Below are 144,179 nucleotides of genomic sequence, written 5' to 3'. Positions count from 1 at the left end.
TCATCTCAATAGAGCAAAGAGCAAAGAACGAGCGAGTCGCCGTTTGCAGCTCGATATAAAGAAAGATTATCCGAAGCCCCTAAGGAAGTTTGAAATTGCTTTTGTAGCGAAAAGGATTATATGTTAGTGCTACGCCGTAGCGGGTCTACGGCGTAGCGGGGCTACGCGCAGCGGGGGCCGGATTCGGGAGATTGTGACGAAGTTTTATATAAATATACGATAATGCCTTTTATTATTACGAAATATATTTCTTTTTCACTCCGAATAATTAGTTTTCGTTCCCACTTTTTGCTTCCTTTTTCTTTGTGAACAAAAGAAAAAGTATTTCTTTTTAATAACGAAAATTAAATGTTAGATACACATCTAAAAAGAGTAATTAAGATAAGTGTGTATGTGTAGTAGATACAATAAACTTTATAAGTAATAATTACAAAATATAAAAATGGGAAAACATAAACATTTATTTGGCACGTAGGTTCGGAACTGATAAAAGTTTCATTATCATCGACTTTCCGTCGGGTATTAAAATAATATTTTAATACTGATAGGAAAAGCAAATCCGAACGTAATACGCAATAATGCATATTAACTAGAGCAATATAAACAAACGTTCATTAGCAATTTAATACTTAATTTAGACAATCTGATATCGCAGCGCAGCCGGCGGTCGGGCGTCGGGATTAATCCGGTTGAATCCGGCGGAATCCGGCTGAAACCGGTTGAATCCGGTAAAATCCGGTCGGGGCCGGCGTGCAGCGAGCGATACGCCCCAAACCCAGCCGTGCGTTGTTAATCCCCGTTTTAAATTCTGATAAAGCCGCACCTGTATTAACAGCCTGCCTAATATTGGAATTATTTTAACTATCGGACTTCAATAAGGATATATTTTTGATGATTTTATTTAAAGTGTATTAAAAAAGTTGAGACTGAAAACTTTTATGTTAAGTAATAATATTATTGAAGGATTTTGTTTCTCCTCACCAAACAAACAGTCTTACTTAAATTTAACTATTTTACTTAATTTAAGTAAGACTGTATGTTTGGTTTATAATACTATCACTTAGAATCTATTTACTTATTTTCGATTTTCATAATATTCTTTATCAAATATAATATTTAAAGTAATTGTTTCTATATTTTGACTGATAATTTTCCGAAATATACTTCGATATGTTTACATGCAGAAAAAAGTTAACGGCAGTGCACATAAACAGAACTGAGAACATTAAAACGAATTATCTACCGGATTAAATTACTTTACATATCTCCTCCATTACCATTATGAATTTCAAATTCTGTTTAATCCCGCACATAACGAGATCGAAAATGAAACATAAATCGTCGAGACGGAGTTTGGGCGATTAGCTCCATTAACGGTCAGCCGGACCCAGCGTCCAATCGCACAACCCTTTACGTGTCAGCCGAAAACTCATGTATTAGCATAACACAGATACTCCCGGGACCGTCGGTATCAGGATTCATGGCCCACCCTCCCCTAACGGCCACAATACCATAGACTATAAATACACGCGGCTACATATGCCGAGCGTACACAGTATTGTTTATGCTGCATTAAATTGTTACAATGTCGGCTGGTTATTGCCGAAACCGTATTCGGATCGCGTATTGTTATGTAACTCGTAGGCGTGAATTGTTTCGCCGCCATTTTCTTGTTAGTACATGTACCGCGGATAACTCATGTACAACCTTTTTTACATTTGTTGATATTGCTTTTTCAGAAACTTCCTCAATTATACGCAATATCGATATATGGATTGGGACATTAAATATTTTCTATGATAAACTTTATTTTTTAATCTGGTAGATGACGTAGGTGTATTATAAGTATAAGATATTTTGATCTACTTTGAAACAATGATCAGTACAAGTAAATCTTACGAAGTACTAAATAAATCATATTCCAAGTATTCTTTTAGCCAAAACACCTGTAGACTTTGTAGAAATTAACATAATGTCGTCTAATTTAATAAACATAATTTATTCTCCATTTGTAATAATTTTTGTTACAAAATTTGTTTTGATTCACTTCATTAGAATTTCATGTAACACTAAAATTGTATAAATAGCTCTCATGACAAATGTTATAGCAAAATAAATATAATTACTGAGACTCACGTCATTGAAGGTAATTTTATATGAATTTTAGAAGCCATTAGAGGAACGTTCAATTAGGTTTATTGCGTTTTAACATGTGCGTGATGTAGAGCCACATTTCAAAATGATTTATATTCTTGTCAGAGTACATTCGATTCATTTTTTAATTACTTTATTAAAAGTAAAACCGTGACTGTTATAGATGTTGCTATTTTTATTGCTATAAACAGTATTTATTCTACAATCTACACTAATATAATACAAAAGGAATTGTTCGCATCGTGTAGCTTTCGAAAGAACTAGATATTTTGATGATATTGATGGTGAGCACAGTTATTATAAAATACATTGAATGGAAGACTACATAATAATATTATATACCTACTACTTTTTAACGCTTGGAAATAGCTCCTGTGATATTTCATATTTGTTGTTAATAATATTAAGTAATGGTAATTGAAACATTATCTATTTATTAGTCTTACTTTAACGGTCAGGTATTACTTTGATTACTGTCATAATAAAATAGGTCTACCAGAATCTGATGGTAAAAAGTGAGAAAATAAATTGACTCTAGCAATACCGGGGTAATTGGAAACATTTTGATCCTTTTTTTCCTTATGGCGGCTTATTATGTGTGTGAAACATGCAAATATAAAAATTTATCCAATGATCAAGGATATTTTTTGAAAATCTGCCAATAAAATTTGACATCAGATTCTGGTAGACCTATAGTTATTTTTTTAATGGTTATTACTTTGGTTATTGTCATAATAATATTAATTATATCATATTAAATACAAAATAAATTATTAAACGTAATAAATGACAACACTTGACATAATTTTCATCGATAAAGTCATGAAAACGCCGCATAAAGTTTGGAAACGCCTACTCGGCATAATTTTTGCCCGAACATCTAAGGAACATTTCTATGCATAATGCGAGATGGAATATGAAATTTATGGCGAGAAGTTTATGTGTAAGTCGTGTGAGAAATAAGGCCTTTCATAAACACTTCGCATCCTCATTTTGGGGATTTTGAATATCTTTTATGCGCATTATAAATTGTTTTACTTTGGGCATCTAAAAATTATAAAGATACATTTTTGGGATTCTGATTTTTACAATCTTAAATTTTTGATTTAACATGATGTGAAGACTTGTAATTTTGAAACCTATAAAATTTGTTTTTTTAGGTTAAACCTGTATAAAATTTATGTATTTCGAATCATAGGATATTAAATATTAAATTAAATCAAATTCAAACCCAAACAATATAATCTAGTCAGGTACCTATAACATTTTGATAATTTAATTAAATTTAAGGCTTGTAACGCCATCTATGACAAATTCTTGCCAATAGTTGTAAATAGAAGAGAAGGGTGCGTTTAGTATTCCGAATTATAATTGTTACCGGAACGTTCAAACAACAAATTAAATACCCATAAAAATATATTTTATATAATTAAAATGTCTATTACATTTGAAAAAAGTTAACGAGGCATCTAATAATTTTTTTTTTCAGGAAAGTCATGATGCCTATTTAAATTGAATTGTAAATCTATACTTATAATAAAATCGTAGAGGTGAAATTTTTGTACATTGAAAATAAACTTGAAAAAATGAGTCAGGGGCATGTTAGAAGAGTAGTAGAACACATTTTAACTGTTTTTGAAATTTTTGTTTCTCTGTCTGTTTCTCTGTTTGTACAGGCTAATCTCTGAATCCGCTTGACCGATTTCAATGAAATTTGGCATTATGATACCTTACATCCCTGGTCAACATCTTAGATACTTTTTTTAACCGACTTTCAAAAAAGGAGAAGTTAATGTTTACTTTGCTGTTTGTGGTCATTTTCAAAATTTTTTGTTGTATAGATTGCCCGAATTTGATACCATATTTGCAATAAAATCGGCCAAGTGCGAGTCGGACTCGCGCACAAAGGGTTCCGTACCGTTAAAGAGAAAAAATAGGCCAAAAGTTGTGTTTTTGTATGGGAGCCCCCCTTAAATTTTAATTATATTCTAATTTTATTATTCATTATTAAAGTACACATATAATTAAGGATTCTGTGAAAATTTCAACCGCCTGCCTGTTGTCATTATTGATATCGAGCAAAAAAGGCCAAAAAATCATGTTTGTTGTATGGGAGCCCCCCTTAAATATTGATTTTATTTTGTTTTCAGTGTTTGTTGTTATAGCGGCAACAGATATACACAATCTGTAAAAACGGTTCTTGAGATACATCCTGGAGACAGACACACGGACAGACAACGAAGTCTTAGTAATAGGGTCCCGTTTTTACCCTTTGGGTACGGAACCCTAAAATCGGTGACTTGATAAGTTATGGAACTGAAGAAACACCTCGAAATTTACAACGACAATTAAAGGAGATTCTTACAGTGGTGGGAATGTGTGGTGGCCCGTGGGACAACGCCCATAAAGAAATTACAGTGTGGGTAAGTAAGTAAACAACTTCAAGCGTTATTTTGTTCTGGTTTAATTGTAGATTATGAATCTGAGAATAAGAGGTAAAAGAGGGATAGGAGGTTAAAGAGGGATAGGGCCTACATTAAATCCCGTCTTCTGAAGTCTATCCTTTATCTCCGTCACATGTTCCTTTCCCCTGTCCTGTGGCCCCCATCCCCTGTCCACGCCAAGCGGTCTTCGAAGAAAGGATTTTTCAAAACGATTAGTACCGTATCTGAGGTTCAATTTTCTTGGGTCTTTGATGTAAATTAAAAATTTAGTGTGTAATATAGATCCAAAAAAAGTAGATGGGTGTTCAATTTTCTAAATCTCGATTTTAATAACATACATTCACGCGGACGAAGTTGCGGGCAACAGCTAGTTAGTAAGTATACCTTTTGAAGTCAACAATGTAAATCAAAACTACTAATTAAATAAGGTAATATGCTGAGCTGTACTATTCTCATAGTAACAATTAATACAAAAAGTAAGAAATAAGAATACATAGGTATAATTATCATACCGAAGCATGTTTGTTGACTCAGACTTTCAATAAAATATACCAATCTAATATCTTTACTAAATGTGTTCCCTGTGTCAATGATAATAAAGTAATAGATATTATGTCTATCGATATAGGAAGACCGTCTATAAGCGCTCGGCCGTGAAACGACGCGACGCTCCGTTACACGGCGATCTCGGTATGATGCACATTGGGATATTGCATTGTAAATATCTGCTGTACTATACATCTTCAGATGCGTTTATGGTAAGTATTTGTATTGTAAAAGTAACTATGACAATATTGTTGGGGCCTTAAGGTAAGCTGATGTATTAGGTTAGGCATGTTTAGGTTAGTTTTAAGAGCGAGCTACAATTGTAATGTTACAGGCCAGTTGCAATGTAAAGTTGATTAGGAATAAACGTATGTTCAACCAGTGTTTAAATGTCACTCCAACAATCACCCTTAAAATATCAAAATAACTGTATAAGTATGAACAATGTCAATTTGTTATGATTAGAAAAAAATATACTTATGCCTGATTTCTTAGAATTTTTGACAGTAGGTTATGTATTCGACTCTGTTGATTAGTTATTATTTTGGCTTGAGCCATACAAAAGAAATCGAGCAGTGGTGGTGTAATTCATGAATTTATGACGTCTACGAAGCATGATACAAGAACCATGTCTACAGCCATTCCCAGACAATTTTCAACCAAAAATAAAACAGTTAAACTGTTGATAAGCCATAATGTCCTTCGCACCGGAAGTTTTTTGTGCTAGACGCTGATATAGAACATTACAACTAATAAATAGCTCCTAAAACGACCCTGTTAATGGATTTATACGCCATTCCGGCCTGCGACAAAAACATAACACAGTTTAGTTCGTAATTTAATAGTTTTTTTTACATTCTAAACAAGCTTATTAAAAATTAACTACTAAAAATAATAATTAATAATTATGCTGATATTATTCCAATTAAATTAAATATCCAACGCAAAGAAGCAAACATTTTCTAGAATATAGATCTTTGGTTCTTTCTACGCATTTTCAACAATATTCATTGGTTGTATTCATCGGGATCAACAACGATCTCTCCCAAATAAAATTATTCACATTTTATGTATCGGATACTTGAAACTGTTATTGCTTCACCGGGGGCCACAGGGGAAATTCAACAATTATTTGCATAGAGCTGACCCTTCGTATTAACGCATGGGAACGGTCAGAAGTGAAATAAAATTAACCAATACATACATTGGTATATCTATTCAATAAATATCAATTTAGAAATGGCGATTTGTGGCAATGAGTGCACAATAGTCTCATATTATAGTATTGTCTAGCAAGTAAGTGTGGCTATTGTGCTGAAAATGATTTATTTACCCTTAATTATTTTAAATGTATCAGTGGTATTATGGCAATTTCAATGTGACTGCACTGCGACTAATTATAACTGAATATTTACAATTCCCCACTAGACATTGCTATCTTATTAGAATTGTATAGATTTTTTAATTGATTGTAGCATGAAAGGCCGGTGTCCGATACGAGCATTTCCAGTGTTTCATGTTATTAGTTATTTAAATTTGTTTCATTTCAGATCCCGTAAGGCAGCTATAATATGCATGTCACATGAATATTGTATGAGACATCAACGTTGATAGTTAGCCAAACCGCGTCTATTGAAAAATGTGCTGCTGGAACATCAAAATAGGTGAATTATTACAAGTTACTTTAGATAACCTTCTTTCAAAACCTTAGTGTCCTTATTTTAGTTCTGCTGAAGTTACGATGCGTCTAACTCTATACTGTAATAATAATAATATCTATGGACGCTTCACACCACGTCAGTCTGGCCCCGTGCTAAGTACCTGAAGGACTTGTGTTACGAGTACCAGACAACGGAAGTATATTTAATACTTTTAACTATACATAATATATTTAAGCTTTTTATTACTTATATCGTACCTACTTTATTATTCGTAGCATCGTACACATATTTAATAGACATCCATGACCCAGGAACTTTTGAAAACTTTTTGTTCTGTCGGCAGGATTCGAACCCGCGACTTGAGCTACCAACAGCCCACCAACTGAGCCACAGAGGTCGTCTGTGGCTCAGTTGGTCATACTTACTCCTACTAACTCTATAATAGTAACTAATAATATTATATTATTGTAGGGCCACACAGAGGGATACAGAGAAGTCTGTAAGCAGTAAAACTTCAGCACAGAGTAAATAAAACGCTGATGATGCTCAATGATTGATCATATAACATAAATATAAATAATTTTGTCCGACCGTCCGCGGGTCTGTGTAACTTCCGTTTTCCGCGGCATTGGGCACCGTTTGAGATATTTTACTGCAGTTCTAACGACTTGATGGCGATGCTGGGGGCCACTTATATATCTCTTTTATATCTCTCTCTTTTATCTTCTCTCTCCCCTTCCGAGTTTTTTTTTCAGTACAGATTATCCTCTCTAGAGATGCGTCCTTAAATTGTTTGTGGAAATTAAGTAAAGTGTAACAGCTTTTGTGCTGCGGTTCTTTTATTTTTAATTAAAAAGTTTTGTCGAGGTCCGGTAATAAAAATGTATAGGTTTATAAATTACATTATAAGACACTCTACACTTACTATAAAAGCTTACTAAATGACATAACAGTAGAAACGAAAAAATCCACACAAGAAAACCAAAATGATAGTAACTGAAAAAACAATAAATAATATTTTTGAGCTGGTATTGTAGTGGTAAAACGTACTTAATAATGCAATTCCTAGAGCAATAATCTCATGTTATTAAGCAATATTAATCTAATATTAACGATTTACGACAGAAACAAGAACATTTTACAAATTACGACGCCGAGTTTATTGGATTAATGCTGGGATATAAATTATAATTATATGAAACGCGAATATAATTACATATTTGTATATTGCGTTAGGCCCAGTATTAAAATTTTGTTCTAGAATTGAAATTGTCAACTTAATGTATTTTACTCACTCTTGACCTGAATTCACTTTGATGGGTGATAAGTGCAGGTGATTATTGCAAGTGATTAGTAATAATCAGGAAAATATAAGTGTGGACAGCGATTGATTAGTGCAAGTCCTTTTTCACTAATCACCTGCACTCGCACTAATCAAAATGAGTACATGCCCTTACTGTGATAGAAATAACAGTAGACTCATAAATAGCAATGAATAAAATGTTGAGAATTTGATAGGTTCTTAGAAATGTATAAATAACTTATTTCTAAACATGTTCAGTGGGAGAGCCCTGCTTCGGCATGAATGGGCCGGATCGACCGGAGAAATACCACGGGCTCACAGAAAACCGTCGTGAAACAGCACTTGCGCTGTGTTTCGCTGAGTGAGTGAGTTTACCGGAGGCCCAATCCCCTACCCTTTTCCCTTCCCTACCCTCTCCTAATCCTTCCCTACCCTCCCCTATTCCCTTCCCTACCCTCCACTATTACCCTATTCCCTCTTTAAAGGCCGGCAACGCACCTGCAGCTCTTCTGATGATGCGAGTGTGCATGGGCGACGGAAGTTGCTTTCCATCAGGTGACCCGTTTGCTTGTTTGCCCCCTTAAATATTGGGACTTCGCGGTTTGTTGGTAAGTAGTCTTAATCGTTACACACTTAAACAATATGATTTAACATCAATGTTGGAATAGCAACTTACTTTCCCTTCAGTATTGGCGTTTCCCCTATAATATAAGAGATACCTAATAAGATCACACAAAGATTAGAACAAGTATGATTACAATAATAAGATGCTACTAATAACTAGATACAAGTACTTGCGTACAGTACATATCTCCCCAGCTTCATTAAACATACTTATCACTGCTGCCATCTGTTGATTTAATATGAGATAATATCTTGTTATGTATGAAGAGTAGAATGTGACTAAAATAATCATGTAAAATGTTACTATCCCCAGTTCATAATAGTAAGAATATTTTGAATGTTATATTACATTGGTAGTCTTTGCAATACATTATTCTATCCCTTTGGTTTTCTGTGAAACCCAGTTTAATTATGTCAGTCTTAAAATTCTGAATCTATGTTTTTTTTTTTTATGTAATGACACAGAATACATAATAGATGATAATGTAGTTTATATAAATCGTTAATTATTAATTTCAACATACAAACCAAATATTATAAAATTAGTTTTATAAATAAAATAAAGTTATTATAATACTAAAGAAAACACATTTAAATATTGTAATGTAAATGTGTTTGATTTTATCTATTTCATAAACTTATATACTCGTAAATCAGTAGTTTTATCTAAATAGAAACAATAATTAACTTTGTGTTGGAAGGGTTTTTGATTTAAACATAAGTACTAAAGCGGTTAGATATTTCATATGATAGTAATAAAATAAGCTTATCAGTATCAACCACATGAAAGAACATTTTAAAGGTGTGTACTGTACTATTTTAAGTCGTAGGTTGCTAATTTGGAACTACTAGGCATTACATACCTAATACCTATTGTAGGTGTAAAATACTGCAATACCCAAACACAGATAGCCATTATTTAGTTAGCAATATTTAATATGCAAATAATAATTATTTTTTCGAAAAGATTAGAGCCAGTTATTTTAAAATAAGTATACGAAATTATTTATGTTGTATTTGATCGGGTATTTAACCCAATAGGAGGTGACATAACCAAAAAACCTTTCCTGTGCTAGGAAAACACTTTAAATATCGTAATTATGAGCAACGCGTGTCCTAAATATAAAATTTGTTGGTCCAGATCCTAGAGTCTAGAGTTTTATAAATGCGTAGATGTATCAGCTTTGCATTTTCATAACAAGTTTATTATTAAGTCTATTAAATAAATTGATGCAAATTTTATAAGAATGTCTCACAACAAATATGTATCTTAAACCATATTTCGCGGTATTATTCAAGGTTTTCTAAAACGTTGACTAAGTTCTTTATTGCTGATTAAAACATAATTCTTTCCCATCGCATTTAAAATAACTAAAGAAGCCGTCCCGTCCCTGCATAACTCCATACAAACAGACCTATAACTCAAATGTATATAGACCTGAGTTTTTTCTTTGTAACATCTTGATTAAGTGGGGACCACCTGCCGGAGTGCGCTTCTTTGAAACATTATAAATTAAAGTCGAAAAAAAATATTAATGGCCGATAAAGAATACCCCGAATCTCGAGTGCGAAGGGTCTTTGTTACAGAAAGAGTTGTGTAAAAGCCGCTTTATTTTTGACCGAGAATTATTGTCTAGATAAGATGTCTCCTATTTCAAAGATTACATGTTTGAATTTTTAAGTATAAGTTATTGCGTGTTTTATTCTGAACCTGTATTCAGTAACGTGTTTTTGAACTGTCGAGTTACAGTTGATTATTATATTTAATGTTTAGTCTATTTAATTTAATTCGCTAGAGTCTAGTCTAAAATAAGAATGCTATGTCCTTTATTTCAGTTTAGTAATTTACCTAGGAATTAGGATCGTTACATATCGATATAATATTTATCCAGTATTTATAATTATATTATCAAAAGTTGTAACCTAACTCAATGCTAAAGTTAGGGATGTAGTTATTTACTTTGCAGTTTACATATTCTAAAAGTTCTTGTCGAGTAGTTAGAGGACTATAATTATAATTATATCTATTATAAAGAACTTAGTTTCGATGCTTGAATTTAGGTAAATATGGCGTAGCGTCATTAAATTTAATTCGGTTTTACAAAAGGAAATTATATCTGATGCACAAAAAATTTGCGTTTACGCAACCTTTACCGCCATTGTGGTCGAATATGACTGCGAAATCCTTTGTGCTACACTGCAGGTAAAAAAAAGAACGCAAGGGTCGAATCCAAGATGGCCGCCGTACAAATCATCCGAGACATATATCAGCTTTATATCTAATCGCAAATTTATTGCACCGAGGCTCGCAGTAGTAAGTCGTAACAATACAAAGTATTATTACTATCATATTATAGCGAGGACTATAATGAAGCGGTTTCCACAGCGGTTGAACGCTGTAAATTGATTTTTATATTTTGTTTGACTTTAATGATTGACATGAGAGTGAAGGGAGTCGTTTATGGTCTGAGCGACACTTGAGGCCGTAAATTTATCTGTTGTGGGTTATTTGGGCAATTTTATGAGTCATTTGGTGGTAGTAAACGCTCTTGTAGCCGAGTAGTAGCCGGTTTATAGCAGTTATTAGGAGCTGTTAACGTAAACACAATTGATTTTCTTTATTGGTCGTTCAACGGATTTATCAATCTTATTGCTATTTTATGACCATTTACTGCATGGAATAAAAGTGATAAATATAGGTTTAGCTACTTGTAAAACTGACAATTTATAGCGGCATTTTCTTACAATTTTAAAAAGTAAAATACCCATAATGTCCAAATTTCCGTGCCGGTGAGTGTAGTAATAATGACGTCTTACAATAAATGAACAAAAAATATGTAAGTGTATTTTTTTTCACTAGATTATTCAAGGGGAACCTCATTATATTGTTAAATGAAACGAACAATATGTACCAAATATAAAGATTAGATTTATTAAAAATATTAAGTATAATGTTTACAAAACATAATAATTTATGTTTTAATATAATTTGGAATGCACTGACATTATATTCAGAATACTTACCTATAATATTTCAAAGTGCCCATGTAAGTAAGAATAAATGACGATTTTAATTATTTTAAATTATTTCATTTGTATGAAATTCTCGTTATTTTTTAGTATAATTATTTAGTTGAAAATAAAATAAGCCTACTATACATCATCTTAATTGATAGTCGTATTGAAATATTTATTGTATGTTTTTAACTATTTTATATATCCTAATATTCATTATGCATAATGAAATTATGATTAGAACACATAGTGTTGTGTAATAAATAAACGGAAATTACTCTGTTGAGGTATTTATTAAGAATATTAATACATAAGTACTTTATTTACGAGATATTTCAATAAGAATTATGTTAAAGTATTGCAGCTAGTTGTAACCTGTTTTAAATTGCCTTATAACAGGTAGAGCCTTACTAACTCTACTTGAACTAGGTGCTATAATAGTAAGTCGGTATAATATTTATTATGTGGTAGGTCTAACATTTTATTTATTTTAATTTAACATTTTTTTAGACGTGGGAGAGATATGCTTCGGCACGAATGGGCCGGCTCGATCGGGGAAATACCACGTTCTCACAGAAAACCGGCGTGAAACAGCGCTTGCGCTGTGTTTCGCCGAGTGAGTGAGTTTACCGGAGGCCCAATTCCCTACCCTATTCCCTTCTCTACCCTCCCTTATTCCCGTCCCTTCCCATCCCTACCCTCCCCTATTACCCTATTCCCTCTTAAAAGGCCGGCAACGCACCTGCAGCTCTTCTGATGCTGCGAGTGTCCATGGGCGACGGAGGTTGCATTCGTGACACGTTTGCTCGTTTGCCCCCTTATATAATAAAAAAATTATATGTTTTTATTGAAAGTGGTCATTTGGAAAGCATTTTACTTAGTGTAGTCTTGATTGTTATTATTATTTTATATTATAAGTATTAATATTATACTATAACATGGGTAATTGTACTTTTTTATTATTTATTAGAGACTGAGAGTAGTTTCTGTTATGAATTATAATAAAGTTTCACCAAAAAAGTTTTACTCTTATTAGATTCTTGTAAGCTTTTTATATCCTGAGGTTTATGTCTTTATTTACTTCTCCTAATAAAACTGCTGAATGAAAGGTATAAGGTTCAAGAAAAATAATGTCATGAAACCAAAATAAAAATTTAAAAACGTTTAAAAGCTAACTTAAAAAAACGTTGAGAAAAAAGTGGTTCCATGTCTTAACATTTTCCTCGAACCGTACTGATTCAAGAAATGTAAAGTCGTTGAAACAATTTCTTAAAACCTTTTAAACAACGTAATAAGTGACGGGTTTTCCGTAACTTTTCAGGCATGCGGAGTCCGCGAAGGCTTCGCGGGTACAACATCATTCACGCTCGGCGCCGCCCCCGGGCCGTCTCGCCCGCGATTGGCCGCGCGCCGCCCGCCCATACCACCTACAATTATATTTATAATGCACACGTTGAAATAATTTACATTTGAGCTGAATTTGCGACCAGGCGGGTAATTGAAAATTTGTTGTATTGACTCTCAACGACTATCGACGTTATTAATTTTCTCTACATTTTTATGCTTTCATTTACTTCGGTTTTTCTATTTTATTAATTAAAGCGTACGAGATAAGTAGTATCCAATTAAGATTGTTTATTTAAGACTTGTGATTTGTTTTTCATTTTGCAAAGAAAAACAACCTAAGATACAGATACTCATATGCAATTAATAGACGGTCGATCTTAAAAGTGACTGAAAATAAAAATAAAAGATTCGCCTTTAATAAAGATTATATTCTACATTAATTTTTTAAACCTTTATAAAATACCTGCCTAATTAATAGCCTAACCTAACCTTAATCCCTATTTTCATTTATAAAGCTATGTGAGAAACTATTAAATAAAATATTACATAAATAAGCTTGAAATCCAATCAAAATAATAGCAATAAGAAAATACTATGTATTCAATAAAAAGAATAGGAAATTAGAAATAAAAGATACAAAATAAAGTAAATGCATTGGTACCTACTTGAAATTTGAACTCCAAACTCTAATAGGAAAACAAGCAAATACAAAGTAAGTAGGTATTGTTACCAACGGAAAGTGGTTCAAACAATCAAGTTTGTGGTATAAGAGTCCCCTAAATATAATTTAAGTAATTTTATTTTTAGTATTTGTTGTGTTAGCGGCAACAATTTGTGGTTCTTGAGATACAGCCTGAAGACAGACAGACAGACGGACAGACAGACCGACAGACAGACGGAGAAACATCGAAGTCTTTGTAATAAGGTCCCGTTTTTACATTTAGAACCCGAAAAAAACATTAGAGTTTAGACGATTCTATTCAAGCCAAGCCAAATTAAAAATCACTTTGCCATATCGCTTTACAGAGATGACAATAGTTGCTACTAGCTGCTAGTATTAGTAATATATAATAATATACAGGTTGTGGCAAAACATAGAGATAACACTTTAGGGCGTTTAATATACAAAGTATATCTTATATTATTATATAGTTTGCTGTGAAAGTAGTAGCATTGCATGGGCAAATTTTTTTGTGATTTGCGTAGGCAAGCGCCCTATAGCGTCATAAAAAGTAGATGTCCTGCTCTGACAAAAAAATAAATGGTCACGTTACTCATACACCATAAAGTACTATACTCGTAAAGTACTATCACTCAATTTTGTTACACCTGTATGAAATATTTTTTTTTTATCATTTAATAAAGATAAAAATTTCCAAATACGGGCTTGTGAGGCAGACTGAAATAAAACATACATATCAAAAGCCAAAACATATTATGATTCTCACTCTTAATATAAGACAGTAAACACGAGTCATTGACCCAGACGTCTGCAGAACTGATAACATAGCATGTATATAATATAGATCTTTAATTGGCTCTTGTACATTTTAATTGGCAATAAATCTGCAACCGTCTTAATGGCTTACTCATGGAATGAAGATTTCTTTATACAAAGATAAAAGAAATATCTTTGTAGATAAAAATGCGGTTGAAATGTTAATGACCACTTGTCATTAATTATGTTCGATAACACTGAACTTTATGATGTTTTGATTTATTTATAATTAAAAAATAATGGCAATAAATAGCTTTACTTAGTTATGTGCAAAACTGTAAAGATATTCCAGTCTTGGACTGGTCTTAATGGTTAGCTGACTTGAATTCTATCTATAGTGTCTCTAGAAAAAGATTCAACGAAAAGCCTGTAATTTAAACGACGTTTTTCATAGGTACCCACTTGAAAGTGCAAAGAGTATAATATTATGCTTTTTAAGAACACAATAAAATAATCATTACTCTATTTACAGTCTTTCTAAACTCTTGACAGATTTTTAGATATTTAAACACTCTTGAAGAAAGGACGTACAACACCATAGACCATGTTGTCCATGTCTGTGCTTCAACACATACCTATAGCTTTATTCTAATAGGAAAATGAGAGAGAGACATATTATATTGCAAAAGGAAAAATCTGAATAAAAAGCAAATATACACATACATAAGCACTACTGCTTTTAGTGCCACAAAAGCAATTAATGCTTCAACTCTCAAGCGGCCACATCCGGCCGCGATAACAATAGACAAGCTATTCACTATTGTGTCTGGTTTTTCCACGATCGAAGGATTAAAATCACCAATTATTTGAAAGTAGAGAAAAGTTAAATAAGTATTTGATAAAATCAGAGGAATTCAAAGGAATACCAACCCTGTTGCAGAGGTAGCGGGTGAACAAGACTCGTATACTGTGATGTCGCGGGCTGATAAGAACGCGCTGGAGATATTATACGAAACAAACAGATAGAAAAAGATATTTCTGTATCCCTGACTTCCTAAACTCTAGAGAAATAGAAAAAGATATTTCTATATCTCTACGTTCCTAAACTCTAGCTAGAGAATCTAATCTTTCTAAAGAAATAGTCCTATCTTTTATCTTTAAACAAGCAATTCTTGTATATATATATAATTGGAATCTCGGAATCGGCTCCAACGATTTTCATGAAATTTAGTATATAGAGGGTTTCGGGGGCGATAAATCGATCTAGCTAGGAATCATTTTTAGAAAATGTCATTTTATTCGTGATTTGTCGAATACCGAGCGAAGCTCGGTCAACTAGCTAGTTATTAAATAAAAAGCGATGATAATGGTTTAACAAAACACCATAATTAAAGACAATATGGGTGGATGATGTGCACAATTACTAACAACTTGAAACTGTCGTTTTCTTAGAGGAGGCTTTTGGACAGGGAAAATAATTTGAAATAAAAAAAAAATCAATTCTATGTAAGTATAAGTAGCTAAATATATTAGCTAGATAATATTTTGTTAAAATTATAATGTTGACAATGTAATTTACAACATAATGGGCAATTGCTATTATGTTGTAAAAAATTAGTCACCCACTTTGGCCACTCATATCTTGAAATCTTAAATATTAAATAATGTAAATGTTAAAAATGGCGTATCGATCATCATATTGGGTAAGTATACCTAATATTATACTTTATATTATTGAAACAAAATTCAATAGGTTCTCCATTAAGTTTACTCCCTAAGGATACCTTTCCATACTAAATTCAATTGAATATTAATAATAGGTAGCTTGCAAAACAGGCTAAAGCAAGGATTCCAAAACTGGGTTTACAGAACAGAAACAAATGAAGTGAATTGCTACAGTAGATATTATGTTACTAGTTAGAACAGTTTAAAGCTTAATTACAATAATAATTGTATTGTTTTATGTAAAGAAAGTTTACCTTTAGTCTAGCCGACGCTTTTTAACATCTGAAACAAACAAAAAAGTTTTTGTTATAATAAATGTCGGAACTTTGTAAACAATACTTACTACCATAAAAATTATAACCCATTACCCTTATACAAATTCATAAAAATATTGTTTAGGACCCTAATACTGTTAGGTAAACGTACAAAATATTGAAAATTCTCAGTTTAAAATAGACACAGTGATCAGTAAGATGAATTTTTAAGGTAAAATATGAAAATTATAATATTATGGAAAATAGTGATTTATCTGGCAAAGTATATGAGTTTGTTGTTATTATTATGTGGAGTAAGAAAATGCGTGGTTTTCAAAGATGTACTAGTGATGAAAAAATGTGTACCAGGTATAAAAATGTGTACCTACATAGACTTAAGTGCCTGGAAATGAAGTGCAAGAAAAGTATAATAAAATTATTATTGCTTGGAAACCATGTCAAACTATACCTACTGTTCCTAGGAAACCTTGGTAAGTACAACACACTGAACATAGATACATGTCATAGTTAATAATTAATATCTTTTTCTTATAGCACATAATATTATAAGTAAGTACCTAATATAACTGCATATTGATCATTAATTGTAAGAGCAAATAGAATGGACTGTGAGTAAAAGTAACTACGTTAAAATAATAATAATAATATGTTACTATTTGGGAAATGTAGGCGCTTGAATACATATCCTGACTACCATAAATTATATTATTACCATATAACAGAAGTTATTATAAGAATAATTTTGAAGTGCAGTTAATAAGTCCTTAAAAGCATGTAAAATTAATAATACATAATATAATATTATGTCAAAGATGTTTGTATCAAAGCTTTGTTATAAAGAAATGTTGTGAGAAATAGTTATTTTTATTTTATAAGGTTGTCTGAAAAAAAACTGCACTTAGCAATAAGACCGCATAATATTTGCTCAGTTTCTTTGATTATAATTTATTAATTAGTAACTTTGAATTAGTTATAATATAGTATTTTTTATAATGTACATTGTACAACATGTTCCTGAGACAGTTTGTGAAGTACATTATTTATATAAGCCATCGCTTATTTTATTTGTGTTCAAGTGTTTAATTCTACTGTAACCTAAATTATTTATTAAATTTTTTACCAAAATTATTCTAATAAATATATCAGCACCATCTGTTGGCAAATACGAAAATTAAAATGAGTACTGCGTTGCATAATAAGTAGCTAGTGCAGTGCCATCTACAGACGACCGCGCAAATTAGTTAGTTGCATAGTTGACCACGCACGCACATGTGATTATAGTTATCGATTGCACCGATAGATGCTGCTTTTAAATACTTAGAGTGTTTCAGAAATTGCATAATTTTGGTTTAGTTTTGAAATGGTTTTCTTTGACTGATTTTTTTATTTAACATAATATTATCCAATTCTATTCGAAACGTAATTATCATCAATATTGTAAATTAAAGAAGAACCGGCTTTACTGAAATAAAATAATTGAAAGTGAACTGTGCAGGATTTTCATTTACTTATTGTGAAAAAATGTGATGGTGAATTGTTCCAAATCCCTTTACTAATAAAGTCTGTTGTTGTTTAATTTGCAAAAAGAAAATAATTTATATAATTTATTATTTATAATATATTATTATATTGAGCTTATCAACTTTAAATAAGCTGGCTATTTTTAAATAGGTTCTACAATATTAGTTAAATTACAATATGGTAGATAGTTTGATAACTTGGCTTACTTACCTACTTATTATACTTAATAAATTGCTATAATTACAATGCTTCTTGTCTTAATAACTGGTTAAAGCTCTTGTAACAAAAGGATTAAGTACCAAAGTAGTTTAGTTAGATTATAATTTGGTCTACAAAAAAATGTGGCGTAATCGTTCAAACGAAAAAAATTCAACACAGAAACCACCTTTAAGAACCTAAGATGAGTGAAGAACATCCCCATGCGGTAGGGTAAACCGCAATCAATAAAGAACAAGGGTCCAATGTTCTATGTTCTACGTTCAGAATTAAATTACGTCCGACAGGATTCTTACACCAACTACATAAGGGTTACATTATACAATCTGCGGAGTAAAATAATCTTGAACGATACGCAATAAAATCCTTTACGACGTGTTGAATTATCGTTTTCAGTCCGAGTGACCATAAATTTGTATATTTTTAAAGTCAAACAGTTCGGAGTTAGTAAAAATTTAACGAGGGCTCTATTAAACCGTTGAGTTTTACGGGTTTTACGGGTTTAGTTCCGGACTCCGGACTCGGGGCGAGAATGCGACTATTGATCGATGGATGGATGGACATCGCTCATCCTAAGGCTACGTTTCCACCGGAGTACAGCTAAGCTGCGTTGCGAGGAATGTGTTCATCAAGAACCAATAGAAACGCTTCATTTGCCTGACCGCGTTCAGTGCAATGATTCTCTTCTCGCAACGCAGCTTAGCTCATCTCCGGTGGATACGCAGTCTGGGTCTGATCACACCTACCGAGAAGAGTGGTGAGACAGTGCTCCCGGCACTCGGTATGTTCATCATGGGTGGGTTGCACCAACTCACTTTAACTATAACTGTAACTTTAATCATAACTTTAACTACAATGCAAAATGTCTAATCTTTAACCAACAATTCAATAATGGACGCCATATTTAACGATAACCTTGAGCTCGACAAGGCTTTGAATGAACGTGGCGAAAGAAGGAACTAACGCTGTCATCATACAAAAACGGCATTTTTGACAGTTCTCCTTTACCAGCAGCGCCCCCGCCCACGTTCATTTAAAGCCTTGTCGGACCAGCTGTCATCTGTCAAATTCTGTGGTCAAAGTTAAAGTTAAAGTTAGCCTTAACTATAACCATAACTTTGACCATAACTGTAACTATATACAATGTGTCCCGACACCGGTGTCCGATCCTTTAATGTCATGATCTATGGCATATTTTATCGACAAATTAGCTCTCAAATTTTTTCTCTCTCTCACGGTTGTAAAATGACAGCCAATTTAGTCTTTCACACTAATCTGACCAGTACTTCTCATGTAAATATCCTATGAAGATAAAAAAGGTCTCATTTGATAGCTAAATTTGTGGACTACGCTTACACAGGTAATATGTTATAAATTTCGTGGAATCAAACATAGAAAAACCAAAGTTTAAGAAAAAAAATTGTGCATTTTTTAATTAATGGCTTTTTGTGAAAAATGTAGCACATTAAACTGGTTGTTTTTTATTTAAAAAAAAATAGAAGATGTTTTCATCTTAAATAAATTCTTTACTTCAATGCCATAAGTCAGATAGTTTAGAAGTTATAACGATTTTCCTATGAAGTATAGGTCAGATAATAGTTGGAGATAACAAATATATATAGGAAAATCGTTATAACTTGTAAACTATCAGCTGACTATTGAAGTATAGTAAGTAGAGCATTGAAGTAAAGAATTTATTTAAGATGAAAACCTCCTCTTTTTTTTATATAAAAAAGAACCAGTTTAATGTGCTAGATTTTTCACAAAAAGCCATTAATTAAAAAATGCACAATTTTTTTTCTTAAACTTTGGTTTTTCTATGTTTGATTTCACGAAATTTATAACATATTGCCTGTGTAAGCGTAGTCCACAAGTTTAGCTATCAAATGAGACCTTTTTAGGGTTCCGTAGCCAAATGGCAAAAAACGGAACCCTTATAGATTCGTCATGTCTGTCTGTCTGTCCGTCCGTATGTCACAGCCACTTTCCTCCGAAACTATTAGAGTTATACTATTGAAAATTGGTAAGTAGATGTAGTCTGTAAGCGGCATTAAGATTTTAATACAAAAATGGAAAAATTATTAGAAATTTTAGGGGTCCCCATAGGTACAACTGAAACAAAAAAAAATTGTTTCATCTAAGCTATACGTGTGGGGTATCTATGGATAGGCCTGTAAAAATCATATTGAGGTTTCTCATATAATTTTTTTCTAACCTGAATATTTTGCGAGAGAGACTCTTCCAAAGTGGTAAAATGTGTGTCCCCCCTCTAACTTCTAAAGTAGGGGCATGATAAGTTTAAAAATAATATATGATGTACATTACTATAAAAACTACCCACGAAAATTGGTTTGAACGAGATCTAGCAAGTAGTTTTTTTTTATACGTCATAAATGGTAAACCTTAAATTAATTTTCATTAAATCAACTGAAATATAAAAATAAATCAAAAACCTTTTAATTTCATTTAAATAAACCTTATTCCTGTTGCGGAACCCTTCATGGGCGAGTCCAACTCGTACTTGGCCGCTTTTTTATCTTCATAGGATATTTACATGAGAAGTACTGGTCAGATTAGTGTGAACGCCCGAGAAAAACTAAAATGGCTGCCATTTTACAACCATGAGAGAGAAAAAAAATTTGAGAGCCAATTTGACGATAAAATATGCCATAGATCATGACATTAAAGGATCGGACACCGGTGTCGGGACACATTGTATAACCACGCCTCTGGTGCAAGTTGCAACCTACCCTATGGATGAGTTTGGCCGAGGGGACTGTCTCGCCATTCTACTCCGTAATATGTGTAATCACTAATCACTAATCAGGCCCTAAGCATTGATAGTACGTCCATTCAACCAAATGGCTTAAAAAACAATATTGACTACACAAGTAGGCATCTAGTCTAATAATTGTAAATTAAAATTTTAAACCAAATTAACGAACCCACATGTACACATACGGCAATTTCATTAAATATCAGTCCGGACGTTGATACAAACTATAATTTAATTTTATGAAGATGCTAAAGAAGGAGCTGAGCTTTTCGTTTAGGTAGGATATTAAGAACCTTCCTACGTCTCATAAAAAAATTCTAAACTAAAACTGCATGATCTTGTTGCTTGCTGACAGCCTGATACTTATTCAGTAATTAGGGCAATAAATCACCCGAAGAGGTAAAAGGGGGTCTAAAACGAGTTGATACCTGTTCCCGAACATAGTTTATGAACGCAATTGTAATGAAAATGTCAAGCCAGTTGTCTATCATACTTGTCACTTGTCATGTCTCCCTCACTTTTGTACACCATTCTGTGTTAAAGAATTAAACCTATATTTCTTCTATAATAGTGTTTAATTATATATTATACAAACTAGAAACAATACCATTATTACTAATCATTCAAAAGATGATGTGAAAATAAGATGATACTATCACTACAAAATACAGTTTTCCTTTCGTTAATATCCGGTCAGTCCTGAACTGAATTTCTGTATTTCCGGCGAATTCCTCCTCCCATAAACCGTAGGGCAATGACATGCGTTTATTGATCCTGGGTTTTAGGTGTTAATGTTTTGCTATTCCAATGTAATGACATAAATATGCATGCTTTTTGTTTTTGAAGGTTTAGGTTAGCCGTTGAAAAAAGCGTGGCTCTTGACTCGGAGGTCGTGGGTTCGGTTCCCGCGTTGGAAACATGTTATTTCCAAGTTTGGTTAGGACAATGCAGGCTGATCACCTGATTGTCTGATAAGTAAGATGATCCATGCGTCGGATGGGCATGTAAAAAGTCGGTCCTACGCCTGCTCTCTCGCCTATGCTCACTGGGCTATGAGAGTAAAGGAATAGAGAGTGGTCTTGTGTACACACTTGGGCGCTATAAAAATTACTCCTGCGTACCTCGCCTGGTTTCAATGAAACCGGCCACCGCCACCGTAACCGGTGTGGGGGTATTATTATTATTAGGCGTTAGTCAAGACTCAAGTGTCTTTAAGATTTGGTACTAATTGCTTTTGGGCTATATCATAGTTACATAATATAGACGGATTGCGTAGAAAGAACATAAAATGGTAGGATAACAAGGCAAAAATCTTGGCCAAATGAATGGCCCAACTTCAGGGTTCGCCGCGGCGCTTACATTTTTGGAGTTATGAAATTAATAGCGTAACTTTGTCAAGTTTAAAGTTTATTTTTGTCATAATACATCTTGAAATCTTTGAAGAATGTTTAGTAGGTAGGTATTTAACCTTTTATTTGTAGCTAAAGGCTAATGTAACAGTAACCTTCGAAATTAATTTTTGCTGCAAATAAAAGATTGACTGGAAACCTTCAATCACCTTAAATCACCTCAAGTACTTGGCGGTAATAAATAGACAAAGTCGAGTTATTCGTTCAATCTATCCCGGGCCGCAATATCGGTTTCTGAACGATTAACAGAGGGCGTGCTGGCCCTTCGCCTTTTATGGCATACTTTTACGACCGCATAAAACTTGCCGCGGCGATCATTTTTTGTGCTTCCTCCCGGCGCCGATAGATGGCGCTTACCAAACTAGAATCTGCCACCTAAATGTTAAAGTTTTATTGCATGTTTCGCTAATGTGGTGTGAAATTAATAGGCAATAATATGTTTATGGGCTCCTGCGACACTTTATAGGCTGTAAAGCTTCCAGGTGGAGGAGTCTATTTGTTTTCGACCGCATCCTCTGATGGCTTTTGTTCACGCAATCATTATCTTATTACAGTGTGAAGTGGCTGTCCAAACTTTTTTGGTAGTTGTTAACTTGTATTTTTATTGCTGGAACACGATAATTGTTTCCATGGGATTCGAGGAATTCGTCCCGTTACTACTTCATTTAGATATAAGTATTTATCTAAATATTATAATAATTATTATATCAGAGCTATCTTACGGTCTATAAAATGAAGAAATGGTTTGTGATAATATTCATTAGTATAAAGGAATAGAAAGCCTATAAGAGGAAATCTACTTCTTTTGGATAGCGAGTAGTAAATCTAAAACTAACCGCTAACCTAATCCTAACATTGAAATTTACTTTGCTCAGATTTCAAAGGAGAATGGCAACAAATCTGTGATCCATCTGTCCAGCACTATAGGAAACTATTAAATAGTACTTACCTGATTTTTTTTACAAATAAAGCAATGAAAGCTTGTGAGACCAACCTTATACCCTCACAAGCTGTAGCTTTCATTGCTTTAGACTCATTTTTTTTTCTTATCGGGAAATATTTTATGAATTGCCGACAGCCCGGGGGAATGGCGGAAATATTTTACGAATTGCCGACAGCCCGGGGGAATGGCCGCCGGGATATGCGGGACTCCCCAGGTGCTGCGGCAAGGAGAAGCAGCCGAGTTTACCCACTAAAACGTCCCTCCTTCCTCCGCTACGCTGCTGGGCCACCAGATCCGCCTACGAATGCGATATCTGCGGAAGCATTGCTTAAGACTCTAGAGCAGGGGTGGCCAATATCGATTGCGATCTATCGGTCGATCGCGACTGTTAGTCCGGTCGATCGTGGCCAGGCGAAAAATACAAATAATAATTAGACCAGACTACCAGATAAATAAGCTAAACTATGCTGTTTCATTTAAGATTTCGAGAAGTGTGAACTTGTTAGATCGCACAGGGTTTCGATAGTAAACAGTAGATCTTAGGTCTAATAAAGTTGGGGCCACCCCTGCTCTAAAGTCTAGGCTATGCTAGCCTACATGACTGATGTCTATGAAAGGATCTCTCTTAACACTAAACAGAGCCTGATAATGATGATCTCATCCGGCAGTAACATCGGCGCTTGTCACAATCTATGGTACTTTCGTATTTAATTATGTGTCCGGTCGTAAACCCCAACAATAAATACCTCTTTTCGAATGTTCTTTAATTAAACCTAGCTTTCATCAGCCTTAGGCCTTGGATTAATATTAATAAATAAAAAATACTTTATCATCCCTTTTACTTACATATTTCAAAAAATTCACTGAGATAGGTTTATAAAGGACTCTCCATGAAGACTTTCATAGCCATCTCTAGCTGACTGCGAAATACATATTATTATATTATGTAATTTGCATATTTTAGTATATAATATCTAATAATTAGAGGAACTGATGTATTTTATTATAATATGTCATTATCATTATCATCGCCTGTTTGTCACCTCTTTACACATAAGCTACTGAATAAATTATAATGAAAATTGAAGTCCCGAGGAAAAGCTTTCGCGATGTGCGCGAAACTTTTTATTAACCTGTCATAATCCAACTAAATAAATGCCCACCATATTAATTACCCTATCTGCCTATGAAGAATTTCTTGATAGGCACATAGAGATCGTAGGTTCACCATAATTATTCTATCTGCTATGAAGAATTCGTCGAGAGCAGATAGAGAACGTATGTACACTCTACCATAATTACTCTATCTGCCTATGAAGAATTTCTTGGTAGGCTGATAGAGAACGTAGGTCTACCATAATTACACTATCTGCCTATGAACAAATTCTTGATAGGAAGATAGAGAACGTATGTCCACCATAATTCCTCTATATGCTTGTGAAGAATTTCTTGACAGGTAGATAGAGAATGTAGGTCAATCAGAATTACTCTGTCTGCCTATGAAGAAATTATTTGTAGGAAGATAGAGAACTCAGGTGCACCATAAATACTCTATCTGCCCATGAACAATTTCTCTCATGGTTGTAACTGGTAACGTTAACATTACTTCTCAAACTTGGCACGTAACTGAGTTACTTGCGGTTGTAGAGACTGATAATGACAAAGGAGAGCGACTCGGGTATAATTTTGAATTAAGTTTCATTGTGTTTATATTACGCGGGCAGTAATTCTGCTTTTATAGGCTTTATCTCAATACCGAAGATTTTATAACCCGTCTAATGGTAAGTGCTAACTTTTCCTTTTGGAGATATTTCTTGGTATCTTATAAATTTTCACTCGATGTTAATGATCGTAAAAACTGGGTTACATTTTTGCACAACAAAGAACTTTTTCATGTTTTATACACTTTTTTGGTACTACACAATGAATAATCAGGAAAGTAGATTCATAATATGCAGATTCACATACGGACAAACGTTATTTAGTTGGGTTATGTCAAGTCAAAATCAGTCGTGAGTCGTGGGACTGAACTTGATATAGCCTGATTAAATTACGTAGGTGGCCTATGAATCCACCACTCTGATAGTACATGTTAATGTTCGGAATGATAATATACAAAGAGATAATTCCCTAAAATATGATTAATCGTTTTAGATACATATTTTTTGATATTGAGTGAAACATTAAAGGGGTGAAAAAATAACAAAATATCGTAAAAGATAGTTAAATAGTAATAAAATTAAGCGAACTTTTTCACCATGAAAGATAGTTGAAAACGTAGGTTGAATAATCGGCCAAGTGCGAGTCGGACTCGCGCACGAAGGGTTCCGTACCGGTATAGAGCGAAAGTAGACAAGAAAATTGTGTTTTTTGTATGAGAGCCCCCTTAAATATTTACTTTTATTTAATTTTATTATTAACCTTATATATATAGATTATTAAAGTAACAACAATATAATTAAGATTTTTGTGAGAATTTCAAGTGCCTAGCTGTTACCATTATTGATTACGAGCTAAAAAAATCACGTTTCTTGTATGGGAGCCCCCTAAATATTAACTTTAATTTATTTTAAGTATTTGTTGTTATAGCGGCAACAGATATACATAATCTGTGAACATTTCAGAAGTCTAGCTATAGCCGTTCTTGAGTTACAGCCTGGAGACAGACAGACAGACGGACAGACAACGAAGTTTTAGTAATAGGGTCCCGTTTTTTCCCCATTGGGTACGGAACCCTAAAAAGAGCGAAAATATAAACCGAAAAATCCCGTAATTCGATTAATTTATAAATCGACTTAATTTCAGACGAAGATACAAAGTTTAATTAATTTGTCGAGGCATCTCGGAGGGTAACTGTGAGATATGCGGTTGCCGGGACATACGCCGAACCCGCAACAACCCGGCAACCGTAAATTTAAGTAAGCGTAAGGCTATATTTTAAGCAGCTCACTGTCACAGTAATTTGTAACTTCGCCTGTCTAGACTGAAACTATTCTGATATTTCCCTCAATTACATTAACTCTTTCGTCTGTCCCTCTCGCACTTGTGGGAGTACGGTATGTGAGGGAGACGGAAGGTCAGCAGGGTGAGCCGCTGAAATCCCGTCGATTTTCCATGCGATTGAATAGAATATGTTACGGTGTGTTGACGTCACAAAGGGTATTCATTTCGGATACTGCCAATTTGTATTTTAAATTTTAATTTTAAATTTGAAAAGTTTACTATTTTTATGTGGATAAATTATGTAGAAGCTAAATTATTATTGAAATTCCAGCCAAACACCAAAAAATATTCTCGTAAAGGAAAACATAGAGAACGAGGTAGAGTAACGGTAAAAGGTTGAATACATATAGCACCAATGTAAGTCTAGCATCAGCCAGTAGGGTTTGTTTAGTTCTGGTCTTGGTCTGGGTCTAGCTAGTACCGTGCCAGATCCGAACCTAGTACTAGCTGGCACAATACCAGCTAGAACCAGTTTTATCCGAAAACAAAAGGCTAGAACTAGATTTAACCAAATTTAAATGCTAACACCTAATTCCAACCGGGAAAAACTAGACGCATTTCTAGTTTCAGCTCCTTAATTATAATATTAAGAATTAAGAATCAAGATTATTTATTCACAGATATGTAATAAAAAGGGTAACATGGTTATAACTTATAATAAGTTCATTCATTATATCTTACCATAACTGCAATGGTGTGTGAATATCATTACTGTATACAGAGTAAATTAAAATATCATGAAGTGCAACTAGAATTTCTATTAGGTATATTTAAACGTACCTACTACGTATCATCAGTACCTACCAGTAAATCTAGTATAAAATACATCCGTATATTCTATAAATAAACGCGGAATTAATATCATAATTCATACGGCGTACGGTTTTTCATAATCCCGTACATTCGCAATATCCGCCAGCTAATTTGTATTCAACCCCTCACCTATAGGGAAGTATCGCCATAGGCGTAATTTTTCCCAGCTTCCCTTAAAACCGTATACATTTTGCGAGTTTTTGTGTGTATTAATATCGCGATAATGCAAACTCTGGGTTATGCTTATGGCCTGGCGTATTACGGCCCGTTTCGCGGAATTCTGCAAGGTTTTTCTTTTCCGCTGCGTTATCAGTTTTATTATTGAAAAATGTTTATTACCTTTTATTCTACGAGGGGTGTTTGCTTAAATTAGGCTGCTTATCGCATATGCTTCATAGTCGAAACTAAGAGGTGGTTTAACCGCGTCACCGAAATCACTGCTAACATAATATTACTGTAACTTTAGCTGGGAAAAACTTTTAACGGTTAAACCGACTTCAAAAATACTTTTTTACTGTTGAATCAAAGCTGTATACATATTGGTTCCATAAAGGAGAATCGCATAAGGTACATGACGTATCAGGCTTTAAGTTGCAAATAATCTAGTAGAAGTAATCATTATCATCCTAAGCAATATTATTAATAAGCTAATTCAAACAAATTCAGCTCTGTATTGTTCTGTATAAAATTTTAGGACGTCCAATTTCGTTTGCGTTAATTAGGATCCAAAATGGCCGCTCACGTATAATCAAATTAAATAAGCGAACGCCTATAGTGGAGTAAGCAGTCCGAGGTGCTATTATTTTAATACCCTTATCAAAAAACAAGGCGTAACAAAATGGCTGCATTTTCATGAGTTTGCGCGGATCCAGCCTGAAAATTATAACAAAAGGCATCCACCGCTATCTTTGTAATTATTGTAAATCACCTTGCTATAGGCGAGATAAGGCTTTACATTTCATTTGCAAATGTCGTATAGGTGGCTCCAACGGGGCGACTTACTACCTTCCGTTTTCGTATAGAGAAATTTTCGATGAGCCCGAGTCAGATCGAAGTAAGTCACAAACTTTCAAATTTAAAATGCACTGTATGTTGAGTCTCCTAAGCTGGTTTTTTCTTTGATGGCATGTTGGATTTGAGTTTTTCGTTTGGAAGTAAACGCGTTCGATGAACGGACCCTCGTTTGTACAATCGCCGTGAAAATTTGTTATAAAATAAATAGCTCCTTTATGTAGTTTCGTAGCAAGCTTAAATTTAATATTCAATGCTATTACTTATTTATTAATATTATATTTTGAATATTTTGTATTTTGCTGAAGAACAATGGTGCTGTACCTACTTTCTAAAGTGATTAAATTTAAAGTTTAATCGAATTGGCTTAGATACTTGGTACCTACTTAATTGTATTTAAGATAGCTTAAAATAATAACCTATAATAGTACGCCGGTATCTCCATACTAGGAAAGCAATTTTAATACTAACTAGGTACTTGTACTATTATCTATTCTTTGACTAAGGTACTCCGTACTCTAAAGTGTAACATAAACAAATACTAATAATATTATAATAATATCGTAATGAACTATAATAATAAATTCTATTAAATAATTAACTATATTATTTTGTGTCAAGTTATTAATTAAAAATTTACGTCACTCTGTGATTTTCTCATACGATGAGTTAAAACAGACGGTAAACTCCCAATTTCTCATCTGAGTTATATTGAGAATTTGAAGAGTCCCCTAAATATAACCTAAATATAAGGAGAAGATGGAAATGACGATGGCTAATAGGCAGTAGAACGGCCACAGTTTAGCCTCTCGATTCATTATCATCTACGATATTGTTATGATTCTCTTTCGATTGTGGGACGATAAAGATAACGTCGCTATTCCGTTCAATTTATATAAAATTCTTTCGTCGGTCCGATATAAAAATATCTTAGGATTTTAGTGTTGAATTTTAGGTTTTGCCTTTTGGGTTTATTGGGTTATGTTATGTCATTTTCCAATTTAATTACATAGTTTAAAGTGGTCTTTATTCTTTTTCACAATAAAATTACCGAAGTTATTGTCAAAATTAATACACTATTCTATCCTCCAAAAAGAAAAAAATATGTTATATAGGGTACATATTAAAGGATTACGCACCAAATTATATTGGTAATTTAGAAGGTACCTGTACTACAATTCACACATTCGTACTTGTATTATAAAATGAAACGATCTTTAGTTGCTATGGGACGGGTACGTAACTACGTACAGTTCAACTACGTGCCGTTACCAATCCAAAGAATATAACGTTTATCTTCTCCCACCGTACTCTACGGAAAAACTCAACGTTATCCATTGCGGACTCGCGCTATACCACTTGAAACTTACTCCAACTGAACCCGCAATGATTAAAGTTCAGTTATATGTTGTCGGATGGTTTTTAGTGTGGTGTAATGGTAGTGGGTGGGTTTGTTCACCGACCTGGCTTCTATCTGCAAAATCAATGTGGCTATTAGTAAGTTTTCGCGCAGTCGCATAGCCCGGCTACCGGTTAGGGCTTCGGCCATTTCCTATGCAGATGTTCCTCCCGTTAAGATAACGTACAACCAATTATACCGTCGTTGATTTATTGTAATTGTTTTAGAAGGGATTCCCGTTGTTTGTATATTAGCTAATTTGTTTTTTGCGTCATGCTTGAATGAGAATGTAGATATCTTTGTATTGAATTCATACGTGGGAGAGCCATGCTTCGGCATGAATGGGCCGATACCCTATTCCCTTTTAAAAGGCCGGCAACGCACCTGCAGCCCTCCTGATGCTGCGAGTGTCCATGGGCGACGGCAGTTGCTTTCCATCAGGTGACCCGTTTGCTCGTTTGCCCTCTTATTTCATAAAAAAAATTAAGTTAAGTAGTCAACCAAGTTTTATTGATTACAGAACCCTATAACGGAACCCTAACGTACTGATTTTTTGTATATTGATAGACTAATAGTCATATAATTTAAGAGTAATATTATCCTACAAATAAAACAGTCCATATTTTAGGACCATCAATTCAAAGTATGAAATCCTTTCTATCTCTGTTAGCTACCACTTTCGAGATTTTTCGCAAATAAAAATGTTGTTCGTCTTATCAAAATGAAGCCACTCACAAAAAAATAGCTTGATAGTAATAAAAAAAATTTAAAGTTCAATTTTAGGGCTTCATTTCATCTATATCTACATCAAATATTTCTATCAATTCATCTGTAATATACTAATAACGATTCATTCATGCAACTGTATCTTAGTTGCCTTAGTACGAACTTAAATTAATTATCTACGCAGTAGTAAGTTGTTCATTTATAAAGCAGTTTATTCATTAATTATTTTAAATTCATTTATTCATATTTATACGTGGGAGAGCCATGCTTCGGCACGAATGGGCCGGCTCGACCGGATAAATACCACGTTCTCACAGAAAACCGGCGTGAAACAGCGCTTGCGCTGTGTTTCGCCGAGTGAGTAAGTTTACCGGAGGCCCAATCCCCTACCCTATTCCCTTTCCTACCCTCCCCTATTCCCTTCCCTTCCCTACCCTCCCCTATTACCCTATTCCCTCTTATAAGGCCGGCAACGCACATGCAGCTCTTCTGATGCTGCGAGTGTCCATGGGCGACGGAAGTTGCTTTCCATCAGGTGACCCGTTTGCTCGTTTGCCCCCTTATTTCATAAAAAAAAAGCAGTAAGTAATACAACATTACAAACGTATACAAGTATATTATGATCTCCTGAACTCCGCGCGGTCCAATCGATAAAGCTACAAGACCTTTGTATAGATAAGACAATACTTTCCCTATCCCTACCTGCACCTTTACGTAAGCGATCGCTAAATATTATATTATGTAGAGTCTTTCAGAGGCGTTCTCAGGTATTTTTGTCATTTTCTCTTTTGTATTGAAAATTCTCTGCTATTTGCAGTTGTCACAGAAAGTTCTGAGTTGTAAGAAAAAATTGCCGAATATATCCATACTAATATTATAAATGCGAAAGTGTGTCTGTCTGTCTGTCTGTTACCTCTTCACGCCCAAAATTGCTGAACCGATTTTTTTAAAATTTGGCATGGAGATACTTTGAGTCTCAGGAAAGGACATAGGATACTTTTTATCCCGGAAAAATGTACGGTTCCCGCGCGATAAACGAATTTTGGCGTCATCTAGTTTAAAATAAGTACAATAATCTTAAACTTTTATAAGAGAAGTAAATACCTATCATGTGACTATTTTAATGCTCTACAAAAACTTTTTGCAATCAATACAATTCATGTTTTTTTTATTCTTATAGACTAGAAACTAATATTTTTTCAATTAATTTGCTTAGAAATAGTATCCTTTTCTTACGCTGAGCATGTTTTAATTGTCTTCCGTCTAGTGTTTTGTTCATTACTTGCACACTTTGGAAAATTCTAGAAAAGATTCTCGTTTGAAAATTTCCCAACTGTGATGAGGCTGGTATCTTTTTATAATTTTTATTTTATTCTAGGTCTAGGCTTTTTGTCTACTGCACTACTGAAACCCTAAACAAAATGTTGTAGTGTTTAATGAGTATCTACTCGTAGTAATTATGATACGTATAATAACTAGGTAAGTAGTTTTAAATTATAAAGTTAAATAAAAAAGAAACAAAAATTTAATTTTGACCAAGAAAAACACCCCTCACGCCATATACGTTTCTATTTTCTCTTGTTAGAGTCAGTTCTTAAAATATTTTACTCAAAACCACCTATAACTTTTAACGTTTGGAAATTGCTAAAACTTTAATAGCAAGTAATCACAGCGTTGTTAAGGCGCTGTGGTTGTTGCAACTACGTAAAATGAGTTCTTTATATAATGTTTTTTGTAAAGAAATTGTCATTATTTAAGTATAAAAAAGTACCGTTTTAAATTGAGAAAATTTTCTGAACGCAAAGGTATATCAGTACACAATTTGAAAAATTCTGCTCGATAGAAAAAAATCTCAAAGATGACTGCTAAACGCTGTTTTTCATAATTAAATCATTTTATGGCTAAATTACACACTTTCTAGTAAAAACAAAAAATGTAGTACATTTATCGTAATCTAACCTAAACGATTTGATATATTTGATTTGTGTAATACTAAAAACAAAAGGTTTTTTCTCCTATTTCCTATTATCAAGGTACGCGGCGAGCGCGTAACCGCCACTGTACAAGGCGCGCTGATATGAATGTTATTTTAATGTCCTTTACGTCGATATTCGTACTGACAGACATCGACCTGCTTATTTTAGGGACTACTGGGCCTTAAGGTGGTTCTATTGTAGAGTCGTAAACTTCATAATACTCAAGTCTCAATGGATACTTTCATGTATGACCTTCCTTGGCGTACCTTAGAGGTAAGAGGCGCTTTTAGTATTTAAACTTGCGATATTTAAGCTGCACTTAAACGTTTATGCAATAAGTGTTTTGAAACCTATTTTTAAAGTGGAATGTTATATTGAACTAGTGTATACTTTATTACATCTACTTTTTATATAATATTCCAAACTTACAACATGAGTAATTATATAGCAAAATTTTTCGTGATTTGTATGGGCAAGCGTTTGAGCGTCATGAATTTTCCCATACAAAAGTTAAAAAAAAGTTGCTCTAGCTACAGCGCTGCTACTTTCACAGTGAAATCAATACTGGGGACACATACACAACCTGAAGTATTATCACTTAGTTTTGTTACATCCTGTAGTTACTTGATAAAAATGTCATCGCCAAGTTGTTAAGGCCATCCCCTGAGCAAACGACCTTGACCATACCACAGAATAGATAATAAGTAGTATAACAAGCAACCATACATTTGCCACGTTACCGAGATCGCGCCAAAATCTTATTTCTTAGTTCAAACTTGACCTAAAAAAATTCAAACGTCCAGCATGTAGTTAATGAAATTGTCGATCTATTGGCGTGTGTTTCAAATAACCGTAATTTGTAAATACTAGGGAGATACTGAATGTATGCTTGAATTTAAATAAATTGGTATTACTTTGGAAGCTGATATCATGAGTATAAAAAACAAAAACAGGAAATTAATAACTATGAAAGGAGCGTTCATATACTGCAGATTATTGCTGTATTTTTATTATAATTTTGTAGCTTTCCAATTATGAGTTAATAAGGCTCTAAAAACGGTAAATTACGACATCTCGGTAGGGGGAGCGTCTTAAGCAGCCGGTACTATTTTTTCCGAAAGCATCAGTTTTTTAATGTTAGCTAAATGCTTGGCATGATAATGCATAGAAATCATAAAATTAAAAGGATACCTCTTTTCGATCTCAAATTATATTTTTCAAAAGATTTGATGCCATTAACAATTGAACAAACAAAGCATCAAAATGGAAATGCAAACTCGCATTTCACCTTCCCCAGCCATGGATACGGATAATAATCAGTTCAAAACTTTGGACTGGAAACAATTCCGTCGATTGAATAGAAACAAACCGAAATAAAATAAAAGGAGTTTGTCGTACCCGGATAGCTTGACTGCGGATCGCCGTCGCCATACCCAATCTAGCTCTTAAGCCCAGCTCACATCGTGCTAGTATAAATACTAGACTAGTCTAAAAAGTCTAGCAGCTAGTTTACAGTCGTACATACATTTTGGAGCAAAGGCTTTCGCTACTGATTGCCGTACCACTATACCCGATCTAGCTCTTAAGCCCAGCTCACATCATTCTAGTAAAATACTAGACTAGTCTTAAAAGTCTAGCAGCTAGTTTACAATAGTATTTGGACCTAAAATTCCCGCTACTGAATGCCGCCACTATACCCGATCTAGCAGCTTAAGCTCAGCTCACATCATGCTAGTAAAAATTCTGGACAAGGTAGACTAAAAAGTGCGGCAGCTACATAGTTATACAGTATACACCTGTCACCTGTGCAGTGGTATTTTGGAGCTAAAATTCTCGCTCTTTGAATTTTGTCATTCCATCACTTTAACGCCTGCATAAATTTTGATTATCGGCCAGTGTAGCTCTAGCTATGCAAGACATGTATCTGCGACTATACCTACTAGATCTATTTGTTACTTGCCACTAGACTAAATTGCCTTGCCACTTGCCCTATGTGAACTAGGCATTATTAAGTTATGAAACAAAAGATAATAGGTACTTAAGGTAAAAAGGCACTAAATTTTTATGTTAATTACGTTATCCAATAAAAATGCTATAAAAGAATATCAGGCGTTGCTTAAAAATTAAAATATAACTAAATGGCATTAAATGCATTAAATTTACATAATATTAATGTAAGAATATGATTTTTTTTATTGTATGATAAATTACTTAAAATTTTATTGTTCTTAACAGCTTTTTATAATTTCTTAATTAGTAATTAGTATATAAGCATAATAATAATGATATTATACATTAGCCTTACAGTTTTAAGTTGCTCTAAAGCAATTCAGTGATTAGTTATATTTATTGCTTAATGCTGTATTAGTACATTCCGCACCTAGGGCAGGAAAATAAGAAATGTCTCAGATCACATGTAATGCGATCTGAGGCTTTCTCAGTGGCGGATTTACAAATTTGCCGCCTGTAGGGTATTCAATTTTTTGCCGCCCCTATAACTGACCTTTGAAATTCAATACGTTAGTTTAGTTCACAATCATATCCCACCAAAAACATTTTTTGAAAATTTTTGCTGAGACGACCACACAAGGTTTCACCTTGTGCGGTAGCTAAACGGCGAAGCCAATGTACCATCGAGGAATTTGATTCCTATGCAATTGACAGACCAACGTTATTTGGTCGAATACCTATGTCAATTCAATGTTAATTGTGATCTGTCAGCTGGGTTTGACGTAACGCAACCAAACTACTTAGGTCCCCGATTTGCATAGGAATCAACTTCTCTGATAGTACATATTTCCTGGTATGTAGAATTTGTTTAAGTTAGGGTCAGTAGAGTTAGGCCGTGTAGATTCAGAAGCTTGGCTCTACATGAAATCTCATATCTTTTTCTCAAGATAAACCTTATGTGGTCGTCTCGGTAATATTTTACAAGAAATGTTTGTGGGATGTGGTGGGTTTGTTTTTATTTCTGTAAGATAAAAAATGGAGCTAAATTTGCCGCCCCTCTAAATCTGCCGCCCTAGGCTCCAGCCTACTTAGCCTATTGGTAAATCCGCCACACTTTCTTATTTACTGCCCATGGTGCGTAATGCGTATACTATTTTTCTCATCGACGGAGGCGGAAAACGGCAACATCGGTAAGCGTAACGGGAAGAAAGTTGACGGTTTCCGCCCGGAGGTGAGAAAAATATATTTTGAACATCAATAAGGTACATTGCAGCAGTGCACTGTGCAAGATATGTAATTCTTTCCTCCTTTTATAATCCCTGAACTTTCACGAATATTTCAAAACTAAAATTGAGTCAAATCGGTTCAGCCGTTTTCTTTCCGTAATAAAATTGAATTCATTTTTTCATTATAAATGATCCTAATACTTACATAACATTAAACTTATCTGTATGCTCTATGGTGAAAATCTCCTTCGAATTCGTCTATAATTTCAAATGATATCCTTTTGTTTTATCCGAAAGTACACAGCTAGAATCGAGAACAGTCAGTGCAGGGATCAGAAAGCGTTAGACCGTAAAATTGGTCCGGAACTGTTGCAGCTTAATGGCGCACAGGGGAGGTTTCTCGCACTGTCTGCCTTGCTAATTGTTATGGATTCCGTGGGATGTCCTGAAAAGATCGATAAGTTCTAATATATCTTTGTGCATACAGCCCAGTCACAGAACCCGTGGAATTTAAAGGATATATTGAAGATAGGACAATCTTGTCATTACAATATCCTGGACGCTCCTATAGAAACGAAATAGCTAAGTATTCGTCCGCAAGTGTAAGAAACGAGTAGCAATAAGTCAATGGCCGACGTCAATCAAAAAGTACGTTTCAATATTCAGTAGCAACTATACGTTCTTTAAAAAGTTACTAGAGGAATGTTAGTAGCTTAGAATTTAGATCAATTATAGGTTTATCGGTATAGGTGCTAAAAGTTAAAACTATGTACCCTTTACTTAGCCGTAAGGGTTATAAATTGGCTTTAAAGCAACTCTTACTAGCAATGCTTAAAGGGAAAAAATACAGCCGTTTCATTGTTAGAAAAGAAACACGTTCGCCATAGTCCGTGAGCGATGAAATATTACGTTCAGCTTACATTGTTCATTTCATTGCACTTCACTATTTATGCTTCTGTGAAAATGCTAATTTTTATTGGAGATAAAAAATATTTTATGTACCCTAATAACTGAGATTTATTCCCTGCGTAGGTCACGAACGATGTCAGACTTTATTTATTGTTCTACTTGTTCTCTTTATTTTACGCTAAGTATAGTTCTTGAGTTTTTAACTGAATCTGATTTTATTGAACAGTGATAGATGGATAGAAAGGAGTAGAAAACGTTTTGAGCTTTTCTCATTATTCCTACTTTTATTGTAATACTAGATGATGCCTGCAACTGTATATTTTTCCGGGATAAAAAGTATCCAATGTCCTTTCTCGGGACTCAAAGTATCTCCATACCAAATTTCAGCAAAATCGGTTCAGCGGTTTGGGCGTGAAGAGGTAACAGACAGACAGACAGAGACACTTTCGCATTTATAATATAAGTATGGATAGTATGGATTAAGCGTGAATTAAACTTTATGTAGATGTATAGATACATAATTAAATTAAAATTGTTAAAAATTATTTGTTTTGTGAAGCAAACGTATATGTTTATTAATTATTGTTCTTGTGACCCTTTTAATCACTCTACGTAATTATTACTCTATGGTAATACTTAGAGTTCCTTAGCAGCGGACTAGCGGTACAATTAGAACTGTACCGCTATAGTCAAAACAAATAATAACTTTTAATACATCGTAGAGATGTATTAAAAGTTATTATTTGTTTTGGCTATAGAAGCCATCTTAAAGTTATTTTAAAGTGTCGTTATAATTTGTTGCGATAGCACCATGAGATATCAACCATCTTAAAGATAATGTCAAAGATAGGGGTACTCGAAAAAAATGTTAACAAAAACTATAAAGCAAAAAAGGCGAAAGGTCGGTACCAAAATCCCGGAAGGATCAAAATCGGCTGAACGACGAGTGGCATTTTCAATGTTCGGAGCTGAAAAAGGACGAGCGCTGGCACGGGATTCTGAGTTTAAAGTGAAACGATCCCACCTATTGTGAATTCCGTAGGTCGGGAATTTATTTGACAGCTCCGATGTCTGTAGAGAATGGAAAATGGCGGAATGGTAGAATACATTACATTATGGATATAACTCATGGTTTGTTTTTGGCGGGGATCCGACAAACGTTATTGGTATTTAGGGGCATTAAACTAATAGGGCGATGGGTTTTTTCGGCTCTTTTATAAAATATGGTCGTAGGATGAGCTGCCGACAGTGTGAACTTTAGTAACGGTCGGTATTATTGTTTTTAAATAGCATCTTGTAAGTGGTCACAAAAACGTGTACTTTGGGGAGCTCAAAATTATTGTGACTCAAAAATAATTTTGATTGTGTTTTTGATTTGTTGCCCTTTCGGACGGGAAAATAATGTGACATTAAATTTATGAATTGCAGACGTAGTTATTCGTGTGTTCATTGTTCAGTCAGGACTCTGGAAATAATTTATTTTGTAGCTACTAAAAGGCAAAAGTAATTGACAATTGTTGTATGTAACTATTTTTAAATGTTTATAGATTACAGTAACGAAAAGTATTAATCTTCAGTAAAAATCTGATAGGACGTTTATTAATTAGCTTTAAAATTAGTCCTTAAACTACGTGGTACGTAATTTTAAAATACGTGGCACCTTATCAAACGCATTTAAAGTAATTTTTAAACTGTAAGGTGACGCCGCGTTAAAGTAAAAAACCGTGTTGGATATGTTTTATATTGCTTGTTTAGAGTAGAAAAGCAGCAATGGAGCAGCAAAAAAGTTTTTGTCACGTAATTTAAAAACCATAAATACATTTCATATTATAGGCTATGGACAAATTAAAGTGTATGCTTGAACCAATTTATATTTAAATTTTGGAAGCTTAAATCACTCTCCTCAGTTGGCAAAATAGGAATCCCTTTTTTTACAGAGGTATTTTTGATTGATTATTCTGTGTTATAAAAGTTGACCAATCGTGTTATGCTATGGATAAATCAAAGACAAAGACATGATGAATACTGACAATGAACTTTAATTTCTTAGCTTTACTCATTGCTGAGAAAAATTGATATCGGTACAGCCAAATTATACAGAATTTGTAGGCCAGAATTTACGTTGTACTTTTTTAATTAAAGTAATTTAAACGTTCTTTAAAAACATTACCAATTAAGTTATTTTCTAGGAACCCAATAAAACATCCAAAAATTATCACCACCATTTCCACATGACGAAATTTTATGGCTACGTTGCATAAATAATTTATATTTTTAGTTATTTATTCTATTGCTTGTTTTTATGTTCATTTATGACGGTGATTTGTTTATTATTAATTTTTATAGCAATTTTATAATTCGTTAATGGCCATAAAACAGAGATTTAATTATGTCATCAGTCTTCTAAATCATAAAATTGTTTTTGTGTCATGCTTCCGTTACAAAAAATAAACAAGACATAATCAGGAAATCTTCCAATAACTTTGTTATGCAACTACGTATGTACAATAAAGTTTCGTGTCTTTAATAAATAATTAGGTAGTAGTTAATAGAACGAATTAAAATTTTACCGTAAATAATAATATTATATATAAAATATTTTCATGTATTTCTACCAAAATTCGAAGACTGTTGCTTATATATTATTATAATATGGGGTTATTAGTATAATATAAAGATAAATTGATTTCACATTTGGTTGTCAAATCCAAGTCAAGTCCTGTATCAGGACTCAGGATTTGACAAACAAAGTAAATCTATACATATCTATATAATATATCTTAGATATATGTATATTATTACGCGAGCGAAAAACTTTGGAACCCTTTTTACGAAAAATTCGGAAACGCTCCGGAAATGCTCCTAGCATGCACACAGTTGTAGTTTATATGGAAAAGGAGTGCATTGAGCTAATATTGTTTTAAAATTATGCTTTTATCATACATTATTTTAATAAATAAAACATTACACACACTACAACGCCCACACTATTATGTTTTGACTGACTAGCCTATACAGTTATACACCCGAATTATAATACTCCTTTGTTTATGGTTGAAGTCTGCTGTCAAATTAATAAACCCGGCCAAGTGCGTGCGGGCCATGCGCAATATATAGGGTTCCGTAGTACCGCTAGTTTTTGATATTTTTAATGGTTAAAGAATGTACATTTATAACGTTACGTTACGTTTAAAGGAATTTGAACGAAAAGAGTTCCCTTATACTTCTCCGAATACATTTTTTTTAGTTAATCGACTATTACTCAATTTTTCCTTTTAAATTCAGCATATTTCCTACTCTCGTGATTTTTTTCACAATTCCAGAAGCAACCGTTTAGCTGGTAGAAGGGGGAGACACTGGAGTCTAACGATTTTTTCCACTTTAAAACTTCATATTTCACAAATGAATCCCTAAGTCGGAAAATTATCTTTGAATACCTTAAGAGGAGTCCACACCGCCCTTTTTTCCATACAAACGTTGTCCCCTGTTTCCTCCCTGGATAGTGCTAGTAGAGTTATAATTTTTTTCCTGAATATCTACGACCACTAATACGATGTCTCTATGTTTTCTTTTTTTCATAATTTAATTATTAAATAAGATATGATCGTTCAAAAACCCAAAAAAATGGCCAGATTTTCCGCTGTGTTCAAACGTCCAGAAAACAGATTTGGCTAGATTATACAAAAAAAGCAAAACATAGGAACACAGCTCAAGCCTTTTTTTAATCTTTAATGAAAAAAGTACTTAAATCGGTTAAGTTTTGGAGAAGGAATCAGGGGACAACGAATCGTTGATTTTCTGGATTTTCTGCAGTTGTCTCTATCGCGTTCTGCGGTATAGGCTTGAGGTAAGGGAGACAGCTATAGATATTACACGTGCTTTTTTTTCATTTCTCTAGCCCCTGGTGTATCCTCTTAAGAGGATACACCAGGGGCTAGAACTACTTAAATCGGTTAAGTTTCTCCAAAACTTAACCGATTTAAGTAGTTTTTTCATGCTATGCAGCTGTGTTCCTATGTTTTGCTTTTTTTTGTATAATCTAGCCAAATCTGTTTTCTGGACGTTTGAACACAGCGGAAAATCTGGCCATTTTTTTGGGTTTTTGAACGTTCATATCTTATTTAATAATTAAATTATGAAAAAAAAGAAAACATAGGGACATTGTATTAGTGGCCGTAGATATTCAGGAAAAAAATTATAACTCTACTAGCATTATCCAGGGAGGAAACAGGGGACAACGTTTGTATGGAAAAAAGGGCGGTGTGGACTCCTCTTAATATTTTTAATAACCTATCCAACAACACCCCACAGCGTGGGGTTGACGCGAAAAAAAAAAACATCCCGGATCGATGTGTTCTAAAGATCTTATACATACCTATACCATTTTGTCGGCATCATTAATATGTGCATTCATGCTGAATTACAGCTTTGCTTTGTATGTCCTATAATAGTCTCTGAGCAAAACCGCGGACAGACAGATGGACGGACTGACAGACAGATAAACGGACAGACCAAAACTATAAGGGTTCCTTGTTGACTAAGGAACCCTTAAAATGGATTGTTGTTTTTTTATTAAATCTGAAATAGTCAATATTTTAAACGGGGAGTCAAAAGAAGAAGATAATAATTAAGAACCGATTCATTGCGGCGCACATTTTTGAAAACTTTTAGTAGTGGCGGCATAGGTACAATTTTCTTGTGACACGTCAGCCGTGTCATACGCCATAGAAGTTGTATAATATGTGTCGATAACGACACATATTATACAACTATATCTATAAAGATGTTGCAAACCTTTTGTAGGTTTCAAAGTTAGAAAAATGTCAGCCCCTATTTTTTTCAATACACAGAATATTCAGAAACGAGTTTGTTTGTCCTTCCTTCACGCCCAAACGAAGCTACCAATTGACTATGTTTTGGCATAGACTTAGTTGAAAGGATGGAGAGTAACATAGGCTACTTTTGGTCTTAGTAAAACATCATCACCAACCAAACACTACCAACCAATCAAAGGAGGCTTACGCAATTTTAGAATTTCACGCGAGCGAAGCCGCGGGCAAAAGCTGGTAATATTATAAATTATAATAATTGCCTTGGCATAACCCAACCAAATAACTTAGATCCACAACCTGCATATTATTATGAAACAATTTCTTCGATGACGGTACATGCACCATTTATGTTTCGCGCTACTCCACCCGCTTAATAAGGTATTTGCGGGAACCGTACATTTAACTCTTTATCTATGCCAAATAACATAAAAATCGGTCTCTAGATCTATATACAGTGTGTAACAAAAATAAGTGATAATACTTTAGAGTGTGTACGTGTTCCTTGTAGAGAGTTCACTGTGAAAGTAGCAGCGCTAAAAGACGAAAAAAATTTTTCACTTTTGTATGGGCAAGGGCCCGAGGAGTCACGAGTTTCTCCATACAAAAGTGAAAAAAAATTTTGGTCTTTCAGCGCTGCTACTTTCACAGTGAAATCTCTACAAGGAACACGTACCCACCCTAAAGTATTATCACTTATTTTTGTTACACCCTGTATACATATATAAAACTCAAAGGTGACTGACTGATTGACATAGTGATCTATCAACGCACAGCCCAAACCACTGGACGGATCGGGCTGAAATTTGGCATGCAGGTAGATGTTATGACGTAGGCATCCCCTAAGAAAGAATTTTAATAAATTCCAACCCCAAGGGGTTCAAATAGGGGATGAAAGTTTGTATATAATAATACTTCTTAACGCGAGCGAAGCCGCGGGCAAAAGCTCGTAATAAATAAAAATCATTAAAATATTATTTTAAAATTTATAAGACGTATCTAATTTAGTGAAATTTCGTAGCAGTGCTACGAAAACAAGCGCTATACGCGGTACGCGCTACGACGCAGTTGGTTTTTTTTTTAATTAAGGGGGCAAACGAGGATACTGGTCACCCGATGGAAAGCTACTACCGCCACCCGTGTACAGTCGCAACATCAGATGAGCTGCAGGTGCGTTGCCGGCGTTTTAAGAGCTCACCTGACTCTAAAAATCAAACATCGTTCTTCTCTCTTCACACTCACGCCCGTCTTTCATATGCCAGGTGAAAAAGGACGGCGCGGAATCATCGCCGATTTAGTTTTACTTCAATAAAAGACGAACTATAATGATTATGAAAAAAGTGTTTAGAGCAAATTTAGGTTTTATCAATACCTTTTTAAATATTTAAAAATATTAAAGAAAAGACAGCAAATTTCGAAGATCCAAGCAAAAATGTGTCTAAAACAAGGTTTTTTGTAAAAAAGAAACTATCGAGCATTTTTTGAGTAATCGTGTTTTCGTCTTGAGCATTTAATCTTTATGAACTGAAGTTACTTGTGTCGAAAAATCAGTTTTCTAGACCTTACAGATTTTGAGATCTAGGTTAATGTATGTAGTCAAGTTAGGGTCATATGGGCTCTTAAGAGGAAATACGCGCTCTTCTTGGAGGTTTGCAAGTCGTATAGGTCCGGAAATACTGCTGGTAACAGTTCGTTCCACAGTTTTACAGTGTTAGGAGTAAAATATAATTTCTCCATACCAGTTTCGGTGACCGTGGCCGGTTTCATTGCAAATAGACCAGCTATTCGGGAGCGTAATTATAGTGCCTATGTGTGTGCGTAGTACACAAGCCCTCACAGCCCAGCGTGACAGTTAAAAGGCACGACTGGTAGATCAGGCGCAAGACTTGTCACATCCCCATTGCCCATCCGAAGCGTGGATCCTCTTTCTTGTCAGAACCTAGACAATTAAGTACTCAGCTTGCAAGTTGCAAAGTGCTCATCAAACTTGGAAATAATATTTATCAGCCTCTGACTTCAGGGTCCAGACTCAAGAGCTAAGTTCTCAGCAGCTGGATAACATTTTCTTCTTGCCCATGATTATAAGCAATATTTCAATCATGGTATTCCTCATCGTCCAAAGTAAAGAGCGGCTTTAAGGCTCTAATCTCTTTATTTGTCGATGATTGGAATGTATAATACTAATATTCTGGCTCCCTGACTAATCTGGGGGCACAGGAGTGCCCCCGCCAAGATGAGCCAAGCGTATTATTTTTGCATAACGAATAGCTGTAGGTACCCAGATGGTAGCTAAATTAGTTCATGAGCTGATGACAGACCTCCGTAATTTGGTTGCATTATGTTAAACCCAGCAATTCACGATCAATTTTTAATTTACATAACCCGACCAAATGCCGTAGGTGGGCCATCTGTCTGTGAATTACTTTCTTCGACGGTACAAGGTCCGTTTGTGTTTGTTTGGCACACTGAAAAAGTTACATGACACCCCGGAAGTTATACGCTGAACGTCTGCGGTCTGTGTAAGTAATAATAATAATAATATTTAATACTTTTATACTATACATAAATTTAAGATTTTATTGTATCATACATATTATATATTTTAATACACATCCAGAACTTTTTGTTCCGTCGGCGGGATTCGAACCCGGGACCCTCGGCTTGAGCTGCCACACACTCAACTAATTGAGCCACAGAGGTCGTCGAAAGTTAAATTTTAAATATTAATTTAAAAAAAGTTAAAAGTTAAATTTTCGATTTATCGAGATCATCTACGAAAGCTTTTACCTGCAAATGCTATTCTAGAGCTAATGCGTTAAGAGCACTATTTAAAAACTGAACTAGTAATTAAATTGTTTTGCCCAGTAGGTACTGCTGAGAGTGGGTCGCAACTCGCAGCTCACGACAGAGCAAGTCGCCTACTGCAGACTGAGGTACTATGACTAATTAAAAATTATTATTATTAGAATATGTTTTACACCCGGGCACCCACAAAGGGAGTATGTGCAGATCGTTGGATGTTATTTTTGTGTCTATTTAATTATTACTTATTATACAGAAAGTACATTTTACGCATAACTAGTATCTGCTTTACCAGCGATTTGTCGTAACTTAGTAAGATAAATGTAATTCTTCCACAAGAATTATTTTCTCATAGATTAATATTTATTGTTTAACTTAAAAAACTAATGTAGAAGGAATGTTCATTACATGAATACACAGGATAGGGTTCGAATGAAAGATACATTTAACCAAACTACAAAATAATTAGCCATACTTTTATTAACTCTTTATTCTCTTGAATTGTCCAAATTAATATTACAATATTGAATGCGGGTACATATACAATCACCCAACTATTTTGCTTAAAACACGACACAGTCACTTCATTCTGTATGTTTTCCTTTGACCACAAAAGTTGGATTTTGCAAACAAAGAACGCAACTGAATCTGCTCTAGCTATAAACTTCGCATGTAAAATTTTAAAATAATCAAAGAAACAAGTGCTTTTGTGATCGAACGAAACGACATACGAAATATCTCATAAATACATAACATAAAACAGAAATATAAACAAAATATAATTCGCCACGTAAACGTTCACAACTATGTACAGACACTTATTTAAAGATAATGCTATTCTCAAAAATATAGATATAGGTACATACATAGCTACATTTAAGATAAATTGAACCATTAATTAGAGATAACCTAGTAGTACGGAAGTCTTGTTATTTGTAATAAAATTAACTATGTTACTATAATATCGAAAATAATATGGAATTCTGAATGAAGAAATGAAACGCAAGTTTAAGGAGTTAAGGTGCATGTACGCGGGACGTATTTTTTTTTTCCTTTAACGAGAGGCTTACTCTGAACCATTAAAGTTCGAAGATATTTGATTGCATCTACGTCAACTGTCTTATACAAACGCACCCATAACAACGTGAAATCGGTCAGGTATTAATCTACTGCCTAAGAAACACTAGTATATGGCAAGACAGCATTACGGATGGAGGTCGTACGTAATGTATTTAGCAAATTGCTCATTGTTTCTCGAGAATTATCTACTGTTATTTACGACGGAGAAACAATAAGGAGAACCTGATATAAATCATACAACACATGCGCTTTACCTATTGTTGGAAATGATAACTTGCTCCTATACCTAAGAATTAAACGAATTACAATTTTGCACGGGCCCACTTAAACAAAAATATAACATAATATGAAAAACAAGGCAACAGGAAAATTTAAGAAAATTAAATAAAAGTACAGTCAACCGCTACAATAATAATCTCAATTTGATCATTTTAAACATAATGTAAGCGCGTTTCGTTCCTGATTTAACGATTAAATTTATTCACATTAATGATATTAATCTATGCATTATATTTTAAAAGCCTAGGTATATTTATACCAACGTTAAGTACAAATTTGTTCGATTTTAATTCGACAAAGAAATATCGTTTAATTTCGACAACCATTCTCTTGGTTCACCAAAATTTCTACAAGCAGTGTATTTATAATATTAGTGAATTATTACAAAAACATGTCCTCTGTTCTTTGAAACGGTGAAAAAATGTTGCATACTGAACAAAATGTTGTTTTTTCATTCTGTAAAAACATATTTTGTAGTTATCCAAGTAAATATTATGGAATCACTAACATAAAAAGATGCAACATTTGAATCAAAATTTTAAAAACCAAATAAACATACAATTATACCTCAAGTTTTTCTAAGTTCAGTCTAGCAAATAATACAATGGTAATAAAAAAAAAAAACGCTTATATCTAGAGGACATTGATACCACAACATTAGGACACTGCTAAGAACGAGGATTCATAAGAGCAGCTTTGGACAGATATCCTTTCGATGATTTTTATCAAAATTAAGCATTTATACACATCCATTAAAACCTTTAAATCTACCCTGACATAAATTTACGTATAAAGGTGACTATCAACACTAAAATTTAAATTTCTAATTTTTAGTACTGTCTCTAATAACTAAAAATAAATAGGTTGCGTTTTTCGTTGTAGAAAATAAACCCTTATATTTCCAATACGATACTAAAATTTTCTAAAATATTTGGCACAAAGTGGTTTAGAAGCGAGTTTTGTGTCAGGAGAATATCATTTTTATCATTATTGCTTATATTTTTTATTATTTTTGATTTATTTTATTGTTTAGTAAATATAAGAACAACAGGCAAACGAATCGAAGTAGCCTATGACGGTAGTTACGTTTACTTAATAATACTCCATACAAAGTCCTATAATATTATCTATTTATATATTACACTTACGCTAACCAACTTTAAAATTAAATATGTAAATTTAATTTTGCATTACTATGTATTATATGTATCATCGTTACGTATATAATTTTGAACATTAGATGATTTCGGATACATGGACATCATATTCGAATGGATCGACTGGACATTCTTCAAAAATACTTCATATTTATAAGAATGATTAGAAAACACAATATTACACGATCTAAAAGTGATTGTACTTTAATACGTATTTTGTTACACTTAAATACGTCGCGCTCGACTGTTCGATGGAGATGATGATGATGAATCTACGATACTGAAACGATACTCGCGAACCGAGTAACAGTTTTCATACACAACCACCGAAGCGATCACAAAATGGAAATAATATAAAAATAACTCTCGAAACCTCAATACAACAAATTTTACAATCATAAAAATGTGACCCAGATAACGTAACCGGTCCAATAAAAGTGGACAAATAATAAAATATACATCATAATGTACATAATATAATATCTATCAATAAAAAAATATAACATAATGCGTTACAAATAATCGGTAGCAATAAATACTATGAGATTCACAGATTCAAAATCTTAACTAACAATACCGACGATCGGACTCGAAAATCTTAGATCGATGCTAACTTTTAGCGTTTGTAAATTTTTAGTAAAATATTATTGCAATAAAGTGTGGTTATGGCAACAAAATAAATGCTTAAAGCACTTCACCGACCCGACCACCGCGCGACACGACGCACGAGGCAAGTTCGCACAGAGGAACTTCAAAATAAACGTCACTCGCCTCAACAACGAGGCTCCTGAACCGCAAAATATAAAACTATCGGATACGAGACGACTACAGCCCACGGTCCCCCCGGACGCAACACTCCTTGTATTCACACTATATGATACAATGTCAGTCAGGTTTCGCGGGCGCCTTACGTCGGCACCTTGTTCACTTTGAGGAGATCACCGCCCTTGTCTATGGGCATCTTCATGGGGTCGTGGTGGTGGGTCACGTGGTGCCCGTGGTGCTGGCTCTCCAGCTTCGCTTGCTTCTCCTGCTGCTGCTGCTTCATCCGGTCCTGTTCCTCGCGCTCCCGGCGCGCCTGCTCGTTTATCTCCTTCACCGCGCGGAGTTCCTTCTTTAGCTTCATGCGTCGGTTCTGGAACCATATTTTGATCTGCCGCTCCGTGAGACAGAGCGCGTGTGCTATCTCTATCCTGCGCCGACGCGTCAGGTAGTGGTTGAAATGGAACTCCTTCTCCAGCTCCAACGTCTGGAATCTCGTATACGTCTGCCGCCCCCGCCGCCTCGGGCATCCGTTTGGACCTGGAAAAGAGAAAATAACCTTTAAAACCCATTAAGATTACAATAAAAAGATGCAAATGCGCATCTTAAGTAGTGCGCGATCGATTTATTGCATTCGTATATCTTCCACTCCTCGCACTTAGATTCGCATTTCAAAGGCAGGCTCCTAAATTAACTTTTATGCCGTTCCAGATTTTAATAGATCATTAAATTTTTATTGGGGCTGTAAAGTTAATTTTATAATGTTCGGCTACTGAGACCGAGTGATCATGAATGCGGTTTTCTGTTCGGAGCAATGAAACACGAGTAGATGAACCGTTACGAATTTAGTAAAAATAACGGAAAGGGTTGAAGACGAATGACTCAATAGTTGGTCAAAACACAATGGAAGCGATACAATGCAGGCAGAATAAGGGTTGCGCAACTTTCTAATACTTTTAAGGTGATTGTCTTATTGTACAACAGGTTTTCTAAGAAACCGTGAAAGTTTTAACCCTTTGTTGGCAGGTTTTAAAAAACCCAAAATGACGAAGATTTCTAATTCATCCATATTGAGTAGGGCTTTTTTTATTAATAAAACATTAGTTATAAGGATTCGTTCTGAATATTAAAATACTACCTACGGAATACTTTGTAAGCATGGTGGCTTAATACAATTGCATATGGCGCGCGATCGAGTCAGACTGGTTTTCGAGTCAGATAATAAATAAGGCAAGATAAATAGGTTCCTTCGTGTGATAGTACGCCGCGGCTGGAATGTCGACCTACCTGAGAAATATATGAGGGGTTTTTTATCCGTTGTCCTTAGTCCTTACCTAGGTAGGTACGTTTTTTTCGCGAAATCAATAATGGTCAGGTATATAATATTATAATATATCATTATTTACAGGTCATTACATTTTAATGATTTATTTAGCTGTCCTCCCAAATATATTATGAGTTATTTTTTATAATTTTCAATTTAGGTACCTACTGTATGGTACTATGTGCAAGCTAGCATCTAGTGCTATAATAATCTGTGAATACCAATTCGTAAATAATGTTCATTATTAATAAATTATTATCTATTTTATTATCATTGTAAGATTTGATATAGGTACAGACTACAGTACCAATGAAGTAAAAATGGATCATAAAGGATACCAACCGTAAATTATTGTCGTTGGAAAAAGACGTTAACAACGAAATTATTATAGTTATTTAAATTATAACACAATTCAAAATTATTCGAAAATTGCAATTCTAATAACTAAGGAATGTGTAATAATTATGTGTATATTTAGTTTATTAAAATTCCAGTTAACCTTATTAAGGAAACAAATCATATGATTATCATCGCGAGATTGTTACCAAATTTTACGACTAATAAATTTGTTTTACTACAGTTTTTATTACTATTACAACATTTACAGTTTATGCTCACTTAACCAGGCACAAAAAACACGGAAATCGGTAAACAATACCAAAACTCTAAATACAATCGCTCTAGAGTGAAACAGAATATGTGCGAAAGAGATAGTACTTTTTAAAAATTAAAGATGGATCCCAAAATACGGGATACGTGTCCCAATTAGGTGCAGACTCGAAAATCCTATATTACGACCGTTGACAATTAAAACAGGACTTTATGGTTATAACAACAGAGTTCAAATCCATTTGATTTATGGACGAGATAGCGCTTTTTGTATCGGTGGTTTAATAATGTAGCGGAGCAGGTTGGCCACCCTTCGGTTGCCATGACAACGGAGCTAAGCACCTCCCGTCAGCTGGGTTCCATTATTCTTTTCGGCTTTGTACTTGGAAAGTCTGGTAGAGTTAGCTATACCCTCAGGCAATACCTTTCTCATGAAAATTCATTATTTTGCGTTTGTATCTTAGATTAAACTAGTCGGTGCAAATAAGAATAAATGGTTACTTTACAATAATAATAAAAAAAGTTTAAAAATAAAGAGAAGGGTGTTCTACTAGATCTGGATTTTTTAAACCTATTTGTTCAATGGATTTTAATAGAGTCGCTTAGCAGTCGAACAGGTTTAAGCTTTAAAATATTTATTTAATCAAAAACCAATTTAGGTTCCCTAAATTGTGTTGAAAGTAATAATATATTCTATATTGTAGAGTTATAGTAGGTAATACAGTATAGTATATTATACTGCTACACTATAATATACATACTGCTCTTAGCTCTACCAAGCAACTTATACACTTTGATGTAAATTGCAACTCTACAATACTCTGGTACAGAATATAGGTTAGTAGTACTAAACTCTACAAAAAAAATATAATTATACATTGTATTATATTGTGTACATAACTATTTTCTTATGTCACAAATTATATAATTTATATTAACCAACTAAAAAGAGGAGTTTTACAATTCATTTGAAAGCGGGTTCATACTATTTAATTTAATATTGTGTACCTACTTTGTTGCAAATAAAGTTTTTGAGGTTTGAAGTTTTGAGTAAGTAGTTGAAGAGTATTATATTAACCGTATATGTAACTGGGCGTTATTCACCTACGTCCGTCCTACACGATATATTCCAAGATTTATACATCTAATCTAAGAAAAAAGAAACCGCTAAAGGCATTAATTAGGTTGAGACACCGGCCGTAAACACTCGGACAGGACCTCGCTCTTACCTCCCTTTTTTCTCCGAAATAAATCTCACGGCATCTCGTTTATTTATTATTTTTAACATTGTCCGCTCACCTTTACATAAACTCGTTCCACATAGGGTCTGATTAATGGGACCAGTCGGCTCGGGACGGGACTAATGGAATAAATCGTGATCCTTTTCATATATTTAATCCTTTTTAATTTATTTTTCGTTTTAATTTATCAATGTAAATAATGAATGTGGAGATTACTGAATCTCCCTAAAAGTTATTGTGAGATTTTTCATTTGAGCAAAAGCTCTGTGGACTGTGGTCTGTGGATAAGAAACTCAGAAGAATAACATATTATTATATTATGAATAATGATATAATTATTAATTTACTTTTGTATCTAAGGGAAATCTTAACGCTATTTTAAATTCAAACCTTCTTATCAATAATAATTTATCTCTCACTGTGTTAATTGCTGATTAAGAACATTAAAAGATAGTTAGAGTAGTGTTTAATATTTTAAATTCAATTTCAATGACAGGACTTGGTCGTAAGTCGTGACATGTGAATGGCGGCGGTTTATGATGTCATAAAACGGAAATCATCGTTAACATCAATGACATCTACAAAAATGTACATTAGAATTATTTAGTAGGAGTCTGAAATTTAATTATTTATTTGCAACGGAGTATACCGTATTTACGTATACTGAAAATTGAATGTTGTGATACTACGCTAAATTTTCCCGATTCCTATATTTAAAATATTATAAATCCGACCGACTAGCCAAAACTTACAAAATATTTATACAGACAAACATAATATAACCTCCTTTTTGGAAGTCTAAAAGTATTTGAGAATACAATTTTGTACTTTAGACGACTAGATCGAACAAGAAACAGAGCTGCATTTGAATAACACAATAAAATAAGCTATTAAACCTTTATGGTAAATTTAAACTATCAGGTAGCTGTGTATTTCGGTGAATAATCAAGATTAAAGTTAAATTTCAAATGCTCAATTGTGTTGTTTGTGGTTCAAGACCGTAAAATTATTAATTCGAATGCACATAGATCTTGTATATCTAGATAAAACAATTCATTAAAACGAAAGCGCAACCGTTAGAAAATTATCCGATCCGTAATATAACTTTCGGAACACTTCATAAAATTTTTATGCTGCATTTAATGTTTTGTTTTACTTAATTTTTATGTTGCACGTTACATCTCATTTTTATTTTATTATCGAAACAAAACATGTAAACACATTTCAAGCTATTTATATTTTGGACACGATTTAGTGCAATTATCTTTTTTTATGAATTGTCGAGGTGCACACCATTTTTTGTGAAATCGAGTTATTAATCAGGGGTTTCTTAATTAAAGGCAATTAAAGGTTCATTGTTTGAAATATTAATGATGTAAAATAAAACTTGAAAGCTTACATTTTCATGGGTAAAAATAGTACTTTGAGTTTTGACGGTAAACGGAAACAAACTTACATACGGGTATACTATCTAAAAGTAAATACTAAGTGAAAGTCGATAGGAAATGACTGTTTTCATATATTATGAGCGTCTTTTAAATCATCACAACATTCAGTTCCCGCTGCTTAAGACATTGCCTCGAAATTAGGGTTGTCAAAAATGCAAATAAAATTAAAATAATAAGCAAAAAAGTCATAATTTACTACGCACAAACTAAGAATTATTATTTCCTAAACTAATTTAGTGACTTATAAAATAATTTCATTACAATAATTAGGAAGTAATTTATAACGAGGAAGTAGATGAATTATTATTGTAGTTATTTAAAAATAGATAATTAATACGTGATTAATTTGGTAAAATAGTACTTAATTTGCGATTTTATTTGCCTACGCAGCACAGTGTTTACGGAAACTCGTTAATAAATATTTTCAAATTTATGTGAGAACTATAACAATAAATTGATTGAAAAGCATCGAACAGTTTTTCTGATGTTATTTAGTTTTCCAGGTCTACTTTTAATTAAATTAGTTTAAAAGTCAAAACTAATGAACAATTTGTATGCGTCATTCTTTGTCTTAATACCACATATGATATAACGCTGGTCTTACACCCCGCGTTAGATATAAAGCAATAAACAATAAACATTGATTACAGAAGCAACCCTAACGCGCCGTCAGCATCGAGCAATTTATGCCACTATACACAAATAACAATACAATAATTTCAAAGATTGGCTAAATGTGTGAGGGTATTGTATACATTATGCCAGCTTACTTTCGATTACGGACTCCAATAAAACGGATATCTGCCTTGAATGTCAATAAGCTAGTATCGATCTAGAGCTATACAGAGTTATACGAAACAATTTTGGTTTCGAGATTAAAAGGCTTTAGGTTTATTTACAAGCACATCAGTAGATTAAAAACTGAGATGGAAATCAATCATTGCCACGTTTGTGTGTATATATTTGAAAAAATCATTCAATATTATAATGTTAATAAATATTTTTTTTTCATTCAATCCGTTCGGGCTCGTCCCCCGTACTTAGATTTAAAGAATTAAAAAATTGAAAGCATTTTTGAATTCCCTACAACTCCTAGTTAGTTTTTAGCTAACAAATACTACTTTACACGTAATTTAACTTTCTATAAATATCAAAGAACATGTTGCTTGTAACATTTAGATGGACTCGCTCGCAGAAAGCGGACGCACAAATGAACTAACTGACAGCCTGATTTAGTGCGGTGAGCGGTCAACGACACGACGCATTTATCTCTTTACATTGTATATTATGTGACTTATGTACGGAGTACAAAGCGTCGAATTGTGAACTTAAATTTAAAAGTAATTACAATTTTCAATTAGATCCTATTAGAATATATTTTGTAGATGTATAGGTAGAGACGCGAAGTAGGGCTTCTATAAAACACGTCATGTTTTACCACCATGTGCAACCATGTGTGTGTGTACTTAGTAGGTATGCCGTTATGTAAAAATTACCCAGAATCACAGAATACATATCCACTATAAAGTAGATAAATAAAATCAAATAAGGAAAAACTTGGGAAGCTAAAAATAAAGAGAAAATTTAATATTCATAAATAGTCTAATTGAGGTAACTAAATAAAAGTTACTTAATTAAAAAGTATTACGTATCACCTAGTCATAACACCCTCACCTACTATTAAATATAAATTAAAATGTTTCTATAGAATAAAATTAAGCACAAGATGTGTTCTAAGATATATTTGAGTCTGTTTTATTTCTTTATTTTTTATAGTCTAGCATCCTTATAATAAAGTTCATAACGCCTGAAAATATATAGTACAGGCTTGCACTCTATTTTTGATTCCCATAGAATATAATATTATGTTAGTGATGGCTAAAACCACACGTAAATATTGTAAATATAGAAAACACAATAGTATTTCTCTCACATCTGACATAAATAATTCAGTTCGCACAGCGTCGCAAACAAACCACTATTTATTGCACAATATACGCGCGATATGAGCATTATTGAAATTGATGACTCTATTCCAGATAAAAAGGTCGTTTCGTATCGCCAGCGACACATAACACTCGATTTAATTACCTTCAATGTTTCCATTATGTTACCTACGAACGTAAATTTAATTGAATTCAGCCATTAATAATGTAGTTATGTACAGCGCAGACGAGCGACTGGAATCGCGTAGGAAACTTTGCGTCGAGATGTCGCTCACTATTTGCTTTCTGATTCTCAACTCTAGCATATGATAATAGAGTCTGCTTTTCTTTAAATTGTGATAGTTGCCCTGTACTGTACATGTTTCTGGAAAGTAGACTTTATTTTGTATGTGCCAGAATCTATAATATCATTAAAGGGTAGGCAATGTAGACAATATGATTTTCTGAGGACAATGCGTGTGGAGGACAGACTACACGAGGCATGTCGTTATAAAGACTCGACAAAAATTGGTAAACATAGTTATACAAGTGAGAGTCGACTCTACTAACAGTGGGCTTAGAGTTACAAACCCTCAGAGATTCTACGGAAACTAAAATGTTGTTGGCATAAAGACTTTGAGAGAAGTAGTCTCTATGTCGACTTGGGAAGGTTCATATTGACGACGAAATCCTACTTATATTATAAAGGCGAAAGTTTGTTTGGATGTATAGATGTATGGATGTGTGGATGTGTGGATGTATGGATGTTTGTTACTCTTTCACGCAAAAACTACTGAACGGATTTTAATGAAACTTTACAATAATATAGCTTATACATCAGAATAACACATAGGATACAATTTTAACCGACTTTCAAAATGGGGGAGCTGTTATGTTCGTTTTCTTATCCTACTAATATTATAAAGCCGAAAGTTTGTTTGGATGTATAGATGTATGGATGTGTGGATGTGTGGATGTATGGATGTTTGTTACTCTTTCACGCAAAAACTACTGAACGGATTTTAATGAAACTTTACAATAATATAGCTTATACATCAGAATAACACATAGGCTACAATTTTAACCGACTTTCAAAATGGGGGAGCTGTTATGTTTGTTTTCTTATGTTCAACGATTACTCCGCCGTTTGTTTCAAAATTTTGCTTTTGATATATAGGGTATCATCCCAATTTGGTATTATATTCACAAAAGTGGTGATCTGATGAAGGATCCATAAGTAATCGAGGGAACTCCTCAAAATTTATAGGGAAACATGTGGTGACTTCGGTTTCGTGAAAAGTATTCTAAGCATATGCTACCAACAAGTAAGATTTTGCACCGACGTATACCTGGTGTACCGTGGTTCGCAAGGTGCTGAGAGAACTCCTGATTCCTTATAGATGCAAGTTTGGGAGTTTCTGCGTTGTTTTAAGAACGGAAAGCATATGCTACTATGTAAATTACATTAATCATCATCATCATCATCACTACCATATTATACCATGCATCGTCCCATGATTATGAGCCTGTTATTGGTACTTTCCATAGTCTTTTAGATCAAGACTCGAGTTTGTCAAGCGATAATTAAAAAAATCTATACTTATAAAATTATAAACCTGAAGAGTATGTTTGCTTGAACGCGCTTATCTCAGGAACTACAGATTCGATTTAAAAACTTATTTCTAATTTCTATGTTACATAGCTCATTTATCGAGTAAGGCTATAGGCTATATTATTATCACGCTACGACTAATACGACCGAAGAAACTCAGGAAAATGTGGGAAAAACGGGGGAAATATTCATATATCACGAACTACTGGAGCAATTTTTATGGCAATATTTGGCACATAATATGTACATATATAGAGTAAACCACGTGAAGAGAGTACAGCTATTTTTCATGGGAAAATGTACGGTTTCTGTAAAATTCCTAATTTACGCGGGCAAAGCCGCGCGGGACATCTAGTAACTTAATATATTTTTCTCCGACCACAATGTTTTGATTCAGATTGTTTTTTTGAAACAAATTTAAAAACAGAACAAAAATATTTTAGGCTGCAGTGGAACTGAAACTAAAACTTAAAAAGACGTGCTTTTAAAAAGTCAAAACATTTTTGTTTTGAAAAAACGTTGGCTATTTTCTAGTCTCTTTTCTACCGAAATAAACGAAACTTCATAGTTACCTACAATCTCAATGAATAATGTAACAGAAGGAAATTAATTTCTTATTTAATAATTAAATAGTCATTGAATGCTTGTAATTAACAATATTTTATACGATTTTATGCATCTGTCGTTGCAATAAGCAAGGTGCATCCGTTTTATGTTTATTAATGTATTTATTTGCTTTTGCTTCATAAAAATAATTGCACAGCTGTATGTACCAAATTTAAAGAATAATAATTATATAAAATTCTATTATTGAATCAATAATGTTGCTTTCAAAGTTATGATATTTTTTCAGTCTAAGACACAATATAAAATTTTAATTATATAATTGGAATTCGCATCGTAGACGAATAAAAAACTCTATATTATGTAACTAAATTAAAATCTCCCTTTTTAGGGTTCCGTACCCAAAGGGTAAAAACGGGACCCTATTACTAAGACTTCAATGTCTGTCCGTCTGTCCGTCTGTGTGTCTCCAGGCTGTAACTCAAGAACCGCTATAGTTAGACTTCTGAAATTTTTACAGATTGTGTATAATATTATCTGTTGCCGCAATAACAACAAATACTAAAAATAAAATTAATTAAATATTTAAGGGGGGCTCCCATACAACAAGCGCGATTTTTTTGCTATTTTTTGCTCGAAGTCAATAATTTTACTTATTTATTTAAATCAGGCTACGTAGGCCCATACAATGTATACCTTAATGTCTCACATACATATTAATTATAATCCTAATAACTACACTTTATCACGAATTAACGGCGACGTGACGCTCGCTTCATTCCGGAGTCTCCTCCGGAACCTTCGGTAAACCACATCAGTCGGCCAGAATTCCTCCGAGAAATAATAGTAACAGCTAAGCACTTGAAATCTTAACAAAATCCTTAATTATATTTGTACTTTAATAATTAATAATAAAAATAAAATAAAATAAATATTTAAGGCGAGCTCCCGTACAAAAAAACACAGTTTTTTGTCTACTTTCGTTTATACCGGTACGGAACCCTTCGTGCGCGACTCCGACTCGCACTTGGCCTACATATTATAATATAAAATTTAAAATATAATTATTTCTCGGAATTGCCACATTCTGACCCAAACTTAAAATGTCTCGAAGGTTTTATATAAAGTGTTGTAGATCACTGTCTGCGGCCATTAAGCAGCGGTATCTTCAGAACGAGTTTTATCTGCCATCGTTGCAAACGCACACAGAATGCAGTCGGGAAATTATAAAATTCTCTCTGGAATGAATTAAATTTGCACATTCTTTGATGCTCGTAGGTAGAAAATACTCAGATTAGCTATGTCCACACTATGCAATTTCATCTTCAATTTTCGTCATCATCTTTTTATTCAACTTTCATTTGGCATATTCAATAATTGAATGCGTCAAAATCCACCCGCGTTGGTAAGAAAAGTGTCATAGCGTCGCGGGCATGCCTCACGTGCGATGTTGACTGCGCTATAATGCATGCCCTTGATGAACAAAAAAAGGCACAGTGTGGACAAAGCTATTAATTATTTGTCCACTTCGTAGATATTCTAAGGTATATAATATATATACTAGTTGTACGAAACATCAAATCGAGCAGCAAGGCGTAGATAATTTTATTCAGTAGATATTATGGTTTTCTTGGATTTTAAATAAAACATAATATTAAATCTATACTTACTAATATTATAAAGCGGAAGAATTTTGTTTGTTTGTTTGAACGCCCTAATCTCAGGAACTACTGGTCCGATTTAAAAAAAAATATTTCAGTGTTAGAGAGCTCATTTATCGAGGAAGGCTATATGCTGTATAATACCAGGCTAAGACTAATAGGAACGAAGAAACAGAGGAAAATGTAAAAAAGGGGGTTAATTATTTGAAAGGGCTTATTTTACGAACTACTGTAGCAATTTTATGTTATTTGGCACAGATATAGAGCTAGATATATATAGGCTATTATTTGCGGGAAAATTTACGGTTTCCATCATGTTCTTAATTTACGCGGGCGAAGCCGCGCGGAAAGTCTAGTAAAACATATTTTTAGTCGGAGGAAAAGTACGTAAGGAGTTAGCAAAGCGTTTACTGTAAGTAATAAATATGTTTTCTATTAGGATTTAATGGAAAACTTATTAATTGCATCAAGAAAGTGTTAAACAACAACAATAACTCAGTAAATTAAAAATGTAAGTTATTTGCATAATAAATTGTTGTTGCTTTATTATTGTACTTAATTATTAATTAAAACATTAATTAAAATTAACGCATGAATAAAAGGGACATTAATATTGACTACATGGGCTTAAATTGAGCATCGAAACACACTTTTTCGGCATATCTCAAGATATTAAACGAAAATTTAGTATTAATTTAATTAATTGCAATTATTTACATGAAATTAATTATATATTTAAAATAAAATTCATAATTTAATTTCTTTATAAAACGATAATCTTAAGCAATTTATTATAGCTCGTAATGAAGTTGCGAAAGCTGAATAATTATTATAAAACTACAAGTATAGCCAAAGATGCAATAACATAGTGTAGTGCTAGACAATTTTAACGCCTATTCCGAGGGAAAAAGTTTTAAAATCGCGTGCGCTTTTCAGAGTTCTCTTTGAAGTCCAGATTTAAATAACATACGTGAAACAAAATAAAACAAATGCAACCGCACCCACCCACGGCCACGTAGCATAATTAACTTTGCCTGTCTGATGTTTTAATTAAAGCCCATTCTAAGCGATACCTACGAGCTGCGTCTGCATTTAAAATTGCATTCCCTAAATGAAAATTCTTAGAACATTTTACACGGTAATATCAAAGTTCAACCGAAATTCGATTCGTCGTTCTCGGAATCTTATCTCTACATTCCGGAAACAATTGCCGCGCTTTTATTTTTGATTGTCAATATTTACACTAGAACACCACGTGTTTAAATTATAACAGGATGTTTGAAAAGCCGAATTACAGCGCTAAGTGCGTAGTTATTTTCTATTAGTCGAGTCTCCCAGTTGAGTCGGTCTCAAATGTAAAGCTTAGGACACATTTAGATAATATATTGTGAAGTCGAAGCGGTCGTAAGTCGTCGCGACGAGGAGAGGGCAGTTTTATTTTTGAAAATGACTCCATCAGTCACAGATAACACGTTTCGAGCTTCACAAAAAACGTTCAGTGAATGTCCCACAATTTTTTAACCCATTGCTCTTGAAACATTGACGTATTTTAGGTCTGTTAAAGTCGAGTTTATCCAATTAGAGTTGATTTATTTATCGGTTTCGAGTTTTGCTGTAGCGTTGACAGCAAAAATGCTGTGTTTGATAATAACGAGTTTTGCTTAGCACTTAAGCGTTTTTGCCTTACAAGAAAATGGAAAAAAATGTACATAAACAGAGCTCTATAAGAGCGGCCGCAGACTTTCAATTTAAGGTGGGCCAACTAAATCGCATAGTATACCAATAGCTTTAGCGACTTATGCGAGTTTTTTTTTTTAAACGGGATTTGGCCCGCCACACATTCCCACCACTGTATCTCCTGTGTCGCCAGGATCGACAGCGGTATCCAACCACGAAAACCCTTTGATATGATCTCAGGGAGCCCGAGGGACATGCTATTGTCTTGGGACCCGCAACGAAATTAATCAGAAGAAAATAGGAGGAGTAGGAAGAATTCCAGATTACAGATACAGAGGAGATCTTGCGAGCTCTCATATTAAGTCGCTATAGCTATTGGACATTGCATCCAACTAAATTGTACAACTAAATAACTTGGAAACCAATCGTATCACAACCGCAATTCCTTTCCGATTATCCACAATTAAAAAGTTGTCCAATTAAATTGTGAAAGTCGTCCAACTTGAAATTGTATATCTGCGGTGACCCTAACTCCTAATCCAAAAAGAATTTTCTAGAACGATAAATCTCGTAGACACCAAGTTACCAACGTTCTCGCGTTACGAGAGATGTTTTGAAAGCGGCAATAAGGTTTAAGTTTCCAAGCAAGTGTTCGTTTTACACCGTCATATGAATCTCTGGCTCGGATGTTTGGACCGCAACGGCCGTTCATTAGCATTTTATGACTGATATCGCCGATTCATGTTCAGCGGGTCATATAGACTAAGGCTGCGACGGGAAAGTTTTTTGCATGAAGTTTTGCGAATTAGTAGGACAAAGTTTGTTGAATAAACAATGGTGACTGGTGAACTTTGGCAAAACGGCTGTTTAAAATAATTCCTAACTAAAAAAGATGTAGGTATAATACGTACATTTTATGTGTGATTTTTGGGTGTTAATCGGCCATTTGCTTAAATGGATGTACCTACCGCTAATGCACAACTTTACATCTGTTCTCTCTTTATAATTATCTCTCTTTCTTCTATAATTAAGTCTTTTTATATATAAACAATAGAACCTGGATGACCGAGCTTTGCTCGGTATAGCAAACAGTCATTGACTTCGTGTTACTTAACAACACCATCTGCTGGAATAGCTTTAGCTGTTGTTGTGTCATTAAAGCAAGTTGCTTACAAAATAGTATTATTATTCGCCAATAGATGTCAGGAAGAGTCATATTTTTCAGTTTATCGATTATCGATAAAACACGAATAAAAAGACATTTTCTAAAAATGATTCCTAGCTAGATCGATTTATCGCCCCCGAAATCCCCCATATACTAAATTTTATGAAAATCGTTGGAGCCGATTCCGAGATTCCAATTATATATATTATATATATACAAGAATTGCTCGTTTAAAGATATACGATACATATATTATAAAGAAAATCAATTATAGAAGAATGAGTTTTTGAGTATCTTTAATGGGCAAAAAAGAGGAAGATCATGAAAAAGTGTTGCAGTAGATATACTTATAATATGGCAGCACATAACTTAAATTGTATGTTGACCCGACGCCCCGTGTTACAATGTAAGCTAGCCCTTAGGATAGGTCTACAAGATACATTATTGGCTATATTCATTACATATTCATTTATGTCGATGCGTTTTAATTCGTTCAATGATTTTTATGCGATTTTCATTTTGATGTACTTCTATGTGTTCAAAGTTCTCTTATAATATCACTGAAAATTAACAAAAATATAAATACCTACACCAAATTCATTGCTTTTATTTATTGCATCCAATTTTAGATTAAAACAGAAAATTAAAAAAAAACATTTTTAATCTTTTAATCAATGGATGAATATGATACATGTTGTGAATATCAGAACATTAGCCGTGCTAGACACGTGCGGTATTTACTAACATTTTCATTCAGTCTTTCGTTCAATCCGTCGTGTAGCATCTGTCGTCTCGTTCTTTTGTTCGTTCACATCAAAAGCTTGAATCCGATAGTCGTAAACTTTTTAATTCCCTTCGGAACTATCGTAAAAATAATTGGACCCCATTCATGTTAATAGATGTTTATGGTGTTGGTCGTAAAAGAGATTGTCGGAGTGAATGAAGTGAAATTTGATTTCGCACTACAGTATAGTCAATTTTGAGACTTTATTAATTCATGCCTATTTCTTTATTACTTAATTCTAAAGCTGTTCAACAGCTGTATTCAAATTTAATTCTTTCAAATCTTATCGCGATGAATGGTTACAAAATAAATCTAAATCTTTTTTTGTGTACCTAATTATTTCTAATATATTATTTCTTATCTATATTATGGTGATTGGTGAAATTAAGAACAGGAACTTGTAAATTTTCTATAATAAAGAAGATTTAGTAGCTTTTGTAAAATTTCATTATTATGAAAAATATTTCTATGAGCTTTTTCAATGCAGCATTCTTATAAATATTATATTAATATGTGTGTAGATCCGTCTTTTCTTATTTTCCACTATTTTGTTGGAATATTCAAATTATAATTAACTATGTAGCATTATTTATTTCTTAGTAATTAATAAAATAAAATTTCGAAGTATTTCAAGTAAAGAATAACGTATGTACTATAAAAAGTTTCTACTCTTACGAAACGAACCCACGACATCATACACTAATTTTAAGGAAAAGTCAGCAGGGCACACTCATATATTTCCTTTCTATTTCCTCCAACAGATAAATAGAAAATACATTAGGTGGCGCAGCTGCTGCCTAGCCCTAAGGGAGCAGACCCTTAACGTGAATCCCAGAAGTTATTCCCTTATTTATTATTATCCTTATTAACGAAATTTGAAGTTAAACATGTTAAAAAGTAATTTAATTATATTTTTTTATAAAACTTTACATATTATAGTAAAACTTTAAATATTATACTTTAACCCCCTTACTAATAAACGTTGTAAAAACTTTGAATAGTTAAACAGTGTTTTGTTTCTGTCTCACAAGTGACATTTTTAATTGGATTGAAAAAGACAAAACACTGCATAACTATTCAAAGCTTATACAGAGTTTATTAGTAAGGGGGTTAGTCTCTTTATAACCCTTTTACAGTCTTACATAAGATTTATAAAATGTAATCACTTTTCTTACTCAAGCCAGAAATGAGACTTGCTTTTGTTTGTATTCAGTCATAATATTATGTTTCTAAGATACTTTATAAGATTGAAAACGAAGGCAGATGGCCGATCTATGTTATTTAATAATTGGTTTATGTCAAGTCAAAGTTAGTCATCATCTCGTCGACATGGCTCGATATAACCCGACCAAAATGGACAGGCTCGCCATTTACCTGACTCGTTTCCTCGGTACCTACTTCTATACTTCACTCCTTTGTTTATTCGTAGCTGATGTATACCTCATTAACAATTCTAATATCGTAAGGCAATTTAAAACGAATTAGTCCCCCCGCAGGGCTGAAATTTGAATACAGGCTCGCGCCCTTCGCGTTGTTCTGCAATTTAAAACAAAGGGAGACTCGCAATAAATTATAATTTAGCACCCTATTGGATCTGACTTGCATATAATGTGGATATATTGTTATGGGTGCTTTGTGCATTAGGTGTATATTGGTGTTTACACAAAGGTAATATAAAGCTATGGCCCTAAGGCGAGCTACAAATCTTCATATTCATGAAAAAAAAATTTATTAAGTTGACAAAAAGCTTTAGAGATTCTACATTATTTCTTTGGTTTTCTTTAACTCTGACTATTCTCCTAAATACTTTTTTATGCACAGTTTATGTGGTTTTTAACAGAATTTGGCAGGTTATTCTTTTGATGTAAAAACCACGAGCAAAAACCAACGCGGCATTAGTCATTACAGAATGGAAGTATCCAGGAAAAGTAGAGCAGAAAAACACGTCTGAAGGATGTCTAAAGAAATAATAAGTTCATAAATTATAATAATTTTATAGTGTTCATAATAAAATAATAATTATAAAACTTGGACCGTTCTTCGCATGCTAATTACTTTTATGATATGATTTAGATTAGTGATAATTGTTATGAAGACAATTTATATTAATAATTTTGCGATTATATTTTGAAAATGCTATTTATATGCTAATGTTATTTGAACAAATTCTATTTTTAATACCAGCAATCTCATACATATAGAGATTAAATAAGGCGGTTTAACTTTATGACAATATACCAACCTATATAATTTTATATTAAAATAATTGTCTTTTAGCGTTGAAAGTTATGTAGTTGCAATAGCATAATATTTTAAAGGATATTTAGATTGTCTAAGAAAGTAAAGTTCAAAACAAAAGCTAGCTGAATTATTATTTTTAATGTACCATTTACTTGTACATAAAAGCTTGAGTTACATGCGCCGTATGCATTTCAAAATGGCGTCTATGCAAGTAATTGAGGAGGGGTTGTAAGTTAAAATGCAAATTTAAATAGCCAGCGGTCAGCGGGCGCCCAGCGGGGTACATTGCGGGGTGGCTACTATATTAATTCAACGAACAGTCATAAAAGCAGTAATGCATCGCACACAAATTCTTTTAATTGAAAATTTATACGGGCTTGTTGTACGCCATTAATTGCTTGATTAGTTAACTTGTTATTGGTTACAGTTAGACAATTGTTATTGATCATTCTAACGGTTTCTTCAATTCATTGTTTATGATTATTACTTGCTACTGCAGATTATTCAGTCTTACAGCCGGTTGAAATGAATAATCTTAAAAATGTAGAAAAACTTTAAGAATAATAATGTATGCATAGACAAAGTTTATATTATCAAAACCAATTTAAAGTAATATAAAACTTTCAAGCTAAAAAGTTTCACCAATTTAAGAGAACCATAGGAAAAATATTCAAAAGAATACGTTTATTTCTATCTCAAAGTGTTGTAAGTTTATCAGTAAATCCTGTGTACATTAATGTTACCTTTGATGTTCCGAGTGAGGAAACTTGTACTACAGGTCGCTATGCTACGTATTACTAAACATAAATTGTGTTTTCACAAATAAATATTCCTGAAAGTTTCAATTGGTCTATTTTAAACCATTAATTGGATAGAATATAACTTTTGGATTTCTTTAGGAACTAAACTAGTATCTACAATAATTGTAAAATGTGCCTTTGTAAACAAAAATCGGCCAAGTGCGAGTTGGACTCGCGCACGAAGGTTTTCGCACCGTTATAGAGCGAAAGTCGGAATAAAATGTGTTTTTTGTAAAATAAAAAAAAATATAAAAGTTTATTTATTTTTTATATTAAGTATATATTTTTAAGAATTCTCTGAGTATTTCAAGTGCCTACCTTTATACCTTTAGCCATTATTGATTACGAGCAAAAAAGGCCAGAAAAATCACGTTTGTTGTATGGGACACCCCCCCCTCAAAATGTTTATTTAATTTTGTTGTTATAGCTGCAACAGAAACACACTATCTGTGAAAATTTCAAAAGTCTAGCTATAGCGGTTCTTGAGATACAGACGCCTAGCCTGGAGATAGACAGACGGATGGACATCGAAGTCTCAGTAATAGGATACCGTTTTTACCCTTTGGGTACGGAACCCTAAAAACTGACACTGCAGGAGAGTGCCGACAGAAGTGAAAAGCTTCACGCATCCTCGGTAAATTGGGGATATCGGCGTGGGTATGTGGAACTTCCCAGGGCAAAAGCAAGCTCATATCCTCACTAAAGAAACCATGTTGGACGTTGGTCTATTCCACGCCTAAGGAAAGATCGCGAGAATAATGACATCCATTGCAAGACACTGGCAACAAGGGCGATCCATTCTCTCCACGCTTTCCTATACTGTACCGATATAATCAAAGACTGCACCGGTTTTGAGTGTTTCAATTATTTTCAACATATCCAACGCGTCTAAAAATTTTCACGCTTAAACATCCTATGAAATTTAAAAGGTGCGTCTAAATAAATTAATATCCATCCAAGTATGTTCTCGGGAGATATTCGCTACATAATTGTCCACTTAAAACGCTCTAAGCGGGCCGTGTTAGGGTAATACTACTTCCCTTAAGCGGCGTACGGGTTAGGTACGCCCTTTATGTGTTGTAAACTATGATATAACCGCTTTATATTTATAAAGTAATGTCTGGATGAGTCAGAGGCTGCGCAAAATTCTAACACTTGTATGTGCTGTAAAATAAAGGTGTGACTACAATGTATTCTCAGCTGAAAATTTTATTCGGCTAATCGTTGGATTTAGTTTAGCATTTGATACAATATAATTAATAATACACTTCTCTATAAATTATCATAGCACTTTAATAATTGCTAAGCAGATTATCTAAAATTAAAGTAATTAAGAAATGCGTATGTCTCTACCTCTCCACGATTAAGCCACATGACTGATTTAAATGAAGTTAAGAAAGGATATCCTGGGATCCTATCGAAGAACATTCAATAAATTTATCGCGCAAACTACAGTTCCACAGTTCCTGAGCTGTGAAAGAGTTCTGCGCGTACAAATTTGTGGCCAAATCTAGTAATGATCAAAAGACTCATAAGTCGTATAAGTCATGATACTAGGATACGATTCTGAAATACTTTGATGTAAGAAGTAGATACTAAAATTCTCGTTATTTGTGGTTCGTACATTAATGTCATCTATGTGTAATTAAGGACACTTAAATTCAGGAGCGTGCTTAATATTCCGTCTCCAGCCCTCGTGCTGCCATTAATTTGCGTCTTTCGCATTCAAGCCGTGCTCTTAGCTTCCCCTATTACTGGGGCCGTTATAATTAAATAGTAATCCGATTAATGGAGGTTATATTAAAAAGCTCACATCGCACCATGTGTCTGTAATCGGTTATTCCTTACAGTAGAAAATCTGTAAGTTAAAAATCATATTTGTAGCTTTAGTTAAAGAGATTTTAAAACAATAAATAAAAAAAAATACCTCTTTATTAATTGTTATTATCTAGGTTTGCTATTTATAGCATATTTTATGATCTTTTATTATATTATTAGGTATAATTTAAATATCTACATTGTATTTTATACATTTACTTCAATGGACTCGTAAATCATCATTTACAGGTATAATTTTATATTGTTTTATTAATTATTTAATTTACGACTTGTATTGAACATAAAAAAACCTTGTACTTGACATAGTTGTTACACAAAACAGGTTAAAATAAATGACTTTTGCAGAGCTACGAACTTTGCTACGAATCTCGTAGAGCCTCTACGAGATTCACAAAAAAGTTCTACCAATTCAATATCACGTCTACAACTAAAGTCAAAATTGAGGCTAGGTATAAGCCATAATTTTTATACTCCTCGGGTCACTTCGGGAATAAATTGGCCGGCGAATAGCCGAATAGTAATGGCTCCCTCACCGGACGAAAAAGATAGGATTGCAAATTTGCGGCCAAAAATTTATGAAAGTCGGAGCTCCCCCAGCCGGGGGTAAAGTGGGGCCATCGTTTCGAGCCTGGCTCATTTTCGGCCAAAATGACCCTAAACATTTTATTACGAAACATTCCTATTCCCATAACACGATGAAAATGTGCCGACTAATCTTAAGCCAAAATTTAAAGGGTTCTATTTATGGAGGCTTCGTTACGGGCTGTATTTCCTTTGAGAACGTGCGAAATGTTTGATAGAAAACGCGTTGTTTAAGGAAATATTTTTAACCCCCGACAAAAAAGAGGGGTGTTATAAGTTTGACGTGTCTGTCTGTCTGTCTGTTTGTCTGTGTGTGTATCTGTTCGTGGCATCGTAGCATCCAAACGGGTGGACCGATTTTGATCTAGTTTTTTTTTGTTTAAAAGCTGACATGATCGAGAGTATTCTTAGCTATAATTCATCATCATCAGCTTGCTCAGTACTGGACAATCAGGGTTTATCTGGTTCATGAAAGGCCGTTAGCAACTTGTTATCGTTTGATAGGTCTTATATTTCATTCTAGTTCGTGACATTTGTGAGTATTTATTTATTTATTTATTTATTTAATCAGGACACCAAACAGCACATACATCGAATCATCATTAAAATAAGCATATTAATTATTATAATTTTTTCTAATGCATGTACCTTAGCAGGTGACACGGCATTTATAATCAAAACTCCACAAAATACAATATGAAATTATGAAATTATTAACTACTAAACTGAAGAACAATTACTTAAGTGATTATTAACTAACAATAATTTTCAAGCAAAGTACATTATTACATTAACAACAAAATTTCTGAGTATAACTTAAAACTATGATAACTATTATTACATAATAATTATTTTATTTTATTACATTGAGATATTATTGCAAATTAAATTATACAATATACATATACACATATTACTGGAAAGTTGATCTGGTGCTGCAGCATCACCTGGTAATCAATAGGATATCCAACTCCTCGCCAACTTAGAGCAGAGGTTTCGTGTTTGGGCTTATTTTAATTGCGACAACCAGTAAGATGTAGACAGTAGACAGTAAGTATTTACATGCTGCTGCTGCAGCATCACCTGGATTCTATACCTAGGAACCGAGCTTCGTATGAACCCAAAGTGGAGGTTTCATGTTTGGGCTCATATTAACGGCCTCATTGAAACATTGATAGATGGTAATTATGAGAATATGATTATTCTGCACTATAACCAACACAAGTTTAAAAAGTATGAAATAAAATTAAATTAAGAAATTTAAAAAAAACCCCCGCCAAACAACTTTAAAAAGAAATGAAATAATATTTACTGCCTTTAAGTTCAAATAATTTCTAACTTTAATTTTATAGCGCCCAAGTGTGTGCGCAGTACACAAGAGCACTCTCTATTCCTTTTACTCTCATAACCCAGTGGGACGGAAGACCGACACGATCAGGCGCAGGACCGACTTTTTACCGCCCATCCGACGCATGGATCATCTTACTTGTCAGACAATCAGGTAATCAGCCTGCATTGTCCTAACCAAACTTGGAAATAACATGTTTCCAACGCGGGAATCGAACCCACGACCTCCGAGTCAAGAGCCGCGCTCTATCCCACTAGACCACGGAGGCGTTAATTTTATTTTTTTAATATATTTTTTTTATAAGTACATAATGACGATATTGTAATAATATATTTAACACACTCACCTGTGTATTAACTACATAATATTTTTCAACAAGTACTAAGTTCATACAACCCACGCAGTTGAGTCTAAAATTGTAGAACAAACATTAATTAATATCGTATTTTAATTAAATTTAAAATATCAACTAGATGAATATGTCATTCTAATTATTTATAATACACAAGATGACGCTTACGACATACATTAACTCCGTTACGCCAAAATTCGTTTATCGTGCGGGAAACGTACATTTTCCGGGACTCTAGTAATCTACATACCAAATTTCAGCCAAATGGTTCAGCGGTTCTTTTTTTTATGAAATAAGGGGGAAAACGAGCAAACGGGTCACCTGATGTAAAGCAACTTCCGTCGTCCATGGTCACACGCAACATCAGAAGAGCTGCAGGTGCGTTGCCGGCTTTTTAAGAGGGAATAGGATTACAGGGTAGGAGAGGCAAGGAAGAGAATAAAGAAGAGTAGGGAATTGGGCCTACGGTAAACTCACTCACTCAGGGAAACACAGCGCAAGCGTTGCTTCACGCTGGTTTTCTGTGAGCCCGTGGTATTTCTCCGGTCGAGCCGGCCCATTCGTGCCAAAGTATGGCTCTACCACATAAAAAAAGACGGACGTAAAGAGGTAACAGACAGACACAGTTTCACATTAATTATAATAATAAGACGTATTGATTGCGCGGTTAACATCTGACGTTTGAATTGGTAGAAAGCACATACATACGCTTTGTTTTCATTTATATTAAAATGAATTGAAATAAACGGTAAGATAGTCTTACCGCTAAGTATTAGCAGGGTTTTCGGCACCCCTGTATAAATGTTTCATGTAATTGAAGTGCTTCCGTAATCGCGTTACCGAAGCTCCGTTCACGTAAATGTACGGTTAATATATGACGCTAACTTCCTTTCATCTCTTAAGTGCTGTTTTAATCCGGCGCTACCAGAACTTTTGTTTTCCTATATTGTTTGGTTTCTTAACACGTTCGCGTCATGGTGACTTCACCGCGCAGATTTTTTTTAATGGAATTTTTTACTTGGGCCACCGTTTTCTTTGTACAAAGGTCGAAGTAAAAGTTTTAATACTCGACAAGCAATAAGACAAATAATAACACGTAAGAATAGTATAAAATTGAAATGAATATTTTTAAAAATAATAACGGAAAAAATCGGCCAAGTGCGAGTCGAACTCACGCACGAAGGGTTCCGTACCGTTATATAGCGAAAGTAGGGCTTCATATTGCCATTATAGATTATGAGCCAAAAAAGCCAAAAAAAAACAAGTTTGTTGTATGGGAGCCCCCCATAAATATTAGCTTTATTTTAGTTTTAGTATTTGTTGTTAAAGCCAGAAATTGAATATTGAAAATTTTAGAAGTCTAGCTGTAGCGGTTCTTGAGATACAGCCTGGAGACTAACAGACAGACGGACACACGGACAGACATCGAAGTCTCAGTAATAGGGTCCCATTTTTACTCTTTGGGTACGGAACCCTAAAAATGATTAAAAGCGTGTCAGTCACTCTTTCTACTCGAAAATCCAGTATACCCAAAACAAGGTGGGTGGGCAACACTCTACAACGAACATAAATTATCAAAATATCTAATAATGCTATTATTGGATGTCCCATATAAATGTAGCTTATAGCCATAATTAATTACTGTCATAATTTTAAAAGCCATAAATCAAGAGATTTTTAATTCGGATGCGAAATCTTTTGGTATACAAAATAACCAAAAAATTATAATTTATTACCTTCTCTGATAACATAGCTTTATATGTATTAGGAATTTATAATATTTAATTCGTATACTAAGTAAACAACTTAGTTCTAAAAAGTTAAAAGTACTTCGTTGCAGCGTTTTATTCTAGAATCTGAACTGGCAAAAAGGAAATGCACGCGATTTTGAAGCAAAAGCAACTTTTATGATTATTGTAAGCTTTAACTAAAAGTGAAGAAGTTTAAGTTTATTATTTATGTTTTGTTATATTTTTTATTGAAGTTACCTATTTTATTCTCACGTAGATAATATTTAAATATACTCTTAACGTTAACTGAACCCATAAAAAGGAATATAATGTTTTATACGATTTCAAATAAATAAATATATAGTATAATATACCAGATACCAACCTGTAACTTTTCCGTGTTACATTGGTACAATTTAAGTCATTGACCAAAATAAAGAAATTAAAGCATGATATTATACCTATTTAAAGCAAATGGTCATAATAAAATGCAAATAATCACTCACATTCTAGAATCTAGAAACACCTAGAGAAATAGTAAAGACATAAGGAAAACACCAGCATATTGTCTAGTGTCGGTAATAGCTGAACTATCAATTCCCATAGCTATCCGAATGTAAATATGACACGCCGTAAACTGAGTGTTTTATTGTTCGCCACCGCCGTTCCAATTTATCCTGGTCATTTTTTATCGAGGGTGTGAGATAGAGGGTTATATTTATTACAACCTCCGTGGTACCAGGTGGCTATTTCGATGATAAATTGTTAATGTAAGTATCGATAAAATATATTAATTTCTGTTGAACGCTACCTATATTGAAGTAGTCTTTGATGGTCACAGATTGACAAGGAAAATCGTTTATGATTTTTTTATTGTACATAAAAAAATAATTTTAAATTTTGTTTTAACTCTCAACCGAATTGGCTTATTGTAGTCTTAAAACATCAGTGGAGACCCAGGGAAGGCTTATATTTGGAGGGAATTGATAGGAAGTTTACCGGGTTATCTATAGATCTAAATAAATTTTGAATCATTGCAAATAGAATGAAGATACAATATTTTTGCGCCATGTGAAAATTCTCATCATTTGGAACTCGAACAAGGATATACTTAGGTAGTTGTGATTCATCTTAGACCTTTATGGGTTTAACCTTTTTTTCTGAAATTCCTCTTAATCTTTTTCATCGCTCTTCTGAGAACACTTTACTCAGTAGGTTAGGAGGTTAAGTACTTATGAATTAAATTAAAAAGGTACCTGTAATAATTGCATATTTGATATTATACAGATATCTGTGGTATCGTTTAACTTTAGGTACAAAAATTTCCACAATATTTTGCAGCATAAATGCCAAAATTACCAAAAGAAACATATCCGTGAATTCATCTACTTGCGCACAATGGTCAAAACTTTTGTATTGATCTATACAAACTATATCGATTAACATCACATAATCTTATATCTTTAAACGAGCAATTCTTGTATATAAATATATGATTGGAATCTCGGAATCGGCTCCAACGATTTTCATGAAATTTAGTATATATGGGGTTTCGGAGGCGATAAATCGATCTAGCTAGGAATCATTTTTAGAAAATGACATTTTCATCGAATACCGAGCAAAGCTCGGTCAAATAGCTAGTTATACTTAAACGAAAATAATTTCTGTACTTATCAATATTGATCTACAGAAATAATCATGCACCACAGAAATTCGTACCTACATAGATACCATCTGGGATATCCAAAACATCCCGCATTGTAATCCATTGCTTATCAGCCATTACAAAATTCTCCTCTCGCCCTTCGCGGCCCTACGCCCTACACGAAGGGCCCCTTCTATTTATACCTTTGTTATTGGCACTACTTCAATGTCAGTCGCACCCTGTCCCTCGGCACTCGAGCCCTCGAGAAGGGACGAAGGGGATGTTATATAGAGAGATATATTCGATTGCCGAATTACGCTATCGGATTTGACACCTCCTAATCGATTTGATGCTACTGTTTAGTGACATAATCCGAGGCGCAAGAACCGAGAAATACGGGAGATTACAGCATGTGGTGTGGATTGAGATTAAAATCGTACTAAATAAAATGTATATAGAAAATTTGAAATGAAGAAGGCCTTGCCAAATAGATATATAAATGCCGGTACCTGAAACGTTCTTATCATAGACCAAAAATGTATGTTGTAGGCGTACAGATAAAGAGCAACTAGAACACTGCTAAATTGATTTCACAACTACAAGCATACAATACCTATATCATGACATTTTTTGTCTATGTCTGTGCGGCGCATAGAAACATAGATGTCCAGAAAAAAGTACACATTAAACGCTTGTAGTACAGTGAAATCGACTAAGCAGCCTGAAATGAGCTGTCTATGTAGCTACTTGTTTACGTTAAATATTACACATATTTCTTTGACTTACTTTAAATTTAGTTATAGAATTTTTAAAATATCGACTATTTAAAATAGAGGTCTGAAAATAAATCTCAAAAGTCTACTGTCGACCTAAAATGTTATGTTAATTCAATCATTAGAATTAAAACTTACTGTCCGGTCGGTAAATGTTCACAGGCGTGTCCATATAAAACATGAGCTATTTATGTGATCTTTATGTTCAAGCTTCTATGCACCTTGCAATGGTAATTGACCAAGAAATTGATATTAATTAAGTTGTTATATAAAAATCGTTTATAATTTTATTTTTAAGTTTATTTTAAACAAATGCATTCTTAAAATAGTTTCCACTTAATTTGGCTACCCAAACCCATTAATATACAAATTTAGCACCGATTTTATTATACTTATAATAGAGGCGTTTAAATAATTAATTGGTAAATCACCACCCACCACCTATTGCTCAGCTTTATACTTTGTAAGACAATAAATTTTAATGTTTAAATAATTAAATTCAAAAGCGAGTTTCGTTCTTATCTATTTAATTTTCTTACTACTAAACTAATGGGCTATCATTTTACGTGAATATCTTAAGGCTCTGAGGCATTGCAGAAACACCTCGACTACCGGCGGTCTCCTTAGCGATTAATTATTCTTAATTACATTCTCCGAGTTTAATTTCCATAAAGTCTATGCAATACGAGCGGGAACTGAATTGCAGAAATACCGGGGCGAAATTACTATGTTGCGAACATTCGGCTGATAAGAGTTTTTTTGTTTGCTTGGAATATTAATGGGTACAGATAACACTTTTGACCTCCAAATAATCAGGTATTTGCATATTGAAGCGTCTATACCTAAACCTTTGCTCGAATGCAACATCAATATTTAGATTCATACGTCGGTACTTAAGATTATTTTGGGATTAAAAGTAGAGCGCGTACGCTTAATCATTACAACATCGTAACAAAAAGGATTGCTCATCTGTATACTTTACGAAAATCACCAAAAAGAATCCCTTAAGACGATGGATGTATTGCAACTCTGAAATTTTTATAAGTACACAAAAGTATACAATAGAGAAGATGCGATATTTTTATTTTTATTTTCAAGTACTCCATGTAGAAAAGACCATAAGTAGGTACCTATATTAAAAAATTTAAACACTAGAATTTACTGCGAAAAACGCGGTTTAAAATTGACAATTTAAATGTTAGCGCCAAAACGGATCTAGGTACTCGTATAGTCTGTATGACGTCACTACTGTCCTGTCCCGCGTTCCATTTAGCGTTAGAAACGATCAAAACACTCAAAATAGGAGAAATTTTGAGCGTTTTGATCGTTTTTAATGCTCAATGGATGAATTATATTTGCATGTTCCCTATTAATGTATTTAAGTTTTCTGTAATGTGTATTTTTTTGTGGTCGCTAATGATAATGTTAATATATAAATAAATAAATCGCTTAAGCTTTAATTTTTTATCAGTTTTGGAAGTGAGAACGTCTTGTAGATACCATCTAAGATATAGTACGAACACAGCCGATTGTATCTACTAGATTAATGTCCTTGTCCATTGTAACTCCCTACCACGTAATTTATTCTAAACCTTGAATCTTGATTATAATTTATACTAAGCGTTCAATTTACTCGCAAGATATAAATAATACAGCTCTGATAGAGTTATGATGATGAAATATGTGACATATTAATATGTTGTTAACAATATTGAATGCATTGATTTTAACTACAAAGTAAGCTAAAGCAAAGTAAGTAAAAGAGCTGTTGAATTTTTAAGACCTGTGCGATAATTATTGTTTTAGAATATTAAATTGTGAATAGAATTGTGAATCTAAAATAATAACTGTAACTCAGCAAAACAATAAACAAATGTAGAGTTTTATTAGAAAATTCTCCTTACTTAAGGGAAACGTACTTAAAACTAGGCCTTTACATCCGTTATGACATTTATACAGTATTTTTCAGAGCGAAGTAACCACTCCTTTAAATACTGTAGTGCCTGGGACAAGATTTTTAAATATCCGTATGGTTGCCACTTGCCCAAGCGCATACGGCATTCTCGCATCATAGTCGGCCTAGTCCAGAGGAAAGAACTAGTCAATACGTCTGGGACCAACTACGTGCGGGTTTCTACACGATGTTTTCCTTCACTGTACGAGCGTCCGTATTATGTACTTGAGATCAGAAAATGTCTCATAGGTACACTGCGCGCCTCCACCCGGGTTCGAACCTGCACCCTCTAAGAGTGCGAACCAAAGTTCAACCTATTAGGCCACGTCCACGCACTTAATACGTACTTACAGTACTTCATAACATAAAGTGTGCACTGATTTTTATAACTTAATAAACAAACGTAAGTTGTTGTTACACAATACAGGCGAAGCTGTAAATCATCTAGTTCGTGTCGCTTAGCTTCCTCGAACGTGTGTAATGCCCGCTTGGCTAGCACCAATTTGTTATTGGACTACCCTCGAGCTAGGCAAACAAACTAAACGTAAACAAACTCGTGCATGCCCAATCTCAGTTGATCTGTGGAAATATATTAATAATTCATTACGTTTTAGTATTTATTTATTCAGAGCATAAATAAGTCGTTGCTCTTTTTTGGTCGGTACTTGGAATTCTGTTTCTGCGCTGGACTTAGTCTGGATCTATATTAGAGGTTAATTGAAGTTCTAAGTTATTCATATATTAATTTATAGTTCTAAAAATATTAATTTTAGTTAGATCTTCGCCAAAAAAGGCACAATTCTAAAACATGCTATCAACTGACTTAATATCTACTTAGTATACAGCGTCTGGATTCTGAAATGTCTAAAATTTACGTCTGATAAAACATACCACCACAGTTGGTAGGAAATCTTGCAAAGGTAACTAATAAGTATCTATCAATATTAGCGCTAACTGAAATGTAGAGAATGGCCTGCGGGGGTAAAATGGTCACATTTAGCAATTCCTCTCAATCAATTCAGCAAATGAATTGTCAAAACTGTCAAACTGACAAATGTCAAATTAGTACGAATTACTACTGTGCGACAAGGTTAAATATGAACATGGGCGGTGGCGCTGCTCGTAAAATAGAACTGTCAAAAATGACGTTTTTGTAAGATGGCAGCTTGAGTTCCATTTTTCGACACGTTCATTTAAAGACTTGTCAAGTTGTAGACATGAATTGCAAGCAGACTTGCATTTTGCGATTAAAAAAATGAATCATATTGTGATTCTTAATGTGACTCTCCAAAGCGACGATTTTAGCCCCGCTGCTCAGTGCTCATAAGCTAATAACATTGCAACAGAGAGGTCATTTTATATTGGCCAATATTAGTTGCTTAAGTTTTCACGCAATGTTTTTACTAAGACCTCAGCGCTCGTATTAAGGAACATAATATTATTATTTTATAAACAATTCTGATCGGAGTTATTATTTAATAAGGATATAAAACATCATATTCTTATAATAAACTAAGTGTAAGTGGCTAACGTATATTTGGTATGTACAAAGAATATCTGAGAGTTCCTCCCTCAATTATGTTACCATTCCTTCGCATTTCTACTGTGGTTAATAGTTACGTTAACATCCTGTTACATTAAGTCAAGATGCAGAGAAGAGAAGGAAAGAATACTCCTACGTATTCGTATTTTGTAGGTATTCATAATGTATACAAATTCCGAGAATATCAAAGCTTTGCCGAAGAACACGGTGATCTCTCATACAGCATATTAAACGGTTTCCCGGTACAACATCCTCGCGCGTATATCCTTGTCAAGAATGAAGTAACATTATGTAAAATGTAAAACAGTCATAGGAAACGAATAACTAAAGTTATACAAAGTAAATTATTATAGGCACGTGACAATGCAGTCGTAAGTCGTAACAGATATCTACACTCAATGTTATTTTGTAATTGTTCTACGACCAAGAGCCAAAAGTCACATAAAATAATTATACATTAATATTATAATAATTGTTCTAAATGTCAATCCTGAATTAAATACAATCATTAAAATAATTAAATATTGCCTACTTGAAATGTTAATTAGTATTATACAATTCATATTATTTGAATAAGTTAAATGGTAATTAGGAGCGTTTAAAGTTTTTCTTTAGTACATTTTTTCTTAATTAAGACTTTGAGCAAATTAAAAATAGACTCGAGCTTTTGTTTCTTTTTTTAATTAGCCTGTTTTGAGTTAAACTTGTAACGTTACTGTAAAATTTATTTTATTTAGACTCAGTCTGCATATACATTACCCAGGAGTTTCCAGAACTTTCAGGTATTTTGAAATATTCAGCTTTTGAAATCTTTAATTATTTTTAGGATTTAGTTAAAATTTAATTTTTAAAAATATTTTAATATAATATATTCGATATTTTTGTCCATTACTGTACACATTATTACGTAAGAAAACTGTTTACGAATTACACAAGTAATGTAAAGCTAATGTTTGTGTGTGATCTTTGAATACGGTGACCGAGTTGGAATGTACGAAATTATTTAAAGTAAAAGTCACAATTGTTAAAAAATGAATGCGATAAAACGATTCTTGACGTTTATTATATTTTCTCCTGCATGAGAACGAAATATGACAAGTTGTGAGTCACATTTCACAGGAAACACCTATCAGCAATGCTGTCCGTACGTTCGCACACTGTATAACATATTAATTCGTGAGTTCGTCAACCCTATTGCATTTTTCATGAACCTATAAAATAGTTGCGTAATCTACGGCAGCCTTGAGCTATAAGCTAATGAAAAAACGCAGTGTAAATAACATATAGTAGACCGTCTTTGTACTACCACCCGAATCGAGTGCACGCACACATATTTATTTAGCGGGATTTCAGATAGAGCTTAGATTGAAGGAGCCAAACGCGTGCACACGCCGCACACACATAAAAATTGTCTACATGTTGATCTAGTTTGATTTCAAGGACACAATAGTTATCCTACTGTATGATATTAATACCCTGCTATTAGCTAATGAAAAACCGTCCCACATACATGAACGATTTGACAATGACATTAAAGTATGAGGACGCGTACCGAGATATTTTTTCATGGCCATGGTCAGTTATCTTAGTCTATTTTCGTTATAAAAACTGAATAGAATATTATTTATTTACTTCCTAGAGATAGCTGCTATATCATTAACAGAAACTGTTGCGTTGGCTTTCAGTTTTATATCAATTTAAAAGCGGTATTGTTGCAGAAAAATTTACAAAATCCTATCACTAAAAGTACGTTAAGTATAGACTTAATGCGTTTAGACGCATTATGATATTTATACATTAAAAACATTAAAAAACGTCATAAAGACGATAAGAGCGAGACAATGTTAGTTTTGGTCAAGTCTGATAAACAGCTGTTTCTATGACAGTCACGTTACAAATCTGGCGATATGTTTATACTACGCCACGAGCTTTTGCTCGTTAAATTTTTATTACGCAAGGTCGTCACTTTATGGTCAATTCTCAGACGTTATTGTTCCACGGAGGATTTTTTCACAGGACTAGCGCCACTTTAGAGTTACGATTGACAATAATTAGTTCTTAATCGTTATGGCTCCATAAAATGAGTTTTATAATCTCTAAAATCACTAATAAAAGTATGACACAAAGTGTTCGCACGCGGCGATTTCGGTGCGTGTCGTGTCAGAATGCGGTACGCATGCTTACGAGATTTTACTACGCACTGATATTTTTGTAATTGTAGTAATGTTAATTTATACTGCGTAATAAAATAAATATACGAGTATTTAACACGCATATTTAAAGATAAAACTTCTCTAGTTGAGTACTTTTTTTAACAATTCAGTTAACTTTATAGTTTATAATCTTAACTGAATTGCTGAAGACAAAATTATCTTTTTTTTTTTAATCTAATTAAAGGACTTTATCGTAAACGATAATAAACTATAATATAAATAATAATAATAACAAAATTATCTTGAAAGTCACCTTTTAAACTATTCTTCTACGAGCTATTTTTAAATAATTTAAACCTCTTTTAGTGGGGGATTTCGTGCCGGTTTCCATTCGAACAGTTGTCGAAAGCATTCCGATATAAATATAAACGAAGCGACAGTTTTAGTATCGGAAATGCACATGAAGACGTATTGGAGTATCAACTGAATATAATTGCTGTTAGTTAATAAAAAGTTTGTAAAAATTTAGATGTTAGAAATTAGAATACATAATATGTTTAAAAAAATAAAGGTAGTTTTTTTATTTTATTTCATAGATGTCAGTAAAACGTTTTATTAAAATAATTATGTAGCTGTACAATTTCTAGTCCGCAAGAATAATAATTTATAATTAAAGTCTGAACCTGCTTTAAGAATAAAAACAAAATCATCCAGTTATAGGTAAAATTTTATGTCAGTTCCTATAACGATTGGTATTTTTTTAGAACTCCCTGTACCTACTCTAGGCATCGAACAAAAATGTTCCCATGGACTTCCAAAATATGATAATAATGTTTTGACTGCGGTGATATCAGATTTCGAGCGAGTTGAGTAATAAAGCAATTTGCGAACGTGCCAATAACACAATACCCTCTGTTCTAAGTTGTTTTAAAAGCTTTCGACGCCGTGATTTAAACCCCTTTGACTTATATTTTATTTGTAAACAACTTATGGGCACAAAGGACTGCTATTTTTAACTAAAAAAGGAATTGCCCAACGCATTGCCGTGATCTTTTGTAACACTTTTTGCAATTGGAGAAAGTTCGCAGGGATTTAGGGTCCCTTACGAGAATAGGTTGTATTTTTGCAAGTTTGACTTTTAAATATTTATCTTCGAAAATAGATAATTATAATTAGTATTTCTCTGTATATTTTTCTATTAAAAAAATTATATAAATTCATTGTCATACAGAAAGACTTGCAGTATAGACTTAATAAGAAAAATATTTTTCATTTCTAAAATACGGAACCTCGTGGGTGTATAAATTTCTGCACTTGCCTTATCTAAAAAAAATATTCGCACCTTGATCTTTTGTCTTTGGAGAAAGCTCGCTACTACAAAACCCTTTATCGTTTTTTATTTACAAGAACTATTGTTTAGTAGTAGAAAGTTTGTTTTTTAACGAAAACAAATAATTTTTTGCTTTTCAACCCTTTTTTTTTGTAGAAATCATAGTATTCATTACTCGGTATCGGTACATCTTGATAGGCGTTATAATTTCTTTAAAATAAAATGTATTTTTACCTTACATTTTTGGCATAAATTTAACTTTACAGCTCACATTTTGGTATTAATTTAATAATCTAAACAAAGTTATTCATTGCTTGTATTCAATGAAGCCATATCAAATTAATAATTGCAACATAATATTACGGCAAGAATGTTAAGAGCTATTTACACGTCCAATTATGAACCTAAATTATTTTTATGGTTATAATTTTTTTGCTACTGCAAATAAAGGTAAGTATTTGCTTTAGTAAATAAAGGTATTTACTTCAGTAAATAATGGTATCTGCGGACGTGGAAATAGGTCAAGTTAGACTTAAACTAAAAGAAAATAAATGTTGAAACGATAAATACCATTGAACTCACCGCACACCACGCGGTCGAAGGGGCTCATCCAATCTGGAAACGGAAAATCTGTTATCAATAGCAACGAAAGTTCAACGCTCAGGTAGAACACATGCACAACAATACAAACAACAATCGCAAAAACACAATAATAAAATATTCAATGTATGACGATGATTATGATTATGAACATGAGCTATAATCATAAAGAAAATATATTATATAAAATGCATCAAAATTTCTTTGTCCTAAATACTATTAAGTAAATACAGTATAATATTATAACGAAGCTAGCTTTGCATAATGAAATAATTAAGAGGATACACCAGGGGCTAGAGCAGGGATGGGGAAACTACGTCCCGCGGGCCATCTCCGGCCCGCGAAGGCTTGAAATCCGGCCCGGGACCACCAAGAACAAATCAAGAGAATATTTCGTATTGTTAGTAAATAAAAGTTTAATTCTAATTTATTTTTTATTCCAACAGTTATTTTGTAATATTTGCACAATAAATTAGTGTTTCAGAAAATACATATCAATATTTTTATTTCAGTAATTAACATAGTCAAAAATGCAACAAATTGGCCCGCCATATATTTTGCTAGGATTATATTGGCACGCGAAAGAAAAAGTTTCCCCATCCCTGGGCTAGAGAAATGAAAAAAAAAGTACGTCTATTATATAGCTGTCTCCCTTACCTGAAGCCTATACCGCAAAACGAGAAAGAGACAACTGCAGAAAATCAACCATTCGTTGTCCCCTGATTCCTTCTCCAAAACTTAACCAATTTAAGTACTTTTTTCATTAAAGATTAAAGAAAGGCTTGAACTGTGTTCCTATGTTTTTTTTTGTATAATCTAGCCAAATCTGTTTTCTGGATGTTTGAACACAGCGGAAAATCTGGCCTTTTCTTGGGTTTTTGAACGTTCATATCTTATTTAATAATTAAATTATTAAAAAAAACATAGGGACATTGTCTTAGTGGCCATAGATATTCAGAAAAAAAAATATAACTCTACTAGCATTATCTAGGGAGGAAACAAGGGACAACGTTTGTATGAAAAAAAGGGCGGTGTGGACTCCTCTTAATGTCCATTCCTTTTTGGTTCAAAACAGTTCATAGCTAAAGTATTTTCAAAATAGCTGTTTAAAAATGTTCTATTAATATGTACTAATTTTCAAGTTACTGACAGGATCACCATGTTTCTATTAAACATTTCTATAAAAAAATGTTATTTCTTATAATTTCGGTGCTTTGACTTTGTTTCCTTAATGATAAATCCATTTGTATGGATTTATCATTTAGGAACTATTTTGCTATTTGACATCGTTTCTATAGCTTTTGCCTCACCTATCTGAACTTTAACTGTGCCAAATTTTTTACCATTAATTATTATGAAATTTAGTATCGTAAAAATGGTCTTATAGTGTTTGATTCTCTTCTTCTTCCAACTTATAAATAAAGTAATCTTAATAATATGAATAATTAATTTATAATAATTTATATATACAACTGCCTGCATTTATATCTATACCTACTGGTAGTTGCGTATAATAAGTAGATATATGTGGTGAATTTTAAGTCGTTTTAATTGTGAATAAAATACATCGTGTGGATAATTGCTGTAATTATCTGAAAGTGCATTCAATTAATGCGATATATTGCTATTGTACTTGCAACTTAATTCGCGGTAAGTGACACATAATATATCTATGTAATAAAATATAAAAGTAAAATATAAGGTACATAAAATTAAAACTACTGCCATGCTGCGAATAGTAAGGAGGTATTTCGTAGGTAATTAGCATACCTTTTGGAGGTTGGTAGTTGGTACAAATATTTTTTTAATAAAAATATGTAAACTTGTAGGCGTACGAAAAAATTACGAGTAGGTAATTAATAAGAGGGGGATGTGCGAATGCAGTAATCTATTATACTCTGTGTACCCATACTCCATTTTAAATGTTTGGGTAATGTTTATATGTCTGTAACTGTATCCCTCCTTATTAATTACAAATATTGTATTTAATAAGGAGGGATACAGTTGTATCAAATGTGTTGTATGTAGTATGTAGTTACAAATATTTTAAATACAAATATTTAAAATAGGAGCTATCAAAATTGCACTTGTGGGTTTTGAAATAATGAATAATAATTTAATAAAGGTACTAGAAACATCATAATATTCTAACAGCAATTATTATTTTAATAGACATGCGCTATGCAGTTCTAAAAGTAATTAGCAGCATGCTACAAATAGTAATCAATAGCAATAAAGGGCCATTCCTATCATGTGAGCCCTGAATGCCGTCCGCCGATTGGCTGCCGGCGGCGGCCATATTTGTTTCGCGCATGCGCGGGACGTGCGTTCACACATGTGACTAGCTCGTCTCCCGATATACTACTGTCAATTCAAACACGTCCAAACAATCCATTGCTGTCCTAGCTCCTAAGTTATATCTCTGTTTATCATAATTTTATTCAGAGCTAAATTCACAAGCAAAGATTTTGTCTTCGTGTCTAGCTCTACATTTTATGTTACAATAGAATTATTCATATCTCGCTTTGGAAAAACAAACAAGAATCTACTTTTCCATACAGCACTCGGATTTTTCATTCAAAATGTTAATTGATCTCTAAAATGGTGCATTAAGATAGAATTCGAACATTAACAAGAATAAATGTCAACCGCCATAGACATTCTTCGTTTTAAATAGAGAGGTCGGTGGCGCAACAGCTGTTGATGTATTTTTGTATCGTGCGCGGGAGCACACGTTTCTGTCATTCGGATAATTTTTGCTTTGACGATAAATCGTCGATATGGGCCTATCCAAAATAAAAACAAGTCGATTATAGTCCATTCCGTGTAATCTTTTTGAGCTACGAGCTCATTAGACTGGCGTTTTCTCTTTGATTATGAGTTCTTTATTCGTCTACTTTATTGATAGCTCACAAGTGCCAGAGAGGCAGTAGGAAAATATTTACGGTTCACATTTTTATGATAATTCATATTATTTAAATATTTATTATTATCGCAACCATCATTCCTTCTTACGAAGTCGTCTGCTATACGTAAAATTATCGTTATTATGATCTAATATTCTTTATTATTATCTCAGCTCACTTAATCAGAGGGACCACCTACACTGTGGGTGAATTTTTAATTTGCATTCGTTATCTCGAAAGCTACTTTTAATTGAAATTGTGGATAACAACTAAAGGTTTCTGCAAGGAACACGGATATGGCATCAGTATATTTAGCAACTTTATTATAGCTCTGAATAATGTCAATATTAAAGCTACCTGTAATATTCATTATGTTTACGTTACAAACAATAATTCAATCTCTACCTACACATACTTCTCTTATGTTTATATTTTTTGTGTACACATTTTTATTACTTTCGTTATTTAATTTCCTACATGTTGCTATTTCCTGATGAAGTTCACACGTAAGATTTAATGGTTAAACTTTGGTAATTAATTCCTATTATGGGTCATAAAACACGGAAGAAACAATAGTCAATGCTCAATAGCTGAGTAAAGTTTCAATGCGTTCCGAGCATTTTTCTACCTTTGACTAATAAATTAATGAACAATTGATTTCTGTATAAGCCTATATGTAATTTATTTACATACTTATAGTGCCTGCAATTAAACTTTATTATGAAAGGATAATTTTAAACTATGTGTTTATTTCATTAATTTCTTTAGATTCAGTTTTAAGCTTTTAAAAAAAAACATCTCATTTGGTCCCAACAACTTTGGGCACAATAAAATTGTGATCAACGTGAATGTAATTCTGCTTAACTGCATTCAAATAATGTAAATGTAGGCAGAAAAAAGTTTCATATAAGTATGTGCTTATCAAATTTTTTAAATTGTTTTAAAGGCGAGTTTGATTTTAAGTTATGGCAAATAGTAGATACCTACATAGTGTTTTTTAGTATGATTTTTTAAATTTATTTACCAAATAAGGCATATTACAATTATTAAACTTAATTAAAACAGCATTTAAAACCAATGAGGTTTATGCAATGCTCAGCGATACAGTCCTATAATTCACAGATCTGGTTATGACTTATGAGTATTATCTTCGAAATTTATTTACAAATAAACGGGACATAGGACTCTAAAATATCCGCTTTTGATTTTTTAAATTATATTACCTCAGTTGTAAGTCACTCGAAATTATTTAAATTACAAAACTGTTTAAGCATGTTTAAGTAAAGTGGTATTATAAATTGAGGCCCGAAAGCTTGTAATGACAAGAAAAAACATCACTATCTATGTCCCCTTGCTATTGTTTATAAACACAAAGGCAGATGTGTCCCATAACGGCATCTAAATTCTAATTAGTCCTGTTGACTTCAGATGTGGTTAGCCGAAAATAGTTCGTTATGCAAAAAGGAAGAGGGTGAGATGAAGGGTAAATTTTTGTATTATTTTTTCTTAGATATAAAAATGTGTATAAAAACATTAATACTGTTGTATATTAAAATGTATTGCTACTTTAAATGTCCCGCTAAAAGAAATGGCTGGTATGATTTGGCTAATTTTAGTTTGGAAGCAAATAATTTTAGGGAATTTACTGATGAAAGTTACGGAAATATTGTGTTAGTATAAAAATATATACTTAGAATTATGAATGTATATTGTATATTGTATAGATGTTGCATAATAAGTTGGGACTGTAGCTAGTAGTAGCAAATATTATCAATTATAATACTTTAGTAGGTACCTACGTGGCAGTACATCATTTACCGATTAAAAATATTTTTATTAACCTACTAAAAACTTTATGGTTTTATATAATAATCTTTTAAATAGTACTAATTGTTACTAATAATTAGATACTTTAAACTTGGAGAAATAAAAATAATCCTATTATCAATAAAATATAAATAAAATAATTAATAATAATATTAACAATTATTATATTTTATAACTTGAGTTTAATTTTCACGGCATCATTTAATTAATTACGAGTACAATATAATGATAAGGAAATTGCTGAAATATAACTTAATGATTAATTTAGAAACTAACTGTAGACATTTGTTACTTATAAGTTAAACAATTGCTTAAAATGTTGCTTTTTTTAATATACATTTTTAATTTTGGCCCACGAGTATAAAAGCTCTACCGATTCAAACCAGTGCGCGCCGCAAAGAGAACCTAATATTAATAAATTGCAAAATATTATAGAAATGTTGTTAAATATAACTAATTATACACTCGTAATTTTATGACAATTCTGTGAATAATTTAAAGATCATAAAATTAATGTATGTGTAATTGTATGCAAAACATACAACTATAGTTCAATGTGTCCAATTCTCCTCACGTTGAATGAAAGTAAATTTTACGATCTAGATAGTCGTAGTATTAGTAACCTAGTTTTTTTTGTTATGTCATTTTTGTTTGGGTGCATATTTGCAATTTTGTACACGCCATTTCTGTCCCAAAAATAAACATAATATCTTATATCTTTAAACGAGCAATTCTTGTATATGTATAATTGGAATATACCCGATATATACTAAATTTCATGAAAATCTATCGATTTTCATGAAATTTAGTATATAGGGGGTTTTGGGGGCAATAAATCGATCTAGCTAGGAATCATTTTTAGAAAATGTCATTTCATTTGTGTTTTATCGAATACCGAGCAAAGCTCGGTCAAATAGCTGTAGTATACTTAATAATAATAATAATATATTATTATTATAACTTTATTAAGTATAATATATTTGATTTATATAATATATTAAACTTATGATAATAAGTGTTTTATTTAAAATATAAATCATATTTACGTAGGTAATTTACAAATAATATAAGTTTTAGTGTGCCTGAAAAAGGAATTATTACAATGTACATATTATACAGGTAGATTAGTTCTCTTGTCCAAATAAAACTTTAAATATAGTTTTGAGGGAAGTGTATAACTGTTATGTATTTATATTATAAGATTAAATGAAATAAATAAATAAATAAAAATAAATAAGAAGCTACCCGGCGATTCAAAGTTATAGGTATTAAACATAATAATGAAAGGAGTTTTAAATTTAAAATTGTAGGTTTAAGACAATATTGACCAAAAAGAGTTAAGTAATAAGACTATAGAAAGTTTTCTTCTTATTGTTTATCTTTAAGAATGTAGAGTCGCATAGAGACTGAAAAGTAAATATAAGCAATTCTTTGAAAAAAGTTACGTTAAAGTACGTAATTTGCTACCCCTTAGTATATTTGCCTTGTTTGCTATTTTTAAAAGTCAATAAAAGTCTAATATATTTTAAATATAAGTTAATACAACTCCAATATTTAGGAGGAAGTCGGTAGAGTTAAGAATATTTTTGTAAGAGGCAGGTCAATTTAATGTTTATATTATAAACATATAATATCTATAAAATGATTATTTATTACATACTATAGTTGGTATGTAATAAATAATTTAATTGAATATTTATTATTATTATTTATTGTTGTTATTACTGGATAGTAAAATTAAAGTGAAATAAAATGGCCTAATAGTAAGGCTAATCAGTAATCAGGGTAAGTTCGGACACAGGGTAATTCAGGATAATTCAACTTTTCACATTTTTTTTTTGCCTGGCGCTACGGGCATATAAGTACGCCATACTGCACCGTAACAGCAAACTGTAGTACCGTACCGTAACTATAGTTTAATAATTCAGCGTTAACTTGAATTATCCGGATCCACCCTGTGTCCGAACTTACCCTGATTAACTTTATATCTTTATAATTTAAAATGATTTTGAATTGTAAAGGTACCTAGTTTTGTTTATATTTTTAAAGTTAAAAGCAGAGTTAAACTAAAATAAGACATTTTAATTGTTTAATTATTAATAAAAATAATTGATAAATTTTATAAATGCCTCTTAGACTATACCTACTAGTAGATAGGACAGGTAGGTATTTGAGCTCCTTCTTATGTTATTAAGTATTTATATTTATATTGCATATAAAATTGATAATAATATTATTGAATGTCAATTAAATGCAATTTTATTGGTCTAGAAGTCAAAGTTTTGTATGATAGCTACTGTATCAATGGCATTAATGAAGATAATATACTATAATTTTATTATTAATATACATAAAACAAGATACGAGTTGAGGTTATTATAAGTACCAAAATGTGTAATATATCAGTTAGTAATATTTTATTTATTACTGTACCTATTTGGACATTTATTGGCACTAAATTAGGAAGTCATTACATAGTATGTACTTACAAAACTTCCAATGGAAATCTAGACATCCCTGTCTCTACCACATACATTGTTTACCTACTTAAGGAAATGTCTAATTAGACTATTTCTTTTACCTCTTTTGTTGTTATAATGAACATAAATAAAGGTTCAACTGAAAATAGCAATTACACATTTCAAGCAGCACTAAAACTGACATTCTCTATGATTCTCTACCAAATTTACTGTTGCACAACATAAAAGTATAAAAAATCACACAACGAATCATTTTTATCGTTACAGACATCACACACGTCGCATGCAAGCAAGAAGTAAATTATTTACCGGTGATGGACATCCAGGGGTAGCGGGGGATATCCGGGAGAGGCTGGGCGGAGGGCTGCGAGCAGGCGGCGCCCATGGCGTCCACGGATGCCGCCGACGCCGCCGACGCTGCTGACGCAGCCGCCTGGTGGTAGAACTGAGCCGCCGCAGCCATGCTCGCTGAGGCCGCCGACACCGCCGCTCCGCCGTTGTGCTGTCCCAGTGCGTAGTTCACCATGGGATCACCGCCCACCGCTGTCGGGTACCGGCAGCTCTTGTCGTCCGCCAGACTCCCCCCGGTCGGGAACGGCACCGACCCCCCGAACTGCTGGTGGTGCGACACGTACGGGTACATCCTCGCGGGCGCGCCGGGCGAAGCCGACGACGACGACGAGGAGCGCTGCGGGCTCGAGGCCCCCGGGGAGCCCGCCCCCAGTGCCGCCGCTCCGAGGCCCCCAGACAACGAGGAGGACAACGACGTCGACAGCGACGACGACAGCGACGACGACAACGACGCCTCTATGGGCGACGCTCCCGCTCCCGCGAACAGATTCTGGTGGTGGAACTGCTGATGGTACTTCGGGAGCATGCTATCGATGATGAACTTGGAACTCATCGCTCGGCGGCGACGCGGCGCGCGACGATCGCCTCGCGGAAGATGCGTTTATCGCCGGCGATTTCGGATCGATTCTCGCGCGTGCACCTCTACTATGGCCGCGGATCGTTTATGACCCGCGTATGAGGCTCTACGACTCTGAATTCCCGTCGTGGCGAACGTTACCGCTGCCGCGCGCCGAGCACGAGACGGCGGAACGTCACCCGTACGTGCGAGCGAGAGGCAGACAGCGAAGAGGGTAACGCGCCGAACCCTCTCCGTCTCATTAATTCCAACCTGCGTGTCGTATATTAGAAAGAGATAAAGGCTATTCGCTAACGATCATTTCGCCGGCCATTGTTGGTAATGGCGCCGTGCCCCGCACACCCTTGCACACTCCTCGTCTACGCCAATAGTGATCCCGTGTAGAACATTCACCGCCAATCACAAACCATTCCGACACTTTTAGCTGTCAAAGTGGATGGCTTTAACCGATACAGAAGCAATAATTTCAAAATAATGAAAAGTATGAAAACACAGTTTTTCGAATCACTTTTTTATCATTAAGTACAAAGTTTTTACAAAAATACTATATTTACAATATAGTATTTTTGTAAACATTTCATTTAGTAAAACGTTTTATAATTAAAATCATTGTGTTATAAATTATAATAAAGTTTTTTATCCACATTTATATATTTTTTTATTTTTTAATATAGGTAGCTTTTTAACAAAGAAAAAAATATTTTCTTGGTTTAATACATATTATATAGTTTTTAGAAAGTGGAGAAGAGGAATGTTAACGTCTTAATAAAATAGGCATGATGACAATTTTTTTCCGTATTGGTAACTGAAAGACATCTAAAAAATATAAACATCTGTGAAAGAATGACTCTAATAGCTTAAAAATTCACCAATATATTATGACAATTCAAACATCTCATAAAATAGACCTGCCCGAAATGCTCCATACAAAATACTACTCGATTCTGACGTCACCTTAGAGTTGCTCGTAGGCATCGTGGGATAACTTTGTTCGATAGCTATAATATCTGTATATTAATACGCGAGCGCAAAATTTTGTATCCCTTTTGACGAAAAATGGGGAAACGTAGGTGAATGAAATTTTGCAAAGTATAATTTATATGGTGAAGGAGTGCATCGAGCTAATATTATTTTGAAATTATGCTTTTATCATACATTTTTTAACAAATAAAACATTACACCCACTAGGAAAGATGACAGATTTTTGAGTGACAAGCCTATACATACGAATTGTTACACACAATACTTACACGGCCTGTCTGAGATCAGCTTAGTCCCAGAGACAAAAGTTGAAAAAAAAAATGACAAAGTCAATATTTTTTTACAAAATATAGGTAGTAGTCCTAATGTCGTTGAAACTAAGGTCGAATTTCGACCATTGGGCGATCTCTAGTTATTAATTATTGCGTTTATGAAAGTGGTTTCATAACAAAAGTTGCTTTAAATTACATAAGTTATCGAATGGTACACAAATATTAAGAAATTAAATTGAAAAAAATTCGACTTGAATATCCAAATTTGAAGGCACACAACAAAAAAAAATACAAAAGCTTGATCGCTTTTGTATTTTTTTTTTTGCTTAGCTGAAATTTTAGAAACACTTATTTTCACTTATTTTCTACTGTTATTTTTTTTATTTTATTAAAAAATCCCTATGCTATTAATATGCTATATATAACAATTGTATAGTATAGTAATTATATAGTAATAGTCTGTTGACAACAAGTTGACAAATTGAAAATGGATTATAGTTTTTTTTATTGAATCTGAGATACTATTAGACAATGCTTACACGGCCTGTCTGAGATCAGCTGAGTCCCAGAGACAAAAGTTGAAAAAAATATGACAAAGTCAATATTTTTTTACAAAATATAGGTAGTAGTCCCAATGTCGTTGAAACTAAGGTCGAATTTCGACCATTGGGCGATCTTTAGTTATTAATTATTGCGTTTATGAAAGTGGTTTCATAACAAAAGTTGCTTTAAATTACATAAGTTATCGAATGGTATACAAATATTAAGAAATTAAATTAAAATAAAATTCGACTTGAATATCCAAATTTGAAGGCACTTAACAAAAAAAATACAAAAGCTATCAAGCAGAAATTTTAGGAACACATATCTTATTTTTTACCGTTATTTTTTTAATTTTATTAAAAAATCCCTATGCTATCAATGTGCTATAACATCAGTATTCTACATTAATTATAGAGCCCGTGGTCAAAGTGAAAAATCTATTTTTGTAATTTTAATAAGTACCTATAACTTTAATTTAATTATTCACTCTACACAACTTCAAAGCTTTACGGAGCTTAATTCACAGTGGTTAAAAATATTTTGAATGTGGCAAAAATGTTTTTAGTTTATAATAACTTTACTCAGCATAATATTAAGTACCTATCAAAATACCTTAAAACGACAAAAAATATATAATCTTAGCTTAAAAAAATATGCTGCACTTCTTATTAGATCAATTGTAAATAAAGAATTTAAGTCATAAAAGAATTGCGCAAAGTGGTATTACGCGAGCCACGTGGTCGAACCGGATCATGTCTCTCTTTCCCACAGTCTCTGCGTCTCGCTCCCTCGTTTCATTCATGATTTCGCGTCGTAACTACGAAGCGTACATGGGCAATAACAAACTTTACGACTTTCAAAATAAAACCTTTTATTGCTTAAGGAGTTTAGTTATTTATAACACTTTAGACACTTAGCATGTGTTTAGTGCATGGTTTTTATAGGCTTAAGTTGCCTTTTCAGCTTTATCAGGTCGGTGGTACGACGGTGTGGCAGTAGAACATTGCATAAGTATAGGTTTTATGTTGTTATTGTGATGTTCGTGTAAGCGGTAGAATGCCAGATATGAACAGTTAACATCTTTTATGACGATCGGGGCAATTTTTATTCATTTTTAATTGGGCATAATTTTTTTGTGATAACAATAATATTGCATGAACTTTAAAATTTATTGATGATAGATTATTTTATTGTTTATTTTATGACCAGATAATAACTTTATTTCTCGCACCCGGATAACTAGTTTTAAACTTTTTTAAGTCAACACATTGCCAATTAATATTATACAAACTTTAGACTCCAAATAAGTCTCTACTTTTCTACATAAAGCTAAAGTTCTATGTAGATTATAAATTATCATCATCATCATCATCATATCAGCCTATAGTCGTCCACTGCTGGACATAGGGCCTCTCTCAATGTACGCCAAGATGTACTCCTGCTACTCGCATCCAACATGGGCCTGCAACTAAGCGGAGATCGTCGTCCCACCTAGTTGGAGGTCGACCTACACCCCGATTTCCCAGTCTTGGTCTCCATTCCAGAGTAAGTTTACTCCAGCGATCGTCTGTCCTTCGAGCTACGTGACCAGCCCAGTTCCACTTCAGCGTACTGATTCTCTGCACTATGTCGGTGACTTTAGTTCTTTGACGAATTGTTTCATTTCGAAGCTTATCCGCCAAAGAATGTAAATTATAATACATATTATTATAATGATTTTTTTACTTCAAAGATTAATCCAGCTCTACAAAAACGTAGAGCTTCTTGAGGGTGATTATTTTGATCACCCTTCCTAAGTTAGCTATCATAAATCATAATAATTATATGACAATAAAGTATTCTAATAAGAAACCATACTCTTTTCTAATAGCTAATAGGAGAGCTTTAACAAAAATTAGCTTGTTACCTATTAGGATTTGATACCTTGTCTTAATATTAATATGTATCCATCAGGGGTTTCCAATATTTTTCAGCCTGCGACGCACTTACTAGTCAATATTTTGTCACGGCGCCCTTAATCTCTACCTAGCTATTACAAAAAAAATACATAAATAAACACCTTTAATGATTATAGTTAGGTTGAGCAAGTAAAACAAATATTTAATCATCTGCCTGCTTTGTATTATTCAAAATATTATTATATTTTTTTATAATATTTGTGGTTAAGTATGGATAATGATGGAGGATCTACTCACGGCGCCCCTCTTGCCTTTCCACGGCGTAACAGGGCGCGAGCGCCGCGGCGCACAGTTTGGGAACTCCTGGTATACAGTTTACTGTAAAATAATTAATGTTCTATAATTTTGTTTTCTTTTAGTTGGGTAGGTATAGTTCCCTCTTAGAAGTTATGACTTACTCCCAAGGGTTAATCAGTGAACATATTTTAATAAAACAAACATCTAGGGGAAACAATATATTAAAAAGTGAGTACATAATATTTTTTTATAAAAAAAAAATAATTCCATATCGTCAAGCAAATAATTTATATTTTTAAAGTAAGTAAATTACATACTATTAGCTATTTAATTTATAAATTACTAGCTTTTGCCCGCGGCTTCGCTCGCGTTAAGAAGTATTATTATATACAAACTTTCATCCCCTATTTGAACCCCTTGGGGTTGGAATTTATCAAAAACCTTTCTTAGCGGATGCCTACGTTATAACATGTACCTGCATGCCAAATTTCAGCCCGATCCGTCCAGTGGTTTGGGCTGTGCGTTGATAGATCACTATGTCAATCAGTCAGTCAGTTATCTTTGTGTTTTATATATATTTATTATTAAGATGACTAAATACAATAGACCTTTAAATATTGAAGGTAAACTTGACTACGTGTTTAAATTTTACTGTTAGTTCGCAAGTACTCGTAAACTCTTCGTCTAAGAGTTTATGGTCGACTTATGAACAAACATCATCTCCACGAAATCACTAAAATGAGAAGTTTTAGTAGAAAATTATCTTCTAGACTCTATAGTCTTGACTAGAATTTTTAGCAGGTGTCATTATATTTTGATAATTCTAATTAGTTCCAGGAAAAATGTATGTAAAACAAGCTACATAACTGGAAAACTTATGGTGACCATTTTAGCTAGCACTCACTAACAAGCTAACTGTTTTTCATTTTTAAGATACACAAAGTAAAATAAATTATAATATTATTTTTAAAGGTTTTTTGTAGGATCTTAATGTAGCAATGTGATCTAAGCTACACAGGAGTTACTGTCCTTATAGGATTATTTTTAGATAACTTCTGATATTTATAGTTTTCTCTTATAAATTGAATTTATCTTTATTACTCGTCAGTATCACATTTTATTAGCTTTTTAGAAGCAAAATTAATATTTTTTTATATTATATTACTTAAACTAATATATTGTATTCTCTGACTTAACTTAAAATCTTAAGAAACAATACGAACATTGTTGTATAAGGTCGTCTTATCAGTCCCCTTGCTTAAAAAAAAATGTTTAATTATATTTTATTGGCCATTTCTATATCTGTAATGTAAAGGCCAAAGACATAAATGACATGATAGAACTATATTTTTTAATAATACTTATCTACAGCTTTATTATATTCGCATTAAGCAGATAGATAATAATAGTACTTTAATTTTATTATACATTTTCAACTTGAACTTTGAATTAAATAAATATTATGACTGTATGTTTCGGCAGTACTTGCCAAATGTTTTGTGGAATGTCTCATGTAATTTGGAAGAAAGTTCGCCAAAGAGGTAACACCTATAACCTACGTCGTCATCTATTTGTATTTTGTACATATTTTCTTTTGTATTGAATTTTTAATTTTAAGTATATACTGTATAATATTATTATTAATTCTAATAAGACAATTCCTTATCTATTTTTATATCGCATTAAATGTTGAATAATTATTTCATAGCTTTCAATTTAAAATTCCAGGTAAAAATCAAGTTCTATTTTAGGTATTCTTGAATAACTTACGAGGCAACATAAGAACCTTCTAACCTTGAAAATCAAAAGAGAATCCACGCTATTTATATAAACAGATCACGAATTTACAATAAAAGTAAGTATTCGTTTTTTATGTTTACTTAAGTATTCTGTTTATTTCTTTGTACTTATTCTATACAAGTATATAGGTAAGTTTGTTTGATAAATTCCTGTAGTGTTGAGAAAATTCAAAGCAAAGAAACGCCGACAGAGATGATGCGCGGTTTTATGGGGGATCGATGTATATCCGTCCAATGCTCACTTACCTCTCGGCTCCAAAGACAGTCAACCTTATTAGACTTGCACAAAGGTTATGTCTAAAGCAAAATAAGTCCGAACGGCCTGTAGACCGCAGTCCCAGGTGGGAGGGGCGACCGTAAAAGACTTGAAATTTACAACTACTGCGAGATTTAACGACCAGTTTATAGAACTGACACTTTAAAATTTCTATATAAAAGTTTAAACGTTGAAGTTTTGAAAGTGCCAAATTATTGGTTTAGGAAAAGAATTGATATAGCATGTATTTTCCGTTCTTTTTAGGACTAAGGGGCTTTTTTTTAAAAAAAGCTCCTTAGTCCTTTATTTTGCCTAAGCCCTTAGTCCTTAGTATGCGCAGAAGACGAGCACATCAAAATCGCGCCTACGCGCTCGTCTTCTGCGCGTTCTCATCGCGTTCTAGCAGATATAAAGTTTAAAACGTGCCGGCTTCCTTCCGTTTGCTGAGCGTTAAACTTGCGTTTGTATCGATACAAACGAACGTAAAAAATGTCGTGTGGAAGGGCCCTTAAACAGGTCCTTAATACTAATATAACTACAGTATTTCGTAAGATCAAATTCTAAAACTCTTCCTTGAATTATTAACCGCCTAGTCTCATACTACCCAGATCATTATAACTAGAATGTCCATATCAATTGGATCTCATACTAAATCTCTAACAAGCGATTTTGAACGCAGCAGTCAAATGAGAGAAAAAAATCTCATCATCAAGAACGGTTAAGTTACACTTTACGATTGGCTAGCCAAAAAACGATAACCAAACAAAAACGCCATTAAAAAAAGGCTAACTCCTGTCAAAGTTTAGAAACCAGACATTACTCCAGCAGCAGCAGCAGCAAAGTATTTATTTCACTTTTTCTCTATTATAATGGATGGTTGTCATTATTCCAATCCAAAAATCCAATCCAGTGGTGGATTACTACTGGAATAATATATACTGAACCGCGTTCTATTGCATTCTAGTGCCTGTTTACATTATTCCAGTCGTAACACAGCGCTGGGTTGGATTACTGGTTTTGAATAATGTAAACCCGCTCTAAGTCTAAGTACTCACATGCGGTTTTGCTCGATAGTTCTACTCCAAATCGAGTAATAATAATTACTGTGTGGACCGCAAAACTGACAGCTCTAAGGCTCGCATCAATAAATATATCAATTTAGAATAAAACTATCGAGCAATATGTGGACGAAATCCCGAGCCGCGGGTTTTGCTCGACGTTATTGCTCAATCGAGCAAAACCGTATGTGAGTACTTAGCATAAGTCGTCTTTTTGCTTTGCGAACTTGTCTGGCACACTGCCGCGTCTAAAGTGTTGATAAGCAAACGAGCTAGGTACAGAACGATATTGAGCTGACGTTACGGATTTTAAGCTAAGCTTTACCTATCAACGGTATCCTCTATTGCCGTGAAATCTATAGATAAGGGTATGCTTACAATGAGCAAACAAGCCATATTAATATACATAAATATTAAATACCTACCCAATTAAGTAGCTTTATTTACAAGAGAATTAAGTGTACACTGTCTACCTTCGTAAATTGTTTGCTTCACTATAAGCTATTATAATAAGTTTCTATCTATGAATATGACTTACATTCCTATACATTTTTTTAACTCTTAAACATAGGTTTTTTAAAATTATAGTTATTTTAAGGGGCATAATTATCTAAAAATTAAAATCAAAATTGACATTAGCAAATTATTTATTAATAACATTAACAGAACAATTGGAACAAGTAATAAACTCTATCTTATAAGAATACAGTAATAAAGTCTCATTACTAACATCATCTTAATATTGTTTGGATTAAACAAGATATACCTATAATAATTGCAGTTTAGTTACATAACATACATTAAACATAATAATATTATAGATATTTAAAAATAATATAGACAATTTCCACTTACCATTGCTGCTGTATTAACCTGAAACAGAAAAAAAAGATTATGAATATTTAAATAATTTATTAAATTTATTACATTTTAATTCGCCTTAATAACAAAAAAAAAATATTCTGCCGTGGTTAAAATTTAAGTTAAAGCATTACTTAAATCTTAACTTTGATTATTATCTCATTCTTGTCGTTTATCAACTCCTTTATTACCACGAATTTACTGATATGGTATGCTAATCAGAATCTATGTTTGTTTGTGCAATATCACCATTGGAAGATTTGTTTATTTAATCAATATTATCTTTATCAGACTTTTTATCCACTGTATACACAAAAGTAAGTATTAAGCCAGGAAAAAATTGCAGTGAAAAGTTGTGTGGATATATACGTATGTTTTAGAATCCACCCAATTTATAATGATTGTAAAATTGTAACCACGTTATAGCCCAACTAACATTTTGGTAATAAGAGTAAGTGCTAAATGAGCTACTTAAGAGAAATTTAAAATCCTAAAGTTTTATAAAGGGGCTAAGAATTCTTAATATAGCACGCTATAACTTTCTTGTAACCCTTATTTGGGCCCACGATTTTAGAGCTAAAAGTTACTTAATAGTTGTAGAAAAGTGATAAAAGGCTGTTAGTATAGGGTTACAATAATGCTATTTAAGCGGTAGTGACCACTTTAGGTGTATTGTCAGCTATACACAGGTTACGCCTGCAACCTCAAGTAATAAATAAGCTATAAAATCCACTTCAGTAACTTTTATAATAACATATTAGTGCTCCCACGATACTATTTATACCTTGGTGATATAAAGTAAGCATTGAGTAGTAATAATCATCACCGAAACCTGATTATTATCACCTCTTTTCATACTTTTACGAATGTTATACCGTCAAAGGCGTTTAAATATTTAGCAGATGCGCTTACGAGTAGAATAATTATGTCCGACAGTGAAATTTAAAAGTGACATTAATTAAAAAGGTAAGTCATTAGCTTTATTAGATTGTCCGTTTTACAATTATTAATTCTCGCTGCGGTGATAAGTATTCTGTGATTATATATACTAGTTTTCATCTCAATTTTGAAGCGCCTTAAGAATAAACTACCTTTAATATTAATATATAGGAAAATTCATGCGTCAAACTTTTTTAAAATTTTCATTGTCGTTCAAAATAACAATTCTTGGTACGCGTAAGCATACTTTAATTGAAAATTGACAATAATGTACGTAAATAAGTCGAGCAATAATGTTCAGGCTTTATAATTTACTTAAAAAAATTATAGGTTATATTAATTTAATGGCGTTTATTCTTAATCGCTTAAGGTTCCCGATAACTCAGTTATTCCTAACACAGTGTTAAAAAAATGTGAATTAACACTTCCATGTCACTTGCAGTTTTACAATGTGGATGTAGAAGCGGCAATATAACACATTTTATAAGTTAAGGTTGCTTAATAGTCCCATGTGAATGTGTAAGCTACATAATTTCAGGGTTCTGTTTTAGTTTGAGTAAAACCCTTATATGAGTACCTTCTAAGGAGTCCTAGCAAGAGAAGGCTCAGGGGGGCGCCTGCAGTGCGAGTTGTTTTGTTAGGTACATTAATGTATTGTACATTTTTTTTCCTAATATTTCAGTAACTTTTTCCAAAGCTTCTCGATATCAAAGTACCTACTTACTCGTATTTCAACATCGCATCCAGTCTCATCACATTATTTGCCCCGTAACCCACGCCCCGCTGCCGCCGCGCCCCGTGTCGGCGCCGCTACGCTACGCGTTCGCTTGCTTCTACCTCGCGGCTCGCCTCAGTCAGTCGTCAGCCGGCATAAACAAGATACGTGTCATTGCGGTGGTTACTTACAGGCGCGTCGTATCAGAATCAAAGTAAGTGGTCATTTTAAAGTAGTAATTATAGTTTATTTTTGTTGCTTATAATAATTAAGTATGTTAAATTTTGTAAATAAATGATAAGACATTCAATCAAATAACTTTTCGTTACAGTGTCTGTAAAACAGTCATTGCTTTTCGTACCTATTTATTATTATAATATGATAGCTAGATGAACGTCAGTAATTACTGACGTAATTATGATTTGAGTGTATTTTCTTAATGATTTTCTTTCTGGTCGTAATTATAATTTTATTGTCTTGTAAAATTTTATTATTGTAATTTGAGCTTTGCCTTTTTCAGAATGCCGTTCAAAATAGTCCAGACCTCTGAAAATAATAAAATAAGATTGTTTACTGTACCTTCCGCGTGGGAAGATCAAAATATATTAAAATGGCCAAGAAAAATGTTGACTAAATACATTAAAGATGAATTTTCAACCCCGGAAGGGGATTGGAAGCAATTGAGATGTACGGTAAAAAGACAAGATATACCAAGTTACGAGACCGCCGAGTACGTCTTAAAAGAAATGTTAAATCATACAGACACTGAAGATGACACACTTTCTTCTAATTACAAAGTCTCTGGCAAACCTGTGCAAGAGTTAAATTTAAACATTATCGCAGACGAAATTGTGAGTTAATTCATTGTATCTTTTCTTGTTTTCTGTCATTATTCAAGGTGTAACAAAAAGGGGTTATTCCGAGACCTCCACAGTTTTGTTCCCACCACCTCCATGACTATAGTTAGGTAAACAATTTTACTCCCAGGACATCCAAGCAATGTACATACAGTGAACATTACACGTTTCATATTTTCACGCTGACTGTACGTAAATCTTCTGCATGGACATAAACAACCATGACTCAGGACAAATGACACAAAGATTTGTCCGTACCGGTTCTCGAACCCGGAACCTTTGGGCTGGTAGGCAGGATCTCTGCCAACGGGCCACGCCGGTTGTCAAATGGATAGTTGTTGCCGCCGCCGCCTCATTGCCACAAACGAGTCCATTATAAAAAATTACTTTGAAATATTTTTAGGTTTATTGATTACTCTAACTAGATGTATTTTTTGTAGGTGTATCCCGCAAAAATTACTGCTGAAGCAGGGCCTAGTGAAATTATTACTGAAACATGCACAATACCAGCTGCACCCTCTGTTGGATTAAATAATGATGATGTTTACCAATTTCATATCGTATCTGATAGTCAAAATAATATTAACCAACACCAATGCTGTGTAAATTTGGAGCAAAACTTGACTATTCAAAACGTTCTATTATCCAATCAAACTTCCATCTTGGAGCAACTTAATACTATCAGCAAGGTACAAAACGCCATAATTCAGAAATTGGCGAATTTTTCTGTACAATTAGAAGATACAGTATTGCAAATGAACCAAATATTAGATAGAGATTTTCAGATTACGCAATTGAGTGAAACCAAATCTACAGCAAGTAATTCAGCTTTTTATGTAAAACCAATTGATAATATTCAAAAATTAAACGAATTAGAACAGCAGTTATCCGAGAGTAGCGTAAGACAACAATTAAAGAACAGATATTCTGTAATATGCTCCGGGGGAAAAGGTATTGATTGCGCCTATACATTAGTGGATATCTTATTTTCGAGAGACTTGCTGTGCCAATTCACTTGGAGCGGGGGCAGTCGGAAAGACGATATTAAAATTGCCTTTAAGACTTACAAAAATATCTTGTCTTTTTTTTGGGATATGGTTCACTCTTGGGATGTAACTTATACAATTAATGAAAATGAAAGTTTTTTCAAAAACATTTTAAAGAACTCTAAGAAAAGAAAATTGGCAAAGAATCAAAGAGCCTCTACGTCAAGAAAACGAGCAAAACTTTCAAAGTTACCAATTGCAAATTATGAGGATGAAGATACGTCTAATGACGCTGAAAAGGAAGATAACAAAAACTCAATTACAGAAGGAACGGAAGATCACAATATCAAAGAAAAAATCATTGACGTAAAAAATCCAAATGTTTCTTCCGAGAATAAAGAAAGTGACATAGGAGAAGAAAACGAAGACAGTGGTAAGGAAACAGAAAATGATCAAGTTATCGATGAAAGATGTGAAATAAATTTAAAACGTTCTTTTTACCGTACTCAAAGTACCACAGAAGAAGAACGTACGGCCAAAGAATTGGAAAGAGAACAGAATAATCTTGAAGAAGTTCCAACGGATTCAAAAGAAGAGACTGAAGAAAATAAAGAAAATGTTGTTGGAGTGTCGAAAAATACATATAAAAGTAATGAACCAAGTATATCTTCAAATAGTACCTTTAATAATGGAAGTAGCAAGCCAAAAACGAAAATTGCAAAAATGCCTTTAAAGAAGAGAGAAGACAAACGATTGATAAAATTAAAGAAAATTCGTCGGGTACATAAAAATGTAAGTCACTAAAATATCAGCACAAATTTTGAGAGAGATTAATTTTAGAATGGTTTTAACTTTTTAGAATACAATATATTAATTTATTACATGAAGAGTTATTAAAATTGACGGCTACCTATTTAATTTTTTTTATAATATTATGTCACAATAGATAAGGATATGATGTAATGCAAGAGACTTCTCACCATAACAGTGACAGTTTATAGTTTCGGGGCGCGTCAAAACAATAAATATAGCGAATGCGTCGCTCGCGAGCAGTTACTGCGACACTTGGTGCATGAAGCTGCATAGGCATACTCGACAAGCCTTGCGTAAGTTACGTGAAAGATCAGCGCCTGAGCTAAGTGCCTATTCTGAGTTTTTCTTAATCCGGTTCACGTAAACGTAAACGTCATTTTATATGGATTTTAGACGCTTCCCAAGTTTGGCGCTAGATGGCGCTGTTTAGATTCCATACAAAATGACGTTACATTTACGTGCGTTTAGGTGAAGCGAATATTAAGAAAACGCAGAAAAGGCCCTCTGCGCACGAGCAGCGCATTTGCAGCACGTTTCCCTGGTTTAAATGAATACTGTAACCTTTTTTGTCGTTAAAGTATCATGTTTATTGTGTTGTTTGACTATGGAGTTTTTTTAGGGTTCCTCTTTTGTTAAGAATTTGTTTTTGATCTCTGTTGCTTGACAGTTTAATTTGAAAGCTAATTATAAATCAAGAGTTCAGATTTTTTTTTGTTTTTAAAAATATTGATTTGTGAACACTGTGATTTGTGTTGATTGTTGTGTTCATTATTTTGAATAATCTTTTTTGTGAATTTTACTTATGCACGGTTACTTTTATGTTAATTAAGTATGTTACTATAGTTTGTGAATCACATCACATCGTTCATTTAAGTGACTTAGACGAACGATATATAGGCAAAGAACGATATAAGGGTGACTTTATATCAGTTACCGATATTTAAAACGTGATTGTACTTGTGATAATAAACAACTTTTATTAAGAAAGCTGTGTCCAATTTTCGAATTGTTAAATTAATACAGTTATTTTTAATAGTATCGTCTATCTGCTGATTAACTGCCTGTGAAGCATTTTTTAACACTGACAATTTTCTTAGCAATAGTTGTTAGTTATCATGGATACAATCACGTGTTTAAGTATCGGTAACTAATAAAAGTCATTCTATATAGTTATTTGCATTCATGAATATACACTTGTGATGTGAAGTTCCTTGTGTGCGTTAATCCGGAGAACGCATCTTTAGAGCCCTTTTCTGTCGCACGCTTCTGCGCTAGGCGTCGCAGATGTAAACGGGCTCCATAACTGATTTTATGTTTAGAAACCAAAAGATAATACTAATAAAAGGTATTTTTTCAAAAGAAATTGGTTTTATTTTCACACTGTATGTAAAAGAAATATAAAGTACATATAGCCACTATGTTTAATACAAACTAATTTGTATTTTACATCTAAAGGATATAAGATAATATTTTTCGCCGATAAAAGGCTGGTTTCACTGGCTTTGTATATATTCAAGAACGATGACCTTATTGGTCTGTCAAATGCAATTGTTTTTTCTGTTAATTGTTTACCGTTTATTTTTATTTGTTTATCTTCTACGGATATATTCTTAACTTCGATTATATCATTAGCTAATGACATAAAATATCTATCTCTAATCTTGCAAGATAATACAAAGTGCTCAAAGTGAAGCACGTTAACATTCTTGTGCTTTGTTAAAAAAGGTTCATTAAACGTTTTCTTTTCTAAAGATATGAAATGTTTATCCTGCTCTGATAATCTTTTAGCTACCTGGGAAAGTGGTTTATTGCCCTGCCTTAGCATGTTTTTTATTAAATATAATTTATTTTCAAAAGGATATGCGTTAAATGTGGGCAATGGCCCGAACCTTTCCACTTCATCGGCTACATGTAACAAATTGTGGACATTACTAGTAATATAGTCAGTGCCATAAAATTGTTTATAATTTACAACAAAGTAATCAAACATCTCCCTGGCAAGACGCAGCAAGTGATTATAATTTTCAGAAGAGCATATTGTAACACTACAAAATAGAGTCAAAAAGTGATGATAGGCATCCGGGCGCAGAACAACTGGTAATATGATTATGCTTAAATAATGTAAAAAGGTTCTAAATTCACTTGCTTTCCAGTAAGCTAGACAATCTAGAGTTCTTACAGCCCTGTGAATTTCAGTTGGAAGTTTGCATTCGTTCAAAAATACATTAACATTTTCAATATCTTGTGCACACCATTTAGTCTTTAGATTACCAAAATTACCGTCTCTCCATCCTATTAGCAACCTTTTCATGATTCCTAAATGAATCAAATGCAATGAATCTGAAACGGGAAATTGTTCAATCATATCTATAGGTAATCTTAATAATGGTGAGTCCATTTTGTGATGGCTTCCATACATCTTTTTCCTAAAGTTAGCGTCAGTTCTTGGAGAAGACCTTTTTGTCGGAAATATAACAGTATGCGACGTATGTGAGTAATCCCCGACGGTTGTGCATTTTAAGCAACCGTGTTTACCATTGAAATTACAAACGCCTGGAAAAATAATAAAATACCATTATAATATTTCATAATATCTACTTTTCGTAACGTATTTTCGACGTGATAGATCTAAGTAAGTATTATTTATAATCAAAGCAAATAAATATGCTAACCTTTAACAAAAGCACGTGCAGGGGAATCACATATAAAACATCTTATTTTGACTTTAATATTAGTGTCATTAATACAAACTCCTTGCTCTAATACGTAGTTCATTTCATTTACAAAATCTTCTAGAAATAAGTTTAGATTTTTAGGTTTTCCTTTTCCATAATAAACACCAATAATGAACGGGTCACTGTCACCTTCATACATGTTAGCTAATATAGGCCAAAATTCATATTTAGAGCTTTTGAAAATTGGTAAACCATCAAGATTAATATTCAGATGAATCTTTTTTGGCAGCGGGATAATATTTTTAAGTTTATTCGATAATGGCTTATTAATCCCATGATGCCAATATTCGCCACCACCTTCGATGGTTTTCAGACTAACTTCTGTCGGTGTTTGTAAAATAGTTCGAGGGTCAGATGGTAAAATATTTGTAAACCTCTTGTTTAAAATTGATAATAAATCCTTCAAAGCAGCTTGACTTATATTTTTTTGTAGCGCCCATGTTCGTAAATCATTCTTTAAGTTTATGTTTTTTATATATTCACTGTCTTGCTCGTCTTCCGAGGTGTCAGAACTACTGAGAGGAAACAAAATATTATATTCATAGTAGTTAATATCAGTTTCCTGTTGTACGGAACCCTGTTGTATGTTTGTTGCTTGCGTCTGACCTAAATTGTTACCAACTTCACTGGAACTAGAATCCTTACATTTAATGATATTATAACTATTGTCTAGAATGAAATCATGATCATTTTTTGTACTTTGACTCACTTTTACAAGTAATCTGTCACCTTTTACTGCGTCATCTTTTTTTTCAATTAATGGAGGCTCGATGCAGTTTTCGGACAGTCTAATTATATCCGTGTATTCTTTAACAGCTTTTCTTTTGACTCCGCCTGTCCTTTTTTTAAGTTTCCATGGTTTCATGTTTGAAACAAAAATCTTGTCTTATAAACCCGTTACACTTTTTTGGTTGCCCTCGGGCCCCGTTGTTATTTTTAAAGTTACAAGAAGAATATATATATAAGATAAATTTAAGTGATTTAAATTCCATTACTTCACTTTGAGTGATATTTAGGAGTTATGAAACCTGCACATAATGCTTGCCGTAATATACAAGTATTTCTAAAAACTACTTTATTACCTAAGGTTAGCCGGGTAATCCCATTGTATAACCTGCAATGATTTAAAAGTGGTTTCTGTCTCTTGCGGCACCTAGCTCTATAGGATTTGTAATTAACACTTCTGTAACTCTTATAGTATTTTTGGTAGCTCTTAGGGCTCCATAGAACTCTTTATGCGGTACAAGGTATTTATTTAACCCTATATAAGAACCTCAGCCGTTTGTAAGTGTCAGCAGACACCTTACAATTGCTTTCAGTGTTTAACGTTTCCTGAAGCTTTAAGGGTAAGTTATATAATCGTTCGAACAAACTTAAAGCTAGCACCTTAAGTTCTAATTTTTTTCTTTACTTCCATTATTCCTCTTGAAAGTTTAATTATTTATTCTTAACGTCACAGTAACGCCGAAACTGATTGTTGGAGCTCTTATAAATCGTTTTTATTACTATGAGTGCCAAAAAAAGGTTTCCCTTAGCGCCAAAATGTTTGTTGGGAGGGGCGCAGGGATGAACAAAGGGTCTAGCCCCCATACACAGGAATAAGAGAAGCCTTGCGGTCAGTGGATAGTCTCCCAGTAACGAACGTTTTTTATAATTATTTTTTTCTTAAATAAGGGTGGATTGCACCAACTTACTTTAACTATAACTTTTTACTACAATGCAAAATGTCAAATATTTGGTTAAAATAAAAAATGGACGCCATATTTAATCATAACCTTGAGCTCGACAAGGCTTTGAATGAACGTGGCGAAAAAAGAAACTAACGCTGTCATCATACAAAAACGCCATTTTTGACAGTTCTCCTCTATCAGCAGCGCCCCCGCCCTCGTTCATTTCAAGCCTTGTCGGACCAGCTGTCATCTGTCAAAATCTGTGGTCAAAATTAAGGTTAAAGTTAGCCTTAACTATAACCATAACTTTAACTACGCCTCTGGTGCAACCCACCCTTAGTAATTAACGTCTAGTTAACTATATAAAAATATAGTGTTAATTAGTTAAATTAAAAACTATATTTTAATTTTCTTCTATAATGTAATGAAAGCTTAATAATATGTTTTTTTTAATTCTGATTTAAAAGCTTTGTCATTTCGCATTTTGCTTTTAAAGTTTTTTTGTCATTGGTGTATTTGCTTTATTAAGTTTTTCCGTGGTAGAGCCATGTTTTGTTGCAATTGGCTGGCCTCAACAGAGTTATACTCCGACTTTACAGAAAATCAATCTCCAAGTATGATTTGTATCTATATTCTTTTTTAATCAGTTGTTCAAGTGACCTATCAGCGAAAGAGCGCTTAAAAGCTCGAAAAACTCTTGTGACTGGGGTCTATACCTATTTTGTCCAGATTTGGATTTAAGTTAACTTTTGTTAGCATGTTTTTTCCCTATTTTTAAATATTAACAAGACATAGAGTGTATCTACGTGATATTTAACCAAGGATTGTTAAACTAATATGTATTCTGTGCCCAGGATTAACTTTAACCAAGATCTGCGTGCACCATACAGATGACGAATAACAGACTAGTCATACCTACTCCTAAAAGTTGTTAAATAATGTTAAAGCTATTTATTATTTAGTAAAGAAGCTTGTAATTAAACCATTAATTTACCAAAATATTTTCGCCGTAACTATGTAGACGATATTTATTAAGCTATTTAGCGTAAGCCGGGGCGAGGGTAGTAGGAAATTTTAATTTCACGTCTAGAGGCGGCCGGGGGCACGGAAATTTGTGTAGCATAATAAGTGAGATTGTTGCGAAATTTGTTACAAGAAAAAGAAAGAGGGCTCGCTGTGTGCGCGCTAGAAGAATAGGGACATGCTCTTGATTTTTTTTAGTTGTATATTTTTGTGTGTATAACATGTATTGATGGGTTGTATCACGATTCACCATAATATGATCTTTTGGTTGTCATTATTTTTGATAAAATTTTTCACCTCGAGAAACTTTTTACCGATGGTATATTTTTGATGTAGGATATATTATGGTTCTTTCTAAATGGACTCGGAAAGAACAGGTTGAAAATTATATTAAATTTCCAAGTGTTTAAATATATAATAATGTTAATAATTTAAACAAATTGTAAATTTAAATAATCGAGCCAGATATTTATATTTAATTTATGAAAAAGCTAATACGAATTTATCCACTTAAATACCCACTACAAACAAAAGGTATGATAAAGTTATTATGATTAAAGTTACACAATTCTCATAAAATAATGGTAAATATTATGATAAAATGAAAGTAATCAAACACATCATAAAAAGTTTTATTTCAGTTCTTTTTAGCCGGCTCATAAATTGCTTAATATATAGCATAACAGTATAATTATTTATTTAAATTAATTAAAATATGCTGTTTTCTTAGACTTAATATAAAAGTCATTATAAATAGTTAAAATAAATATAAAATCATTTAAGTGCATCTTTTGCAAATACATAATAATATTTTAACATATTTTAATGAACATTATCAGCGTGCCTCGGCTACTTAATAATAATTGTAAAAAGTTATAAAAATTGGTCCACATCATTTTTGTTTGTAAACTACAAATTTTAAAAGATCAAAGAAGTAATTAAAAGTGATTAACGTCATCTACAAAATAAACCAAAAGGTAATTACTTAATTTTCTACTAATTAGGTTCCTAAAAATTTTTAATTTTCCGACTACAATAAAAATTTAATTTTCCTAATATATTTCAAATAAGGTTTCGGGGCATATACAATATTATTTTATGTGCAAAAATGCAATCAATGCCAATTCTTGTATTTTTTAGCTTGTTCATTTATCAGGATGTAGATGACGCCCGCAACTCCGCTGCGCCAAAATTCCGCGAACCGTACATTTTTTCGGGGTATCCTATGTCTTCTCCGGGACTCAAAGTATCTTCATACCAAACAGCAAAATCGGTTCAGCAGCTTGGGCGTGAAAAGGTAACTGAGAGATTGACAGATAGACAAACGCACTTTTGCATTTATAATATTAGTGGAAGTAAGTATGGATACCATGAATCCCGGTCTTATCCACGCTATGTCCAACAGGCGGCGTTTGGCGCACGTGTAAGTGGCAGCTTCAATATTTATGCGCAATTTTTCCAACGTCCCGCCCGCCCTCGCCTGCCCCGCTCCCGCCCTGCGCGATAAAGGATGCAGCGATCCCTCCGAACCTGAATAGCTTATAAATGGAACTTGTTATTATAAAAAAACGCTAAATAATAAATTTTCCAATAAACATGTAATTTTCTTTATCTGCATGCGGATGTGACGTAAGACTTAATTGGGTCAAAGGTCGTAAAATAATATTGCATTCGAAATGTCTGGTATGTCATAATATGGACGACGGTCATCTCAGAGACGATTCGTCCCGAAATTCCAAAGGAAAATAGATTTAATTAAAACGCTTTGGAAGATAAAATATAATTGCTTATATCAAGCGGTTTCTTGAAAATATTCATTTTTGATTATTTTAGGGTAGAATTCAGAATCCATGATATAGATTATAATTTATGGGTTAACAATAATATAATTATTGTGGCATGAAATTTTACAAAGCCAGACTTTTGAGTCACATTCTTGATTAGGTTAGCATAATCAAAAATATTTATTTATCTAAAAGATAAAAAAGACAGAGAGAAAACGTCTCAAATCTAATATGCTTTTATGAGGCAATGAAACCGCATCAAACGTGTAAGTTAATTTCGCAAATATTAATTTACACAATTTTCCCTAAGAAAAGCGTCGTGAGAAAATAATACAGCGAGTAAATATCAGGCTGTTCATTTCGTTCCCAGTATACAATCGTCCGGACATTATCATTCCTGTACTATTATACTCTGTGTTCAGAGCACTTTGGAGTAATATTATTCAAATAAAAACAATTTCAATTTGTTCCCAAATTGAAATAGAAAACAGGCGGCGTTATTACATCGGGCGGAGGTTAGCGCCGACTGAGCGTGTAAACGGCCTATAGAAACGCCCCTATAGCACTAGCGGGCTTTCCTCAAAAGCCTCAAATTTAGCGACTTCTCGCACCCGACACTTTCACGCGACGCTTAGGCTGTATGTAGGTTTTCCCTTCCCGTTCGTAAACGAAAAAATATCGTCCACTGCGGACGGGCATAATGGGGTATCGTGCGGCGTGCCATCGACACACAATAGAGCGGTGTTATAGATTACGCGGGTATGAAGGTATTTCTTATTTAGCGCTTCGCACATTGTTCTCGATTCGACGCATCCTTGTGGTGTTTTCCGTATATTGTAGGTTTTTATATCTATGTTACGGCCGTTCCCAATATTTGATCCTTTGGTTGCCCTACTAGAGATAGGAATAGCTCACGTTAGACATTAGATACATATATTTTAAATGTAAATTCAATGTTAGCTGCGATCGGTTGTATTGCAAACCAGAGATAGATTGAATATTAGGAACGGCCGTTAGAGATTTATGGTTAAGATGGTGTAACAAATAATTATTAAAATAGGACTCTCTGGTAAAATTGTTCCGCTTGACAAGAAATTACAGACGCACCTGTTTGTACGTAGTTTTTTCAATTAATAATTCCTCAAGAGATTTTTATAATTAAGATATTTTTGGTACCTACATGTGTTTTAAATGGTAGAAAACATTTTCTTTAATACGTCCTCGGCAGTCGGCACAATATGTATCGACATAAAATTATTATGTAGGTATATCTTATGGGCAATGTAAACAATACCTTTGCATCTTTGCATACATAGAACAAATCTACGAGTATCTCTCCCTAGAGAACAACTTACATATTTTGGTTAGTTTGGATAAAACTCAGTTTATATGCTAATCTAAACTCGACTATATAATTTATTTCTGGGGGCAAGTACTGGTAGCATTAGCCAAATTTTGACGAAACTTATAGCCGCACGCTGTGACAGCCGTTAATTGATTGTGAAATATATATTTTTTCTTATAATGGCACTACGGCTATATAACCATGGCCAGTGTCAAGTCAATTGCAGGAAAACAATATTCTTGTAAACAATTTTCAGCATAGTAATTTTAATTTTTTCTATAATATATCGTCAGGTTCAAAGTCTACTCAAAGTCTCAATAGAAGTAAATGCAGTCAAGAAGTCAAGTCGGTCAAGTGGTAGACGCTTTACTGAAACTTTCAATTGAGTTTTGGAGGGAACACAAAATAGCATGTTTCTGGGAGTCGTATAACTTGCTTACACTTATGAAAATAACTAATATTACCATTAGATTCTAATACCACATTAAAAACCCAGTTAACACAATTTAAGAAAAATAATATAAAAACTTCATCGTCACTATTTCACATTCCCGACAAAACTCCCATCAATTGATATTAACTTAGTGAAATTTTTTGACTAACAATATATTATAGATAGTAAAGCTTATGTGAACCCGAGACCTTTCCAACGAATGCAAAACCGTGGAAATCGGTTCGTGCGTTCTGGAGTTATAGCGTCAGGAAGGAAAACCCAACTTATTTTTATATATTAATATTTGGATAAAACCTATATCATAATAAATCAGCTCTAGGAACAATTTTCTAAGTAAACCTCGCTAAAAATTCTAAGCGCTATCCCAGTTCCCGACTTATGTACCATTATGATATTCGTGCTAGTATTTCAAATAGTATATTTATACTCTATGTTTGTATGGATGAAATACATAATATTCTTGAGGTTATGATAAAGAACAGTAAGTTCGTGTTCGTATCATGATGTCGAGTCGAGGGAAAATTTGATCAATTTGTGGAAGAAACTTGTCTACATGTTACAGACTTTTTTGTTTTAAAGTCATGAAAATAAGCAAACAAACTGTTGTACTCAAGTTAAAAGGAGAACTAGTTAGAGATAATATTTCAAAATAGCCCAAATAATCCATAAGCGTCGACATATTGTCATTTCTATTGTATACAGAATGTAAGAAAATAAAATGATAATGATTTAGGGTGCGTATATTATGGAGCTGTCTTTTACGGCGGTTCCCAATATTTGATCTATCTCTGGTTTGGCCCTACTAGAGATAGGAATAGCTCACATTAGACATTAGAGACATATATTATATGTCAATTGTGAGCTATTCTATCTCTAGTAGGGCAAAACCAGAGATAGATCAAATATTGGGAACGGCCGTTAATGTAGCGAGCGCTGAAAGTTACTTTTGACATATATATTATTATCTGTTACATGAGAAATTCTCCAACGACATGAATTTTCCCATACGATAGTTTTACAAAAAGTAACTTTTTCGTCGCTGCTACTTTTATACATCCTAAAGTATATAATATTATTATAATAAGTTATGTTACACCCTGTATAAATCTATGGCTCTTCTGCGTTAACTTCTGTTTATCCTGGCGCCTACGTATCTAATAAAGGTACACGCGCGCATACCAAACTTTATACAAACCATAATTTAGATATTGTAAACAAATCGGAAATTTTCGTATCGATACGATGCGTAAACGATCACGTCACTCGAATAAAAATAAAGTTTAGTAGAATGTCGGATGTAAACAGACGTATAGAAAATACGAATATATCTTGAAATATTGCTACGATGACTGAGTTCAAAGCCTTGAATCGACACGCTTCATTGATCTTTTATTTGTTGTTCCTTACCTTGTTTAAGTGATCACTAATACATACCATATGGTTATAGGTCGATACAATATAAACAATTAAAGCGAATGGTATCGTACTCTTGCTTTGGGGTGGTCCCAAAGCCACTTTTGAACCCTATGCGTCTGTATAATAAGGTTGAAATAAGCTAATACTGTAAGCTAGTGTGCATAATATTGCACAATTTACTACAACGACATGTATCAAATATTTTAACAAATTGGAAGCGTTTTCAGCAGGTACAGGCAGGTACAACACAGGAGCCTTATAGAAGCTTAAGGACTAAAGACATGCATTAAAAGTTTCGATTTTAATTTACTAATTCGTTCGTGATTCGTACTTCTTATCAAGCAAGTAATTAAAACGTAACTTAAGGAAATGAAAAAGTCCTAAATAGTTAATTAAAAAGAAATGAATCTCAATCAATCAAGTCAATCTGAAACTAGATCGGATTGAAAATTAAGGGGGCGACTAATCCTAAAGTGTCGATTTTATAATTAATTTTTATACTTGAAAATAAGCTCCGTATTGTTTCATTTTCTAAAATTAGATACTACATTATATTTCCGAGAATTCGATCTGAGCAAAAACACGATAACTTAAAATTTTCTCGATAGAAAAAATCACAAAGATGCATCTAATTTTCACGAATTTTTATTAATTGCCATAACCGTGCATAGAACTAAGTTAATAATATTTTAACACATTGTATAAAATTCTATCATAGAGGGATCGACCTAGCGGATTTTTTAAATTTTGTATATTTATCGAGTTATTGAGAAAAAACTAATTTGGTGATGAATCCGCGTCGTCCTTTTTCACCTGGCATGAAATACGGGCGTGAGTGTAAAGAGAGAAGGACGATGTTTGATTTTTTGGGTTAGTCGCCCTCTTAATGATTTTTCTACGGGCATTACTATCACTCCTTCAACTCTTGAACAAACAACCCTTTGATATTATGATCTCTAGATGCCAGAGGGAAAGGCTAGCTTTAATTTATCTCTTAGGTTAGAAGGTAGGATCAGTCCCTGTATTCTAAAATTGAAGATTCGCACAATTTTGTAACACTGCCATCTGTGTTTTTTCGTTGAAACTACTAGCAATGCAAGGTCACGAGCTTTCCAAAATATGTTTCACCCTTTCACTAATGATTTGAATTATTTTTACGAATTGGGCTTAATAATAATAAAAAAATATATATTTTGCTTGTAAATTAGTATTTTAAAAGTCAAATTTCTTTATTTTTTAACTGCAATAATGAAAAAGAATGAAACACCTAACGCCATCTCTCGGGTGGTGGAAACACTACATAGTGCGCTGGGATGCCACTGCATTTCGCGTATTGCATGCTGCGCCCCTGTAGCATGCAGAAATGTGCATCATTGATTTCGTATTTACCTCGACTAGACGTTGCATTGCAGTTTCACGATAAATTCGAGAAGTTACGAAACAGTAGCAAATTGAAAAAGAGTATGTACATAGGACAGATAAATCTTTAGATAATAATATACATACCTGTTACTTGATTAGGCAAAGTAAGTTAACTGATGAAAGATGACGTGATCCCTTGATAAATACATTTTTAGTTTAATTTAATGAAAACAATGTAACTGAGGTTAAATCAAGTGTGTGTGTAATTCTAATTAGACAATTCTAAATTAAGTTGCAAGGTATAAACTTTGCATTTATTTGCATGAATTTAAATCCATATTAAATTTAAATTATTTAAAACAAAGTAATAAAATAAAATGTCGTAACGTGTTATGTAATTACAATGCTTCATTGTGATACATTGTCATAATCGATTCTTGTAAAGCATCACCAACGTTTTAGTCACATTTAAAAATAGACGAGTTACGTGTTTTTATTTAAATGGCTCACTTCGAGCATGTAATACCCGTTTCAAACGGTAGATAACGCGTTTAACCGTGACCTAGGCGGTGGTTTAACAAGTGAAAACAAAAGATTACTGTCTTAACTGCTAGTAGACATACTACATAGTAAATGCGTCTCTGTCTGTTACCTCTTGACTCTTTACGGTTGAACTGATTCCGATGAAATTTGGCACGGCTATAGTGTAGGCTGGGGAAAGTTTTGATCTACTATTCTATACAGTTTTAGGTATATATTGCGAAAGAGTCCGTTTCCTATTGACTCGTAAATCTTAAACCTACTGATTTTGGCCAAGGTATGAAAGTAGGTACGGGAAAGGACATAATATTATTATGATAAGAGTTTTTACCACGCAAATGTACGAATACGTTGAGGTAAACGCTGCGCAAGGAACCTGCGGGCAACATCTTGTATGTAAATTGCGTTTTAATTACAACACACTATTATCTACATTAAAAATTTACGTAATTAAAATATACCAGACGTTTTTAAATTATAATAAATATAACGTTGTTCAATCAATTTTAAAATCTGTATCAAAAGATCATCATCAAAATAATAAACGAAATCAACGTCAACAAAACAATCTATTAGCGTATATCATTATAAATGCGAAAGTGTGTCTGTCTGTCTGTTACCTCTTCACGCCTAAACTACTGAACCGGTTTTATTGAAATGTAGTATTGAGATACTTTTAGTTCCGGAAAAGGACATAAGATATTATTTTTTAACCCGAACAAACGTATGGTTCCCGCGCGATATACCTACGAGTTTCTGTGCAACAAAGTTGCGGATTTTTAATTTATGAAAGAAGGGGGCAAACGAGCAAACGGGTCACCTGGTGGAAAGCAACTTCCGTCGCCCATGGACACTCGCAGCATCAGAAGAGCTGCAGCTGCGTTGCCGGCCTTTTAAGAGGGAATACGGTAATAAGGGAGGGTAGGGATGGGAAAGGAAGGGAATAGGGGAGGGTAGGGAAGGAAATAGGGTAGGGGATTGGGCCTCCGGTAAACTCACTCACTCGGCGAAACACAGCGCAAGCGCTGTTTCACGCCGGTTTTCTGTGAGAACGTGGTATTTCTCCGATCGAGCCGGCCCATTCGTGCCGAAGCATGGCTCTCCCATGTATAATATATAATATCATCTAGTAGATAATAACATAAAGTTTTACCGATTAGAAAATCACCGTTATATTTTTAATAGTAATATTTACACAACGTCAGTCTAGCCCCGTGGTAAGTACCTGAAGGGCTTGTGTTACGGGTGCCAGACAACGGAAATATATTTAATAGGTACTTTTATATTTTAAAATTTTTATTATATCATACACATACAGATCCATGACCTTTGAAAAACTTTTTGTTCCGTCGGTGGTATTCGAACCCGCGACCCCCGGCTTGAGCTACCAACGCTTACCCACTGAGCCACCGAGGTCGTTAAAAACGTAGAAGCTAACCTACGTCTACGAAACGCGTGTTTCTACAACATAACCGTGTAAACGGCTACCTCGCCTCCGCCGAATGCACATTTCCCAAATAATGACTCCATTCTCACGTCCTTCTCTGATTTACAGCCGCACCGTTATGGGACTTCATAATCGTACCTACCGCATTCGGCTTATATTTTTTCACACGCGATCATTTAATATTTTTATCACGTAAATTTTCATGAAAGGGAAACCTCCATTGTCATTCGGTACGCCCGTTTCCTTACGAACACGTGTTCTGAGATGTTTATTTTATACTTGAAATTTCACGCGAATCCGTTCACGCATTTTATTTATCATAAGAACCGTAAATATTTCCACGATAAAACTAATTGAGCTATTACGAAATTTCTCGAACTCAAAATCTATTGCAAATATCAACAAAATTAATTTTGCCGTTTAGTGTAAAAAAGTATTACAGAAAATTTATTATGTAGGTACACTTTTAAAGTTGAAATGTTTGTCGTGACTTCGAACGCGTAAAAAACATCCACGCTAACGTAGATTATCGCGAAAAAGTAGTTTATTTCCATCTCCACGGCTTACTTTAATATCGATGCTAAATTTAATCATAATCGATTTTATTTCAGATTTTCTGAGCATACAAACGAACAAATTTTCTTCTAAATCAGTGTAGTGCAGACGAGTCGTAGTTTATTTTCGTCACGCAATTTCGCTTCAGTAAATTTTTGGGATTTTGTCTACAATAGCTCAATCAGAACAATTTATTGGAGACTGGCACGCATCTTTGTTGTCGGACAAGATAATGATTTTGTTTTATTGAGGCTTTCTGACTCATGGACGATCAGCTCTTAATCATGACGTGATGATAAATACATAAATTTACATCAGGTGGTGTCTCCATCAAGAATTTAGTAGATCTTATCTTTTATGAATATGAATTCTAGCATTAAGAAAATTTTATTGCATATTTTATATTATGTATAATTATTATAATTATTATAGACGTGTGCTTAGGCATAACATAATACAATAATTACCTGTTAATTGTGCTGAAGAATGAGATACAACATGATATTGATCATAATATTATGTAGAACCAAATTCCGCCCTTTTTAGAAACTTAGAAAGTGTCCTTTTTGTGGTTACCTAGGCTATTGGGTATCTTGAACTCTGATCCGTAATAACTAAATAAGGGAATAACTTGCCAGTTTCTTGAGTAAATAGAGTTTGTGTACATAATATTAAAGATGTTCTAGACAAAAAGATGCTAGCTATAGAAGCTAGCTGCTAGAAGATATACTAGCTATTTGACCGAGCTTTGCTCGGTATTCGATAAAACACGAATAAAATGACATTTTCTAAAAATGATTCCTAGCTAGATCGATTATATCGCCCCCGAAACCCTCTATAATATACTAAATTTCATGAAAATCGTTGGAGCCGATTCCGAGATTCCAATTATATAGGTATATATATATACAAGAATTGCTCGTTTAAAGATATAAGATAATATCATTTAATAAAAGGAGATCTTGTTGGTACATAATATTATATTAGATAAACAAAACAATAATCGAGACGAAAATGTGCTTTAAACTTAAAGCACATTTTCGTTTGATTCTAACGCAACAGTTTGTTTCAAATCATACCAGACCAGCTATTCTATCAGTTGTCTTGATATTGATAAACTTGGAAACTAAATGTTCTCGCTCTGATAAGATAGATGCCGGATGTTGTTTATAAGGACGATGTGGGTGGACAGATGGAAACTCGGAGAAGGGACGATTGACCTTCCACTTATAAATAATAATCTGCATAATATAGGTATGATCTTCTTCGCACAGTTTGACGCACGAAAACAGTGCATCTTTCCGGGTTAAAAGTATGATATCTGTCCTTTCCTTTAAATTAGCGTAAGGGCTACAGAGCTGTAGCAGGTAAATCTATTCAGTATTCAGGTAATGTCTGCTTTGGTATCTCCATAGATCTTCGATTCTCTGGAAAGAATAGAAGTTTTATCATTTTCAGTGTGTGCAGCAAAGATAGACCGTATTAGAAATTTTTCTTAGTCTTTGTCCTAAATTCCTAATACTAAAGTATTAGTATCTATACTAAGGATTCTAGTTACGGTTTTTTATAACGCGTTGATAAATGGACTTACACCGTGTGGACATCAAAAATGTTTGAGAACCGCTGATCTAGGAGTATCCCTAGATCAGTGGTTCGTTTTAAGACGTGAAGTTTTTGACGGAACCCAAAAATCTAATGTTTTGTCATTGAAAAATTTTCTCCTTAATGCTGTCTGACATTACTAAAAATAATTTAAAAATCGCTCGCGCCTATAAGACCTTGCGGAGCCCCAGGGCTCCACGGAGAACACTTTGAAAATGGCTGTCTTAGATTATCGCGGAATGAAAACCAATCTTTCTGTGGTCCAATGATCTTACTATACAGATGCTTTACATATTTTTTGCGTTTCACCCCTCGATTGCAATTCCCTGATTGGCAAGGGGAACACCTTCCTCTGGGGTTCTCTAGATGACGCTATTGTATTTTGATATTTACATTTCTAGTTTCAACTTTCTATGGATAGGTGGAGCTGTTTTTTGATGAAAAAAATGAACTGAAGCAAGTTGGTAACTTCAGACTTTTAAAGGTACTGTGTTATAAGCATAAAGTTAATGTACCTGGCGGAATAGAGAAACAAAGGCCTGAGCAAGAGAGATGTCACTATCAGTAACACTGCGTGGTAAAAAGAGTTATGTGATACATGACAGCAGCACTCTTTTTTTGACGTCCAGTTGGCACGTGCCGCACGTTGACAATTTAATCTCATAGAAATCATGTTCAATCATGCTTGTGTAAGTGTATACGTACACATATTTTTACACACAGATGAAACCAATTTCGTTTTCGTTTGACAGCTCGAGATTGTTGCTCTATTCCGCTAGGTAACTAGTTAAACTTTATAGTTATAAGAGTGATTAACTTCAAAAGGGAGATCTACGACCAAACGAATCAGCAAAGAAGTCACCTTATATTTAAAGGTACTACGGGATAAAAGCAGAGCTCTACAATGAGATTTTCGACGAAGCGAGGTGGTATTTTTGGCCGAAGCCCACGACCCACACGTTTTACGTCTTGGGTGCATATAGTTATCTAGATGTATATATCTATATATATATAAATGGATTTTTAATTGTGTTAGTAACGCTAAAACTCTAAAACGGCTGAACGGATTGGGCTAATTTTAGTCTTAAAATATTCATAGAAGTCCAGGGAAGGTTTTAAAGTGACACGAAGTTCACCGGGATAGCTAGTATATCTTATATATAAAAATGGATTTTTAAATGTGTTAGTCGCGCTAAAACTCGAAAACGGCTGAACGGATTGGGCTGATTTTAGTCTTAAAATATTCGTAGAAGTCCAGGGAAGGTTTTAAAGTGACACGAAGTTCACCGGGACAGCTAGTATATATATATATATATATATATATATATATATATATATATATATATATATATATATATATATATATATATATATATATATATATATATATATATATATATATATATATATAAATGGATTTTCAATTGTGTTAGTAATGCTAAAACTCGAAAATACTAATCCAGAAAACTTCGTTACCGTGGTTCATTATAGTAATGGTAGGTAGTCTTAAATTTCAGGTTACAAATTACTTAAATATTTAAGCTAAACGACCAAAGAATTCATAAAGTACAAAAAGGTTATGAATTTTCAACTCGAAATTCCAGCAGACGGCGACTCAGCGAAACTAAATTTGATCGTAGCTCAAAGCCTTATTACCTTTCTTTATAACGTACCCGTTGCTTTCGTTTTATTACCGCTGGGACTGATCGTTCCCGGTTATCGAAAAAGGTACTGGACAATAGTATTGGCTCATTGTTCATGATTTTTTATTGTTGTTCTAACGTTTAATTGCTAACTTAAACATAGACAGCGACTTACGTACTTGATACTTGACTTTGCGATTTTATAAGGATACGTCATGTTATTATTGATTTTGCCGTAGCCCGTACCGTATCTAAAACCAGGTAGGTATACTATGAGGACTTGAGGTATATTATGTATACTTACCATAATTTTTCAAATTTTAATTAGCAGTAAAAGTAATACAAGGAGAAACAGACATACAGAAGTACTTTTGCATTTATATTCGCATTTATATTATAGTATAAATATTTAACAATAAACTTGATAAACATGGATTCTGGATTGGAATTGCAAAAGGCGATAATAAATAGGAGTAATAATTATTACTAGTAGCAGTTACCGTACGGACCGCACCTGCAAATTGTTTAACTGGGAAACTGATAAAAACTGTCCTCTATTAAATTATTATTTTATAACTCGATCTTACCTGACAATAATATATTTGCATTTATTACGTTAGTAGTATTTTTAGCCCACATCAATGATATTATGTATATGAAAAAATTAGCCTTCTTCTATAGAGAAATTAATACACATGTGCAGATCAAAATGAAAAACATTTCATATTTAGAATGAATCGATATCTATCAATAATACCTCTATTATTTGCTTCTAAGCCTCAGTTTTATGAGCATTAATATAAACGTTGGCAAACTGTGACAGCCTCAAGGATCAATGCGGTGAGCGTGCGGTCGCGCTACACGATAGCATACAATACAAGAAAATTGCACAACGAAAAACCATAAAACCATAGCACTACACACAACCCTTTGAGGTGTAATAAATATTACTGTCAGTGGTCTACGAAAGGATATTGTAATATGAATCTTAGCCCAAAAATGTAGAGTCGAAATTACCGTGTAGCGTCTGAAGGTATTCGTAGGTTCAATTGTGAAAAAAATCAACTGTTATAGCAATTACTGAACAAAGAAACGCACTAAAGGTAATTACAGGTATGATGGGGGTAAAAACTCCAATGATCGCAGTCGTAAAAGTAACGTTGCTTGTGCCGTTTAACTTTCCTTTTGGCAAAAAGTGGTCTGCACAGTGATTTTTAAATACGTAAAAAGTTGGAAATGGCTAGTGAAAATTTTGTGTTGGAAGATTTGTGTTAAATTGTTTAAATAGTGTTTTAAGGTGAGATAGGTGAGGTAAGGTGAGGTATTTGGTTAAAAATAAGTATAAATAAGCGTAATAATAAGCTTCTAGATGCTGGCGTTAATGATTTTATGAAAAGGAAGTACCTAACTTTAACAAATCCGAAATCTAAAACGGCGTATAATATAAAAGTATAGTGTACTCAGTACTGTGTAATACAGTAGAAAGTTAGAGCAACTGCTATTTAAAAGACCTAGTATTTTAAGTATAAATTCATACAAAATAACCATAATGTTAAGAAATAAAATGACACTTTTTTCAAATCGGAACTAATTTAGTGTGGCGCTTAGATATCAATAAAATGTTTGTGAGGTTTTCACAGCCGTAAACTGTCGAATAAAACATTTTATAGTCCGTACGGTACGTTCAAAGTTTGTTTACCTCCGATAGCATCTTTATTGCAGCCACTTAAGGATCATTTCCGTGTAACGTACACTGATATTACGCACACACATTACAGAACAGGAATAAATCATTAATACAAGTTATAAACGAAACAAGGGTTAAGGAATAAATTATATCGTGACATTAACAACGGTGAATTGTTTTGCCAAATTTTATCGAGGCGTAAATCAAAATTATCCAGCTTTAAACAGCTGTACGAGCCATTTCGATATTGTCTCGTTATTATACTGTTGTGTATAATTTAGAGACACATACTGAATAACTTTATTGTAAAGGAAAAAGCTGAGTCTCACATCATAATATTATTATACAGTTTTTTGTAGAATTAAGTCAGGAAATCTTCACATCCTTATACACACTTATACACACTTCACAAATGCGACAGTCTATCTGTTATTTCGTTACGCTGAAACGGCTGAACCGATTTAGATGAAATTTGATATGGAAATACTTTGAGAGATGGGAGTCTACGATGTTTTAGTTGCGGAAAAATGGACGGTTATCGTGGGTTATTATTTTCAGAAAAAATATTGCAGGCGTTATATAGTTTTAATATAACTAGTATGAATCATAATAATATCGTCTAGAATTAATTATAAACAGAAAATAATTTTGAACTTAAACCTAAGGACTCAGCAAGTAAGAAATTCAAATGAAATCTCGCAATAAACCACTAATTTCCATTTTTATATTGCTAACGTAATTAATTCACATACTTTTATTGCCAATAAAGAAGAAAATTTATTCATTTTATGTGATCATTAATTAATTAGTTGGGTAATTTGTAAATCTCATCTTTAACTGCACTTTTTACTACGATAATAATATTATCATTTCTAGTTTAATCTTTACTATCGTTGATAAGCCAAAAGTATTTTATCTTTATAAATAAATAAACATTTACCTAGCCTCCGTTTCTTATGTCATAACAATATCTATGCAAGGTTTTGTTCTCAGAAGATGAACTTCTTTCGAGTTTTAGAAATTCGTCTATCACACAGTAGCCGGAGATTTTTCCGAGACTAAGGGCCTGTTTCACCACTTAGCTTCCTGATAAGGCTATCCACCAATTAACTTGACAGATCAAGTATGGAGAATCTGTCAAAAAAGTTGTGAATAGCCTATTAGGCACTTTATCAGAAAGTGGTGAAACAGGCCCTAAAACAAATACTATAATTTTTTGGAACTACTCTAAGTTCCAAAAAATTATAGTATTTGTTTTTTATTTTCATAAAATATTACCAAAATCGGTTCAGCAATTAAGCCATATCACATACAAAATTGGTGACATTAGTTATATACTATAGATTATAATATTGTAGTATGCGGTAGGCTTGTATGACTTTCTGCAAACAATTTAAACAATTATTATTGTTGTTTTACTGCACTAAGAGATATTAAAGTATCAATTTAATTTAATGAAGAGTTTAACAGAAAATTTACAAAGTTTATGTCAAAATATTCAGTAAATTAAAGTTAATAATCATTAAATTATCTTAGTGCGGGCGTAGGTAAATAAAACAAAGATTGTAATATACACTGTATGAATAATCTGGCGTAGGATGCATTGTCCTACTGTCCGACACCCACTGCTTACATTGTTTGTTTCTGAAATATTGATTTACGTACCTACCTACATGACTGACATACTTGTGATTTTCGAGTAAAGAAAATGTTCAAATATACTTCTGTTTCTTTTTCTAACCGGATAGTTTCCAAATAGGTCATCAATAATGCAATTTATAAAAGCATATATCCATAAAGTGTGTCTGTCTGTCTGATACCTCTTTACGCCCAAACCGCCGAACTGCTTGCTGTTTACGGTTGCGAAAAAATCGCCGAACCGATTTTGCTGTTTACGGTTCCCGAGAGATAAATGAGTTGTGGACGTCATCTAGTTCACGAATATATTATCTATTGCATTTTGTAAGATTCTGACTCATAAATCATAATGAGTGTGCAAGAAAGTAACCGCAACGATTGCAGGTGTATTTAAACTTAGAGTAGGTTCACACGGCACAATCCTACACGTTTTTTTGCAGTATACGTCTTAAAATTCATACGCCGATTGTACTGCAACAAATCATGTAGTAGAATCGACATGTGAATGGTTCTATATACATATTTTTTTATGAAATAAGGGGGCAAACGAGCAAACGGGTCACCTGATGGAAAGTAACTTTCGTCGCTCATGGACACTCGCAGCATCAGAGGAGCTGCAGGTGCATTGCCGGCCTCTTAAGAGGGGATAGGGTAATAGGGTAGGGATGGGAAGGGAAGGGAATAGGGGAGGATAGGGAAGGGAATTGGGCGTCCGGTAAACTCAGTCACTCGGTGAAACACAGCGCAAGCGCTGTTTCACGCCGGTTTTCTGTGAGCCCGTGGTATTTCTCCGGTCGAGCCGGCCCATCCGTGCCGAAGCATGGCTCTCCCACCAAAAAAAAAATGCGATACTATTTATTCATTAAGACGTAAACTGCAAAAAAACGTGCAGGATTATGCCGTTTGAACCTGGCCTTACGTATATTTTATACGTGAGCATCTACTGTGTGCGCGTATCAACGGCGCTTTTCCACTTACATGAGTGAAAAACAAATAAGAAAAAAAAAACCTTATATTATAAAGCAATTCTCACTCATTCCAGGTATAGAGCGAAGTACCTGTCGATTACTTGCTTTATAGTAAAGTATTGTCTATGTACCTCATATGTGTTTAGGAAAACCCTAACGTAGCATCTTCACGTTTACTTAGGCACTTGATCAATTTCTCTCATCTTGCCTGAAAATCAAAGTAACCTGAAAATTTAACTAAAAGTTTATGCTATATTACGATATTACATTAAAATATTTAAAACATATGTACTTTAAGCCGCTCCACAAGTGTGGAGTACATAAATAAAAACAAGAAATGGCACATGTAGAATCCCTCGTTTTCGAAGCAATAAAATCTGCAACATACGTCGCTGTATCGGCGGCAAAAATGTCCGAGATCGTAGGTAAATTACCGTAGTGAGGCTTTAAAATGTCATACGGGCATACATTACTATCCAATTTCCTTATCGCGTTGGAAATTACTTGCAAAATCGAGCCTTTGTTTGTATCTAAGTTTGGGAGGAAAAGAATTGTAGTGTGGAGTTTAAAAATAGAAACAGAGTTTTTAAGGGCCACTTGACAGATCTGAAATAATGTTTACCCTGTAAAAACATAATCCATTTTTTTATTTTTTTAGAAACGCAGCATACTACTTAACCCAGGGTTAACTTTAACCCAGGCTGATGAGAGAGCTCCTAAGTAGACAACACTGTATAGTAACAATCATAATTAATCATTATTATTGTGCCATACTCTTTTATAGCAATTCATACTTATTTAAATTGTAATAAGTTGAATTTGTACACTTAACATTTTTTTTAATGAAATAAGGGGGCAAACGAGCAAACGGGTCACCTGATGGAAAGCAACTTCCGTCGCCCATGGACACTTGCAGCATCAGAAGAGCTGCAGGTGCGTTGCCGGCCTTTTAAGAGGGGATAGGGTGATAGGGGAGGGTAGGGATAGGAAGGGAAGGGAATAGGAGAGGATAGGGAGGGGAATCGGGCCTCCAGTAAACTCACTCACTCGGCGAAACACGGCGCAAGCGCTGTTTCACGCCGGTTTTCTGTGAGAACGTGGTATTACTCCGGTCAAGCCGGCCCATTCGTGCCGAAGCATGGCTCTCCCCTTGAAAAATATGAACTTGTTTTTTTGAAAATCCTGGCCATGCAAACTGAAAATCGAATGGGCACATCTACCCATAGATTATTCCATCAATTTTACCTACGAGTTAGAGTATCATTCTCCATACGTCTAGAGTTAACTTTAACCCGTTTAGGTTTTTCATTATGTCGAGCACTTGGCAAGTATTTGCTGAAGTTTTAGTTTCCAATCCCAGGAGGGAAGGTGAAAACCAATTTAAGTTGGCAGCCAACTGGTTAAAAATAAAAGTTTCCCGTGTCGCCTTATTCGGTACTTCGGGAACGGCTTGAACACATATTGCAAAAACTTTGACACTATTCCCATAGTGTCAAAGTTCATTGTGGATGAGATTACTTTCGCTAATTTTGCTCGAGGCTTGTTAGTTAGCTGTTAGTCCGAAAAAAAAGAAAAAAAAGTAGTAATCTGAAATTAGATCAGTACTGTAAAGGAAAATAAAAAAAAATTTGAGATTGCGCAAAAATGTAGGATTCCTCACCAAAAATGTACAGTGTTCGTTCTTCAGTGGCAATGTGTAGATACTTAGTTAATATTATACTTATACTTACTAATATTATAAATGCAAAAGTGTGGCCGTCTATCTGTCTATCTGTTACCTCTTCACGCCCAAACCACTGCACCGATTTTGATAAAATTTGGTATGGTGATACTTTCTCAGCAAAAAGACAGGGGATACTTTTTATCCTAAAAATGTACGATTACCGTGCGATTAACAAATTTTGGCGCAATGGAGTTGCGGGCATCAACTAGTCTTAGGATAAAACGTACATCCTCATTGGTTTAAATGCAGCCTAAGGAATTTATATAGGAATATAAATTCCTTAGGCTGCATTTGGCCAGGAGGCCAGGGTCGGGTAATTAATAAAAGACAAAGCAATATAAAGTTAAATATTCACAACAGCGACGCAATTTAAACTGTATCGTAGAAAATTGGAAAAGTTTTAAGAAGGGTAACGGTTAGTACGTGCTGGACGAAAACAACCTTAATTAGAGTAGTTTCATTAAAATTCCAATTAAGTGACTGGCAGTTTGAACTTTTATTGGCTATTTGATCTTGCATGTACTGTTTGCCTTTTTACTGTGGTATACTTTACATGCTGATTTTCTCCATGTTCAGCTTGGGAATTGGGATATACTAAAGCCTTTTATAGTAAAACTTCTTATACAAAAATTACAGTATTTCTATCAAAATTTCGTAGGTCACTTGGTAATGAGTTAGGACCTAAACAGGATAGAGAAGAGAGGGCAAGAAAGACATTCAGAAACTAATTCTGAAAGAACAAAAATATCGCAGCACAAGCAAGCTGTTTGCCAAAAATTTATAATGCATCTTGCAATACGAATTCTATTAACACTTCTTCCTAAATGCCAGACATGTTTCAATTTCACCGAATGTAATTAAGTGTCGGCAAAGTCAGCGAAGTGTCGGCGATGTCGGCAATGCCGGCGATAGACGCTGTCTGAATTCGCTTCTATTAAATTGCTTGACTTTTATCGCTTGAAAGATCCTCTTAATTTTTTGTATATCTACGAAATGGTGATTCATTTTAAATTCTTTCGAAAATGTCTTTACTTGTTTTATGCGATGAAAAAACTATAGCTTTTTGTAGCAGCTAGTGTATGCGTACTTCTTTTGGTACATTATTTGAATCAGTTTTTTTTGTCCACTATTGGTTAATATAAGATTCAAATTCACATAGGTCGTTACTCAACTCGTCAATCCCCATGTTGAGAAATAAGCTAGTAGCAGTTTTAAGGAACATAAGCCTCGTAAACAGGGATCTTAACTATATACATAATAAATAATATTTTTTGTGCATGTGCGAGTTTACCACCTACGCCAGTTCTTCTCGCCGGGTTAGTTACCGAACTGGTGGTAGGTTATGAAGACGTTCTAAAAGAGTTAACTTTGTTATAACCTATTTCGAAACTAAATATTTTCATTTTCATTTGCAAAAGTTCGTCTATATACAACTAGATAACTCTCGCAACTCTGTTGCGCCAAATTTTCGCGCTGGAACCGTACATTTTTCCGGGACGAAAACTATGCTGATATGCCCTTTCTTGGGACTCAAAGTATCTAGATGCCACATTTCAGCAAAATCGGTACAACGGTTCGAGCGTGAAGAGGTAACAGACAAACAGAAATACAGACAGATACACATTCGCATTTATAATATTAATTAGTACAATATCATTGCCAGCCTTCTGAAATAATATCTTTTTTTCCATTTTTAGGGTTGCGTACCCAAAGGGTGAAACGGAACCCTATTACTGAGACTTAGAAGCCTGTCCGTCTGTACGTCTGTCTCCAGGCTGTAACTCAAGAACCACTATAGCTAGACATCTGAAATTTTCACAGATTATGTATATCTGTTGCTGCTATAGCAAAAAGACAATAAACGTGATTTTTTTTGGTCTTTTTTTCTCTATATCAATAATGGCAACAGGTAGGTACTTGATTTTTTCTCATAGTCCTTAGTTATATACATATATTCTTTAATATTTAATAATAATATTTAAATAAAATAAAAAATTAACGGGGCCTCCCATACAAAAACACAATTTTTGGCCTAATTTACTCTATAATGTTACGGAACCCTTCGTGCGCGAGTCCGACTCGCACTTGGCCGATTATTTTTGTACTCATATTATACTTAGCAGAAAACCAGATCATGTTATTTACGCAATAAATAAGCGCTAAACTACATATATCACAGAAAATATAATTGTAACTCAACTTCTAATGCGAATTCTTACAACAATGTAACGGAAAACATCACATCGACGTTAATTTTATTAATTTAATGTATTCTTAAACCAGTATCCGTGCCTTGAATGAGCTAAGACGTATTTTTATATAAGGCCAATAAAAATTTGTACTGACAACACAGACAAGAAGCGCAGTATGCAACACAATTTTGCGTAAAGTTATTGCTTATGACGGTCAGATAAAAGGTCGTGGTATTAAATAACAACTATCTCCCCCCGAGTTATGGAGGAGGCCGAACCCTCACCGTAAACAATGATTTGCAACCGAATAATGTCCATTGGAAAATGCACAGTCTCTACATTTTGGTTCACTGAAATAAGCAGGACTATAGATATAGTACGCCTTTGCACAAAATGCGCATATAATAATTATGATTATAGTAATTATATTTCATACAATTTCACCTTAATTTTTTATCATCGTGTATTAAAGAACTTTGCATCTAAGTGTATGCCAAATTTAACATTTCTCCGTAATCACTACACCATTTTTCGAAAACGATCTCCCAACGTTCGCTTAGCGTCTTTTTATTTAAGTATAACAAGAATATTGTAATATTCAAAATTAACACAAAATAAACTACATAGTATTAACATTCTAATGTAAAAAAAACCTCTAACTGCGAATGCTTACAAAGTGTTAATTTCATTTCGCGTTGCCAAAATTTTCTTTCGAAAAAATCCGACAAAAGCTGTGTTAATAAACGGGTAAATATAGATATAATTTGTTTTTATGATAAAAACGGCCGAATGGATGATTTGAGTGGATGTTTGTCGAGAGTAACGGCGTCGACTCGACGACGCTAATGTCGGTGTAATTTGTTAATGACACTCCGCCTGTTGTGTTCGACTAAATTTTATTTTAAGGGCAGCCGTAACATCAGCGATTTATTGGATTTCTTAATTTCTGTATTGTCTTCGGCGATCACTATTCGGTAATTTATACGCGCTTATTATAAAATTAACCGTGTCCATATCGAAGTGATCGCGATTAAGTTATCAATAAAATTTGTCTATAGTTACGTTCCGATAAATTTTTACTTAAGCGTAAGCAAAAAAATTAAACTTGACTACGTGACGCCTGTTGACTATTGTGCCAAGATTCGCACGGGAACCAATTTTTTTTTTTCAGAATAAAAAGTATCCTAAGTTCTTTCCCGGGACTCAAAGTATCCTCATAGCAAATATCAGCAAAATCAGCGCGCAGCGGTTTGGGTGTGAAGAGGTAACAGACAGACAGACACACTTTCGCATTTATTAGTATAAGTACATCGATTCTCTCAGTTAAAATATAAAGTAGTGTAAATTGGGTTGAGCTTTATATTTTACACTTAGATCAAACTTAGTCGAAACAGAGTATATGGCAATTTTATCTGAAATATTGTTACATACAGTTCCCCTAATTTACATTCGCGTTAAGTTTTCAACTGCGATGGGTTGAACGAGCGGCATATTGCTCTGACAGCGTTTAAAATATACTCATGCCTCATTCAACTTTGTTAATAATTTGTATATTAATTACTACAGGAGTTAGAAGTATCATATTATTCGAATGTTATGAATGTTATTACCATTTTGGTGGGATTACATTGTTCTTCATACTTTGAGTTTTCCACATTAATATGTGTAGGGAAAGAAATTATTTGAGAGTTGAGACCATTTTTTTTTTTTTTTTTTTTTATGAAATAAGGGGGCAAACGAGCAAACGGGTCACCTGATGGAAAGCAACTTCCGTCGCCCATGGACACTCGCAGCATCAGAAGAGCTGCATGTGCGTTGCCGGCCTTTTAAGAGGGAATAGGGTAATAGGGGAGGGTAGGGAAGGGAAGGGAATAGGGAGGGTAGGAAAGGGAATAGGGTAGGGGATTGGGCCTCCGGTAAACTCACTCACTCGGCGAAACACAGCGCAAGCGCTGTTTCACGCCGGTTTTCTGCGAGAACGTGGTATTTATCCGGTCGAACCGGCCCATTCGTGCCGAAGCATGGCTCTCCCACGTATAAACTATTTTAAAAATAAAAAAAATGTGGGGTTTAGGAATTACAATTCAGGCTATGGAATGACAACGCTAGAAAGCTTCTTAAGTTGTAGAAGAAAATCATTTTCTCCTTAAAGTATATCCAAAGGCTAAAAGTGCCTAAAACCAGAGAACCTACCTAGGTATCTGAAGATACAAGAGCGAGCTCTCCCTTAATGTTCCTCTACCTTGAGATACCTAGGTAGGTGGGTGAGAACCCACGATTAGGAGCAGTTATTCAGGTATTTTAATGATTATTTATACAAAAGTTGTTTACGCGTACTCACCGGCAGTAAAGTACTCATGTAATGGACGGCATCGCGCGTAGAATACTTATACCATATTATTATACCATCGTATACCGATTCACATCACAAACTAAAAAATCATAGACCGATTTTTTTTTTAAATCGAATAATGCAATTGTTTCCGAAGATGCATGCGGAGATTTACGAGGCAATAAGGAAGTGCGTGTTTTGACGAAAGGATTGAATGCCTCATTGTGGACCTTTGTTGCTTTTTTAACAGGTTTTGTGAGGTCCAGAGTTAATGTTGTCATTGTTGTAATTTCCATTGTCTCTTCTGTCTTAATTTTTTTGTTTTTATAATTTTTAAGTGCGCGTTCTGTTTCTGATTCATGTGACGTCCCGTAAAAAACGGATATCCCAATACTGTGGCTCGAGCATCCTACTGATATGTAAAAGCGACATTTTTGAAGTTGTTGAAATATTTACACCAAGTTCTCTGAAGGTATTACAAACCTATTTTAAAAAAAGAATTGAAACCCACAAATTACAATGTATTTTCAATAACATACATTGTTGTGTATATTTTGACTAGAATATTAATTTGAACGTTTCAGCAAGATTTTGATACGCGCTAAACACATTTTTTGTTAAAAGATGATTCACAATCAACATGTTTTCGATTTGCTAAAACTGTCCCAGTTGTTAGGTAAACTTGTTTCAACCCTTCGCAATAATAATAATCGCAATAATATCTATGTATGAGTGTATGCAGGGGCCTGTTGCAAGGGGCACTGCGACTGGCCATACATTAGCCATTACTGCTGTACCCTGATTCTCCATTCAATCCAACATTAATGCAAGCATCAAATCCTTCTTCGATCCCATTCTTTTTCTATCAAATTAAAAAAAAGCATTACTCTTACATACGTCAAATGATTTTTTTTATAGTTTTGTCCAATCAGAATGCGTTGAACGTTTCTTTTGCCTTTTAGGCTCAACTTACACTGGGGTAGAGTAGAAGCGACGCGTCATGTTTTTTGCCAACAGAATATTCATCTCTATTTTTCTATAATTTAAGTACCTGCCTGGAAGCCCACGTCGACTATGAGCTGACCCTAATGAGAATGTTAAGTTGCTTGTAGTTTAGTAGAGAGTCTACACCAACACACTCTGACATTGATAACTAATAAAACACAATTTCCGTGCACTTTTTCCACGGAAAGCGATTCACAAAGGAGCCATAAGTAAAAAGAAGAAGTAGTTTAGTAGAGAACTGATTGAACCAAGGCAAGAAGCAAATGTTGGACTAAGTCACAGAATAGGGGTACAGACTGCGATGCCGCCAGCATTGATAAAACCTACTCGACATGTTTATGAACGTACATTTTTCCATGTACACTCAATTCCTTGCATTCATACATTTGACCCTGTAGATAATTATTGTGTGAATTAAGGGAATGACCCACGATGGAATGCTCTAGAATCTAGATGGAAATATAATGCTACAGTAACTGTAAATCTCAAATGGCGAGATCGTTTTTGTTTCAATACGACATGTATTAAACAAAATTAACTAGTTCTAATATATACCTACTAGATATCTCAACTGAGCTTATAAAGCTTTTTTGAAACATTCATCAATATAGCATGATGCATATTGCTTAATATAAAGTCAGCTTTTTCAGAGGAAACTAAAATCACAAGAAAGCTAAAATCGATTTAAAGCTCACCTGAGAGAGCTTTAAATAGTGAACGCTTTCAGATGGAAAAAGCTCGCGATACGCTCATAGATTGTACTTGTACTTGTTGGAGGTACGAAATTACGTATCGATTTTTTCTAGAACATTCGAGCATTCTATCGTTGATTTTACTGCGATCTTTATTTTCACTCTTCATGTTATTTAATGTATAGTTTATAGGTTTTTGTTGGTTCGTGACTCGATACAAGATTCTATTATCGTATCTGCAAATAACGTAGTATAAAAACGCAGTATAATCCCAAACCACAGAATTCTGCATAGATAGCAAAGGTATATTAAGAAATTATGAACTCAATGAAATTAAACTAGTTTACTCATTCACGGAAAAAAGTTCAGACTTATCTCTAGTCTTGTGCGGTCCTGAGTCATGTGGTCATCATTATGTATACGTATATATTCACTTAACATGTATCTGCAGTACGACGTGTTCTGATAGCGTATTATTTACGAGCGCGCCGATATTCGCATTCCGAACTGGCGCCATATTGGAAAAGATAAAAATATTTATGCCACTTATGGTCAATACATTCGATTACGGAATACGGATTATTTTAATGTCAAAATCAAATTAAAATTAGTAATGTAGTGTACACTACTATTTTTCTAACCGGTCGACAGTGATATAGGTTCGAAAACAAGCCCGGCGAGAAGAAACAGCGTAAGATGTTATCTCGGAAATAGTTGCTTCACTTAAAAATCTCTTTTCTAAATTAATTGATGAATATATAACTGAAAATCATGCTGCTTTATTATGCGAACTTTATAATATAAACGCACCTAAAATTTTTTATATAAAAACTTGAATGAATCAAAAAGGAAAAATCTCTCTTTTATCAGATTCAGGTTCCAAAATACCATATTATACTAATTCATATTATCCTTTACGTTTTGGTAACCTAAATCTAAACTACTAAGCAATATTTGCGGCATGAAATTCTAAAAAACCGGTATCCATAGTTTAATCCATAATACATAGGGCAGTGCAGACAATACAGCTTTATTCGACGGAAACGGGAGCTCCGGACTCTGACTGTAATTTTAATGCAAATGCGTCCGTTGTCTGCCTTCAAATTACCCCTTCGGTCAGGGAGATGACCAAACCCCTCTGAACCCCGAATACACCTTTATTTACCGTAACTAATGTTACATGCGGTCATATCTCGTAAAATTTAGCGTTATGCGTGTCGCTAATGGTGCGTATGTAGTCGTGATGAGCATCTAATTTTCATAGAAATGACTATGCACTAGTACCCGAATTTGTGTCGGTTTAAACTTTGGGCACATGTGCGTGTAGAGTTCTGCTGATGCCACCTTCTAATCTTGAGAGTATCAAAAACGAATATCGATGACAAAAAAAACACATTAAAACAATGTATATACTGTCATTGTTAATGACACAAAAATAATATTAGAACTATCTCTAATCGCTGTATTACAAGTACGTCTCGCCTATTATACCTACCTAATATGATAAAGTACCAGGATTCCATGGAATGGAGGAGTAAGATAATTACGGAGTGGCATTATGGCGGATCATAACACTGATAGCGTCTGGCGATTTCGTGAGCGAATGTCAATAGTAGGGTGACCAAATCGATTGTGTTACGGTCGTATTACCACATCAAAATCTACGATAGAATATTCAATTATTGCTCCATACTAAATACTTGGTAGCTACAAAAATAATGAACTTAGAAAACCTATGTTATGATTAGTAGAAATTACAGTTTTTGCTAGCTTATTGATTAATTATTTTTTAACATAAAATTTAAAACTACTTCCTAGGTTAAAATAATATTATTCTTAAAATGATGTAAAAAGTATGAAATAATTCTTACTATTCATTAGTGTTTTTTTCAAATTTCAACTAAACCTCAACTTATTCTGTATTTTGAAAAAGGCACTAATGAAGAATAAGAATCATTTCATACCTTTTTACATCATTTTAAGAATATTGTTTTTACCTTGGAAGACAGGTTGAATTTTTTGTTAAAATATAATAATTTTACTCTTTTTAGTTATCTACACAACCACAAGACTTTATACGTAGATTTACCACTACTAAAGTAATTGTTATATACGCATTATATGGATATTACACATTATATTACTGTAAGCGAAATTGTGGTAAATGCTTGCAGTTATCTAAGTGACGCTGAAATTTTCAAGCTTTTATGTGTAAAGGTTCAGGAGTTCTGTTCAGTGCCTTTGGATCCAGAGACACCTTCGTATGAAATTTCACTTATTTGCTTGAGTTACTAGAAACAATAAATTTCCTCGATTGTTTACCTATAGATGCCATCATCAGATCATCACCTTCGTAATAATTGTACCAAAGTCGGATTATATCCTAAACAACAACAAAAGAATTTTCCAAATCAGTCCACAAACATATTCTATCTCGATGTAAAAAACTATGAAAAACATTAATAATACAGCTAATAATAGAGTCATGTGATGTTTCAAGATGTAAGGATAGAGACGATGATGATTAATCTAATTTACCATTAGCATATGCCTTCAATTTTTAAAACAACGTTGAAACCCCCAAACATATATAAGGAGGCCGGAGATCTGTTCACCACCTTCGAACCATGGTTTATCTTGGTGCAAAATCTGACTTTTTGGTAAGATTTACTTGGAACACTTCATTAGAACACTTCATTATTTATCCAAAATCACTATAAGTTACAATTTGAAATACTTCAGATTATGAATCGAAATCACAATATCATCAAGATAAATGCGTTTTTGGTATAGATAGCGAGGAATTCCCTCGATTACTTATGGATCCCATAATAAAGTTACCTTTTTTATGAACATGATACCAAATTTGGATTAAACCCGATACAATAGCGAAAAAATCATTAAAATCGGTCCACAAACGGCGAAGTGATCGTTGAACATACAAAAAAAAAATATCTACTCCTTTTTGGAAGTCGGTTGAAAATAGTAAACATAATACACATAAAAACAAATCATTGTAAAAGGTGTGACTTCTTTTTATTTCTATACATTAATTATATACATAACGCGACATTTAATTTGAATATAAAACAGTTATGTTTTAAAACAAGTTTTTGTATTGGCAAAAAGTATTTATACTTGACATAATATTATTGTGTAATGATGACAAACGTAACACAGTTAAAATTTAAAAAAAAACCCACATACGTTGATGTTGTCATATAACTTTAAATTAAAGTAGTTGTGAAAAATACAAAACTGCTTATTGTCTTACTGTACTAAATAATAATAGCTATACTATCTACTTATATTTTGTTATTGCCTAAAATTACATATTATAATATACAATTAAAAGGTATCTAAGTAGCTACTGAATTTTTAAGGAAAATATAACTTGAAAGTTTATAGTTTTAACTTTTAAGCATCAAAATCACATCGAAATAATTTTTATCTTCAATTTTTTGTCATTTCTTTTCCTAGCCTTACTTTCAAATTAGGTATTTATTTTAATTAGGAGTAGGTAAGTATCTAATAATATCCTATCTTTTAGCAGTTGTTTATTGCACTAATTAATTATGAACTCATTCTTTGTATTCTATTGATACAAATCTAAAACATAAATAAGATTATCTCTATTTCATCAACGTATCTAAAGCAAACATTATATAAAATGCTTTTATTTCTAATCTAAAATTCTGAATTTAGAATTTATTTTCCGCTGTATGAAATCTCATTTAATTTTGTTAATTAATTAATAAAAATTTAAATGTTTTTTCATTTAACGTGTTTTATGTAGAGTTTTAGGTTACACGGATCCGATTTAACGAAACGTACTCGTATTTCGACTACTAAGAATCGTGGAATATCAACAGCTTTTTCCATACAAAATATACTGCATACAGCTAGTAAACTAATGATTACCTAACATCATTAACAATTTGGATTTACTGGAATGGTAGGCAATACTCATAGCTGTGTGCATAAATTAAATATGTATTCTATTAAAATTTCAATTATAGGTGTCATTTATTATTGTAAAATACTGATTGAATTGCACCTAAGATCAAACGACCTCTAATATTTAGCAATTATTGGCCATAAATTAAATATTAAAACACATTATATTGCTTCTAAATACTCGTAAGTCGTAACTTGTAAAACATAGTATACGCGAGAAATCGCACATTACATTTATATGGATTTCGCGAAGTTGCATGTGCTTTAGACAAAGCGGCTTAATAGGTGTATTTTACAAGGGGCATGGAGATAAAACGAAAACAATACGAATAGCCGCTATCCCCTGGGCAGCTACATGCGACCTAGGTAATACACAAACTGGTATATAACGCGGGAACCGACCAGGCTGGGATGAGCTGCATCGTATCCCGCACTCTTTTATTTGCTAACCCGATGCACGTCGATAGTACCGAGTGTGGGGGCTCATTTTACTCTGGACAGGTTGTGTTGGACTGAAATAACTAGACAGACTAGAACAAAATTAGATACAGGTCTCGAGAGACGGTTTAAGCTTCCGCTAACGAGTTTTGTGATCGTCGTATCCCTTAACTTCAAAACTAACCAACAAAAGTTAAAATTAGTGCGGTTGTTCTTGTAGGTATTTGTGACTTGAATGTTAATGACAAAAACAAAGTAGCGGAAAATAATACAAATTCCTTACATAAATTGATAATAATAGCTTTAAGAAAATTGCTTCATCTCATAGCTACGAAATATTGATTCTAAAGTTTTATTATATTGTATAGGATTAGGTATTTACCGCCATGTTCAAAGATAACAAAAAAGCAATATCCATTTACGGAGTCGATTATTATTCACACTCGTATATCAAAACGATGAGGTATAACGATACATTTAAAATTGCTTTGTATAACTTATATCTTATAATGTAACCAGTGTACCTGACCCACCACCGCCCCCACCTGTAATACTAAAACATCACGAGCTAGAGCTTTTATAAAACTCAGCGAGGGTCAACTTACGATGGCCGAGAACGTTACAAAGAAGGAAACTGCGGGCGGTATTATTTAAGCGCGCTATATCGATTTATTTTATCCAAAACTGCCGCAATTATGACATTAATTCAAATTGTAAAAGCCGTAGAATGTTCATCTAAGACGTTAGAATCGAATAACTTTATCGATGCCGCGTGAACGAATGCCGGGGACCTTTTTTTGTCGACGAAATATGGAAGGATTCGATTGTAAACGGATAGCCATATATCGTCCGGAGCCTCCACAATGGAGGCAGGGTATGTTAATTTCCTGAGCGGGTTATATGAGTTTCTCAGCTATAAGTTAAGCATTTAAAGCCGCAGCCATCTTGTATTGACCGGAGATTATTTTTGTGGTTTAATTTGCAATCGGCTCTCAGGCTATCGATGGTTTCTTAGCGTTTATTTACGACGATAGCTAATTCTCTAGAAATACTTCGGTTAAGCTTACATTGAGCTGGAGCGATCCTATCTCGTTCTGAGTAAAATATCTGAGGCTATTCACTAAATCTCTCCTCCTCGTATCCGACTATAAATTCTTATTTTCCGCAAATAAACGAGAAATTATGTGTGCATTATATAGGCATTGTTTTGCCTTTTATTGGCCATCATCCAAATTGAAACGGACTCTGATACAAGTTTGTATATAATAAAATAAATAACTCTTGTTTACCGCTTACTAAAATTCTGAATTTCCGTCCTACATAATAAGTTGGTTCCTACTATTTTGCGAAAAAGTTATGCTATCTAAACTAAAATATTTTATGAATAGATTGATGTATGATTTAAAATCGTCTTGCACATCTATCCAGCCAAGCTCTATTGGTAGAGTCTAGTGCTTCACCTCACGCATGGCAATAATAAAAAAAAAAGTTAAAATTCAAATTTACGAATATCCACTTCTGGCTTTCTGCATTGCGGTAATATGCTCGAAAACGGCGTTAATTAGCATAAATTGTTTTATGGAATAGCCGGTATCTATACCGGTGGGCCGAGGTAAGATAAGGAGAGCATTAGCCGGGGAGATGGTGGAAAGGGCTGAATTTGTGGCCGACACGAACTCATTATGTACGTACACACTACGCGACGCGAGATCGACCCAAAAAGTTGTGTGTGTTTAATATGAGCTATAATTATGATAAAATAAAGAAATTAAGATATATTTATTCTGTGCAATATTGACGTAGACTCTAAAACTACTGAATTTATTTTGATGAGCACGTCTGGTGAGCGAGAGAGGTGATTGAAGAAATAATTTGGGGCTTGGAATATTAGTTTTATTTCAATATTATGAAACGTACTTTTGCACACGTCACGGGAACTCCCCGTTTCATTTTAATTTTACAATCTCGTAGAAATATTTTTACTAACGTAGCTATGAAAGAATGCAGATAGAGAAGTTAAGAGCTATAGTTTTTTTTCTCTCCATTTGGCAGTTGGCAGCCTTGTGTGAACGCACATTTATCTGACAATCTCTTTAAATCACTTGTGAATCCCTGACGGCTTATTACGAAGGGTGCGTTCCTTTGAGGTATTAAGAAATTTCTCTAGGCATAGGTATAGACCTATTTATTGGCCATTGCACTTAATAATGAGCCGAATATTAACTTTTAAGTTCAAAAATATTCTATTTTATATATATTTTTTAAATAGCTTATGTATTTAGCAATGGATCAATCAAGATCATTACATTCCTGTTTTTTTTATTTGATTTTTCTTCCATTATTTTTAGATTGTAGCTATAGCTTGGTACATAACTGTAAATGATCTGTGTATTATATTATCTACACTCAAAATCATAAAAAGAAAACGGTAGAAGACCATAACAGAATTCTTATTTTCCAAAGTAAATATATGTCTTTATTACTTAATACTTATACTAAAACATATACAATTTATGAATTTGAAAAAGACAAAATCTATCCATCTCATTATTTATCTTCTCTAACACGTAACACAGCCATTAATGGCATTTTCAGGACATTTAGGCTGTAAGCGTAGCTCTATCTATATTTTTGTACTCAGATAAGCTAAGCTAATACCGACGTTATACAAACGACATAAGGGTCATTAGATCATGCGGGCGATCAGCGAAAATTGTTAAACGTAGAGCAAACATAGGGTCCCCGATCCATTCAAGCTTAATGATCTGGCTGAACTCGCATTTCGTCTATAAACCCGCCATTGTATAGCTGCGGCAATGTACTGAGAATTCTTATTCTTTATTAATATTATTCGACTATTTTCCGGGGTTTCTGAAATTCAAAGGTAATAAAGGCATTTAAGGTGACGCCGCGTTAAAGTAAAAAAACCGTATTGGATATGTTTTAGATTGCTTATTTTGTTTGAGAGACCGGCCCGGCCTCTCATCGAAAACAAGCAATGGAACAGCAAAATGGAAATGGAAAGGGCGTAAGTGACAAAATGGTTTTTGTCGCGTAATTTAAAAACCATAAATACATTTCATATAAGCTATAGGCAAATTAAAGTGTATGCTTGAACCAATTTATGAACAAATTTTGGAAGTTTAAATCACTCTCCTCTGTTGGCAAAATAGGAATCCCTTTTTTACAGAGGTATTTTTGATTGATTATTCTGTGTTATAAAAGTTGACCAATCGTGTTATGCTATGGGTAATTCAAAGACAAAGACATGATGAATACTGACAATGAACTTTATTTTCTTAGCTTTAGTGATTGCTGAGAAAATTCGATATCGCTACAGCCAAATTATCAAGGCGTCGCCTTAAGGCTGGATAATTTATATGCGGCGGCGCGAACGCGCGGTTTAACTGCAACACTGCGAGATCACAAGCAAACATTTTTTTTCTTGTAATCTCGCGGTACAGCCGCCAAACCGCGAGTTCAAGCCGACGCATGTAAATCCAGCCATAATTAATTTTATTTAAAGTAAGTACCATCGAGGAAATTAATTCCTAGGCAGTTGACGGACCTATGTCATTTGGTCGGCTCATGGTAATTCAATGTTAATTCTGATTAGTCGCCTGGGTTTGACGTAACGCAACCAAACTACGTAGGTCCCCCATCTGCCTAGGAATCAACTTCTCTGATAGGACATAAATATATGCCGTAAAAGGTATAGTTTATAAGTTACCAGATTCCATCTCCTTCGCGTTGTGTATTTTAGATAGATAAAGGTGGAAACTCGTGAGAAAATACAATAACAACTTGTAGTTAATAAATACGGTTAATCAGACTTCAAATCTATGAGAATAGAGCTAAAACAAACAAGTTAATTTGTATGTGACAATTATCTTGTTTTCATTAACTAGAAACATATTGTGTTCCCTGAAACACGACACTGCGTAGATTTAGGGATAAAAGAAATTATTTTAACCCTCGGTTTGTTTATCGCTATCTTATATAGAAGGGAATTCTGAAAAAGTTCTCGCTAAAATGCGATGGCTTGATATTAGATGACTAGTTGATCTTTAAGAGATTACAATGTTATGTGCAGAAAAATGTTAATTTGTGTTACCATTTATCATTAAATCTTGGGTTATTTAGGTTCCTGAAACGAATATCCAATGTATACTATGTTTTTTGATCCCATCCACCGCTTCCGGATAAACAAAACCAAATTGAGTATTTAATACAAGGGCGCAGATCCCATTTTATTAAATTCGTTTCATAACTCGATTAGGGACAGGCTGCTTACTTTATTCGCGAGGCGCGTGAATACTAAGTACCTCATTCAGATTTTTCAAAGCGCCTGTATCCGGATACCCGGGAAAATCGATGCGGCCCCTCGCTTCCGGCTTCGAAAATCCCCGGCTTAAAAACCGACCATTTTAAAGCACACCGCGGGTATTTTTAACTGTATAATTTCGCGTATAAAACCCGGCAAATACTCGAGTTCGGGGGCCAATTTAAAGTGGCCGCATTATGTATAGCAGGTAGGAGCGGGCTAATTTCGTATTCTTTTCTCGCTTCCAGCGGCCTTAATCCACCTCCCCCTTCTCATTTCGCCGCACACCCCTAACTAGGCGGAAAGTTTTTGATACGATGCAAATTATCACACCTTTGTTTGTGTATATAGAGGTCGAAAATATTTTTTATCTGGGGTGAAAATATAGTCAGACAAAGGATATGATATTTGCACAAATTTCTATGTTTTGGTGAATTTTGTTTCTGCAAATTGTAGCTTCTAAGTAGTTAATCTAAGTAGTAGAACCTACACAAAAATTGACCACCTCAACTGCTTAAACATTATTATCTAAAAAAGTATTTACTGAATAAGTAATGAATGATTTTAAAATAAGACCTTGAATACGTAAAGGTAAACACAATGTTCTATCAAGCGATGAAACCATTAGCTATGTCCACACTATGCAATTTCATCTTCAATTTTCGTTGTCATCTTTTTATTCATATTTGGCATATTCAATAATTGAATGCGTCAAAATCCACCCGCGTTGGAAAGAAAAGTGTCATGGCGTCGCGGGCATGTCTCACGTGCGATGTTGACTGCGCTATAACGCATGCCCTTGATAAACAAAAAAAAGGCACAGTGTGGACAAAACTATTGAGAATTAGATAACTCCACCCAAGCCACTATACAATTTTTCAGTGCTGATGATACTGAAACTAAATTTCATTCGAAATTCCACTTAACAAAATTAGAATATCACCTAACAATGTAGAAACATCTGAGCCCCACTTCCGTAAACAGTTCCCTCTGGCGTTATTAAATTAGCCGGGGCATGTATTTGTAATTAAACTGATATAAACAACAAATTACACATGGTTTATGTTTGATTGCAATTTTTGGAATGGCTCTACACGAGACTTGGGAATATTGAACAATTTTTCCTTCGTAAATTGACTGTAGTATTGTCATTTTTCCCTAGAAAAAAAAACACAAATATATATAGGTCTGCTTACGAAGATCTATAAATGTTATTTCTGTTGGTGAAAGTAATTTTTTCCTCATTTAAATCTCGGGTTTTGTGATCCAAAATTCTCTCTTAAGCACTTTAATAACATTAAGAGGGAAAATCTTTAATATTAAAACATAATCCAACGCAACGCAATAATGAAGCGAGGAAATTTCTTTAAGAAAAATTTGCATTTCTATTGAAATTTCCACTCTAGACGCAGATTGTGTCTAAATATATACCTTAAGCTTTGTATAGAGTTTGTTTCTCTTGTGTTGGTATACATGATACTTATGTGTGGGAAAGGTGCTTGCGGTAGAGCTGTACTGTATCGATGTGATACAATATCGATATTTCACAAACCAGTTGGTATGTAAATAACCTTAAAAAACAAACATTCTAGTACCAGTTTTCTTTTTATGTCATGTATATTTTGTCGATAAAATTATAATATTATGCGAAAAAATATCTTTGCTCACTGAGCGTTTTCGGTCTTTGAGCGTAACATATATTATGTATACAACTTACAACCATCGTTGCCCGCTTCATTTTTTAATAAGTATTATATTATATTATATTATAAAATTTGATATAATATATTTATTTATTTTATTTATTACAATATTCTCAAAAATTTATTAATATTTCTTACGTGAGCCAATCAAATGAAAAGCTAATGTAAGTAAACGATTTTTGAATTCAGAAATATACTTTTAAATCGAGAAACATCGATATTTCGTGTACATCCCTAATACAGATAGAAGACGATTGCTATACAAATGCGGACCTATACAGTAGTTGACTTTAGGGAAGGGTCATAATAGGAAATTTTCTCTGGCGAATATGCCAACAATCCCAATACCCTTTTCACTTGTATTGTTTTTATTTCCCAAACTTAATGAAAGAAGTTGTCTTACCCGTGTTTCTTTAATACCTTTTCTGGCATATGCTACCCGGGCGTTACACATAAAATATATTATGAAAAGAATTAGTTTATGCATGTAAAGTGTTAATTAAATGTCACAATTTATGAATACCTATTATAATCATTTTTGAGATTTCATAATTAGTTCGCGACTGGTATTTTACTTATGTATAAAAATATTAATATTATATTATAAGCATTAATTAACCAGAGGAAGAGAATAACATAAATTCCTTTTATAAAATTAAAATCATAGCCGTCAATATAAGGAATCGCACAAACAATGAAATAAATCGACGTTCAGAAAAAGATTTAGAACAAACAAAAGAAAAGAGAAATTATAAGTTGAAATAGTAGCATCGATTGTAACAAAGAGGATATTTTATTATTATTGCAGTTTGGAACCCTAAATAACAAGTTAAGACGTGTCGGAAAAACACGCTTGGATTTCCAGAGAAAAGTTTTCCGATAGAATATTTAGCAACTGATATTGATAAGAGTGATTTTACTTAATGTTCGTACTTCAACATCATATTTCATTTAAATAGGTAAATCATCGAATAATAGAGATATACGGATATTGAACAATAATAATTTTCATTAAATCATTTGCATGATGCAAATTGATGTTCATGAAAACCGGTTAAAAAGGCTTTAAAAGGTCCATTTTCAAACAAAACCGGATTAGTTCTGTAGTAGTTACTACAGAACAAGTATCAACTACTACTACTAAATATACTAGTTTTTTAAGCACTGTGTAATTTTTTTTTTCTCGCGGAGTAATCCGGATTTGTTCGCCAGCTCCTCAATTATTATTCTTAAGGATTTGAATCAATTCGTCAAAAGTACTCAATGGTATTAACCCTTCAATCCTCGTAAAACAATATAGCCTATACAGATGATGCAAAAAATCATACTAGACGGCGCCCTTACACCGAAGACTTAAAGGTTTTTATCGCTCGGCACGTCCAATAGAATTTTACGACTGAAGGATCAGTATTTTACGATCGCTTATCGAATAAAAAAAATATTTGATTACAAATAAATTACTTATGTATTTATGACTGTAATTAGTATAAAAAGGCGTCGAATAGATTTTGTATTTCACATTCCGAATTATCTTTATAGACAAATAGTCATTCTAAAATAAATAAAAAGGTTTTGAATAAAAATGTGGGGCTGCGATTCTTTTCCTTATATTCATGATAAAGCAGACATCGCTTTAGAAAGGTACAGAGAAGAAATCGACTTCAACTATATAAAGGTTTGTGGCGATAAAAATACCATGTTTATTTGCACGTCCTACATCTGTTCGTTGCCTAAAAAACGGGCTTATATTTTAGAATTGTGCTGAGCGAATATTGTACGTTTTACCTACGCTGTAGGTCTCAATTTCAAAACTTGTTAATAATCGTATTAATACTCTTCTATTCTTATGTAGAGGTCCCTAGCATCGGTAAATTCAGATTTCTATGTGTAAAATTTATTTAAAAAACCAACGCAGTTGTACTTTAAACACTCCACGTTTTAAACTTTTCGAAAATTGCAATACATAGATAATTTGCAAAATTTTCTGGCACTTTATTTAATAGATCTTGAGCTTTAGACAAATAAGTAACCATGAAGCCTGTTATCTGCTCTCGAACGAATACAAAGGATACTAAATATATGTGAATTATCTCTACATATTATCATTGTTTCTTTACCTTTACTATAATATACGTAGTATTATACAAGATATTGGTATTCGTATACTAAAGAAAATAGTATTAAGACAACAGAAAAGGTCTTTGTTTTATAATATAAAGTGAAATTCGTATTTCATTGGAATTTTACGTAAGTGCATTCAGCAATGTTAGTTGTTATTTACCTGCTAGCTTAAATTTAAAATTTAAAGTTTAAAAATATAATGTAAGATTTAAATATCTCTTATACTTAAATCATAATATATTGTTCATTTTATAAATCGTAGTAAATCGTTAAGTGGACATTGCAATAATTTAGAAAGTACACATAAATAAAACTCAAATCATTTTCCTTCTAAATGGAATGGAGTTAATATATTTACAACCTACATTTTATTATCATTTAATCTTATGTTTTAAGCTCCTGAAATTGCTACTATTAATTTTCCGAATTACTCTATATATTGCTCAAATAGTTTTTAAAATATCATCATTTCATTATCAAGTTTAAATTATAAACTAAAGCTGGTGTAATTTTGAGTGACAGCTGCTTTGTATCCACACCCCGATGAATAATCCAATCAAAGTTCCACAATATCCTTGTCTGTATCATATAATATTAGCTTAATGACAGATCCGATAGTATATAATGACGAGAATGACTATGTAAATGTCGTCAAAGAGGCCATCACCTGGCCCACTAATTTTTGTAAAAACACAATTTATGTATATTCCTCTTTCCCGATATATTCTTATGAATAAATGAACTATATTTGTAATTTATTTTTATTGATCCAATAAAAGCCATTCGAAGTGCCATAAAAGGCACCGAGTCGATGCGAAATGTATGCTAATGTCGTTCGTAATTGACCAAACTTCCTTCCTCGTGACGATCATATAGATTCTATAGAAGACTAACTAGAATGTCTACATCTCGAGCTCACGAGAGCCCCCGACGATGAAAAATTCAATACGCGAAGAAATCGCGAAAGAAAGGAAGCCGGAATTCAATTTCGATTGAAATTTTTTGGCAAACTTAAAACGTTTTAAATGTATTCTGACGCGTGAATATTTTAAAACTTGTTTTAAATAAACGCCTTTTAATCGTTAATTAGAACCTTCTTTATTTGGTCAGGCGACATTTTAACGGCGCTTTATTTGTGTTCCTTAATTATTACTACCTAATGTCGTATATCGTTTAATTAAGCGAATA

The 144,179-nt window shown here is 33.5% G+C and overlaps 2 protein-coding genes across 6 annotated transcripts; one reads left to right on the top strand and one right to left on the bottom strand.

Moving 5' to 3' along the window:
- Nucleotides 1-31,594: 31,594 nt before the first annotated feature.
- LOC121740593 (homeobox protein abdominal-A homolog) lies at nt 31,595-88,808 on the bottom strand. Of its 5 annotated transcripts, XR_006037654.1 has the most exons (4): nt 87,742-88,808; nt 80,190-80,249; nt 45,112-47,859; nt 31,595-31,605 (listed from the first exon to the last, which is right to left on the bottom strand). XR_006037654.1 is itself a non-coding variant. In XM_042133325.1 (3 exons), exons 1-3 carry the CDS (start codon nt 88,334-88,336, stop codon nt 47,465-47,467), a joined length of 1,050 nt encoding a protein of 349 aa, XP_041989259.1. In that variant the 5' UTR covers nt 88,337-88,808; the 3' UTR covers nt 44,504-47,464. The 5 variants fall into 5 exon arrangements, 4 of the variants coding, with proteins under 4 accessions (XP_041989259.1, XP_041989260.1, XP_041989261.1 ...); XM_042133325.1 differs by lacking the exon at nt 31,595-31,605 and having other exon boundaries at nt 44,504-47,859; XM_042133326.1 differs by lacking the exon at nt 31,595-31,605 and having other exon boundaries at nt 44,504-47,859; nt 80,202-80,249.
- Nucleotides 88,809-97,609: 8,801 nt separating this feature from the next.
- LOC121740592 lies at nt 97,610-100,696 on the top strand. The gene is made up of 3 exons (XM_042133324.1): nt 97,610-98,193; nt 98,500-98,830; nt 99,277-100,696. Exons 2-3 carry the CDS (start codon nt 98,501-98,503, stop codon nt 100,624-100,626), a joined length of 1,680 nt encoding a protein of 559 aa, XP_041989258.1. The 5' UTR covers nt 97,610-98,193; nt 98,500; the 3' UTR covers nt 100,627-100,696.
- Nucleotides 100,697-144,179: the final 43,483 nt, after the last annotated feature.

The sequence above is a fragment of the Aricia agestis genome, chromosome 3 (genome assembly GCF_905147365.1).
Source record: "Aricia agestis chromosome 3, ilAriAges1.1, whole genome shotgun sequence".
NCBI lineage: Eukaryota > Metazoa > Arthropoda > Insecta > Lepidoptera > Lycaenidae > Aricia > Aricia agestis.
Note: the sequence above shows the minus strand (reverse complement) of the source record. Positions and strands in the feature narration are given on the sequence as shown.

What these genes read in the sequence shown, in the direction of transcription:
- LOC121740593 (XM_042133325.1), bottom strand. Translation starts at nt 88,336, where the DNA reads ATGAGTTCCAAGTTCATCATCGATAGCATGCTCCCGAAGTACCATCAG. An exon ending in CCCCTGGATGTCCATCACCG is followed by an intron (nt 80,250 to 87,741) that starts GTAAATAATTTA and finishes TATTGATAACAG; the next exon opens with ATTTTCCGTTTCCAGATTGG. An exon ending in GGTGTGCGGTGAGTTCAATG is followed by an intron (nt 47,860 to 80,189) that starts GTATTTATCGTT and finishes TCTCTTTTCCAG; the next exon opens with GTCCAAACGGATGCCCGAGG.
- LOC121740592 (XM_042133324.1), top strand. Translation starts at nt 98,501, where the DNA reads ATGCCGTTCAAAATAGTCCAGACCTCTGAAAATAATAAAATAAGATTG. An exon ending in ACATTATCGCAGACGAAATT is followed by an intron (nt 98,831 to 99,276) that starts GTGAGTTAATTC and finishes TATTTTTTGTAG; the next exon opens with GTGTATCCCGCAAAAATTAC.